Raw genomic sequence first — 144,179 nt, 5'->3', positions numbered from 1 at the left:
AAGCTTCCCCGCCTCTGACCCTCTTAATCAAGACTGGAATGATCAGCCTAACTGCGACTTAATTGCCTTCTGCTGTTTTTCTTCCAGCAATAATTTGGTTTGCATTGGCCACGCTGTGCCACTGAAGTATAAGCCAAGCCCTGTTGGCCCATTAAGAGCTAAGGCACTCTGTTTTGGTGGGTTGATGGGAAGGGTTGGTGGATGGAGGGGTGGCGCGGGGGGGGGGGCTTGATGGCAACACACACGGGGTGACTCATGATCGGGAGTCCATGGAAGTCAACGTAAGACTATAAAGAAAGCAGCTTCCCTCTCCAGGGTGTGGTGAGGTTTAAGGGCTTTCACATACAACTTTAAAGAGCCCAAGTTTTAAATCCTAGGATATACTGTTAAATCACATGGGAGGCTTATTGTTTTCAAGGCTTCACATATAAGCGCCTTTAACCCTGTAAATGCCATTGAAACCAGCCCGATGTATGCTCATTATAGAGTATGAGCAATCATCAGCGGGGCAGGTGTGAGTGAAATGTGTCTGTGTTTCCAGCACCCGCTTCATGTCGCTCCGCTATGTTTACAGTTATCCAATATCATATTACGTTCATGCTGAATAAGTGACTCCTGCCCCTCCCGGGTCGCTCTCCCCTCCCGTCTGAGCGTGGCCATATATGATTGAGCGTGCGTTGGTGTGACCGCCGGCTCGTTGAAACCACCCCTGACATCACCGAGCGCTTTCTGCTGCATGTGCAGAACCATTCAGCGGGGCAGAGATTGAACCCTTTTCATTAATCTATCATCAGCTGCGACTGAGGCCGTCTGCAAGGCAGCGCTGTGTTTGCGTCAGACTGGGAACGAGATGAGAAGAAAAATAAATAAGAAATAACACGCTTGGCTGCAAAGACGCTCTGAGAAAAAAAAAGTATTTAAGTATCTTTTGCTTCATTTTTTAAAAAAAAGGACTACTTAAGTAACAAGCGTGCATGAAGGTTTGCTAAGAAGAGCTGGATCTGATTTGTTTTTTAGGATGAGATTTGACATCCAGACGGAGTTAAGTAGTGCAAATGAAGCCAATTTCTGCTCTTTCCTTTGTCTCTTTGTTTTCTTGCAAAGAAGCACAGAGAGTCTAAATCCACGGCCGTCAACACGACTGCAGATCTGCCCGTCGGAATCCCCCCGAGAGATCATCTCTCACTTACTTTTGCTGCATTTTTGAACACAAATATCATTCACAGCCATCAAACCTTTATTTTCTTGCTTGTTTCCATTTAACGGCCCACGGCTCGTCCTCCCCGGCGTGTGATGGTGTGTGCTGCTGAGACTGTGTCAAGAAGTAAGATATGATTGTATCATCAGATATCGATCCCTGGCCCCCCCAACCTGCTCCACTGCCTCGTATTGATTCCTCCAACTGGTGCAGGAGGCCTGAAATTGGTCCTCGCAGTGAATTCCACCGGCGCAGTGTTTTTATTTGTCAAGAAAACATTCATGCACTGCTCAGCCGTGTCAGCAGCGCCCGTCTGTCTCTCTGTCTGCTGGTCTCTTGTTCTGCAGAGTTCTTGGAGGTTTTTGTCACTATCATAAAAAAAGGCTTTTCATTGCAGCAAAAACATATTTTTTTTATCTAATTTAAACATTTTTAAGGTAATTTTATTCTAGTGTGTGTTTTAATTTTGCTCACATTGAAGAGAGAGTTTGTTAAAAGTAAAAATTATAATAACTGAATGAATGAATCGTGCAGAAGATGAATACAATGCCTGCATTTACGTTATAATTCTCTATTCCTTCAGCTGTCTTGTATCTGATGGGGTTAAGGCTTTGGGGAAACGTGCTCTGCCAGCATGTGGCGTGGCACATGCGTCGCTCTACATTTCATTTCACTGGAAAATATAACTCCATTGTCGAAATCTATCCATCTAGAAGCCGAGATGCCGCAGTGTTAGTCACTCATCGGAGCCGCCCGTTCTTCTTCTTCTTCTTCTTCTTCTTCTTCTTCTTCTTCTTCTTCAGTGACTTTAATTTATTTTGAAATCAGATTACACAGGAAGTTTCAGGCCTTGATCCGTCAGATCTGGAGTAGGTTTGGCTGCGAGTCCGCCGCTGAAAAGAGCTGCACCACATTTGATCTCGTGCTTAAATAAACATGAAACTGAATTTAAAAAAAAAAATCACAGATGGAAATGTGAAGAATCAAAACACACAAATTCAGATTATTTATGAGCTGAGAGAATTTCAGGATGCTTGAAACACATTTTTGTCGACACGTTTTATTATTTTATCTTCAGAAATGAGAAAATCAGCATCAATTTTTGTTCATTAAAATTGGAGCCAGAATTACATTTAAAAACTGGAAACTTGCATTCTCTGTCTAATGATGGAGAAAAGCTGAAAAACAGGCGACTTAACGGAGCTTTACGACCATCCACACCCATAATCCCTCCATACAGTAGCACGGCGGTGATGCAGCCTCCACCGCGGCTGATAATACCTATTATTCCAGGGAACACCACCTACACAACGTGACCCTGCTCAGTCTAATGAAGTCACTAATTTAATATGCCACTGTGCTTTGGTGGCAATAGATTCAAAATCTAATCTGGGCCAAAACTGATTAGGCCTATTAAGTGGTAATGGAGCGAGGGGCACTTAGCATGCTTGGAGGTTAAGCACCTTTATCTAAGGCGTGGCTGCTCTTTTGTTGTCCTGTTGTTAAGCTGATTGCATAGCCGAGGCCATCTGTCTTCTTGTGTGGTCTTCGTTTTCGGTCAGATTCTTCCGGACGTGTTCATTTGAAACACTCACACTCACACGGTCGAATCTTACAGATGTCATTTTTTGGAAAATGTCAAGAGTTTGTGCACAAAAACCCCCCCGGAGAGTGGAGAGAAAATAAAAGTTTGGCTAAAAACATTTGATTGTGGACATTTCCCGTTGGTTTTGAAACCTGTCGTCTCGCCATGTTTATCTGTCGTTGTGAAGATAATTTGTGGAGGGATGAAAAGCTGAACTCTGAAAACAAAATCACATCAAAAGTCTCGTGAAAATGCAACACATGGAGGACGGCTGAGCGTTCGTACTGTCATTCTGACGGATCACACAGACACTTTAAAAAAAAGAATAATAATTTAAATGAAACAACTGTATCGAGTGTTTTCACAGAGCTGTACGTGCAAAAATCTCCCCAATGGCAACAGAGTGTTGCGTAGCACTTAAATAGTAGAATAATCTCGCAGGGTCTTTTGATGTGTGACTGATCCGCCGACCGACACAACCTGAAGGCATTCCTTACCCTGAGAGCTGGCTGCGGATCCTCGCTCTCTGCCAGCTGAACGCTCACTGCCACGGCACGTTTTCGTCTCACTGCCTGAGAGGCCTTGACACTTTTCTGGCATGTATGAGGGATGGATCACAGGGCGTAAAAAAAGACAATGTCCCGCCGTTTTGAAAATTTATGGCCGGACAGCTATAGCGCAGACCCATATGTTTAGGAGGGGGAGACGGGAGGGGGCCAATTCTTAAAGCTGCAATCAAATACATCTCAATTAGAGCGTTTTCCTCCCTGTAATACTGCTTTAATTTGATGGGCTCAGGACGGACACGGCAGGCTGCAACCGGAGAGGCGTTTTAAGTCTTTGACGTGGTTTTTTTATGGAGTTATTTCCTCTAAAATTTTTAAAAAATTACACAAACTGAATAAATGTGTCGAACAAAAGACAGAAGGATTTTAAAAACTGCAAACTAATGTGACAGGAGGTGTTCCTGCAGCTTATAAAGAAAATAAAAGGTCTATTGAAGCAACTTTAATCCATTTAATTGCTGAATTTTTACGTGATGCAAAATAAATAAGTCGACTCAAACTGCACTAACAGTGGGAGGATTTTGTGAAACAGCAAATGCCTTCGTTCTCAACATGTTTTCAGTTTTGCTTTTAATGATTACATTTTATTTCGGCGTGGATTTGACAGGCTTATATCATCTTACCTAGACAATAGTCTTTTTATATATTTGACTTTAACAGGAATTTGTTTGTTATTAGGAATCCAGCAGTAGATTTGCAGTTTAAATCGCAGGATGTCGGCGGGACGGTCCGCACGTCTAAAGCAGGCGTCAGACGCCATCTACTGGCTGCAACACGCCGCTGATACAGCACACAACATCCACATTCTCTCAGAGAGAGCTGAATTTAAAAGACATGGTGGGTTTAGAATTGATTTGCACATTTTGGAGGCCTCAATTTTTTATATTTCTACTTGAAAATAATTGAGAGCAACACAAAAAACAAGCTGTTTGAGGATATAACATGCCAACAAATGGAAATAGTTGGATTTTCTCACTTATTAGTACAAATACAGAGAAAAGGGAGACATGTATGTGATAAAAGAAACCATAATATGATGCACAACATTTTAAAATCTGTGTATAACAACTAATATACTGCTGTGAGCTGAAATGATATTGTGGTTCTGTGAATGAATATGTGTGAACATTGATCCCAACAGTCGATGTTTTACTCTCAATCATTAGAAAATGTTCAAAAATTACCTAAACAAGAAAAAAAGCAAATTTGTTCAAACGAGCCAAAATCAACAGAAACTATAGTGAATAATTTTCTGCTCGGCGCTCCATCAGCTCCGTCCCCCGCCGCCTCGCCGTAGTCTCATAAGATTGTGAGGCTGAACGCGCAGACACGGAGCAGCTGAGCACCATCCTGCCTGTGACTCCACCATGTGACCCTGCGGCCTGTCTACCCAGATGGCCACTTTTTCCTCCGTCGGCCTGTCTGTCTGTCTCTCGCTGCCTGTCTCCCTCTCACAGCTCCGCCCAGCTGAGCCGGTCACCGAGCTCTTTGCCTCTGACAGCTCGCTGAGCCCCCCTGACTGCTAACCAGCACCGAAATATCAAGCCCGGCCCGGGGTGCACGCAGTTCAGTGTGTGAGGGGTTAAATCATGCGTGTGTGTGTGTGTGTGTTTATAGACAGGGGCTTATTGACAGCTGATACTAATTTCAATGTAATTTTGTCCCAGAACTGCTGTCGGCTGTTGTTTTTGTTGAACATTTTTAAATCTCTATGCCAGAGAAATATCAAGGATTGAGGTTTTTCTTCCTCTGCAGCAGCTCTTTGAAGCAGAATGACTCAGTGTTTAATGGTCGGAGATACTGTGAGATATAAAAACTCCCGTTAGATCAAGAAGCAGACACACTGACAGACCGATAACCGACGAACGTGAAGCCTAATATCCTGATTAAATTATAACATATCGCTGGTGTTATTTGTGTTAAACCAATAAAGATGAAGTCTTCGGGGGAAGTTACACCTCTGTCTGATGTTAGAAGAAGAATCGAGGCTGCGCACAGGTATTCAGATCAGTTTGTAGGTTATTTTTACAGATGCCATTTTGCGTGACCCGGTGTTGTAAGCTGACTCTCTCCTCAGGTGGGCGTCGTCCTCGCGTCGGGCCGCACAGGCCACGCCTCCCCGACATGGACCATCTCCTTCGAGATGCGTTTTTTTCATTTTTTTTTATCGTTTCTGGACTTAAGTGTAGGCCACTTAACTATCTAAGCTTTCGTAGTGATCATCCCATTTATCTGGGATTATTGCAGTGAATTTACTGTTTGGTCTTCTTCCAGGCCTAAAATGTCAAGTCCAAAGTCATGTATGCAGTAGCTTTATTCGGTAAGACCTCCGCAGATCCGTCCAAAGCTGGTAGCAGTTGATCTTTGGATAGAGCATGAAATAAATAAATCCTCTTTAGCAGATCAATATTCATCCTATTTAATGCTGGATGTGAAACTGCTGGATTTGAGGTGGTAATGCTGATGTACAGCTAATCGTTGGAAAATAAGCAGCGGGGCTTTGCCATTCCTCCAGCAGATAGTTTGAACAGGAAGCCGGATGAGTAAATGCCGATTGTCTAGGCAGTGAAAAACCTGGTAGTGATTACTTGTAATTTATACCTTCCAATTAATACGCAGAACGCCTCTTGTCCTCGAGTGGGAGGGGATGGAGTGTGAGGACTCGCCGCTGACGAGGAGTGTGTTATTGAAGCCGGTGACACATTTCCTGCCGCAGTTTCACAGTAATGACATTGTACACTAATGATATTAGTCGACACACGCTTGTATAAATAGAGAGCGTGGGATGTGAATTGATAAAACAGAGGGATGTGAGGTTTCATTCGTGCTGTTACTCCTCGTGTGTTTCGCCGTTCGCAGAACAAGCGAGAGGACGCGACCTCTGGCTGGATCGGATTCTGGCATGAGGGAGGAACCGACTCTTCCTCCATGTGTAAATTCGCTCTGTGGAAGCAGCACTAAAGCACCTGTGACAGAGTGTGACAGTTGAGAGCCCCGCGGACTCTCTGCGGACGGGTTGTGACTCATAAGTTTGCAGCGTTGCAGCACAAGGCCGGTTCCCATCGCGCAGAACGCATTAAAGCATCAAGAAGTTGACCAGCGTAATTTACGGCTGAACTCTCTGTTCCCCGTCGCGAGGAGCCCCGCCCACACAGAGCCTCGCAGCCTCGCAGCCTCTCCGGCCAGTGATTTACTCCGCTTGTAGCTACTATGTGCATTGAGAAGCTGAGGTCTGCATACCGGCTCTGTTCAGTCCTCCGTCGTAACAGGACTGCAGCTCGGCTTTGATGGATCGTCCCAAGATGTGTCCCAATTCCAGCAGCAAATGAACGGGGGAAATACTTTGGAAAAAAAACAGACAGTCCGTCGCCAATACTTCTTTTTCATTTGTGATTTTTTTATTATGAAAAATTAAAACCCTCCACTGCTTGTGTGTCTTGACTTCACAGACTTCCCAGAGATAAGCAGGATTTAAACTTTTCCCTTTTAATAACAAATAACCAAAAAACGACTCATGGATTATTATTATTATTATTTTTTTTTATCCCTTCACTTGTCATGCCAACAATATGTTTTCCCATAAAGCCCCAAAACTTACAGTAATATAATAATCCCCCAGGCTAATAATAGCATTTCTGTTTCTTGGCTCTTTTCTACACCTGCTACTGATCTGAAAGTATTTTTAAAAAGCTCTTCTGTGCTCTTTGTGTAAACCGTAACAGTTATTCCTGTAGGTGACCATAAATCATGGCGCTGTTATGAGCAGCAATGTGACAAGATGACAACGGGAATATAAATATTAGGCCATTAAGATCGTCTTTCCCAATCTGGGATTACGCCGATGACCCAGCAGGTACAGAATCTATTTTTCTGCAGGCCCACATGATGCCCATATGGCTGCGACTGACATGAATACACAAGCAGTAAATTTTGAAACTTGGAGCCAAAACACCTGTTTTCTTTCTCTTGTGGCTGCAGGATCACAGCGGAGAACAGAAGATGGTCGAGTTGTTGTCGGTCGGAGAAAATCAGGAGAGCTCCACAGTAAAAAGAGAAGCAATATGATGACTAATTCTTTTTATCTTTGATGATTTTTTTTTATGTCTAAGTATAAAAACGGGGGGGATGGCTGGGAAAATAAATTCATAAGGGGAAGTGGCAGGTCACTGAAACTGTGCTGGAAACCAGAGATCTCAGTCAGAGTGGGGGGGGGGGACGCTGAGAGGGAGACCGGCTCAGTAAAGCTGCCGAGCCGGGATGTTTACCAAGGATTTTTGGCTCACGAAGCTGAAGGGCTACGAGAGAAAAGAAGAAAGGAAAGACGAAAGAGGAAGAAGACGACAAAAAAAGATATTTGGCATTTCTGACTTTTCCTCAACAAACACCCCAGGGTCTAAGAGTCTCATTTAAATAAACAAAACCGAGGGGGCTGGATCAATTTGTGGACAATAAGCTTTGCCTCGGGGCCCCGTGCTCTGACAAGCTTCGAAAGTGGCGCCGGACTGTGTCTCGCTGAGTCAGAGATAGAAATCCCATCCTTCAACAAGTTGTTGTGAAGCCGCGTTCACAGGCTTCACTGGTGGCCTCACCCGCCTCTGCAAAACTTTGAAGTCGGTGGAGGCAGACTCAGGCAAATCTTCATGTACAAAATGGCCGCTTGCCACAAGGGTGTAGGAGCGGCAGAGAGAGCAGCGCTCGGCTGTGGGGAGTGGAGCTGGACTGAAACCAGCGCCTGGACCAGATGTAGGACGGCAGGCGAGCGACTGGAGCACCTGCAGGCTCCACCGGGCCGGGTCTCCGTCCTGGACCGCTAGAAAAGGTCATGACCTCTCTTCAGAGGCAAACGAAGGGGTTTCATCAGGTTTCCATGTGTTGTATCTCTGACAGCGTCGGTACAGTGAAGTCAGTGTTGTTACCACGTGTGACCAGCAGAGGGAGACCACAGCCCTAAGAAGCCCCGCAGCAGCAGCAGCATCAGGAGTTTTTAAAAAAGATTGACAGAAATCATTATTTCTGCTCTCAATTAGCAGTTCTGGTTTTTAAGACGCGTCTAACGTGCACAAAGATAACTGTGTCTGTTCCATTAGACGGAGATTCATGTGTGAGCGCTGCTGCGTCGTCTCATTCTGACTAAAGCGTGTGAGCCTAAAAACAAACAAAACAACAAGCAGACAAACACCTTCCCGCTTTTTCACTCAGTATTAACAGATTACTGCGCCGAGAAGTTTGTGTTTGCAAGACTGAGACATGTTTGTAATAAGGAAGAATTTCAGAGTGATTATTAACGTTCAGAATTATTATTTATAAGTGTATTGATTTGTGTCTGTATAGTTTTAGAGATTAGTTTACAGGCATCCAGCGACGTATTTCTGAGAACTCCTCAAGATATTAAAGATTTGGGTCATAAAAAACAAGGTGAGGAAATGAAGCTGTGACTGTGAGGAGCGCTGAGACCAGCGGTCAGCTGTGATGTGTGTGCCGGACCACTAGAGACTGAACTGCATCCACAAAAGAAAATGTTTTTACCTGAAGAAAAACCTGAAAAATGAAGGTTTTAATTATCACACACTGCACTGCATGTAAAGTCTACTTTTATCTTGTTGTTACTAACAGCATCTTTTCATTTTCTCATGTGAAGACGTGCAGATTCAATAGTTATTCAGCTGATATTCCTGCAGGAGTTTGGTCACATTAACTTAAAAAATTATTTGCCTAGAAGTTTAAATATTTAAATGTAATTTCTATTTAATTTTATTGCATACGTTTAGTGCAAAGTGTCGCATTTAATGCAAGGTTTAATGTCGAGTCAGTGTGTGTACATGAAATAACAAGGATAGATTACAGGAGAATTTAAAATAAAGTACTTTTATGTATAAACTTCAGTAATAAACACTGAAAGAAGACATTATGTTGATGCAGCTTTTCTCCTTCACTTTATATGTAATAACAGAATAAACACGTTTCATATATTAGTCTGTATTTATTTAATTTAACCAGCTAAGTTATTAAATATTTTCACACTGACTAAATATTATTTACTGAATTTATGTAATACAATTAAATGGAAAATTGAAATGTAATTAAAATACTTAAAGTCTCTGTTAAATGGCTGCTGGTGAGTCTGGCGACACATGTGATTTACATGTGCTGTGTACAATGCAGAGGATGAACAATATATCTGATATATTTTAAGATACAAATAATTGTCAACATGCTTTTGCAATCTGACGTACAACAACATGTTTTTACATTTAAAGTTATTTTATATATTTGTTCTACCTGCCAGCAGAGTGCTGCTGTAGCTGAGGGAGGAACTGGTGTCAGCACGGAGCTGCGAGGGGTTTAAATTAGAATTACATTTATATTTTTCAGTCTTCATGTTCGGAGCTTAACATCATGTTTACAATCAACATCTTTTTATTCTGGAACTGGAGGAATTCCTGAACTTCCTGAAACACCAGTTAGATCTAATGACACTTAAACTAACTGAATACAATGTGCTAATTGTTCTGCTCTTGCTATTTATTTCTCGATACAAGGAGAAACATAATCATGTTGACAGAAGACAATATAAGTAGTTAAAGCAATATTATGTAGATTTTCCGTGCCGTCCTCCTCAGTCACAAAAACAAACCCGGGTCTGTAACTATTTGTCAGATGTGTATTCACCGTGTTATAAGACACTGGACCGTCACAGAACCGGTGTTGGTGTTGGTAAAATGCATATTTAAACCCACAAATAGACACACATGCTGTCTGCACATTCAGTCCTTCTCCAGTTCTAATTATAAATCCCTAAACTTTTTTTGTTGTTCCAGTAGTGGTGAACTTCACAGCCGGCCCCTCTGCGTCTTATCTCGCCCCTCATTGTTCAGCCGGGGGTCACGTGGGGTCACTGACAGTCTGTTTGACTCCACAAACTCCCGGGCCTCCAACCCTTATCGAGACACGGCCAACATTTCCACAATGTATGACTGTCCATAAAAGGTGAAGCGACCCCGAATCAAACCAGCCCGATACAATGAAAAATGTGACATCAGCGCCAGAGAGCGATACGACCACCGGAGCTGTCCGTCTGCTGTCAGGTACGCAGTTAAAACGCCACTTCTGGCTTATCAAGGAAATGAATTAATGACGGTCCCGGCCGGCTTTGGCTTCAGTTGGATTTTGGCTGCAGGGATATATTAACAGAAATAACAGATTCAGCGGGAAGGATAAGTAGATATTTTCCCAGACTATGGCAGCGCGACTCTCACAGAAACCACAAGGAAGGAACATATTTTCTGAAAGAGCCGAAAGATTTAAAAAAAAATCAAAGACATGTAACAATTTATTACTGTACTGTACTTATTTGTGTGTTGGTGACAGAAGACAGGAGGTGATTTAAATGTTAGTTTTGCTGGAAAACAATCTCCACCAGCATGAACCACCATTTAGAAATCCAACAAGGCTGCAGCTGTTGGTATCATGACCGCACGGCATCAGCTGAAGAAAGTTTAGATCATAATGTCAATTAGGTTTTATTCTCCTGGCTGCAGCTCGGCTACATTCCCTGAGAACCTCTGGTAGTAAACGTCCACATTTAAAGGACAATTTACAACTGTGGGTCAGAGAGAGGACACATCGGGCTGCGCTGCTGCCTGAATAAAAAACATTCTGTCCGTTAAAAAATCCTCTGTGACATTTCTGAGCTGCGGTAATAATTCCTGTTATTCATTCATGAATTCATGAAACAAAAACAGCGCAAAGATGTTTAAAAAGATTCCTACTCTGTCGTTATTGGTTGTCATATTTTAACATTTCGACAGGGGAGGTGTGACATGTACTTCAAATTGTATAAGTGAAGGAATTGAGACTCTTAATTTCTTTGATCCCGTGGCTTCCTGAAATGGCCGGCTTAAATATTGCTCTGCTGTTCTCCCTCTTCCCACAGGAGACTTTCCATCCCATCCCAGACACCGAACGAGCTAGTGTAAGCCTCACTAAGTCACTCTTAGCTCCACCGCCTCAGCTTGTGTAAGCCAATTCATGCTGAATAAGACCATGTTAATCTGGGCTTTACAACGCGACTAAGTAACTTGATTTCTCTCCTCTGTTTAACCTGAAAATGCCGCGATGGCCAACTGGACTCGTGACATCGAGGGGTTTTTTGTTGTTACTGTTCCCAAGACAATGTGCTCGTGTTCTCATCTCAAGTTCTCCTGTTGCTTCGTGTTGCTCAAAAACAAGGATAGGGCTCATGTGCACGAACCCACAGATACGCAGCGAGACGGTGTCCAACAGAGAGGAGGGGGCTTCATCTCCCACAGCAACCATCCAGTTTTCAGCTCTCACTGGAAACGACAGCAAATTAACTCACTGCTTTAATTTCACGGGCACCAAATGAAATGACAAATATATTCATCTGCAATTAAAGCTGTGAATTTAACACGCAACACGTCAGTGGTGGAAGACGTATTTATATCTGAGACATTTCTGTATTAAAATGGCTTGACCTGTGTTAAACATCCTGCTGAGATCAGACACATCTGTAATAGACATATCTGTCATTTGTCTCCAGGTTTAATGTAGATGTGTTTCAACACTTCTGCCTTGACACGTCGCAGAGATTTCCATCGGCAGTGATGGTTGTTTAACAATGAAGACAACAACTCCCATGATCCCACAGTACTTACGCACGACTCACCGCGCATTTAATGTGATTGTTCTGGTCTTCTGATGTGGGCTTGTGTTTGGTACTCATCCCTACTCAGTGTGTTACCTGCAGTAGATGACCGTCTAAGCCGAGCAGTGTTCTGATACACGGCACCGACAGTAAGACGCATGTTAGCCACCTAAAAGAAAATATATCCGATTAAGTGTTTGCTATATTGTGAACATTTTCGGTGCTTTACATTGGTCTCAGACAGCCGTGTGATAGAGTGCGGGGCAGGGTATAGACGTGCCTGTGCGTAGGAATACGAAAGATGTACGGTTGACGTAACGTAGCTCCGAAGGACAGAGCCGTCTGACGATGACGTAAAGCTGAAATTGCTTCTGACTGACTGGCTTTGGTGAGAGTTTGATTGATCAACACTCTCAGCTGCTGGTGTTCTCCTGCTGACCTGTGATAGTCAGTTATAGACAGATGATTCGGCCGATCACCTTCCAAGGTATGTTTTTAAAAATCGATTTTTTCGAACAGATTCTAGCAGCTCCCTTCCAGATTGTTTTTGGAAACAAACGAGTGGAGCTGGTTTTAACTACTCAGGGTTGATTGGTCCAGTGGTTCCCAGTCGAGGAGTCGGGCTCCTCCAAGGGCCACAAAATAAATCTGAGAGCTTCTGAGATGATTAGTTGGGATGAGTTGAAGAGCAAAGCAGAATTAAGTTCAGAAACAGAAAGTTGTTTTCAATTTACTCTTGTTTTTTCTCCTCTTTAACACTTGAAGACATCTGACAGTGAACCGCAGAACTTGAGTAAAAGAGACAAGGCTGAAGTTTGTTTGAGGAATAAAAAAAACAATAATTAAAGTGAAATAAATTACAGATGTCGATTTAAATTGACACTTTTAAGCAGCAGTTTTCAATGAAAACTGTCAAAAAGCTTTGTAAGTAGACCCCCGGGTCTGTCAATCAAATCCAAAGACAAAATATAAAGAAGTCTTTCATTGAACTGATCTGTGTCAGAAAACAAGACTCAGAACCAGTTTGACAGGATGGATCCTGATTAAAAAACTCTGCTGTTATAATCTGTTTTTATTAAAGGCAGTATTCAAAGTTTCTCAAGCTTCACAACACTGGAAACAGTCAGGACGGTTCAAACTCGACAACAGTTCAGCTGTTAGCTGAGTTTTAAGATCCTCTCCAACTTTCCAACTCCAAATCTTTTCTGTTTTTATTTTTTAAATAAACCTGGTGTGTGTTATACCTTGGCAGCCTTGACATGCAGTTTGAGGCTGATGAAAACCTGTCGTCAGGAATCCTCGGCTTCGTTACACTCGCTGGTGTTTGTTGCTTTGGGAGACGGGAGTTATCAGCGACTGTCTGCACGCCGTGATGAACGGCAGGACTCGTCTCGCAGAGGTAAAACACGGAAACATCAACGGATGCTGCGGTACTAAAGAGTGAGATTTAGTCTGAATAAAACTTTGTCTGCTTGTCTAGCGCTCACACATGCCACCGTTATAAATAAATACAGGAATATCGCACATATGTACCCCCTATCAGCCCGTCTATCTGATCAATGAAACATGATTACATTCAGGACTTCTAATATAAAACACTTTCTCTGAGTCTGAAAACTTCCTTATCAAGCCTTCAAGACAAAACACAGTGAATTATCTTGTGTCATTTTCCAGCTCTTTACATATTCACACAAAAACTAATCCACACAAAGTGTCCAACATTACTCAAAGGTACCTCTAAAAAAAAATGCAAGTTATCAGTGGTGTACAGTCAGAGAACACCCTGCCCTCAGTCCTTATCTCCGCGCTCTTCAGTGTGGGTGAGTGTCGGGTGGAGGGAGATGTGGAGGGAGATGAGTGGAGCTGCAGACGGCTCTCTGCTGTGCTGTGCTCGGGCACTGGAGCCTCTCGTGGCTGGACAATGTCAAGTGGGGTCAGCAGCAGGGCCGGCCCGCGGGCTCGCTGAGGAATGCAGCTTTCTTATCAGTTGTAAAGGAGCTCTGAAACCTCCGAAAGAAAAGCAAACGTCTCTGTAGGAAGACACAGACGGGTCCAGCGGGGTGTTTTTCTTGCCCTGCTTCGCTCCGGTTGGCAGATTTAAAGCTGCGGTTGAGATACAGAATGACTCCGACTGTCATGGCGGCTGTGATTTAACACACGTTTCCCTGTTTTATCCCTTCACCTCCCTTTCTACTAATATTTTGATAGTTTTATATATCATGCTGATAATGATGATTGTTCATCTAAGAAGACAGTAGCTACAGAGGATTAAAGGCCCAGTCTGCTGTTCTTTGGACGGCATTAAACGCAGAAACATTGATTTTGGTGATCGAAGAGTTTGATTTGAAACAGGAAAAATCCATATTTTAGTTTTTTAACTGCTCATAACTGTTTTATATCTGTGCCTACAAATATCACCAATGAAAACAAGCCTGTAAGAAAACAGTATCAGCTGTGCGAAATATTAACAGCTTAGATTTAGTTGTTGTCTTCTGTTATTTCATGAATTAAAAGAAATGTCAGTCATTGTGTGAGTGAGTGGAAGTTCCTGTCTGATTTTCAGTGGTTGGGCAATCGTTCCGTTTATATCTGGATCACAGACTGAGCCTTTAATATAATCTGCATTCAAATAACATTTGTAACCCTGATGAATCGGGTGAATATGAGAAGATTTAAGCATATTTAGTAAAAACTAAAGCTGCTACTCAGACAGCTTGTAACATCTCTACAAACAGGACGAGCAAAAAATAGTTTGAAATATAAAGACGTTGTTTTCAGACTGCAGACGTCAAAGTGTAACTATATGTTTATTCTATATACATTAAAATACCATCAAATGTTGACTTTTTTGCAATTTGTAAGAATAACAGAAACGTATAGACAGAATGTGACAGAATATCAGTTTTGACGTTAATTCAGAGACCTCTAACTGTTGTGTTGCAGACATCTAACGTTACTGATGTTAGCATGCTAACCAGCTAGCCCCAGCTAACACCAGCACTCCTCTATTGGGCTCAACTAACAGGACCGCCCGCTACACAGCTAACTGAACTGACGCGCTAACGGCAGCCGCGGTTAGCAGCGGTTAGCAGCGACTGCCGATATGCTGCTCCATCCTTCAACTGCACATCTGATGACAAAACCACCTGAACCTCAATAATGCCGATCATATCAATAATAGAAGCCACTTAAACCAACTATATCACTATTAACTAATAACTAGATCTGGTAATAAACATGAGAAATGTATTCTGATTGGTTTGTTGGTCACACAGGCAGTTCGATGACGTCATCCTGGGCTTTAGGGAACTGTGATGGTCGTCACTAAACATTATATAGACCAAATGATCAACTGAGGAAATAATTAGATGAATCAATGGTTAGTTTCAGACTACCTCCAAACTCAGAACAAGTGAGACTGGTATCTGAATTAGTGAGCAAACAATTTCTTTATCGTGTTTTAATCTGGACTGGCTGCAGACACCAGATAACAGCAGGGAGAGGTCGACATCTACGAAGCACAAAGACAACAAAGAGTCCCCACAGTTGACACTGAGCTCGGGGCTGTAAAGAAAAAGTTCTCTATTTTCATGAAAAATTCAGCAGGATTTTCTATCAGCTGTGAAGTTGCCGAACTCAGACTGCCTTACCCTCCGGGGCCATATCTCATCCCATAATCCCTTGCTCTATCTCCTCCTTGGCAAGCCCGGCCAATCAAAGACCTTAAAGAGGTGAGTGATAGGGGGTAGGATGAACCAATTACCGTGGCGACGACTGAAACCCTCCCTACAAACAGTTGAGTCACTAAGTCGCAGACTTGTTGCTCAGTGGGAAGCAAGCGCCGGTGGATTAACGCCGCAGCAAACAGGCACAAGGGCCAACACGGCGGGGGGCTGCGACCCCACGAGAGGGGGGAGCAACACCTCCATAAAAAACAGGCCATCGGGAGGTAAAGGAAGCCCCCTCACACCGAGCTGACCGGCAGCTCTGCATTGTAAGGACTGCCGCGGTGACGCCGTCGGGTGGTCGTGACCTCGTCTCCATGGCGCTGAGAGGCTGACAAACCAACAGTAAATCCTCCGGCTCACAGAGAGCAGACTTATACGTATAGACTCAATCTGGTGTCTTCTTTAAAGTCATCATCACTGGAATAAAACAGGGCATGTGTGGTCATATAGTGGAGTCAACGACAAACAAACGGGTTCTTCTTATAGAACCGGTTCCCGCCGCAGCCGCGCCGGACCCACCGGATGTGGAAGGTGCGGCTTTGATTGTGCAGCAGCAGAAAGAGGTCATCTCTTCAGGAAGCCTACCTAGCATGCTTTAATTGGATTCCCATTGAGCTAAACAGACATAAAAAGTGTCAAACTGTGACGGAGCGGAAACTGTATGAATGGCAGCAATGTGAGAACAAGTTGGTCTCAGAATCACAGGCTGAAGGAGGGATTACGTTTCAGATCACCTGCAAATATTAAACAAGTGTTCAAACTTTTACTGCTATTTCATGCAACATTAATGTAAAAGCTTCAAATAAATTATGATGGCTTGTTACAAATTACGCTACGTAACGGTATGAAGTGAACAACAGCACCACCTTCACCAGCTGCGTTCTACATGAGTAATTAAAACTCGGGTAATTAACTTATCAAAGAATATTCTTCACTGTGGTTTTGCCAAATCAAATCAAATCTTTTATTGCAGAACTTTTTGTGACTGTTGGACAAATGGTAGCCACAATTACTGGCTACATCAGAACCATCACCAAACAAAACTATCAACATTGTACAATTTGTCTGACCAACTAATAATAATTTTGCGTCGATACCAGGTGACAAAGAAGGAGTTCCCAACTCTTATTTTTTGGTTCCCCACTGTCGTAAATAAACACGTAAAGTATAAAAGTGCAACAGACAAAAACTCTATGCAACAAAATATTGATAAATATCAGAAAGAACCGGACCTCAGTAGACGTAATTGGGACTAAGATTTATATTTTGCATTAGGAAAAAAAATCATTTTGGAACGTTTCTTCACAAAAATGATTGAATGTGTGTCGTCACTTCAACGTTTGGTTTGAGAAAAAGTCTAAGGAGCTGTTGTGATGGAGAGAGTTTCTCTGCGGCGGTTCTGCCAGGAAACACAGGCAGCAGAACCAGAACCGCTGTCAGCGCTTATAAATGATAATGACTTTCATCTGGGTTTTTTTCTTTTGCCATCATCAGGTACGAACGCGCAAAATCTCCTGTTTCCCTCAAGGAAAAATCTATTTCATGTAAATTTTACTATTTGGTGTCAGCGGTCTACAGTGTGACAACAGATACTGAATCGTAACAATAATGTTGAAAATACACAGATAATTTCTACGTGACTGAGTGTGTATACATTGTACGTTACGTGCCACGTCCTTCTCAGCACACAGACGCAGAATTACACCAGGCAACAACCAATCAGCATCACTCCTAACAGACTGCCACCCAGCTGACCTCAGGAGACAGGACATCTAAACACATGGAGAGATGTGTACACTGCACACACATTCTCGCTCAGTCTAATGACCATTACAGAGATAAATTAGAGTGAAGAATGCTTAAGGACGAGATTTATATGCTCAGATTAACATGCAGAGATTTGGATAGTTTGAATCTCAGCTGTGGCTGCACGCAAGATGGTTTCTAATGACAACCCTGCAGAAATATTATTGGGTTGTCGTATAACAATCTCATTTAAAAGACGTATCAGCTAACTCTTCCTCGTCTTTTCTTTCCTGTGTTCATTGTACTTTTTTTCCTCATTGAAAGCTAACGTGGGATTCTGTATCCAACTCATTCTGGAGCTTCTTCTGTGGCCTAAAGCTTCAAACTATGAAGCTTGAGTGACACTTCTAGGGTCAGTTTATGTGAAAGGCTATGTGGTCAAGTTTACAACAATATGGTAAATGAGACATCAGGTAAGACTTTTAAAATAAAGCGTCCTGATCTAGCTACCGCTCATAACTCCTGTTACGTACGATACGCCACTCACGAGACGTAGTTGACATCCGTTCCATCATTTAACTCACTTAATACATTTTAAACATATTATTCTCGTTCAGGACGTGAACACTTGTCCCTGGAGGAAAAGTCCTCTGAATGACTCACCCAGCAGCACCAGTCGTCCCTCTTGTCTTGGACTTTTCTCGCTCTTTACACTCCTGCACTGAAGAGCTTCAGGAGCACCTACAACTTTGAGGTGTTTGACGCCTTGGCAGTGAGAACAATATGGTTGTAACATCATAACAGATTGTGTTGTATCACTGGTCAGTGGTGCAGAGGTTTCCACACCTTCCTCTGCACCATTCTGATGTTTTTAGGTTGCAGGACGTCTTCAGAAACAGCCCGTTTGTTCCTGAAAGTTAATGCATATTCAGGAATGTTACTCCCTTTTGCATATTCACACTACTTTTCCATACTTTCATTTCAAAATGATTCATTGCAGAGCAGTTGAAGTCCTTGGCTGGCACTTCTACAGCATTCTCTTCACAAAGACTGGATCCCAAACTGATGGTTTTCCAAGGAGCTGTTATTCCCCCCAAACTCCTCACGAAGCCTCACTGAAAGTGTTGTTCGAGGCAATGACGACAGTGGTAAACGCCCGATTTGAACGTCTATCATTTAGACCAAAAGTGGCCCATAATTCTGAGGTGTGTTGGCACTGCGGGGCCGCAGCGTCCCGCCGAGCCAGAAGCCTGAGCGATGAGCTGCAGAAGCGCCAAGGCTCGTCTCCGCAGAGGCAAGCAGGGCCTCATCTGTGAATGAGTGGGTGCTAGAACGCCAAGCAGAGAAGTGACGGGTCACGGTAAAGGTTAACAAAATCAAGGCAGGGAATTTACGAGCGTCCGTGCTTCACAAGCGATGTCGCCAGCAGTGCGGGGGGAGTGTAAAAGACAAGGGTGGATGAGCGGATTATAGAGTGTGTGTGAGCGTGTGTGCGGACGTGTGTGTGTTTGTGTGTGTTTGCTGGTGGGATCCTCGCCTACTTTGCGAGCAATACATTGTGACAGAATGATGAGGGTCCTCTGCTGTGAGTGTTCACTTCACACACTGTCGGGCTGGTTGTGCTCTGTAAACGGACTTAAAGCAGCTGGAAGTGAGACGGCGTGCACGTTATTGGAGTCTACAGGCGCCATCACCTGTCAATCATTTCATCTCTGTCGGTCGCAGTTTGTCTACGCCTGCAGAATCTACATTTCCTCCTGGTAATAAACATGTCAGGTGTGGAATGAGCACAATTACAACCATGATCTCAAGGAGCACAAGCCGTACACCTGAGAGAGGCCCTGTAAATTTTACAAGCAGCGATGGTTCTGGCCCGACTCTGAACTGATGAATAACTTCCTCCGTCCTGATAAAAACATTTCCCTCTGGAGGAAAGAAGCAGAAAATAAAAGTTGCAGCAGTCCTGGAAAAGTGATCGTGGATAAATAACCCTGTGGATCAAGTTTACTTGTTTTTACTGGAAGTTCAAATGTGCAAAACGGACTGAAAACTTTTCACATTCTTCCACAAATTATCAAAAACGTTACGTATGAAAAGAGAAAAGCTTTTCTAAATCGCTGACCAAAGAAAAAATGTTGTCTTCACGCCCAGAATAGACCCAATAAACTTTAGTGTGGACCCTGAGGAAGGAACGGATCCAAGAACTTCTATTTCATTTGCTCCATCTTCTGATTACGATCTGGTGCTCTTTAGCTGTTTCTCTATTGGTTCATCGGTCGGTGGTTTGAAAGTGTTAACGCTGATGAATTTCTGGGATTCAGATTCGAGGTGGCATCTTTGGATCGGAACATTCCCAGTTCGAGTCCAGCCCGAGACCTTTGGTGTTTCCTCCGTCTGTTCCAACGTTCCCTGTCGACCCGCCCGGTTTGATAAATGCACTTGATACAAAATCAGCAGTTAAGCGTTTTGGATTTCCTCTTTGGGAGACACATATCTGTTAAGATTATTTCTCTTGAGGAGCCACTGCGTTTGAAAAGCTATCCATCTGTTTTATTGTTGTATTTTAATATATTGTGATATTTTTACGGCTGCAGGACTCTCTCGGACTCTCTCAAAGTGACTTCCTCGTTCAAAAAAGTGGGAAAAAAATGTCATTTGTACAAAATTCAAACGAGATCGTGTTTTTGGATGGAGGTAATGTAATAATATCAGTAATATCAGTTACATTTCCGAGGATATGTATATCAACTGACTCACATTTCCAAGTATACAAAGATCATTGTGACCCAGTTAGTTATTTTAGCTCTTTGTTACGTAACAGACGGAGGAAGGCTTTAACAGCTTTAACTTATATTTAACTTGATTTTTTTTCCCATTAAATCACTGTTACTTGCATCATGTTCCCTTAAAACGCATCCATGTTTGAGGATACTGACGCTCAACAATGTGAGAAACACACTCGCGCTGCACAGATAAGATTCTCCGTCTGTTGGTGGAATAGGGGCCCTAGATTTTGTGAGACAACCTAGCGATAGGACACTTCATCACGGTGGTTTGTGGAAGGTTCTCAGCTCTCTTCCCCACTGATAGCTCCAGTTTGTCTGGAAGAGGTTATGCTTTGTGATAGTCTGGCAGAATCATGGATGAGTCTCCTCGGACCAGTTGGAACCCGTACAGTGTATCGGGTTCTCGCAGCATGTGGTTTCAATTTGATCCCTCACCAAAACCGCTTTCATTTCTCTTGATCAATGTCAAACTGTACTAATGCTATTATTCTACGCGTTATCAAAGTAACAACAGATGATATAAGTGGTCGGCTTCCAACCGAGCGCGCGGCTGTGGGGATGGCGTGTGCGTGGATAGCGCCGCGTCACGGTGTGGCCCGCTCGCTGCTTCCTCGCTGGCATCGTTTGGTCCGCGCCACATGTGAGGACATTCATCATTTTCATATATAACAACACAGAGCATTGAATTTCCCTTCGGTGTTTTTACAAAGCTGCCCCTGAGCTTAGTGCACAGTAGGCATCAGTCTGCTCGTCCGTCTCACCAACTGCGGTGCTGATGGCTGGTCTAATTCGAGCAATGCTTTGAGTTTCCAAAAAGCTGTGGGGGAGAGTCTGTGGCTGATGGCTCCACCCTGGGCTGATCACCATCCATCTCTCCCCCTTTCCGTCGCCCGCCGCCCCTCTGCCGAGCGCCGCCCCACTTGAGATCCATTCGGGGAGCATATTTGCCAGATGACAGCGCGCTCTGTGTACCATCCATTATGGCTAAGGCAGATACATTGTCATCGGGAGCCTCTCACGCTGGCATAAATCCATGGTCAACAGTAAGTCTAGGTCAAGTGATTTATACACAGGGGCACGTACATACATACACTCGCTCCTCTCCTCTACAGACATAGAGGCATGTTCAAACACACATCTGCCATCCATGCAACTGCCCGAGGCAAACTATGGAAACCTGTTACTGTACTCACAAGGGCTGTAATGGGAGTCTTGTTTAAAGTACAGAGGAATCTGGTCAAAGTCTGGCGGAGGTCACTTCTTGAGGAAATGCAGAGCCCGAGGGAGTGAGTGCTAGCAGTTCACCTCCTCCCTACTCCTCTTCACGCAGGAGGTGGAGGAGGTGGAACGGCGTGATACACAGACACACTTATACTCACGCAGTCAACACATGCATGCATGCAGCGCGGAGGCAGAGAGCTGCGCACGCACCGGCGAAGATGAAGTGCTGAGAGCGCCGGCTGTACTTGACCGTAATCTCTGGATGAGAATCGAGGAGATGCAGTGCGCGTCCCGGAGGCTCACTTGTATCAGGTCTGTAGAGCTCCTGGTAATACTCGCGCATTACAATATTCCAGAGAGGGACATCGCACTCGAGTCAATTGGTTTGTTCTCAAGGCCGCAGCAGTGTTAAACGAGCACAAAACCACTATAGCAGCGCGCGTGGAGAACCGGCCCAGCCTTCAGTCAATAAAAGATCGTTCTCCTGTGTCATAACTCACACATGAATAAAATAAGAGCACAGAGCGTAAGTGCTGTGGCCTAAACGTGGATTTGAAGGGTTTCAGAAATAGCTAAATAACGTCCCCTCCATCATACCAAACAGACAAGTGATGCGGCGGGACTTTTGGCGCTCTGTCAAAGTCGCATCACGGCTGGGAGATGGACTGATCCGTCTGATATTGCCCACTGTCTGGTCTTTGAAAAATACAACTGACAGTTGCTTGTCTTAGCCGTAGTCCTCACGGCCCCCCTGTTGTACATCATCAGACTTCAACAATATTGACTTCTGTTGAAGAGATTAGCTGTCAAGCTTTTATTTTGTTAAGGGATCAAGGTCCTTCATGTTCTTACCTAAATATAACTTTACTCCGTTGCAGGTTTGAAATTGCTGGTGCAGGTGGTATTTCATTTATGAGAGCGCTCGAGACCCAGAATGCCTCGGCTTGACCGCCGGGCTTTGGAGGGATTATCTGATGAATTCGTGTTTTACAGCAGCTGTTAGTGAGGAGTCACCAGGGGTCTAAAAGTGGATGCGAAAGCCCTCCACCAATTGTGCCATTGTGTCACTTTCATTTCTCCACTTGTCTGGAAAACTTGTCATTACCTTGTTTATTTACGTTTTGCATCGCCTGCTAGTTGAAACAATACGCGTCGAAGGTCTCGATCGATGAGTAATGGAAAAAGACACGTGGCATCCCCGCGGCGCTGCGTGATACAGGTCGTATCAAACTACAGCCAAAATTAAATGTCCTTAACCCTGTCTCCGAGAGCGTCGAGTTAATCTTGTGCATGTCTGCGTTGATAAGGATCTCCTGCAAGACAACTATGCAGCACCTCTTAGATCATTGGAGATTTTGATTTACGAGGCAGAAGGGGGCCCGGACTGACGACCTGCTAATGCCCACTCGGATGCTTGGATCGCCCGTGCCATTCGCAAGAGGCCAGCGGAGCAAGACTAAACGAGACCGGGCTGGAAATGTCACCGACGTGCACAACCTTTTATGCCCCAGAGTCCTTCTCAGAACTGTAAACTCTATCTTACACGCCACTGACCACTTCCATTGATGGCTTATGGCAGAATCCCACCAGCGACACCAGCCTTCCCCCCACTTCACTGTAAATCAAACGGCTATCTAAAGCAGCAGGACTCAGCCTCGCGGTGCTGGACAGCGATATATGGGAAAGCCCCCGCGCTGCAATATACCACAGGAGGTCAACGAGACTATAAAGGTCGCCGGCTTCAGTCTGTGAACTGTGTTTGGATTTTTGTTACAAGGTATGCAAGCAAAGAGGAAGCCGAGCGCCAGGCCTCCTTCAGCTGAGATGAGCCTTGTTGACAGAGTTTGAATAATTAAAGCCAATCGGCTCTGTAAATGAATATCGGGTTAAACAAAGAATGAATCCGAGTATATCAGAAATCCTGCCTCTGAAATTGCTGAACCTGTGAATGAAGTGTGTTTAGAGCCTTTAATCCGATGTAGGATGAACCAAAGTGATCACTGGCCTTTACAAGAAAATAAAAGCTCATTGTCTCATTGGTATTAGCTGTGTCTTATACAGAGATTTAAGCATTTATACATTAAAGGCAGAGATTCTTATTGTGAAATATATTATAATACTCACACTGCCCTCATGAAAAGTGATAAAACTGACGACATTCCTGCAGACGTATCTACTTTATCTCTTATCGTTTGTGCTGGGACAACACGGCGTCACTGCATCTTGGTATACTGTGAAGTTTAGGTTGATGGATCCGTCTGTTTCTCTGACTTCAAGGCATTTTTTGTGTCTGGAGCTGCTGCCTGCGTCCTCCGCTTTGGCTCCGCACAGGCCGATGTATCTCCAGACGACTGGATGTTTCAGTCACCATCTGTCACCGTCACACAAAAATGGTGAAACTTCCACTTCTGAGTTCCTGTTTTTCTATAGTCACATTACGCTGATGCCTCGATCTTCGCGGACGCGTCACACTGGACGCCGTCACATCTTGGGTTCGCCCATTTTAGCAAATCTGGGTAAGACTGAGTCTGATGTCGGATCAACAACGTCAGCCAGGTTGGCTTCTGTGCGCGAACATTAAAAAGATTCGAAAAAGTTAAGCTAGCTCTGTTGCTGACATATTCTTAAGATGACACTAATTATTATTAACCAGAAGAGATCAAGACTTCTCTTGTTTTTGTTGAAACTGGAATGACTTTGCTTCAGTGCACGTTTTTCTGTTGTGTTCGTTGAACTCAATATTTTGAATATACGCTCCCATCTCATGTTGTCTATTTAAAACCAAACTAAACTATTTAATAAACACTGACGTCACCATATTTCTTATCATCGAACTAAATAACCTTCAATCAATCAATCAATCAATCAACTAACTTTTATTTATGCTGGAGAGATCATCCAGACAGAGTCCAACAAAACACAGTGGAGGTGGATCTGAGTCTGCAGACCTAAAAACTTATCAATTCAAGACATAAAGCTGAAGAGATCAGCCAGACACTAGTATTACTTCAGTATTTACTTTAGTATATTAGACATATCTGTTGGATGTTTGCTCACATTATTATTCAAATCTGTACCATTATGATGTATGATTTTATTATTCCTGTCGATTACAGGCTGTTACCGGCTGAGCCAGAGCCTGTCGAAGCCGCTGCTCTTTATCTGGACCCCTGAAAAATCTCTGTGGTGTTTCCAGCCTTCAGCAGTGACGTGTCTGCAGCAGCTGGCCTCTGTACTGTGCCTGGCTCACCGCATGCAAACTGCTATCTGCACCACCTATAACACACACACACACACACACACACAACCCTCCCCCAGGGAAGCGTCCTCTGAGTAATGAGACATAGCTGGGCCTATGTTCAACGTCCCGTCACTTAATGTGACATGAATCTCCCTCGCTATGTGTGATCGATCTATTTATTACCCTGTTTATGTAAAGCCAAGCAAAGTCTCCTGACGCGGGCTTTCTGCAGCCTGAAATATCAATGGCCATCACTCACTTTTTATTGCTTTTTTCCTGTCCTTTCTGGTCTTGTGGCATTTGTTTTGTGGTGTATTGGGGAAAGGATAAAAGATATGGAACGACGCTACGGAAGATCTACAGGTGAATGTGCTCGCATGTCTTTCCTTTCCTTTCTTGTTGTCTCGTGATTGGGACAAATGTTTTTTTAAGAATCTGTACATCTGGACAGTGAAACCTAGCAATGCATACACGTTGGTGTAAGTCACAGCTTTAATAACCACTGAAAGATAACTGTTAACATTATTCTGATTATGAATAATCCCTCCCCTATGCTTACATGTCTATCGGGCAGACACTCAGATATTGTTGCATCTGTCATCCAACTAAATATCATTAACACAATTAGTATTTTTACACAATGACCCTCACAACGGTGGCTGACTTCCACGAATCAAGTAAAGTGACGCTAACTTGCCTGCTATAGTGTTAGCTCCTTGGTAGCCTGGTTCAAGTTAGCATTGGTTTAGACAACGTAGCATCAGCTAACACCTTCGTGTTAATGCATTTGACAACAGAATACTCACCATCATGTCTGCCCACACCCCAGTGACTGTTTGTGGATGTCAGGGCAAACATATCCAGGTGTCAAGCTGCTCCCCACCAGGTCTCTGCTTTACAGAGCCGAAGGTTTCTGTTTGTAATTGTATTAATAACCTGTTTAGTATTTTTACACGCTGACTCCAAAAACTGTGGCTGACTTCCACAGACGAGTTGCTAACGACACCCCGGATGTAATGCTAGCTACTTGTCAAGGCTAGTTTGGTTTTAGCCAAGTTAGCATTGTTTACGACACATTTTAAACAAATTAGCATCATGATGGTGTATTATTGACCCTTTCCACTGCTCCGTGAGTGTTTTTTTGATGATCAGGGTGCTAAATGAGTTTAATTAGAAGAAAAATACAATGTTAATTACAATAATGTTACGATGTAACACTGGTGACACCTCTGAAAGCCTCGCGTCCATCAAATAAGTTGTATTATCGTTAAATTAAATCTCAGACATGAAGCAGCAGGGGGTTTTCACGGTGCCGTCTCGTTACAGTTCATGTGGGCCTTCTACCGCAGACCATCTTCAGAGGTGTGTGCTGTGTCCTCCCGTCCAAACTGCCCTCCAGACCCGCTGTTAGTGACACTCGTGTGAGAGCGCCAGGGCTCACGCTATCGTGCAGATGCCAGGCCTTCCTAAGAGGGCTTCTCGGGGCAATCCCAGTTACAAGCTCTGGTGTTAACCTGCTGGAGGACTCTTATCAGCTACATGTCATGTTCGCATTTTCCCCGCAGTTCCGCCAACTCCCTCACCGTCGTCTCAACACTCTCCTAAGCTCCACCCTTGAAGGCCACTTTTATCTTACGCGCTAAAGTGGCAAACATATTTGTCCGGAGCGTTCCCACAGTCTCCGGAGTTGGAAAGTGAATGAAGCAGCTGCATTGTAACACAGAACAGGAGCCGGTGTCCACACGGGGCCCCAAGTTTCAAGTGTGTCCACGGGCACCTCGGTGTTGATGCCCCGGTTTGTTTAGAGGACCGTAGAGACAGGTAGCATTTTCAGATGAGAACCTCTCAGATTGTCACTTTATAATGAGATCCATCACAGTCTACAATCAATCAGCTCTGATTCTGTGACAGTTATTTTATTGTTGTTTGGTTCAACTCGGATGAAAAGCTTCTGACCAGAAACATTAAGACACCACGCTGCTGCAGAAACACGTCAGTATCATGATATGACAACATGTTTTACACACTATAACAACATATTGTCACACTTCTACATCATACAAACTTATCACACTGTGACGAGAAACTTGTGTTGTCATAACAACACACTGTTTATCTTGTTATACACTTATTTCATGTCATAACATTAGAAGTTATCGTTACAGCACATTTCACTTTCTAATATGATAAAATAACTTGACAATGTCTTCTAATGGTGTGAAACATTTTATATTTACGTTTTAACTTAAAACAATAAACTTCTAAAATGTATAAATGTTATAAATGTAAAATATTTCACATTCTAAGATAAATGAGGAGGATATATAAACATTTCAAGCTAAAACAAGTTTATTATCATGTCGTTATAACAAGAATAGTTTCTTGTTGTAACATGTTAAGTTTCTTAATTTTGATAATAATGTGAAATTATCTTGTATTAACAACATTTTTCACATTAAAACATCTTACATCTTTTTTTCAGATTTAAATTTCCCTTTTTCCACATTGAGACATCTTGATTTCGTTAATTTTTTTTGTGGTTGATAGAAAAAACAAATTGGTTGATTTAAAAAACAGCCTGCAGCATCTGTATCACGTAGAGATCTCGTGATAAAACTTGATGGACACTAACAAAGTGGGCTTTTGACTCTTTTCCTCTGCTGTCAGTCTCAAACCTCGGACCCCCTCCTCCTCCACCGACACCCCACTGAACCTACTCATTACTGGGAACAATGAATGAGAAGGAGGAAAAAGAAAAAGAGACCCAGGCGGGTAAAGTTTTGTTGCTGGTGTTGTCATGTCCACTCACAACTTCTTAAAACTTTGGGTTGTGTTGATGGCGGGGGGGAGTTGGCTTAGTTCACCTCCCTTTTCCTTTGACTACTGTCAGGCCTTTTATGTTCTTCCTGTGGATTTTGGGTCACTGTCAGAGAGACTGAGAGAGCGTGTGAGGGAAATTTAAATGTGGCTCTCTGAAGGCTGGGAGAGAATACTGAGTGGCTGGTTTTCTTTTGGGGAAAAATACAGAATTTGAGGAGTTCAACGCTGCCTCTGGTGCCTCATGAAAACGTGAGTATCTCCTTTTTTTATGCATTTACTGTAAAAAATATATATATTAGCTGCTGAATTGTAATGTTGTATCTTGAGATAGACTGCAGGTTTTATTAGTCAGATGAAATATCTTCATGTATAAATATGGAGAGCAGTTGTGCGCTTTTCACCAGTTTTTTATTTTATTTTCTTTTGTATTTTAATTCGTGGAAAACGGCCCTCGTGGCTTCAGTCGGGACACCCATCTCTGCCTCATGTTGGCACCTTTCTCCCTCCTTGGGGATTAGGAGCTGTCAATGGGCCCCTCTGCTCCACACACACCCTCATACCCTGCACACACACTGCAGTAGCTGCTCAAATCTCTAGTTCTTAGGGCACTGTGTATGATAGTGACTGGGCGAGCTTGGGGCTTGATTAGCGCAGTTAGCCCTTCTAAGGCTCTGGCTGTTTACAGTGGATTACAGGGAGGGAGGCAGGGGTTAAGTCTACCCAGGCACCATGCCTCCCCCTCCTCGCTCTCTCTCTCTCTCCCCCCCACGGGAGCCACTGCAGCAGGGCTGGCAGCCCGTCTGGGCTCCCCATCGCAAGGCCAGGCTGACAGGTAGCGGGATTTGGCAGAGCAGTTTGCATGAGAGCCAACAAGAAAAACTGAACATGGCGGATTAGTTCGGGATTATGTTGTCAGAGTTAGCCTTGACGGACAAACTGCAGAGGAATAAATTGCAATCTGTTTGAGGAGCGCGCTGCCACACAAACAGGAGAGGCATCGGCTCGTCTCACCGCCTGTCCAAGATGACAGCGAGTGGAGAAAATCATTAATAATTTATAAACAAAGTGCGCAGCCATTACTGACGGCTGCCCACTCCGGCCGGACGAGACGTCTGGTTGTCTAACCCCGAACATCAGGAGGCTGCTTCATGTTAAATCTTAAAACCTAAAAGTGACAGGGCATGTGTAGAGATAAGAGAAGGTCAGGCTGAGAAGAACCTGTAAAATGCTTCAACTACTCCTGTGACTTAAAGTCTGTCATCTTATTTCTGATAAGGCGGAGAGGCGAGGAGCAGGCAGGAAGATCTGCAGCTTTTCTTTAAAACTTTCAAATTGATATGTAGTTGTGACTCATATTTGCACCTGCCATCTCAGAATGAGATCTTAGTAAAGCCCCAGAAATATCTCTAGTAGCTTTTATGAAGCCACAGAGGCCAGTAAACAAAGCCAGTGTTCACTGTTTCTGTGCAGCTGTTTCTGTCTAATGGTCAATATTTCCGCTATTGCTGTCGTTGTTGTCTGGTCAAAGGTCACCTGCAGACTGTATCGTGTCACAAGCAAGATACTTTTACCAGGACATCGCTTTATTTGTACTGATTTCACAAATTAATATGTAAAAAATATATTTATCCAGCATGCATATGCACTGTCATGATACCAGTCAGCAAAGCAATCCTTAACACAATGCTGCAATTTCACTCATTTTCCTGCAGGTACATGCAAACATTCAACCTCGATTGATTCAAAATTGTGCAACATAACATCATTTACAGCTTATTCAAATTAGAAGAATGTGTTTGGAAAGGTTTTTAAAATAGGTGAAATGTTTTTTAAAGTCTTAAGAGGAGAGCTAAGAAATAACTTCAGAGTAAAGGAAGTTTTATAAATGAGAGTCTTGCTCCACATCCAGGAGGAATAATAATAATTATAATACAAATAATAATAATAAAAAGTACAAACGTCCCACAGAGAGCGTAAACACTCTGCTGCAGCTACATTTCATTTCTCTCTGTTTTCATCTCACATCCGAGTTGTTCCTTTATTGGAGAATTGAATTATCTCGACTCGACGGCGTGCAGCAGCGTTTTCTCCTGCCGAGGACTGACTGGCATGGCAAAACGTATTAATGAGCTTTATTGCATTCTGTCCTCTCCTGCATCATTAGGAATGCATGTCTGTATGTTAAACATATGAATATGCATCGGCAGAGAGCATTTGCTCTCAGAGTTAGCGGTGAGCCAGCGTTGTGCCTTGAATAATAATCCAGCAGAGGAATGAACTGCGTCTTCTTTGCCTTCGCCTTGTAATTGAAAAAAGATAATAAGAGCACAATTTGTTGTTTTCTTAATTCGAACACTGAACGCTGACTCTGAATGTTAAATCGGGCTCCGGTTGAGTTAACACATCGTTTTATGAGGTGATATTTGCAGTTATGATAAAAAAATTCTTCAATGTTGCATGTTTAGATTCATTTAGCCGTGTGTGTGTGTGTGTGTGTGTGAATTTGTGATTACGGTACTTTATTTTGAAATTCATGAGACAAAATATACAGAAAATATATTAGACTTTGATTCATTTCCTGTCTGTCAGTTCTTGAACAAATCCAGTCCGGTGTTCTCGGTCACATCGCCAGACTGAGGTCAGCGGAGGTCACTGGATAAAGGTTAACAAATTACCATGATGGCTCTCACAGAGCTGATTGATGTCGGCTGGGGGGGAGGGGAGTGTGTATCAGGGGGGTGTTAGGTCAGGATAAGGAAAGCTTGGAGAGAAAGCATTTCTGTAAAAAGAAAAAGTGCTTCACAGAAAACAAAAGATGAACATTCAGAGAGACATCGAGATCCACATTATAACTGCTTTATGAGATGGAAGTGCAGGTGCAGAGTACAGATGTAGCATATTTCTTAATATATTTATGTATTTAGTATATACGTTTATATTCATGCTGGCTTTTTGTATCGATGGAAGTCATGAATGATAAAACAGCTTTGTTCCATTCAACGGTGTTCTGTGATGAGAAATCAGGACCCACAAGTGGAAACTGGAGCGCTGCCTGATTCTAAGAAAGAAGCGTTTCATCGATCCACTCGTGGTGAACTCGTTTCTTTTTTTTTTCCTGTGTTCCAGTTTTCTTACCGCTCGTGCTCTCACTGACTGTACCCTCCAGCTCTGGCCTGTGGAGGACCTGCTATTCATTCACCACACGCAAGGTCGCCAACGAAAACAGCCGGCGCTCCTCAAGAACAAAGACGCTATCTGCACCCATCAGGCAGCGTGTTGCAAGAACGGGTGACACGGAGCGGCGAAGAGAGGGAGGAACCGAGGCTCCCGGTGTACTGACAGGACAATTAGAGGGAGCAAATCTGCTATCGGAGAGAAATATTCCAGATAGGGTGGGCATGCAGCAGGGTGACGGACCCTCCGGGGGGCTCGGAGAGGAGGCGCCCAGTGGGGCACCGTGGGGGTGTTGATTGATTTAACTGGGTGAAGGTGAGAGACGTAGAAGGGTCCGACTTGTACAATGAAAGAAATGACAATCAGTAAATAATTATAAAAGATGGGAAAGTATACAGTAGATTCATAAAACCTCGCACCAGAAATAACAAGTGTTGAGGAGCAGCCCATCCATGTTTTTACAATCTGGAAAGACAAAATCCCAAAAAACAAAATAGCTTCCAGGATAGACATAAAACATTTTGGAAGGAGATTAAAACCCGAGCAGCGAGTTAGACATGATATTCGCGGCTCGTCCTCTCTCGGCCCCCCATTCCAAATAAATAAATCAGCGATGTCCGTACACGCAACTTTTGACCCGCGGTGACTTCATTCACTGAAAATTACAGTTCCTCTTTGATTTCCAAACGGTATTATCTTTGCTCTCCAGCGGAGGGAAGGTAAACAGTAGCAGTGGAGACTCGTATGTCTCTTTAAATAAACTGCATTGTCTGATGATGTTTTAATGGGCAGACCTGGATCCCCTGGGCAGTGACCCCGCTGAGGGTGCCTCTCTGCACAGGGTGCTGGGATGTAATTGCTGTGTACATACCAGGATATGCTCTGGTTTCCACACTGCAAGAAGTGTCCAACCCAGGGACTTTTTCAGAAATGTTACAGAGAATTTTAAGCTTTCCTTTTTTTTTTTTTTTTTACAAATCACATGAGCTGAAAGCTGAAAACAGCGGTAGACTCTAAGAAGTCAGTATATCCTCAGTGTTTTGACTTGTTTAGACTAATTTTGTTATTATCAAATGAGAATCAGTGCTAACGTTAGCGAGCTAGGTTAGCTGACACTCTCTGCGTTATAGTGTGAGGAAGAAGTAAACCCGTCCTACCCAAAGTTGACCTGTTGTTTCTGTTTTTCACCGGCTGAATGGAACCTGACGGAGGTGATGTGAGCTGAAGCTGAGTTTATGTTACCGTCACACAGTTAATACCTTAGTTTTTAACCTGATTAATGACGTGTGCAATGTAGATGACCATCGTTCTACACACACAGATATGAGATTTGAAAAAACAAACTTATTTTATATGAAAGATTAAGAGGACATATCACTAATTGCTGATTTTTAAATTGTATGTTTTCTCTAAAAGAACCTGAAAGCATCACATCAGCTGATGTAACTGATCCGAACCCGCACGTCATCCTTTTTTGGTCCAAACTGGTCCAGAGAGGTTCTGTTCTGAGTGGAAGACGAACTCAGCGGCACGATGCGTCCTCCAAAATGTTGCATGTTGTAAAGCGACAGGCGTTTTAAATGGTACATAATCAACACAATGCAGGCTTGAAATCTGACAATGTTTGTTTGATGAACGGTGCCAAGAAGTGCTGGAGTCAGTTAGCAACATCACGACACCGAAATTGACAACGTCTCTCCAAAAGCCTTTAATCTGAGGTACTGTTTCCACAAGTAAGTCCAAAATGGTTTCATGCTGTCTCAGCAAAAAAGTAAAATAATGCACTAAAGCTGCAAGAATAACATTTTTCACTTAGACTCTCCAATGGTAGACCTACTTGTTTAAGTGGACATTTTTTGCAGCGGATGTCTACGTATAATGTTCTTCCCACCTTATTCCCACATGGGGGTCCACTTCCAGTCCAAACACAGAGGGTATCAACAGAACAGGCGGCACCGTGACTTTCAGCCTCACACCAGGAGTGTCAGCGATGTTTCCCTGGGAAGAAACAAAGACATGCGCAGGAGTGACGAGGACAAGAAACTTTAGCAGGGGAACAAAAACAAAAAAAAAAAAGAACAGAGGATATTATCAGATGGAAAGAATGAGACAAAGTAACTCAGCTCAGTATGTGCACGGCGCCCACGTTTTCCTTTTCTGCCTGAAACTAATGAATTTCTGCAGGAAGAGGAAATGCTTTGGGAATAGGTAAAAATTTCATCAAACACCGGATGTGTGCACTTGATTAGTAATTCAGACCAAAGCTAACTTCGGTGAGACAATATTACAAGAGGGCTCAAGGAAATAGCTAATGAGCAGCTAAGCTAACTTCATCTCGCTGCCGAGCATACAGGCATCTGATTTTCTCGGCATCGAATCCTAATTGGATTGTGGAGAAGTGAAGAGGACAAAGAACATTTATCTTTCACAATTATCAGGAATTCATATCTGGGGCAAATTTGCCAGCTTGCTTTACAATTTGATTGAATTAACTATTGATGAGCTGAAGAAACCAATATCATTTCAATCTCGCGACCCTTAACAGTCAATAGATTACTCTGATTTCGGATATTAGAGGAAGCTTAAAAAATCTTTTTTGTGGTGTTCGACCGTCCTTTTAGTCATCTTCAATCTCTCAGTCTCAGTTTTTCCTCTCTCTCCCTCTCAACACCTGTCTTCTATTAGGCTCTGGCGACCAGCGAGTGCACAGGAAGCAGTGACGCGCTCGACAGGCTCGAATCATTCACAAGACGACAAGTGAGGGCGCGGCCTGGTGAAGATGTAAAGTAATATCCCAGCAGTGCATGAGGTCAGCCGTCCTCTTTTTACAGGCAACATGAAAAGAGGTTCGAGCGGCGGCCACGAGACGGGGCTGGGTCCGTTTGTCTCGCGGGTTCATCAGTTCAGATAATGTAACAGGGTGAGGTGGCTGCTGCAGAACATTTTTCTAACACGCTGATGTAATTGGATCACAGTGCGTGCATTCATTGACATTTGCAGACAACTTTCAGGAGTGAGAGAGATCGCTGCCATGTGACATCTCACGTTTCCCCAAGGTCAGCTTTTTAAATTAAAACCTCGATTGGAAGTTTTACGTCTTGCATTTGTAAAATTGTCAGTGGGGTCGTGAGGAGGGTTTCATAATAAGGTTGAAGATAAATGTTGGTTATGTACGCTTCTGCAAACCAACGATATGTTGAAGCTTTACATTTGTTTTTGTTCAGTTTTCAATGTAAAGAGTCTACGAGGAACTTTAAAATGTTTATGAAACCGTCTCTGATTCCTCTGATGATTATTAATGAGCTGTAAAACCAAACGAGACCATCAGCGAACAGACTGCTGATTTTATATTGTTATTAATGTCTGCAGTCACATCCTATCACATATAGAATAACATATAGAATAATTACCTCATTGTGATCCATCCTGATGTCTCTGTCACTCGCTTCCAAAACAACTAGCAAAGATCTTTACAACAACAGCCGCTGGTGTCGTACCACTTCTGTCCAAAGGGGGCGCAGGAATCGACAAAAACTGAAAGTTCTTCGTAGACAATTTAATGTGACAACGCTGTAATACTGCACTCGTTAGGAAAGAACATTTTCTCAAACTGGTCTAGAAATTGTTCTGACGTCTGTAAAAATAGAAAATACCAAGTGAAATGTTGAAACACAATCAAGTCAGTAATTTCATGGAGGTTGTGACGCTAAAATATCAAAATTAAGCGTAACGATTAGCACATCGCATTAAACGATGTTAACATTTTCAAACAATCGCAGTTTTTTTAGGCAAAAGAAACTATTTGTTCAGGCTCAGAAAAGGAACATACTGTGTGTTAAAATAACTAAAGTAAGTTACGCAAACTTAAGTTATGTAACTCGCGTCCCGTGACGATACGTGAACGAAGGTTTTCGGAGGTTAAGTCCTGAGAATAAACCGACCTCCCCAGACGACCCCTGACGTGTGTCAAACGTGAAGCGTTATGTTATATATTGTATTATATATATATGTTATATATTGTAGAAATGTGAATACAGCATGTATAAAATGTACAACTTCAACAGGTATTCGAGCAGCTGGGTTGAAGTTTTTCTAGCCTTCGTTAAACCTTCAGATCTGAGATTGTTTTTGCCAGTTTTTCACGCTATCGTGTGGAACAAATGTTCAGCGATGTGCGAACGTTCACGGATAAAGTTCCGCGGTGACAGAGATGTTTTGTCTGCCCCTCAGGTTAGAAAACAACAGTATGAATTAAGATCACGTTTTGCCTGTTTTGACGTGGTCCCCATGGTTCGGGTGCCAATTAACCCCAGATGGTTGGAGTCGCCCACACGAGAGGTGACGTGAGGTGATTCGCCATCGCTTCGGTATGAGTTCCATAACGCGAGCTGACGGTGGGGATTTCAGGAGCAGGGCGGGGAGGTGGGGGGGGGTCCGGAGGGTTCGTGTTCTGTGAATCATGCAGCCTAGCGTGCGATCGGCACACTGCCCTCCTCTTGACTCCTTCATAAGCTCTGTTACAATAACACACTTGCTTTTCACTCCGGCCCTCACCCCGAGCCTCCCCCGTGCAAAACTCCCCCCGCCCGCCACCACCAAGACTTCACTTCTCTGAAAAACAGGAGGGGGAAGCAAAAAAAGACAGAGCCCTGCACCTTCAGTTTTCTGCAAGATAAAAGCTGCAGGGTGTTTATTTCGGCCTCTGGCTCCCCTCGAAACTCCATTACTGTTGTTAGCCTAACTGTGATGACAAAGATAATCTTTGTTATTATTATTATTATTATTATTATTCCTCCACTTTAATTAATTTCTCCCCGGGGCACGGAGCGGTAATGAGGAGCAGACGTCGACTGTTTTTTACCCCGTCTCCTCACTTCCTCAACGGTGAAGTCCCAACCAAGTGCAAAGTCAAGGTTAACAGTGCCATCTACAGTAGAGAGGAAACCAGTCCATGTTGTGAGTGGATGATCGGAGACGTGCAGAGATGGACACGTCTGAGCCGTCAGCCATCTTGTTCTGAGGGGTTTGTATCTTCTTGTTAGTCGCGGTGGGTTCTGCAAAAGTAGGCGTCTTTCTGGCTCCAAACACTCACTCACAGCCAGTCGTGTTGTTGTGAAGTGGTACAACTCTTCTTTACACACTCGTGTTAAGTTTTGAAGGGAACCGATCATTGTTTAAAAGTTAAAGACTGTCAAACTGCAAAAAGTGCCTGTTTTCCCTTAATTGTGCTTTCAAGGTTTAGTGGGACAGACTGACAGCTTGTCTGCCAAAGTGTGTGTGTGTGTGTGTGTGTGTGTGTCAGATGTAGAGCTGTGATATAGACGCAGGACTCAGAAAATACGTCGATATATATGATTACGTTTCAATAACAAAGTGAAGGAAATTATTAGTTTTTCCACATTGATTCCCTCTGACACAAACAGCCTCTGTCATCGTTCTTCTCGTATGTTGAATAAAAACGCATGACGTCGCCTGAATGCTGCTTTCGAAGCGAGTCCTGCTGTACTCGGGAGCACAGCACCAGTTTTGCTAACAGCTTAAGCAAACATGGCACGGTGCTAAAAACTGCATTCTGCAAATGTGTTGTTATTTTGAAAAGCAGGGAGCGACAACACGGCTTTATTAAAAACGCTGTCAGGCTATTAAAGACAAAGACTTCTTTAAATGTCAACCACATGCCAGCACCCACCATCATGTTAGAAAAGTCAAAGTGAGGGGTCAATGATAGGTGCTGTTGTGATTTTCAAAATAAAAGTATCTTGTTTAGCGTTTGTTAAATGCCTCGCTGCTGCAAAACCCCCCTAAACATCAAGCAGTTAAACCTGGACACCAGCTAATCTACGGTCTATTTTTCTCATTTGTAAAAACATACAATAGATATTAAATATATTCATCCACAGGTCTTCTGTAAAGTACTCCATGTGAGGAGTGCAGTCTGTGTGAGCGGCCTCTCTCCGTCTATAAGGTCCGTATTTCCATCACTGTGACAATCTGACACCGAGTCTAATCGTCAGCACTCTTTGGCATGTGGAGCATTTTGGAACCAAACTCCGAGTGAGCTTTTTAAAAAAAAAAAAACGTCTCAAAGGACTCGAAAAACATCACCAAAAATTACAAAGTCCCTTGCTCACCTCGCTCTCTCGGCGGGATTCTGATTGTAACATCCCTGTCCCTAAATAATTGTTTATCCGTTTAAGCAGGACTAAGGCGAGGTGAGCGACGTGAACGAATTCACAGCTGACTAATTTAGCACATCAATGTCAGACACTAAACACGGGGATTCAGAGATTTAACCATTTGCCTTGACGAGGGAGAGAAAAAAAAGGCTAAAGAGGGACCATTACTGTTTATCCTCAGCCTTATCACTACTGGCGATGGGCTTGTAAATATTATCCTATTCTCCTTAATCCACTGCACAACGTCGCGCTCACCCACTTACCGGAAGCTCCGACATTTACCTCGGGATTTGCCGGGGCTTCGGCTAGAGTGGCTGCGAGTGGGAAAGTACTAATCTACAAGGCAGATTCAGGATTAGTGTGGTGAGCCAGGTGACCCTGGGGCCTGAGATCTTATTGGCCGGAGGAGACGCGGGCCCTTGTGGTCCTTGGCGGGGGGTGACTGACGAGAGGAAGCGAGGAAGGCGAAGACGGGGAGGGGGGGTTCTCCCCAACTCTGCTCTCTCTTTGTTTCTCCTTTTTTTTCCTCTCTTTCTCCTCCTTTTCTCTCGTCCACACTCTCGCTCGCTCTCTCTGAAGGAGCCCTGATGAGAATTCCACTAATCAGCTGAGGATTAACAGGGACTCAGACAACACTACATCTAATTCCCCCTTCACCGCCACTGGGGCAACAAGAGGCCCCACGCAGCACTGCAGCACCGAGCAGAGCACTGCGCACTATTCCTGTTAGATACCAGGCGGATATTCACTTGTTGATTTACTGACCAGTGTGAGAGTTAGTGGCTCTGTCGTACTAAAACCTGCATGATTTTGATTGCAGACTTTGAGGTTTGCATCCTGAGTCACGAGGTTCAGGCAGCACAGGCAGTCTGGTTGGAGTTCGGGTTAAATTCTGGATTTGTTTGAACGTTAATCGAGTAAAGACGTCGTTCTGTTTGCTGGTAAATTCTTGCAAAGCTGGCAGTCGTTCCCAAACCTCAAAACAGTGAATGTAATAAACGTTTTTAATATGATTTAATATGTTGTAAACGTGTTTATGATTGCAAAAGCTCATAATGTACACTCATTTTTGCGATTTTGCGATTTGGCCGATACATTAATTAACGTTTCCTAACAATGTTGATGAATATAAGCTTTTTTTTCTTCCTTTGCGAGGAAGAGGCAGTGATGGAATGTAACTAAGTACATTTACTTAAGTCTGGTTCTAAATTACAATTTTGAGATATTTGTGTTTTCCTTCCTCTTCTACTTTATACTTCCACTCCATTTATATTAAATACTCTACTTTGTACTCTACTACACTGTTTCGATAATTTTTAGTAACTAGTTACTTTGTAGATTACATTCTGCATCAGAGCCAAAAATGTAAAAAAAATAATTTCATTTTAATTTACCGTAATTTATTTGATCAGCATCCGATAAAAGAGAAACAAACTATTCATATGGGGGAATTGAACTTTTAACAAAATAATAGTTGATGATGACAGTGATGATGATGTAATCATCAGTAACGAGCAGAGAGCTGGTTTAGTTTTAATTTAAAGCTTTTTGTGACGGCAGGTTTGGAGCAAAGTTTGAATTCCGAGACTGGAGAAAATTTTTGCTGCAGATTTAATAAATTAAGAGAAATTTGCTTTGGTGCAGTTCACCAATAATAGGAAAAAATAGAGGTGTAACAATATCAGTCAATTAATAATTAATGTTTTTACAAAAAATGTGATTGTCAATTAAACTGTAAGTCCTTTATAAAGCAGAAATACCACAATCAATTCAAATCCTCTATTTAAACACAAAGAACTGAGCTTGCTTTAATTTACTGTGATGTCGAGCTAAAAAATGGGTTGAAAAATAAAATAAAGAATGAAAACAAAAAGAAAATCATTTACAGAGAGAAGCAGAGAGGATTGTGATCGTGATTTTAAATAATAATAATTTCAGCTTCTGAACGATGAAGATTTACTGCTTTCCTCACTTTTATACTTTAATAGAAATAGAGACACATGAGTAGATATGGATGTGAATGTGGAAACAAACCCTGAAGCATATTTCATTAATAAAAAAATATCTGTAATGCAAATAATCATCAGCTGGAGCTGTTTAAAGTCCCTCATGTGAATGTGTGACGCTCTACTATTGTTGAACAAACTGAGGCTGAAATATAGATTTAAAAAAAAACATTCAACAAAGAAAAAGATAAAAATAAGTGACTGAATAAATGAGTCATTTGGTGCTAAAAAACCCTCCAAATTGGCTGAAGATGTGCCGCTCACACACAAACACAGCTTCATGTTCTGGCCTGTTTATTTTTCTCCCTTTTCTTATTTTCTGTCCGAGATGAGCGCGTAAGCCAACATGACTGCGCGAGTGTAATCCTGTGTGCTCGGATAACAACATGATGGTCAGCCTGTGTTTTTCAAAGTGACACTGGCATCAGGAGCTCATTCATTTTAATGCCGAGGCTCATTCACTTGCCAGGTCATGCCGGGCCACCCACAAAGCACAACTAGTTCTTTAAACACATCAAGAGTGTGCCGTTTCACACCGTGCGAGCCGGGCTACGTGATGTTTCAGAGTCTGCATTTCAGCATCTGCTCAATATTAGCGCCTCAAACGGTGCATTAAGCGCGGTGCACAATTCATGATAATATATCAGAGGCATCAGGAGAAGTGGGTTGCATTTGCAGCCTGGTTAAGTACATTTTGGCAGCAGTCCCGTGCTATCTCGGAGACAGGTTGGCTTCCCAGCCTCCCACAGTTTTGCAGTAATGAAGGAGCTGTCTTACCCAAACAAACAGGCTCTCTGGAGATGTACCTCAACTACCTCCTTAATCCAGGAAGTCTCTCTTATCTCCCCACAAATGGCCCCGTAGTGAGGCGCAGCACACTGCAGTGTCATTCATCAGCTAAAACCCCGGAGCGATGAGCAGGTACGACTGTTGGGAAAGTGAAAAGTGACGGCTGGCACTCCGGTGGCACCGATCAGAGCTGCGAGGCTCAGTTTGTGTCGATCACACGTCAGTCTGGTTGAATCCTCGCAGAACGACGAGGCCTTTATGTTTTTTTTACATTAGCAGATAACAGTACGTCTGTTACTCGAGTCCCACCGGTGAGCTGCTGCTGTCGCGTTGGTCATCCAGGATTTTGAGCTCATTCTACTCATAAATCTGTAATACAGTGACATTATTTTTAAAACAAGCTGTTCTCACACAGAATATCACAATATCAAAAGTTGTACTTTTTTTAACTTGGCCAAATTTCGTTCTGATGCATATTGTTTGTTTCTATATTTTCCGTTCATTCATTATTTGAGTTGGTTTAACATGTTCCATTTTCTGAATGAATTCCCAATTAAAAGTCAAAGGTCAACACCACATTTCTCCTGATGAGGACTTTGACTTTTCTGTCCATGACACACCAGAACTATAACTTTTAATCCATCATTTCTTTCACTCAGACTTCTGTTTTATGTTATCGGTGATCTTGTAGCCTTACATGCCCGATGCACTGCTCGATCCCCACTAACCCAAACTTCCTCTAATTAAGCCGTGTTTTCCAATTTCTAATCACTTCAACAATGACGATTCACAAAAATGGAAATGTATGTTGTGAAGTTCAGCGGCTGAAGGTGTTGACAAGAAGAAAACGAGGGGAGAAAAAGTGTGTGTGGGGGGAGTGAGTGCCGGCCGGCGGGGGAGAAAAGTAATTTGTGGAGGAGTTGTGACACTCGGCGCCGCTCATTAGACAACTTCACAGAGAGCTAAAAGCTTTGCTGCTCTCAGAGAACACACTCCCACACACAGCCGACTGCAGCCGGGCCGGTCGGACCAGGAACCTGAAGAAAGTTCGTCAACGATCGAGAGAGAATGTTTATTTTGTGTAAATGTGCAGTGATTTTAGAAAAAACACACACTTCATTTTACTTTATTCTTTAAATTGTTTCTGACGTTGGTCGTATCAAAGTTCACCCACATGAGGAATGTCGGTTTTGTAAGTTAAAATTGTAATATTTTTTAATATTGTCTGAACACTACGACGGAGAAATAACAACAACAACAATAATACAAAAATTATAATGATGCAGCATTTAATGATACAAATAAAAATGTAATACTCGTGAATGTGAAGTACAAAATTGTCAATGAAAATAAAATCATCATTACTAAAATATATATGATAAATATGTTATATTTATATATGGTATAAATTAATACATATTATGTATAATATTATTTGTATTATTTACAGGCATGACCCTGCAAGAAACATATATTATTTAAATTAAATGAATTAAAGAGAAATAAAAAAACTAACTGACAGTTTTTCTTGTTTTTTTATAAAACCTTTTCTTCTTATATTCTTTTGTTTTCCTTTCACCTCTCCAGAATTTATGATCATAACAGCAACCCAGATTATATTATTTTATTTAATCACTTTATAACGTTGATGATTTTAAATTTAGATAAATGTTTTCCTGTGAGCGACAGTTGTTACTTTAATTTAGTGTGAAAGGTTTGAGGATTTATTCCAGTGATACGAACAAAGTCAGATACACAAGCAAGAATAAAACTTTAATGAGTGTCATCAGCATCAAATTAGTCTAAAGTCGACTCGATGCTCCTGATATTTTCTCTCTGTGGATCTTAATAAGCTACCTGTTCTCTTCTCTTCTCACCACGGCTGAATTGTTTCCTCGTCCTGTGTTAATACGCTTGTGTGTTAAATAGCCGAGCAGTTTCCCGTTACTATCAGTTACTCTGAGGCAGGTTTGGAGCCAGTCGCTAAGAGCTTTCATCCTCCAGTGTTGATCGTTAATACTGATCTGTACATTTTTTCTAACTAAAGCTCTTATAAAGAGCTAAGACCATAAGACTGTGTTTGCGAGTTTAGCGACTACGCCAACAAGGCAACAAGGAGCTGGAGAGAATTGGAAACCGAGTGCGCAGCCGGTTCAGAGAGCTGAAAACAGCTGTGTTTTTACAACCGCTGAAACACAACGCGAGAAAGGATTTATTTTTTTTTTTTCCATCGGCTACCCATACTGCACCTGCCATTTCCATCACAGCCATGTGGCCACAAAGGGAGCAGTATATCTGTCAACAGGATCAAGTACTCAATAGACCCCGCGAGCCACTCAATCCTTCAAGACACCCTCTCCACTGGCCTCAACAAAGCCCCAGAACCCCTCAACCTGGCCATCTCAGCCCCATTCATTCAGGATGTCCAACTATTTTCTGTAAGGAAGATATTTCCAAACTGTCCAAACGACCCGAGGAGCAGCGTGCCACCGATACAGGAGCCCATTTAGAAGCTGCGGCTCCAAAATATGACACCCAAGTCTATTTTTGAACCTGATACTGAGACTTGTATTTTGGAAAACTTCGAGATAAACATCCTGCTGTTTTTGTAAGAAATGTGCGTGTGGATGCAGAAGCAGTCCCAGTTTGATTTGTCAGATTTAACATCACCTGTCCTGACAGCAGTATTTATAAGCGCCATTTCACGGAGGACAGATACGGCAAATAAAATCTCACTGACCCCCGTAAAGAAACTTGTCATCGTGGCTCAGCTCTACACTCGAGGTGAGCATTAAATAGCCCGGGTTCTGTGTGATCCTCAGGTCTGACATGAGTGTTAGCACTGGGTAGGCACCCTCAAAGGTAAAAAAAAACCCAAAAGAAGAGGGAAGGAAACGCAGAGACTGGCTCGACCCGCTGGGGATTACGGAGGGGTCACAGTGGATCAGCTGGGTCTTCCTCTCCCACAGAGGAGGGAAAACAAATATTAATCACCTCCAGCACTTCACACACAAAAGGCCCCGAGACGTGAGGGCAGGAGGGCTGGCAGAGAAGACGACACAGGCCTCAATAACTAATGAAAAACCCCCGCAGGGGCCGTGCCGCGGTGGGGCCCACGCTCTCCGGACACCTCAGTGTGTGAATGTACGTCTGTAGTGTTCAAATTCAGTTGCACTTCTTCATGCAGGTGACTTAGAGTGGACACGAGGGACTTCTTCTGATTAATGCAGTGCTGATAAATCTGCATTAAAGTCTTGTTTGCATCGATGAAGTGTGTGTAAGTGTCCACCGTACGTGTGAACGACAGAGAACGAGTGTGTGTAGCGGCGAAGGTAACGGCAGTGTGTGTTTGTTTATTCTCTCCCTACTTGGCAACATGCTGCGTCCACGCTCCTCTTCCTCCCACACCTCCCCCCATCCTTCGTCCATGAGGCATCTCGCGAGTGGCAACGACGAACCCCACCTGGCATACTGGTGACGGCGCCATCTGGTCGCGGCCAAGGCTCGCCATCGGGCCCGCAGTCAGTACCCACACTGCCAGTGTGCTGTTGTTTAATGAGCGCATATGAGCAAACATTTGACTGCCAGGTGGCGTTGCCGCCACGCCATGCCGACCAGGCAGGGTTCTGCCATTGCTGTTCAAACCCGGGGGCATCAAAGGGGGGCCTTGGATTTCCAAAGTAACTAAGCCATAATCCACCCCCTTATTGGTCCCATTCATATTGAAATACATGATCAGAGGAGCTGAGGAGGCCCTAATCTTGCCAATGAGCGGTCCAGCACAGCTGCAGGGATAAAGTCAGAGTATGAGACCACCAGTATATTAGAAAAACTCAGGCCTTGCTGATTGGATTAGGGGTGACGAGGGAGGGGGGGGGGGTTGCCTCGGGGGTGAGGAAATGTCATCTTCAAGCGTTGTGTGTGGCGTGGTGGTCTCGGCGTTGGCGTCCGAGGATCAGGAGGTGGGGCAGACACACTTTGTCCCGGGGTTCGGTGACCCGCACAAGAGAAATTGGAAGGGGGTGAGATGAAGAATGGCGACAACAAAATGGAGAGCAAAGGCAAAAGGCTGAGTGTGTGGAGTCAGGCCTCCATAGCACCTCCCCGCCGCCCAGCGTGAGCTCGGCTCGTATTAAGTTGTAGCATGGCAGTGTTGAGGAGGGAAAGAAAGAGGGAGAGAGAGAGGACTAAACCGGGCATTAGCTGTCGACTTAAAGGTTTGTGCTGGTTCCTCTGGTAGGAAGAGCCGCCCCGTTTAAGTGTGATTGAGCGTGGCTTAGATGGGGATCAATGGTTATCCTCTCGACTGTTTTGTTTTGAGGTTTCTTTTCTGTATTTACTGTGAGGAAAAGAAGAAGCCATTTTGTTTCACAAATCAGGAGCCAAATATTTCCATAGTTGTATGTCTGGCACTGACGATGTGATTTACTGCTTTAAACCTGCAAATACGTCTTTAAAACAAACTTCACGAGTTGTTACTGTAACAAAAGTTGATTCTCGCTCTTGTTTCGTCTTTAACAAAGACTGTAAGAGCCGACAGGATCATCGCGAGGTGATATGTTGAGTGTCTGTGTGCCGTAGACATGAATATATCATGACAAATACACAGCTCACATCAAAAAAGACACTACAAAGTTATGAACTATATTTGAGTGTATTTGAGAAACATACACTTGATAACTTATGTACTCTACATTTAAAATAACAACAGGAGTTGTATCAAGGGAGCTGATAATAATTTAAGAAAATAAATGTTTTTTTTACAGAGACAAACTATATTATTCACAAAACTTTTGCTTGTGGTTCATCAAGATTTTGAACAGATTGAAGTGAGATTATGGTTTATTTCTCACTTTTTCACCAAATGAATGAATAAAAAAATGTCCTTCTGTACCTTTACAATGAGAGAAAGTCATTTAAGACATTTGAAAATAAATGTTAAAAAAGATTTACTTTTACTTTTTTTTTAAATTTACTTTTAGAATATTTTTAAATATTTAATTTCATATAACACATTATTTTATGTGCCTGGTGGGTGGAGTGACTTGTTTACTTTTTCTTTGTTTTCATATATATATACAAAATAAAGTATAACTTAAAAAAACATATATAACTTACCATTTCATCAGCTACACCTGTACGGTGTATACAGACATAAATTCTGCCTTTACAAAATAATTCTGCTGAGTTCTGACCCTGTTCATTCATCAACACGTCTGTTGTTGAGGTTGTAGTCGGCAGTGATGTTGAACTGGAACACAATAAACTGAGACGTGTTTCTGTTAAATGAAGCATTTTAATATAAGTACTTGAGCTTTGATATTTTAACTGATCGTTAATAAGTGTCACTTTGTTTTTATTGGAACCATAAAGTGAGTTATTATGTAATATTTTGTCAACAGATGATGAGAGAACTGAACATTTTAAATATAGAATCGTCTGCGTAGAGTCGGTGAGTTTGGAGGAGGTCAATGAAGTCAGCTGACCGTCAGTGTTGTAACGTAACGTTAAAGAGCGATTGTTCTGAAGAAAACATGATCAACACCTGAATGTGAAACTGATGATGTCACGATGTTACCTGACAGGATACAAGACGAGGTTCTAGAGTTCTGAGGCTGTGCTGGTGTCTTCTCTCCGTGCAGCATGTTTAAAAGAGAACAGATTCATCACAGTCTGAAATCGAGTAAATCTGTAACAAATAAAGAATCCAGCGGGTGAATATCTGAGTACAAAACAAACAAACACAAACCAACTGTATTGTTGTGTGATATCGTGGAACAATAAGGTCATTTTATTTTTGTTTGGGCGTTTATGTGATTCTGCCTCCCTGCCTGCTCCGGTCGTTACAGCTGAGCAGCGGCACAGAGCCTCACAGCCTCCGCTGAGCTGACGATGGATTTTTGGCTCTTGGTACACCTGCCCAAGATGTTTGCTCTGGATTGACACTTAGCCTGCTGTTAGGATCGAGTTGTGCAGACAGACGTGAGTCTATTTCACATTCCCTCGTCTTAGCAGCCTGTTCACATTTAGCTGATGATGTCAGAGAAGCGGGCAATTTTAATTACGATTTGTCCCGAACAAAATACGATACAAAGCGTAAATTCATCCATAAACTAAAGAGTTTATGTGCAAAAAGTGATATAAATGTCTTTCATAGCAATGATTTGAAATGCACATTATTATGTGTGGACTTCACAGACTGATAGACGCACATGTGCTCAGACACACAAACACACACAGGTGGGACGTCTCGCCTCAGTCACTCTGTGAGTTTGTAGACAGCAGACTTTCATGGAATCCATCTGCAAATTCACTCAGCCGCACTGGAAAACCTTCACCACTTCTGCAATTGGACTGTGAGGACGGTACGCCAAGCACATTTCTCTGTAACGTGTTAAAGATAAACTTTGAATCCAGGAAAACAACGTTTTAATCCGACAGACCCGCCACAAATAGAAGCTTTTATTCCAGTGGAATCAAGGTACATTGTATCTTTAGGATTTAGTTTGAGAGACTCATTATGAAACCGTCTCGGTTCCAAAGTTTGAGTTCCTATTTCTTTAGTTTAGATCCCCAAAGGGTAAAATACGTGTTAATGACAATAACACACAGTACAGATGGAGGAGCTGTACACTAAATTATAAATGTTCTTGTTTCATGTTAAAATTTTTCAGCGTTTCTTGTTTATCACCTTTCAAAATAATCACAGTGGCCGGTACTGTTTGCTTAAATACATTCTGATAAAGGTTCCGAACTATTCACACTGAGAAAGGATAATATATGTGTTTGTATGTTGTGTTGTTACTTATATTCTTCTTCTTTTTTTCATGCTTCGCCGGGTTAAAGCAGGTCACTTGTCAATACTTATAACGCAAATAGATTTCACTTTGGCGAAGACAGCGTGAGCAACATGGCTACCACTAGCACTCTGGCTGCTGTTGAAAGCCAAAAACAACCATAAGAGCACAAGAGTAAAATACCTTGTCGTCTTAATAAGTTGGCAGGTTTTGTCGCTTATTGATCTCGTAGGAAGAATGTTGGTTTTGAACCATCTCAAGTCTTATCGGTAAGAGAAACACGTGTGAGCAGGGGAGCAGACTCTGACACAACACTAGTGTGAAGAAACAACAGTTTTGACCTTACGATATTTATGTAGGCCGTCGTGTTGAAGACGTATCTACTGAAGTTAGCATGCTAACCAGCTAGCCCTTACCCATACTGTCCTAAAGCTACTCTGCTAGCGGCTTAAACACCAACACATCCGATATAATCCAAATCTAGTGTTGGCTGCTAGCTGCACAGCTAACTGAGCTAACCAGCTAACTGTAGTTACAGTTTGCAGCGGTTAGCGGTTGTTCTGGTGATATGCTGCCCTCAAATTGTTTTGAGTAGCCATGAATTTTGCAAGACAGCAATTCTTACATGTCGAACCTTTTAAAAAACGGAGCAAAATTTGTTAAAGATGTGTTTTTTTGTAAACACAGGCTCATGAAATCATCCGCGTGTATCAGAAAAGTGGCTTTCAAAACGTCCTTTGAAGGCAGAATGCCTGCAGCGTCCGTCACGTCACAGGACCTCTGCAAGTGTGCTGCGAGGGTCAGTCCAGTTCAGAGCAAATGTCAACTTGGGTCCCTGTGGGCTAGGAGAGCTAGCTCAACAATGCTATTGTGCCTCAGAGGGATCTACAGTTGATTAAGTGCCCTGTTGAGAGAGCGGAGCCGTTGCCAAACAAATACTAAAACGTCCAGAGCAACAGCGGTCAGTCGAGTGCCAGAGCTCATTATACAGCGTGCAGAGCGTCACGTTAACAATCTGAAAAAAATGAAGCCGCGCGTCCGTCGCTCGTAAGAGCTAAAATACAGTTTATTCACTTATTAAGAAAACCAAAATGAACTGAGTGAGCAGCAGCAGTGAGGCCTCAGCGTGGCTTCAGCTGATGACAGCGCCCTGATTCACATTGCTCAGTGTTAAGAACATCTCAATGGCTTTTCATATTTCGCTGTGTTTACTTAATTATAGCAGCATTCACTTCTCAGCATGGCAGAGCTTTTGCAAGTCTCCTTTTACTAATCAAGCTCACGTCCTTTGCCAACATGGCTGACAGCAGATCTCCAGTGCGCCCGGGGAGTTGGGTGACGGTTTGTGTCAGCTGCGCCTTTTACCTGTCGTCAAGCGGCGGCTGCCATCCTTCTTCCGCTTTGCGTCAGGGGAGAAGGTTGGTCTCTTGGAAGCGTGTATCAGATGGCTGCATGCTGGGCGACATACCTCTGAAATGTTGAGGAGCTCCACATCTATTTATCTCGATCTCTGCGCCTTTTAGAACTGGCAACTTCCCATTTTCGCTAGTGATCCCTCAATCAACAGCTGAGTGGCTGTTAGCCATGACAGTTGTATATTCTTACATGCTGGAATAGCAGCGGGTGGAGTGAGTAGGTGAGTGAGTGAGTGTTGAATTTGTCAGGGTACCACCATGTTTAGTCAGTGGTGAGGCCTTCAAGAGCGCAGAATGGCAAGCAGGAGTGTGATACCACAAATGTCACAGAAAATCTCCAAGCAGCCCGGAGGTCACTGAAGAGGTTGTAACGAGGTGCCTGCTGCTCGGCTGTGCTTTAAGGGCATTGTGCATAGAACATGTTTATTTTGTCTGATTAAATTAACTGTTAATTAAAGCCCTAGTATGCCCCAACCGTCTCTGAGTGGACGTCGTTAGAGGTGCATTCACTGACAAGCTGAAGGATTTGGAAACAGCAGAGATAATGTGTGGACGTGCACGGTCATGTTTTATGATTTTACACACGTGTTTTGCATAGTTTAATTTATTTAAACATTAGAGATTAACACCAGCATTACAAAAATACAAAATAAAACTAAGAACAATGACGGTTTTAGTTTTGCTGACTACACATCGTTTGCTCAGGTTTTAAATGTGGACGTGAGTGTCGTTTGTTTCATGCTAGCTGAGATAAATTTGCAAGGTTTCAAACTTTCAAGGCTTTCTTGGCATGAGGTAAAGAATGACCCTCGCCCTGCTGTCGGAGTGATATTGTTCTCTCGTTATCCAAGTAAAAGCTTGTCCAAGATTAAGGCTGGATCTAAATGTCCCCCCTCAGGACTTGTGTACTGAGCCCTCACAGACTTTTGTCAAACATCATGTGATAATCCTGTGTGAGGCTGTATAGAAAAGCCTAAAGACGATTTTAATAAAATGCATTTTTATTACCTATATAACCTGTACAAATATATCTTTCCCTGCATGATGCGGTTGAATATTATTTCTGACCTACATAATTCAAGTTCAGATTTGTCATTGTTTTAAAAATGCTTTTTTTATTTTTCCGTCTGCAGTGACTTGTTGGTAATTATATCAGTGAAGTTTTGATGAAGTTTGCACCACGAGCAGACTTCCTGGAGGTCTGCAGACAGTCTGCCTGAGGCCCCGCGTGGACTGGATGAAACGTGGGTTTGGAGCGCCCTCACCATGTGCACACTTCCTGGGAATGCACCTGCAAAAGTCTGCGAGTCTGCACGAGGGGTGGAGGCTGAAATCCTTCCTCAAGACTGTTCTGTCACTCCTTTATTTTCTTTTTCACTTCCTCCATCAAGGTCCCGTTCAGTCTCTTTGCCTCTGCCATAATTTACTGAGAATAAATAGCTAGCTTCTTCTTAAAGCGAGCTGTGAATGCATAGTTTGTGCTGTGAGTATTGTAATTTGCTCTGTTATTTTGATGTAAAATAGTTGTTATAACGGCCTGCAGAGGGTTCATCCCAAAGCTAATGGCTGCTTTTGTTAAACTGTTTTTATCTGGCTTGCACTGCTATAAAAGTCCATCCATGTTGATGTTTCACCAAATGACGTCTTGATGTCGAGGTTCATCTCCAGCTTTGGACCCATCAAAGTGCCACTTAGTGTAATTAAAAGCGACAGAATGCTTTTACTCTGCTTTGTATCAAATCCAATTAATTACCTTAAAGTGAGCGCCTGCAGAATAAACATTCAAAGGAAAAAAAAAAATCTCAAATCTCTAAATTGCTTTGTTTTATCACAGCAGCTTTAGATTCGCTGGGAATTTAATTGGCTGAGTTGTTGTGTGTTGACTCAAGACACCAAACCTCCTCATGACAACAAGAAGACTGAAAAGGTCCAAATCCGAACTGTAACCCCTCAGATTATCATAATTATACCCTGTGACAGGCTCTCGTCTTTGAAGGCTGATCCTCTCTAACCTCTCCGTGTGATCACGTGCTCCAGGAGAAGATCGGTGGAAACCCCCCGGAACAGCGTCGACGTGGGCGAAATGTGCAGCATGTAGAAACAATGAGCACCAAAATGAGCTCTAACTTTATGAGTATTCTTTATATTTTGAGCATTCAGAGCACAAAGCAATAAGCGTGATTTCTTTTAAGCAAACTAAATAAAGATTTGTGTATATTTTGTTTGTCCAAGATCTATTCAGATTTGTCACCTGCCGGCTTGTTGCTGCTTGCTGAGGCAATTTTCAGCTCAGTGCTTATGTGATTTTGACTGCAATTTTGTTAGGCCTCTCTTGTAAATGAGAAAGACAATAAGGTAATCTCCCCAGGTTTAACTGAAATAAAGTTGAAACATGCACACACTCTTTTAAATCCGTCTGCTGCTTCGCTGCAGCTGTGAAATAAAAAACACAGCCTTTTTTTTTTCTCTGGATTTTAACCGTCTGAAGTCTCCTCAGTGACGCCCTTCATAAATGTCTGGTGCTCCTTAAAACTTAATTGTTTGATTCAGAGTTTATTGGAGATAAACACACGTTTTCTTTAAGGTGTATCCACACACCTGCCGCGAGGTCTGCACCTGACAGACGGATTCATATGGTGAGCGAATGGATCCTGTGAAAGAGATCGCAGATTTATCGTGCTATCCTTGCACCCCGTGCCTTGATGTCTTAAAATTTTACGATGTGTTTTCCACTGACTACTTTTTAAGCACATCTTTACCAGACAGCAGAGACATAATTCACTCGCGGTCGTAACTCAGGCGAGACAGCTTCTCCGTGAACCTGCTTCGGCTTAGAAGTGAAGCACATGTACGAGAGCTGGTCGACAGCGCTCGGTTCTGGATAAACACGGCTGATTTCTGAGAGTCAGTTCCAGGTTGTCTCACACCAGCGCTTTGGTTTGGTATCATTGTTGTGGCACCGACCCAAAAGGTGGCAATTTCCCAATCTGGTGCACGAGACTCGGCCGTTAACTATGTTTCTCCAGAATCACTTCATCCTTATCTTTATTTTCAGGTTAACTAAGCAGCAGCCTCTCGTCTCACTCTCCACTTATGGTGGCTGCTAACATGCATAATACACAACAGCCCTCAACAGAGCCACTGTTTGGTTTGTCCATCCTGGGCTACTGTAGAAACACGGCGGTGCAACACGTTGGACTCTACGGAAGCCGACACGCTCGCTCTGAAGATATGAAAAGCTCGTTCTGTTAACCAAAACATGAGAATTGTAAGTTTCAGGTGATAACACACAAATTTAAGCATAATTACATGAAAGATTCAGGATTCAAGGCTCAATTGTCATTGTGTGAAACAACCAAAGAGCAAAGTTTATAAGTGTAGAGGATGAAAGTTGTAATAAGATAAAATAGAATTAAACAGCTACTAAAGAACAGAATAGGATTAAAGGATGTCATCACTTGCAAATGAGGGAAACCTAAATGCTACTTTGAGGCTAAAGTAAAGGTTTGAATCAATTACGTAATGATATCTTATATAAATATTAATAGTCAGTCAGTGTTAATACACACAGTTATCTAGAACAGCTGTTCAAAGCAAAGTCCAAAGCTTTATATCTGCTCCTGAATCCTGAACACTGGACATTTAAACCACGATATCTCAATTATTTATCTGGAACTGAAACGATGATGATCAAATTGAATATATTCAAACTATTCTCCAAATTTTGTTTTACACCTTTATCATATTTTCTAGATCTACTTCCTGTTCAACGTTGGCCCGTTAATAGATGATAAACATAAAGGCTGCATGATAACATACAGAAATAAAACCTCAGCTAGACAGTCATTGGATTTTAATATAATAATTCACGATTTCCTCATTTTCTCCTCCACCATTAAACAGCTGAGGTCATGACCCGACACTGAGGAGTCGAGAACCCATGTAGGAATTTACATGAAGAGTTTAAATGTTGTTTCAGGGTTTTCTGCTGCTGCCAAACATCGATTTATGATGGAAACACTTTAAGGATTAATAATATCATAATATCTAATTTAAAACGATTCAATATTGGCAAAAAACGTCAGTTAGAAACAACTTCAATCAAACCGTGTTCTGTAACATACAGTCATCTGCACACAGGTAACACTGGAATAAGAACTCACCTCTGATGCACACACACACACACACACACACTCAGTATTCAGCTTTCTAAAAGTGTTACACCACAAAGAGTTCTGGCAGCGAGGCCGTTTTAATTAAGCTCAAATGTTTTGGGTCCCAGTTAAAACTTACTCATTTTGATTTGGAGAGCTGCGAGGGTTCAAACTCGTCCTCGGAGTGATTGGAGGACACTAAATCCTCGTTCTGTTAATTAAGGCTCAAAGAAATATTGTGGATGAGAGAAAATATCTTGGCAAAAAAAAAGCGTCCGCGATGGGAAGCTCCTGGGAAATTATTGTTTTTAAGTTAATAAGTTGTTTTACTCTTCGCAGAGTGAGAGGGGATTTTTAGGGATTCACATCAAAACAAACAAAATGTCGAAATGAACTTAAGAGCGAGGGGAGAATCTCTGAAAGGAAATCAATTCCACACATGGTACGAACAAAACTAAGTCCGCTGAAATTTTAACTTCGACAGTGTTTCTGCACGCGCATCGACTCGCACGGGCGCGGAACAGAAAAGAAAAGGCCTTTGAAAAGATAAAACATGACGAAGGAGCCCGCGGTCTCTTCATGCTAATCAAGATAAATAGCTTCTACTGTAGCAAATTCAACAGGCTCCATTTAATGCTGCTCTAATTTTCATTTCTTATCTCTGCAGAGGCGCTCCATTCAAACAAATTGTGAACATGAAGGTTCGGATGATATTTAAAAGCTCGAACGCAGCCGCGTGATTAATGTGGTTACAGTTGGCAGATAAGAGGAAGAGTAACGACTGTGAGAAGCTGCCAGTGTTACAGCAGCCCGACAGATAACGTGAAGCCTGCCGTGTTTCTGACCTGCTCCACGGACACGCAGCATGGGAGCGAACACGACCAGCGTCACGTCACGTAACGTAACGTCACGTAACCTGATGTGAAAATATGATAGAACATGATCGGAAGCTTTTAAAAAATAATAAAAAGTCATTTATAGGACACAAATTGATTTTTTAAAGTAATAGATATTAAATATTTGATTAATTTGTGCAAATATGTCAACTTTAAAGTCAACTTTCACTAAAACTGAATTTCTTCATTTTTATTTTTATATAACCAGAACAAAATGGTCATTTAGAAAACAAATCTGTTTTTCAAGAGAGTCCAGCAGCACAGTTTCAATACTACAGACATAAAACAAACATATATAAGTTAAAATAAAGACAGATGCACAACACTGTGTATCAACACATACAGCCAAATGTCCCCTTTGCATTTACATTACAAGAATTTAGTTAAACCCCAATCTGTAATAGTGAAATATGATCATCATAATAAGGAAACTGTGTGAAGACAAAGAGACACAAACATGTTACGCTTCTGTCAATAAACCTATAATCATAATGAAGCTCTCTAACAAACAGATCTGTTGTGTAATAAGATATAGTTTCAACACTATAACACTTTTAGATTGAACACAATCATGCGAACAAAACAACATTTCTACCACTTCATATTCTGAGAGTTAGTACCTTTTTGTAACACATCTGTGAAATATGGAAGAAGTTAAAAACTTTCAATTTAAATAAATTGTGTTCAGTCCAGTTTGTTTATCACACGACAACAATCTGCACGTGTGTTAATGTATTAATTCTGTATTCCACACGTCTATAACTTTATTCTTCATATCAGTAAAGTGGTTCAACACAAGAACTTATCTTTATTCTCAATAGAAATTATGGATAAGCAGCTTTAATCAACCACAACTATCTGAAAATGTACTAAAAGTCCACGAAAGATCCTCCAACTGTGGTTTCATTGTTCTTATATAATTTATAATATAGTGTGATATTTGTCTTTATTACCATAAAAGCAGAAGTTTGCTGTGGCGTGCAACAAAAGTAACAACAGTGAAATAACATCATCAATCCCTGAATATTAATTGAACAGAATTAAAATGCCTCCTTGTTTGATCGGTTGTACTTTTCAGCTTTGTCAGCTTCTTTGTCTCTGAACTTATTCAGTGGCACATGATTTTGTGCACCACTGCGCCCCCTAGTGGAGCTTCACCTCCACTGCAGCCACAAAGAAATGAAGTCACAACTCACAAACATTAAAAACCAGAGCTGGTCGTTTGTTGGTGTTCCTGTTGACGATGATGAAGATGCTCTCAGCAGGTAGATAGACAAGAAGAAGCACATCAGGCAGATCTCTCTCTCTGTCTCTCTCTCCGTCTGCAAGTATCAACCACGATTCAAAGAGCAACGCCGCGACTGATCATTAAGCAACATTTTCCAGTCGACGCTCTCCTTGAAACAGCCCAATTAGCGGTCAGAGTGCTGATCCCTCCGCCACTGAGCTGTGCAGCCGTTAAACCTGCTGTCTTAATGAGCCGAGAGGTGGAAGGAACACACGGGCAATAAAATGATTCATGCTAAATCTGCTCGATGAAGAGATGTATTGAAATGTAAAAACAAATACACAAGTGCATATTAATGCCATCGCTCTGAAGTTTTTCTTTGCAGTGGAGTCGTAGTTTGACATTATTTATTTATGTATCTATTATCAAGCCTCTTTTCTGTTCAGCCCGACAGATAAAGCTGTTCATTGTCTGTAATATGCCGTTATTAAAGTTTATTCTCTGTTCGCAGCTTCCTCGGTCGTCTCTGGTTAAGATAAATACCCTGACGTGAACACAGATCTGGTGGCTGTGGGTGTTCTGACGGCCTCCTGCAGTACAACAACTTGTCAGGGCAGAGCAGAGCTCTGGGGTGGGTAAATCTGCCTCCAGTGCCCCGGGGATGAGGGATTACCCTGGGCTATTTGGCTGCTCCCAAACAGGTGAGGAGCCAGGTTAGACATGACAGACTTTGTTGGGGTGTCCACGGCTTAGGGATTTTACTTTAAAAGCATCAAGGTGGGTGTTCCCGGTGCTCTCCCTCCTCCACCTTCCCCCCCGTCCTCCCTCGGTTGTTTGTTTGTCAGTCATTAGAGATCAGGCATTTTGTGTGGGTAGTAGCTCTTAATCCAAATGGTAGTGATTACAGGGGAGGTCAATGGGAGCTAATTGTGTGCTCTCCGGAGCTAATAACACAAACATAATCAGTCGGCTTTAAATGATGAAGCCATCCTACGTTGTGTCACGAGGCCTTCTTTCTTTATTTCTAGGAATAAAAGCACAGAAACATCTGCCTGAAGAGTTCTGTAGGCAGAATAGTGAAGATGATCAAAGTACTGCTGGGCCCACTCCTCAAACGTAAAGCCTATCTAGGCCGCGGAGTCTGTGCGCCTTAATAAAGTCCTAATCACTGGGAGGCATTGTTTATTTTCTGTTGCAGTGGCCCCGGGGCCACACAAATTTAAACCCTCTGGCACTGCGGCTTTCCCTCAAAGCCTCACATATCCGCTAAATACCATCAGAGATCTGAGACTCTTCCTCCTCCACCGTCCTTTTCATTAATGTTTGTGTGGCTGACCCGACTCGGCCTCTCCGGCACCGGCTTCGCTTGCCGACGGAGAATTATCCGAGCCTGCGCTATGCACAAAAAAAGATGGAGTTTATCCGACAGGGACGGGGATTATTTGTTACCTATCGTCAAGACGCTGCGGCTCTGACGCTTTAGTGTTCGTGCTTTAGGATTTGTCACTTGTTTTGCTGTTACTTAAACTAGTCTGGTTAAGAGTAGTTATTTAATGCTGAAAAATACAAAAGGAATATCTGGGAAATGTCGATGTAAAGCTCGAGTTCTGTCAGAATACACAGCGCATATTACCCGTGTGCCAGGGGAATCTAATGCAATTACGAGTGTTTGCTTACACCATGTGTCCCCTTCCGTCTGCGCAGCGGCATCGGGACTGCAACCCGCCGCCATCCTCCCATTCAGCTCTCTTGTTTGTTTTCAGTATTTACGCCACCCCCCTCCATCCTCCTCCCCACCATCCCCACCATCCCCACCACCCTCACCACCACCACCACCCCTCCTCGTTTGCCCCTGCCTTCAATATCACTAATTAAAGTAAACCAATAAGGTTGGGGGAGGGACCAGATTGAACTCTACCGGCAACTCAGAAGTCAAAAGAGACATTGAGGGTGTGTGTGTGTGTGTGTGTGTGTGTGTGTGTGTGTGTGTGGAGGGGAGGGGGGGGGGGCAAATTATACATTATTTATAATGCAAGAAAGAAGGCCACATAGGGAGAGAGGAGGTTTGTTTAAGAGATTAGCGATGGCCTGCTTATTAGCTTTAGCTCTCATTCCAAGTCATTTGCCTTTTCTTCAGGACTCGCATGGCATCCACAAAGAAGTAGCCAGATTATTGACGAGATCCATTTTCACTTGTTTTCTCTTGGCTTTAATCTTATTATGGGAATGCATCTGTCGGATAGATAGATAGATAGATAGATAGATGGATAGATAGATAGATAGATAGATAGATGGATAGATGGATAGATAGATAGATAGATAGATTGATAGATTGATAGATAGATAGATCTGTAATTATTTTTGGACTGACACGATGCCCTTTGCACTCTTTCTATCATGGCAGCCCCGGTTTGACTTTCTTATTTTGACGTTACCCTGGGACTCGAATGACATTTCACTTTTGTGTATTTAGTTCCAAGGATGATATTAAGCTAATCTGCCCATGCTCCTGTTTGCTCTCAGGGATTTGGGAAGTATAGGCAAACACGACGCACGCAGAGACTGCAGCTAAGACGAGAGGCGACGGAGAGACTTTTGGTAAAGCGACGTAGCCGCGGCGGTGGCGGCGAACTGTTGGCTTTCTCAGTGTGAGGCTGTGGGAATATTGTCCATGTCCAAACCTCCCCGGTCGGGATTACATATTTGATGTTAAATCCGTCGCTAAAGTTTAAATCTGTGTGTTTTGCTGGTAGCAAAGTTGACCTTACAATGTGAACCTTCTTAAAAAACTAACTTCCCAAAGGCATTCAGGATTTCTGCTGCGCCTCTAAGAGAAGATTAGAAGAGACGAGGAGGGAGGTCGCACTGCGGGGAATAAACATTCGGATCACAAAATGACAAATAACCACACGTGCACGGTGCAAAACCATGAATTCAATAACTTACTTACACACCAAGCACACTGCAAACAACAGAACAGCACCTTGTGCTCCTGAGTGTACGCTCAACGTCACATTTATACACGTATATATTATATCATATATCAGGAAACACTATAACAACCAGCGTGAGCAAATTCATAGTTAATTCAACTTTAGTGAGAAAAAGAAAAATCTACTCAAATGAATGTAATGTCGTACTCGTACTAATCTACTCAGTTACTTTTAAAATCATACTTGAGTACTGAGTTTCCGCTCATCTGTACTTTTGGAGCCAGTAAGGCTCTCGGATCTCAAACGGGCCTCCAGCTCCAGCGACACTCTTTAAATTATACGTAAATATACGTTCAGCGTTGCTCCCGTCAGTCCTGCTGCCAATGTATAATTGAAAACTGTGGGACGCTTGAGAATGAGTAATGAGTCCAGGCACCTATAATGGATCATTTCAGGTCTCTTTTCTTTTCAGCACGAACACCAGCCAAAGAAAAGTGTTTCAACTGTGTTCAGTTTTCGAAGTGTATTTTTTGGGATGGGCCCAATCCTTCTGTGGCCTGGCGGCGGGCCACGGAACGATGATTTGTCAGAGCCTCATCTTTGGACGGCAGTGAGTTGTCAGGAGGAGAAGGAGAAAAACAGAATGATGTGCTTCACTGTGGCGGCTGTAACGAGGTAACTGTGACTCAACCACACGCTCGCTCGGATTCCTCTTGTCCTGCCGCAACCTTGAGACTCGGTTTGAAGCCACGCGGGAGGATTTAATCAGGCAGGACAGAAATGTGACGGAGCAGATAAACTGACACGACCGAGGAGTCGGCGCCGTCGTTTCTCAGGGGCCGAGTGCAAACACGTTTCTCTTAGTGGTGCAAAGACAGAAGTGCTGTTATTCATTGTATTCATGGATTTCATTTGCATTATATAGACATTTAGATCTCGCTCTCATCCGCAGCAGTTTAATATGAGAAGAGCAGCAGACACACATTTAATTGGTTGTCATAGCAACATGTGGCAGTTCATCCTGCTTGTATTTATCATTATAATAATCGTGACCATGATTATGATGATGGTGTCGTAGTACGAGAGGTAATGGAGTCAAACAAGGGATGCAGTATTGGATTTTTTGCTGATAGCAGAAATATCAGCATATTCTTTCCGATGGCCGACAGTGAAAAATGTTCACACTTTCTTCCACCTGATTGCAGAGAACATCAGGTCTCTTCTGTAATGATGTTAATATGTTACTAGTCCTGCTCTCATCCTGATGGACAGACATACACTGCTCTTCAAATGTCCACCGTGACTGGACAAAGTACGAAAAGTATTCAGACAATAGTTTGTGCTGCAGGCGCGTAATTCAAGCATCTTATTGGCCCCAATATGTCACCGTAAACACATCTATGTCCATCTATGAGAATAATAACCCCAAAGTGTTGCTGTAAGTCTGCTGACATGTAGGAACAGTACATGTGTGTTGTGGTGGCTGACCTCCAGTGAATAGTTCCAACAACAGATATATTGCTTAACTTTCTCTGGACTGAGTTATATGTCGCTCTTTATGTGATGTGAGCTGCTGGTTGACGAGGTGACACAGTGTTCGTTAGCAGACTTCCTGTAGTTTTCCCCTCTAAAGTTGATATCAGGTTTGTGCCCCTGAATCGTGCGTCTCTAAATCAAACCGTCTCTGTCTGCCGCAAATCCAACGGAAGTGTTTCGTCTTCACTTAATCCGCTCTGATTATTATAAACTCTTTAGATTCATTCGACTCTAAATCATCTGCTTTTGATCCAAAACGCGGCTACAAATCTGTTAACTGACAGTAAGAGAGAGATTACATGACCTCAGTTTTATCATCACTTTTATTATCATCTTCTGGCTTCCAGTTAAAAAATGCTTTTCATCGCTTCGAAAGGCATGACATTGATTTTGCTACAGGTGATATTTTCTCACCTTCTCAGCTCACATGTACACTTCTGCACCCTTTAGTTAGAGGAAAAATCTCCTCTGGTGGTTTGTCAACTCTAAATTTGCTGCCTTGGATGTATTTAATGTTACAATCATGTTTCAAAGCACATAGCAGCATCACAGAGGAAAAAGAAATGACAGTAGAAGACATTCCTTAATACGAACATGCACACATTCCTTTGTACAGTGAATAGACTATTGTAGATTGTTGCATCAGGACACAAGCTGCAATTTTATACCAATTATTTTCTTACAGCCACACACACGGTAAAACCCTTCCCAAACATTCCCAGGAGTTACCTGAGCCCCGTGCGGCTGCGGAAAACAGGGGAGCGGTAAACTGAGCAGGTTTGGGAGGTAGGTGGCTAAATCTCCCAGTACTTTCCTCACGCTTGTGAACTTCTTCTCAGGGATTAGGGGGTACACACACAGGGTCTGAGAGGAATATCTCCACCCACCTCCAGCCCGTAACCACATGAAATGACTCTGCTGGCTCAGTGTTGGCACGGCGGCGGGGAAGCAGAGTAGCAGAGGGGATACGGCCGAGTCCAAGTCTGTCGTGGATGAGTTCTGTCAAGCCCACAAGGTCAAATGTTCTGAGATACAGTTAAAGCACATTTTTATGTTACTACATTCAATTTGTTTCACTTTGATGACAACAATGATTAAAGACAGGGCTGTGAACTCCACAAACAAAGGGGGGAAATGTACCAGATGAGGATGCTATTTTTGGAACGACGCATTCATAAAGAACTTAAAATGAGGCAAACTGCACAAACTGTCTCGGTGCGTGACTCCTTCCCACGCATGCTGGAAATATTCTGTGTGACCAACGAGGGAGAGACCAAACAAAGGAGTGTCTTGATAGCACCTTAGAGCTAATCTCTCAATTACCACTTTACTGCTGCTGTCAGACGAAACACAACAAAAGCTTAGAGCTGTCACGCATACAGACCCCTGTGTGTGTGTGTGTGTGTGTGTGTGTGTGTGTGTGTCTTTTGTAATAGCCATGTGTGGTCTGTCTAATCTCGCTCTTTGTTGTCTATTTCTGTTGCAACTAAACTATGAAACACTGACTCAATATGATGGACAGGTTACAAAATACAAAACAGAAGCTACATCATGGTTCAATGAGAGGAGCATCATACAGTCATTATCGTGGTATTGTATTACAACAGGGCCTCTGAAGTGCATCATCCTTTTGTTTTGTATCAACAGGGAGTGCCACAAGAAATAAATCAGTTAGGATTTTGGAAAAGAAGTGTGTTGCCTCTTTTCCACCAACATGGAAGTGGTACCGTTCACAACGCAAAAGTTGGACCCGAGTGTTTGTGCTCGGCCCTCTACTGATGACATTTCCTTGATTGGTAAAAACTGGTGGAAACACTTGACGGCACAAGACTCTTGAGTAGGAACCGCTTAAAGAACCAGAGCTAGTCGGGTGGGAAAGGGGCTTTTGTATCTCACACCACTTCAGTACATCTGTGCAGTATTGTGAAAGTAGATCACTGTTCTGGCACTTGTAAAGGAGATAAGCTCATTTTCAGGGTCATTATTTTATTTTGGGTTACTACTAGAATAGGTTTACATGTTGTAACGCTCAAAAACATCGGTTTTCTCATATTGTCCAGTTCTGCAGTATTGTATTCCTTCTCTGATTGGTCAGCTCACACACGCCTGAGCCAGCACGGCCAACAACAACAGAGCAGCTGTGCTAAATTAATCACCTGTCAAACTAGCCACTAGGTATTCAATTATGCAAATGTGTGACATGGTGACCTCGTGTGATGTCACATCGTCACAGAATAAAGGCGGGACCACTGACGAGGCGTTTCAGGAGCAGTCTGTTGGTTCGGACTTCGACCTTTTTTAACTTTCCACGAGGTTCATGCACAAGAACATTTATAAAACACTAAAGGAAAGGAAAATATGTTTAAAAAGTATAACAGGTCTCCTTTAAAAACTTAAATTGTACAACGTGTTGACTTGACTTTGATGTAAAGAAAAGACAGCTGTAAGTAAAAATATCAAAATGTCGGTGCTTAAACCATCTTCCAGTTGATAAAATCTCCCCACTGTGTCAGATTTGTCACTGCACACTAATGCAGCTGAAAACTAGCCGCCCCTCCAAAACACTAAGTACTGTTGTACTGTGCTGTCCTCAAGTGAAGCTGGGTATATTCCACTGACACAGAAGCTAAAGCTAACCGTGTCAAAGAAAGGCTGGGGATGTCACAGGCAATGCCTGGCATTAGTCGTATAATGGCCAGGATTTGCTGATAAAACAGGGGCCTCACATTGGCAGTCTTTAGTGACTTAAGTGGGCCGTTCTTCCATAGCCGACGGGGTTATACAGTATATCCACCGCTCGATCTCTCTGTCTCACTCAGTCTCTGTCAGTCGGGCTTCCCCCTCTGCCTTGTTCCTCAGAGATGTTAATACAGTCGGGTTTTTTTAATGGTTAATATGTTTTTATGTGTTATGATGTTCACAAAACGGTCTGCAAAAAAGTGTTTGACACTTAAATGCACAGAATATAAGTCCTGTAATGGGTTCAAACAGGGGAGGAGAATCAACATAACGACTGATTGAGATAGACTGTGTTTCTACATCTCGTTGGCTGGCAGACATTTTGACTTTTCACCAAAGTGCAGTTGTGACTCATTAAAATGTTCCTGATGACAGAAAGAGTGAGGCAGCACATGAGGACCCTGAAACAGAAGCTGCTAAATGGAATTCAGCCATCGTTCATTTCACAATGTCGTCTGTGAAAACGGCTTATTAGTGTCAACATTGTGATGTCGGCCACACAGGTAACATTTCTGCAAACCACAGATACGTTGAAATATGTTTCAATATTTACACAAACCTGGACGGTGGTAATGCTGCAGGTGATAAGGCTGCAAAGCCAGTGACCGCTGCTCAAGTCTGGGTTCCAACATTTGTATGTGTGACCCCACTGGATGATTTTTAAGGAAAATGTTGGCACAATTTCTGACTTCTCCAGCTGTTTGTGGTGATGAAAACAGATATTTCAAACCAAAATATGATCTTTTCCTCACTCCAACCAAGCATTCTTTGAGCCTTAATAAACGTAAAGTTGCAACGTAAAGAAATCTAAACTTTAAAGTTATAAGTGGTTTAGCAGAAATGTACTTTGCCAGCATTTAAATTAGTGATTGGGTCAAAAGAACGTGAGAAACATAGTGTTCAGGTTTCTGCAGCAAACAAATTCTCATCACGTCACATTTCACTGAGAGAAGAAGCCAGAATGCCAAAGTGAGCATGAATGACATCAGGTAAAGCTAAACAAATACAAAACAGATGGCCGCCATTATTAATGGACATGCAGCACTGGAGAACATATACCAACTCTTTTTCTATAACTCCTGTGTGATATAAAATCATAATGTGAAGATATAAAGAAAACACAAATGGACTCAAATGAAGTTTTTAGGTTCTGCTTTTTGGAGAGAGACACATGTAGACATCACAAGATGCTTAATTAAAATGTCTTAATTGTCACATTAGACCCTTTAAACAAACTCCAATGTGTTCTACATCTTTTCTGAAGTTTGGGATTTTTAGACCAGATCATATGATTTTATATTTCCTGGTGGATGAATCCTACTTTACGCACTCTATTGCAACAGTTACATGTCTATAAATGGATATAGGTTTAATATATTTTGTGTTTCTTTTAACAAATACACACTGTTTGTCATGGTAGGGTGTTTCCCACCTGCTTTTATGTTCTCGTCATATTTAATGTGCCGTCGTCTGTCTGTCAGTCACTCAGGAATAAAGCTTAATAAATAAGAGAAAATCTTTTGATCCCAATCTAAATATTATGAAAGGCATGACAGCACTTTTTGACATTTTTTTTCCCAGACATGCCTTTATTTGTGTGATGGCATTTCGCTCATCTGGCATTTCTGTTGTTTGTCAATTATCTTCATGAAGACTCGGGTCTGACGGAGATTGTTGCAGTCAGGTGATGACAGAAAGAAGAAGAACATAGAAATGAAAATGTAAATATAATTTCCCTCGTTTGTGAATGCTAGCTGTTCAGCTCTGTGCCACAGTTTCCTATCCAGTAGATATCCTCACAAATGCTGCACAGATGTATGTGAAACATGACAAGATGGACAGTAAAGACTTTCAAAAATGTGCACAATGCTGCGGTTGTAATACGGATAGCATGTCCTCCCTGTATCAGTTGCAAAATGCTGTGACAATTCCGGAGGTTGCAGAGTTCAAGCACAAAGAGGGAGAAAAAAAAAGGTAGCAGACTTTTGGTCGTCGCTTTGGATAGTTTTCCCACATATGAGACAGACGTCCGGACACATGTCCTCAAGAAGCCTTATAAATCTGTGAGCACGTCCAGCATTTTACTGATGAGGGAGTCCAGTCACGTCAACCACCTGTCAGAACTCGTCTTCCTCTCTCTTCTGATCATCATTCTGCTTTCTGGTCTCTCAAAAACTTCAAGTTGGAGATTGTTTTAGAGGAGTGAGTGGGTTGGTGGGGGTCTCAGCTGTATAATCTGTGATTGATTGCACGCAGGCAGAAGCGACCAACATAAGAGGAAGAGCAGCCATTTATTTTCCATTTTAAACAAAGATGGAAAAGCAGGGGACACTGCCAAAGTGTGTTCATCTGATCTGAACGGAACTTCAATAAAACAAATTCCTTCAACAGCTATTTCAGCTCGTCAGTGAGAGGCATTCCCCGAGCAACCTTTTGTCTTCCGTCCCGACAGCCCACAACTGTCATTTCAGCCGTCCTCCTGCTCGCCGGCTCCCTTTTAAATCAATATATAATATTACCAAGGGCGAAATCTGGTAAGCCTGACCACATGAAGCAGATACTTCTCCATGGCTGATGACAGATTCAGACATTTAGTTCCTGTGTCTTCTACTCCATCTTCTATACAAGGGTATTTCATTCCAAGTATCACTTCACATTGATATCAGAAGCAGAATCACAGCAGCTGCCGAGCTTCACACTAAGATGTACAGATAACTTGTCTTGATGTTACAGTAAATGTATTTTTTTATATGTAATTTATATATAAATATATATATATATATCATTATATTCAGTATCATTTTACACAAGTGCACTGAACACTCTGTTTCTTCTTTTTGATCAAAACGTCAATAAACAAGAAAAAACATTCAATTTGAAAGAAAACACACACACAAGTCTTTGCAGATAGAAAATGTCTTTATAAAGTCAGATGGTCTTCATGGATACAGGTACAGAAGCTTTACACGGCGTCAGACTGCCATCTAGTGGCCGATGAGGTCATTTACTGCAGAGTGAAGCAACAGGAAACATTTGAAGTGTTCATATATTATACAAAAAACATCATTAACGCTGGATCGTTCACTCTCCTCTGTGTTAATATTTATTTATATCTGTATTTTATTTAATCTCATTTCTTTTATTTGTCTTGTGTGTCCTCGTTCAGGTCACCACGGTTGAGAGGAGGTTGTGTATCTCAGGCAACACTCGGCATGTCTGGTCCGGCTCAGTTGTCTTCTGGATCCACACACATGCATTATAATTTGTTTTCTGTACATGAGACATCTATTGTATGTCTGTCCGTCTCGGGAAAGGGAACCCCTCCTCTGTGGCTCCTCCTGAGGTTTCTTCCATCTTTATTTTCCTGTTAAAAGGTATATTTCCCTCAACATGGAAAGTTTCTCCTCACTCGTCTCAAGCGTCGGAGGACAGAGGATGTCGTTCACTGTACAGATTGTAAATACCATTGAGGCGATGTGATCGTGATGTTTGGCTCCATTAATAAAAATCGATTTGATTTAACATTTTAGGAAAATACACGGCAGAGCTGAATGCAAAATATCGTTAAATGACGCAGAATTTCAGTCCGTCATCTTATGAGGCAGCTGCTTCACTGTGGCCACAGACTGATCGCAGTACGGATGCTGGAAAACAACAAAGAAAAAGAAGAACATTTGTGAGGACAACTGAAGACACACAGTTACCACGAGGCAGGGCATGGAGGGCATATTGATAACCTGTAGTTCATCCACACATGAGCATATTAAAGGCCAAGATGTAGTCAGCAGTGACAGATGATCTAATATTCTACAGCTCGAAGGAAACTTCCCTTCCTCTCTGAACCCTTGCAGAATATTCACGGATCACACAGCAGCTGTAAAGGTGCATACCGCCACCTACTGTACAGGAGTGTGTCGATGCCACGCTTAAGTCCAGGAAAGCAATTTGTGTATTTTCTTCCTTATTTATTGGCTAATATTTCACAGATACTGATAAAAAGCAACTAATACACACTCCCCAGTATCGGTCAGATGATTTGTCGTGTCGATATTTAACGTGGATCTCTAAAGATTCTTGATATTTTTCTAAGAGTTTAATCGTGTTCCAAAACTTTTCCTGTCCGGAATCCCACAATGAATGTCATTTCAATATCAGCTCTGCCTTAATTTGTGGGAATACTGATTAAATATTACAAAAAAAGGAGTGCATGTACTTTTGCAAAGATGAACCACAAACCACCGCTGAGTCAGTAAACTCATGACTGTGAGAAAGAATGCTCTTATCATCGAGAAATCTGTTTGTGCTTTTGTGTTTTACCCAAACATGTTTGAGCTGAGTATTGTTTGACAGATCGGTGAGAAAGTTAAAGACTAATAGCCGGGAGCTGCAGGTGTATCAGCTCGTACCTTGTCCCATTTTTCAAAGTGTCAAAGGCCTGATTGATCCGATCCAGCGGGAGGCTGTGGGTGATGAACTCGTTCAGCTTCAGGGTGTTGTTCATGTAGGCGTCCACCAGCTTCGGCACGTCACTTACACTCTTCCAACCTTCAGAAGAAGCGCAGTGTAAACGTTAATGAGCCTGTGAGAAAGGAACAGCTGCCATGTGGAAACTTCTCCTGATGTTAGACATGATAACACTTTGTTGTGCGATGCGTATCAGATATTAGCTTGTGGACACAGTTTACGTCAACCTGCATCATTTCCTTCTTCATTTAGTGATTTCCTGTGTTCCATATCTGATCAGATAACAGCACCAGACTTGTTACGTTCAATCATAACTAACACTTATTAGTATTAAGTTAACATGTAACATGCACGGCTGCATTGTGCTCTGGTCCAGTTAGCTTGAGGCTACTATTAGCTGCCTCCCTGTTCTCAGTTAGTTTATCTTTGTATTACCTGTTGAACAATAAGAAGCCTCTCATTAAAACAACAGCTGGTACATCAACTCATTCATGTACTGACCACAATATCAATTTATCATCAAAATGTTTGCGTCATTTTCTAACTAACAGGCCTGGTACATTTGAGTTCACCTCCAAAATAAGTCCCCATCAAGGTGCGTCCCATCAGGATCTTTTCTACGGCGACGTTCATGGATTCTGTCTCCGACCACCCGGCGATCACGCAGACGCCCCAGGCATCAATTGTGGACTCAAGCGCTGCAGTCTAGAACGACAGAAACACCGGTAATCTCAACTGATACTGCTTATGGAATAAAAGCGTCATAGTTTTGCACGCCTACCATGACAGCTGGACTCCCGACACACTCCAGAGCGTAGTCCACTCCTCCCTGTGACAGCTCCACGATAACCTCCTGGATGGACTTGTTGTAGTTGCTGGGGTTGACACATCCGGTGGCTCCTAACAACATGGCTTTCTCAAACCTGGCAGGGTTGACATCAATCCCGATGATCGTCTTCGCCTCGGCAGCCTTACAGCCCATGACGGCAGCCAGTCCCACAGCTCCGAGCCCGAACACGGCACACTTCGAGTCTTTTTCCACCTGGATCCAAACACACACGTCAGTCAGACACACATCTGTTGAGATTACTGGTTTAGATACATTTGACTTCATTCTTCAAAATATATCCATTATACACTCATTATTATTTATAATTATTCACCTTGTATTGGCACATTTGATGCTTCATTTTAATTTATCAGGTTTTTAAGCCTTATTTGCTTTTATTTAAGTATGTCAAGTTTTGCAAGCCTGGTTTGAAATGAATTAAAATTATATGATGAATTAAAACCAGATTAAACTTCACCATTACACTCACCTCACTCACATTTTCCATCAGTTGGAGTATTTTGATTGCACAGAATGTCATGAGGCAGATGAGGGTGCTTTGTCAGTGTTAGTTTTAGTTCAGGAGTTGGTCCTCACACTACTGATGTGCAGTTTCCTTAATCATCAGAACAAGTTAGCAAACTTCCTTAGCTTGGTTTTGTATTGATCTTTTGATCTCTGCCAGGTCGGCAGTGATGTATAAAGTATTTCAATATCACACTCGACTAAAAGAAAGTTATTGAATAAATGTTCAAAGAAACCAATTTTACATGCACTTAAGTTACAAAAGTACAAAGTACATGCTTGTTTAAAATTTAAACTATGTGTCGACTGATTGTTTTATCCAATATTCACAATATTTCTAATCATCAGAATCAGTGTTTTTTAATGCACCACTTTGCAGGTTGAATGTTTCATTAGAGCCAAATAGATGTAGTGGAGTAAAAACTACTAAATTAGTCTCAAACATGTGGTGAAGTGGAAATATGGAGAGGCAGAAAAATGGAAATACTCGAGTACGAGTACCCTTAAAGTTGTACTTTATCACAATTCTTGAACAAATGTACTTAGTTACACATATCACTGTGAGGAGGTTGTATTTGTTTCACTACCTGTCTGGAGGATCAGTCTCCAGAATAGACCCCATTAATCTGGATAAAGGATTTTTATTTTTACTTCACTTAACATTTGCATTTTATTTCCTAGGGAGTACTTTATAGATCTTGATGTAAAACAAAGTCATGTGTATCCTGGTGGCTGGTATCTTTGCGTGAGTACAATCTGATCTGGGTGAAGAGGACTGCTGACGGCAATCATTCCAGATTAAATATGCATGAAAAACACATGACAGCAGAAGAACAGAGGGGGAATTATGTGGCGCTCATGTTAAATACTGCCATCTAGTGTGGGAAATAAATAATGTCAGCTCTGCCACAACCACTGTTAACATCCTGTAACATCACCAGGCAGCATCTTAGGGAAATGCCAGTTCCAGCTCAGATGTCATCCTTCAAATAATAAATCAGTTTTTCTACGATAAGATCAATGCTTGTGTTTGTAGATAAATCTGTGAGGAGAGGTTCTTCACACAGCCAGGAGCTCTCATCAGAGGTGAACTAAGACTGAACGTGTTTCGGAGATCTGCTTCCTCTCACCTTGCCTGTTTTAACCGCGGCACCGTAACCGGTGGAGACGCCGCAGCCGAGGAGGAACACTTTGTCCAGCGGCGCATCAGGACGGATCTTTGCCAGCGAGGTGTCGGGGACCACGGTGTACTGGGAGAAAGAACTGACGCCCAGGAACTGGTACACCTGCTGGCCTCTGCAGGATATCCTGCTGGTGCCATCAGCCAACACACCCACTTGTGTATTTGCCCTGAGAACCACACGGAACGAAACACAAAGTCATTAAAGACACTGAAATCATAGTCGATAATTAACAAAGCATACTGACTCAAATATTGAATTTTTGTATATTTTATTTACTTGTACTTTAGTTGAAATTTTAAATGTTATGCTATCCTGTACTTCTACTTCATCACATTTCTAAAAGGCATTGATTGTACCTCTTACTGCTTAAATAGCTTTTTGGTTTGTGGCCTTTCATAAAAAAAAAAGAATCTGGTTTCAGATGTCCAAAAAGTTGAGGGCATTTCCGCCCAAACAGTCATTTCTCCTTCTTCAGCTCTCATATGGTTTTAATCACAGCATTGCATGAAGAGGTAAAACGCTCCAAAAGTAATTAAGATTTGATTCAGAGAAAAGAATGTAAATGTGTGAACGTTCTTCTTTCTCTCAGAGTAATTTCTCAGGAATCTGAGACTGTGTGTTCTAAACACTGACATGACATCATCATAGTGTGTTCTGTTGTCGATTAACTGTAGAACAAAACACTGCACAGCTTCTAATGCCGTACATAAAATGGGTTCACAGAAACCATTTCTCTTTTACTTTTGATACTTCCAGTTCATGTAGCTGACAATACGTCTGCCCTGTACCTGAGTGGGATTGTGAAGACAGGACATGCAGTACTTTTCCTCAAGTAAGCAATGAAAATACTTCTTCCACTCCGGTATTAAAAGGTATGCAGGGGTGTGTGCCTGTGTAAACACGAGGCTAATTACCAGTTCCTCCTGCACTGATTCGTCTTTGGACTCCGGCACCGGTCACATTCCTCACACTGGGGCAGAAAAAGAGGAATAACTTTATCACCTGGGAAAATAAATACAAAACAAAAAACAGACAAAGAATAAAGGTCAGTGATGGAAAAAATAACTCAAAAAGAGGAAGAGAAAACCTCACGTCAGATGATTTGCGTGGGTTTACCCGGTGAGAATTTGGTGACGTCTGGGCCCACGCTCTCCACTATCCCTGCTCCTTCATGGCCAAGAACCAGTGGGAACGGTCTGAACTTCATCCTCTGCTCCGTCTCATACAGGTATTCATTGTCTGTTTGGCACACACCTGTTGTAACAACCTGTACAGAAATGCAGCGAGTGGATTCAAGTTACAGTCTCAGGAAGTGGTTCATAACTGTTGATCGTATTAAGAAGTAACAACAGAGACAAAGGAAGTCTATCGCTTGTTCTTAACATTCAGAGTACAGAAGACATTTTATATTTACAATATCAAAAGAGGCTTATTATAAAATACAGAAATACAGATTTCTTTTTCCCATAAGTGAATAAACAAGCTGTTCTCAGAGGAAAATAAGGTCCTAGCTAGAAAGGTGGCAGGGTCCGCCACACATAAACAAAGTAAAACAGTTTGCAGTTGTGTTGTCCTTTAAGGTCAGTTTGTTAATTGAGTCAGGAAAATGAAAAGAGTTTAATTAGATTGTTTTTAGGTATGAAAAAATATATCTTGCCCCAAAACTACAAAGTGCACCTTTAACACCTGTACGCTGAAAGAATGCACTTCATGTAACAAGAGTTTCACAATAATGTTGGTTAACTTGTCACTGCGTAAGTCTGTTTCTTCCTTTTTTATCATCAGCTCCAGATGATGAACAATATCACCTGTAAAGTTTCCACTGTGACGTCACCAGTGCTCAGCCAAAGTAATATAGTATAAATATAATAATATATTTAATTTGTAATGCACTTTACATTTAAACAAATCTCAAAATGCTACAGTAAAAGCAACAATACAAGAGAAAACATTAGTTAAAAAAAACACCTAAAAGTCTAAGTTGCTTTTAACTTTTAGGTGTTTTTTTTTACTAATGTTTTCTCTTTTATTGTAGTAGGGAACAAAATGCTTTTCTTATAAATATATGATTGTTGCAGTACAGACGGACAGGTTCGGGATGAGCAGCTGACCTTGATGCGGACTTCATGACTCTTCGGCGGGGCCACCTCCACATCCTCGATGCTCAGAGGCTTCCCAGGCTCCCATGCGATCGCTGCTTTGCATGTTATCACCTGAGACAGGTACAAAGAACAACACTGAAAATGTCCACGGTGCTCGAGTGGGAGTAACCTGTTATTTTCTTTCTTTCTTTTAAACTGACATCTGATGAGAAGAGACGTCATGGGAAAAAGTTTGCGCAGGGTGCGGCCGCTGTCTATTTATACAGGCTGTAATCCCAAATACACAAGTGAGGCTCATGACTGGGATCCAGTCTGGATGTTGGACTGTCTCGTCAAAATGGACCCAAAGCGAGAACATGACTACATTCATTTTTAACAAACTGTTTTTTCTGTGTGTTTTTATTCTTACCTGTCCTGCTGTTGTCATCGTTGACTGGTCCTTCTTACTTTAACCACCTGTATTACAAAGCAAACAGTACAAAGTTATTTTTTCAAACGCGTTCAAATGCAGAAGTTGTACAAAGAGACACTGTGAGTCTGTGAAGTCACACTGACCGAGTCTTGTTATCTTTAGTCTGTCTGAGTCACCGGCTCGCTGCCTGCGCCTTTAAATATGCGAGAGAGAGTTTTACGACACTTGCCGACACTACAGAGCAGCTTTACGGCAGCCCGTGTCCACACGTGTTGTCATCGCATGGACGTCCGTTGGAGTAAATAGCTGCAGCTCGCGGATCAAAGTTGTGAGTATTTTGCTGAAAATGTGTGTAGAAAGTGTTTGAAGGCTCGTCAGCGTTAAAACTCAAAAGTGAAGTCACGACGTGTTTATTTATGGACGTGCACGCGGCGGAAGTTTTGTAGTTTTAATGTTTTTTTTAAGCGAGCTAGCGTGTTAGCATGTTAGCTTAACGTCTGTAGCGCTGCCGGAGCCACGGGGTGAGCTTCTGTCCGGACTGACTCTCCTCTCTTCATCTCCTCATCTTTTGTTTTACAGACGACTTGAAGAAAACATGTCTTTCAGAGGAGGAGGAGGACGAGGTGGAGGATTTAACCGAGGTGGCGGCGGAGGATTTAACCGAGGTGGTGGAGGCAGAGGTGGAGGAGGATTTGGAGGAGGCAGAGGTGGAGGAGGATTTGGAGGAGGCAGAGGTGGTGGATTCGGACGTGGTGGAGGCAGAGGTGGATTCAGACAACAAGACTACGGTCCTCCTGAATATGTTGTCGGTAAGAAACGCGTCACAGACCCGGTGGTGTTGGGAAAAGATGTCGTGGAAGTTCACAGTGTGAGCTGTGTGATTAAAGGAGCAGTATGTAGTTTAACCAGAAGATAAAGATCTTTAACTGATAAACAAACTGACTTTAAAGGACAACACATCTTGTTTACATGTGGCGGACCCTGCCACCTTTCTAGCCTTAAACAGTGTTCTGTTGACCTCATTTTCCTATGACAGGTGTTTAGAATACATATTTCAGAGTTTGTATTATTGCCTCATTGATACTGTTAAAGGGATATTCCGGTGTAAATTTAATCCATGGTCTAAATCACCGTGAAACTGTGTTAGACTCCCTCTCGAGAGATCAAGTTAGCAGACCGCTAATTTACGGAGTTTTATCAACCTCAGAAACGACCGCACGACAACAATACACTGCAGTAAATAGATCCAAATATAAACCGCCACCAAAAAGCCACAAACAATGCTCAGAACAGCACCAAACTTCAGCAACAGTACAAATAGGGTCTCAGCACATAGTCCGGGGCATCTAACCTCCGCTAGCTTAGCTGGATTTCTACTGAAAAGCTGACTAAATTTACCACTCTTCTGCAGCAGCTTCCTGTTGACGGGAAGTCCCGACGAGTCGATTACCGAGTGCAGTAGAGTTCCGCGGCTCATGGATGAAAATGTATGATTATGACTCCATGGAAAAGCAATCAAAGTTCATATGTGTCTTACCTGCCAGTTTATAACAGTTATTATCGAGAGCGGACAGGGAAAAGAACGGAATTGAGCATTTCTAACCGCACTCGGTAATCGTCGCGTCGGGACTTCCCCGACCCGGAAGCTGATGGAGGAGAGTTGAAGTCTGTTTTTAGCTTCCCAATAGCTTCCCTAGCTAAGCTAGCGGAGGTTAGATGCCCCGGACTATTTGCTGAGACCCTATTTGTACTGTTGCTGAAGTTTGGTGCTGTTCTGAGCATTATTTGTGGCTTTTTGGTGGCGGTTTATATTTGGATCCATTTACTGCAGTGTATTGTTGTCGTGTGGTCGTTTCTGAGGTTGATGAAACTCCGTAAATTAGCGGTCTGCTAACTTGATCTCTCGAGAGGGAGTGTAACAGTTTCACGGTGATTTAGACCATGGATTAAACTTATACTGGAATATCCTTTTAATAGTCAAATTCTACTATTTGAATTTCTTCGTGACAAAACTTCACCTAGTTGCTTTTAATTTGGCGGGGCAGAGGGAGTTGACTAGATCAGAGGTCATAATCAGCTGGGTCCACTTCCAGTAACCAATGTGTGTGGTCCACTGTTCACGTTACCATAATGACCATATTTACGACCTCCCAGCTGGTAAACACCACCCGATCCAACGAGTTTTAATCACGACTATTATGTCACACTTTGGGCTCAAAATGTGCCTGACAAGTGAAAAAGGCAAAGTCTGTTAGTCACGGCAACCAAGAACTGTGTTGTCAATAATACACAGAACTTTTCATGCTCTGCAACAAACTGCAACCTTGGTTTTGTAAGGTCAAGTTATGTCAATACGTTGTGGCCACTATTCTTACCATTTGATGTGACTGTTAAGTTAAAAAGAGGAGGAATGAGGAACTGGAAACTTGTGAAACTACACTGTTGAGAAGTGGTCATCATGCAATCATCAGACAAACACACGTGGTCCTTGTTTGTGACTTCAGGGTTTCAAATCCTTCACGGTCTGTTGATGATTTCTGAAGTTTAAAAGTCACTTGGTTTTGCTGTTTTTAATGTCCAAACAACATGAATTGTCTGCTAAAACTTTAGCTTTTACACATCTCACTGTGGTTTCTTGTGTTTCCACTGTGCAGCACTGGGAGAGTTTGTGCATCCATGTGAAGATGACATCGTGTGCAAGTGTACAACAGAAGAAAACAAAGTTCCCTACTTCAACGCCCCGGTTTACTTGGAAAACAAGGAGCAGATCGGGAAGGTGGATGAGATATTCGGCCAGCTCCGCGACTTTGTATCCTTTCCGTTGTATTTTAGTCTCTGGACCTCTGACAACAACTTGTGTTTAAAATGAAGGTCAGTTTATCAAGATTAAGTGGAATTGTTGCTTCAAAAATTCCTGTTGATTCCTTAACCCACCCATGCAGTATTTTTCAGTCAAACTATCTGATAATATGAAGGCGTCGTCGTTTAAGAAAATGCAGAAGGTAAAACGGACATTAATATTTCGAAATGGTTCATTTGATTCCTTTAAAGCATTTCAGTGCCTCTGTGTGTGACACTATGTAATTTGCAATGTCTCTTTTAGTTTTATATAGATCCGATGAAGCTCCTCCCGCTACAGAGGTTCCTCCCCAGGCCGCCCGGAGAGAAAGGCCCGCCAAGAGGAGGGCGAGGCGGTAGAGGCGGTGGTCGCGGAGGTGAGGCGCCTAACTTTGTCTCATCTGAATAAATCCTGTCTCCTATTGTTTATTATTGTGTAGCTCGTCACACTTCAGACAACCAAATTTTTTTTGTAAATTCTGTTTTGCTCTTATTTGTTTTTCCCAGGCGGTTTTCGAGGTGGCAGAGGTGGAGGTGGTCGCGGTGGAGGATTTGGCGGCCGTGGTGGAGGGTTCGGAGGTGGTCGCGGCGGAGGCTTCAGAGGAGGACGAGGAGGCGGTGGTGGACGTGGATTCAGAGGTTCGTCCTTTTTCAGTCTTCTACAAATTGTTCTTTGTCTTTCCTCGTGTGAAGGTACTCATTCTTTGTTGTTTCCCTGCAGGTGGGAGATGATCTGACTGACGTTCTCTGGTGTGACGGTCCCATTCCAGTCTTCCAGTCTTTTATACCAGTTGCTGTTCTGTTGGACTCTGAATATGGACATTGCCTCACTTTGTAGATCTCGAGTGGATTTTCTCTTTTTGTTTTATTTTTGTACCAGTCTTGAATGAGTGATGGATCTCCATGATTTGTATTTAAAAAGGTTCATATGTATGCTTGTTATGTAACATAACGAGGACCTTTTCTGCCTGTCGGGGAGGATTATTGGGTCCCTTTGTGAACAGGCATGTCATTATCCTGTGCTGACTGTGTTGATGTTAGGTAATGACAGATGTTTTCAAGAGATGCATTCACAACCCTAGATGTGTTAATTTCCTGAGATATGACAACATGTGTGGTAAAGTCTTTTATGCTATTGTTTAAAAAGATTTTAATACCCATCATTTGTAAAATCTTAAACAGGATATTGTCACATTTTTTGTTGAAGACCTTGATTAAAGGGTGCTTTGTAATTGTGTCATTGATTTAATTTCTCTGGTATCAGTGATCGAATGTCATCCTAAGGTCATAACTTGGGATGGGATGTTTGAGGTAACAAGGTTTCAACTTAAATCTGAGTTTTGTCGATGCTCGAGCATAACATAGTCCAACAAGCACGCAAGTACTGGACCTTTAAGTACATCTTGTGTCCAGTGGTCACAAGATCATTTTTAGATCAAGTATTTTTCATATTTATAGATTCTGCGACATTTTATGAGGGAGAAGAAGAGACACACTTATCAAAATTAGTTTTCTTGACCTATCAGAATGTTTATTTAGTGTTCTGTGAATAATTTTGGTGCCCAAAAATAATGTGACACATTTCATTTAGACTTTTATTACAAATTAATATTGAGGAGTGTAATTTATGACCAATTAAATCAAATTATTTTTTGTGAAATACAATATACAATTTTTTGAATGAGCGATATCGGCATTGAAATCTACAAAATGAATGATCCTCTGACTTGTTTTTAAAAAGATTACCAGCCCACATTCAGTATATTTACATAGTATTACATGGGTGTTGCTCATCACTTATCCACCTAAATTAACTCATTTATTTTGTCACGCTTCTATTTTTAAGGCTAAGAACACTTTCATTTTCACATGTTGTTATTTGTATCCACCACGTGAAAAGCTAATAAAATTACTGTGAATTAAAAAAAACAAAAAAACATTTTTAATGTTAGTGTTCTTTTAAGCCTCGAGACTTTCGTGTAATACAAACTGAAATAGATTAAAAAATAATTAAATTAAGCTCCTTTCCTCCGCCGTGCCCACGTCATGCATCCGCTAGGTCGTTCTCGTTCCTGATTGGTCCGGAGGGTTAACTCCTTTACGGCCGCGCGCCGCCCTCTCCCTCCCTCTGCTGAAGAAACCAACATGGAGACAGCTGGAAAAGTAAGTAGACTTCACTCAAAATGCGCCAGAAACATAACAAATGCGTCGTTTATAATGCATTATTCTTCATGAATGTGTCGTGGCGGTTGCAGACATTTAACTTGTAGCACAGAAACAACAAGCTTCTTCCAGCTGACGTGCAAACATTCACATGCGCTGAATGAACAAGTACAGAGAATCACTGTTCCGCTACTGACCCGGGTCAGCCAGCACACACGGGTTTGAGTAAGTAGCTGTAATACGGATCCCGAGAGACGTATTTAACACTGTTAAGTAAAGACAGTTATTAAAACCAGTCACCACTCAGTTTCACCTGAAACAACTGAACACAGCTCTGAAGGGTTAAAAGAGTTGAAGCAGAACAACTCTCAGGGTCTTTGCACAAACTCGGACAGTTCAAAGTTCAGCTGCACTGTGCAGCCAGCTGGAGCTGTCACACAAACTGCCACACAAACTGCAGATAATCAGCCAACCCACTGACTCTACTCACTGCTGGACTCTGCCCTCAGGTGATCAAGTGCAAGGCAGCTGTGGCCTGGGAGCCTGGGAAGCCTCTTTCCATCGAGGAGGTGGAGGTGGCTCCACCCAATGCCCATGAAGTCCGCATCAAGGTAATCCAAACAAACCCTGACATGAATAATATTAATAAGAATCCTGTCTATAACATTCAGATGTGCAGCTCAGTGAGAAGGCTCCTTTTCGATATGTGCAATATTAAAGTCACAGAAGCTGCAATTAAAATGAGTGACAGAGCATCTTCACAGCATCTGGTCTGCAAATCTGCATGTAAAAAAAAAACATGTTTGTTTGCGACCCCAGCAAAGTCACATCATTGTGATTTTAAATATTTTCTTTGGTTAAAATCAAGTTTCTGACCATTTAATATAATTCTCAGTAATCATGAATCATGTCGTAATCAGTCGAATTAACTGCAGTTTATATTTTTTATCATATCATGGAGCCGTTCAGCTCTAGTTTAGCCTAGTATTCCATTTTTAGGGAGCTGTTATATCAGCAGGAGAAGCCTAAAACCTAAAGTCTCAGGGATGCTTTGGTTTGCCATCAGGGGATTATAACAGTGTTGATATTAGGACTTACTTCTTGCATGCAGCAGCTGTGTCTGACTGATACTGAAACGACTCTGTGCCTCTCAGCTCTTTGCCACCGGGGTGTGTCACACGGATGCCTACACTCTGAGTGGCAGCGACCCAGAGGGGCTTTTCCCCGTCATCTTGGGCCACGAGGGTGCTGGAACGGTGGAGAGCGTTGGTGAGGGTGTCACCAAGTTCAAGCCAGGTACGGAGCAGCCGCACAAGATGCTGGAACTTAAACATCTGTATGCTTTTGTGAATAAACATGTCGTGCGTGATTTCTAATTATTTACAATTCCCCCGTTCTCCAAGGCGACACTGTCATCCCGTTGTATGTGCCGCAGTGTGGTGAATGCAAATTCTGCAAAAATCCCAAGACCAACCTCTGCCAGAAAATTCGGTAATACTGTGACTAACTCATGCATCCTTCAGATGTTTTTAGCAACAAAACTGAAATTTATTTTATTTATTCATTTGTGGCTTCAGCAGTTGAACTCACAGCCTCATGTACTACACCTCAGACAAATCAAAGCTCAGCCATCGTCAGTTTGAGCGTCCACCTGTCTGGAATGAAGTACACAGCAATCACGTTTCATCATGCATTGATGAAAATAAATCACCTTTTCTTTTTGGTTGCATCCTGCAGAATTACCCAGGGCCAGGGCCTGCTCCCCGACAAGACCTCACGCTTCACCTGCAAGGGAAAGCAAGTGTTTCACTTCATGGGGACCAGCACCTTCTCCGAGTACACCGTAGTGGCCGACATCTCTCTGGCTAAGGTGAACGAGAAGGCCCCAATGGATAAAGTGTGCCTTCTTGGATGTGGCATCTCTACAGGTTACGGTGCTGCTCTCAACACTGCCAAGGTGTGTATCAAAGGATGTAGGCAATGTGCTATAACCACGTTTCCACCAAATAGTTCAGTTCAGTTCTTAACACTTTAGAATAGTTATTCAAAACTAATGATTCCACTGCAGACCACAGTTTGATCAGTCAGAACAACCAGAGTCATCTCATCGTCTGCACCCTGATAAAGGATTTCCCAGCTTCTTCCTGCCTGCAGCCTTTTCTCAAACAAAACGTGTTTACTTGTTGTCATAAACAACCGCATACTGAGAGAAAAAAGTATACAAAATGTGTGTGCTGTGCGTAGGGAATGTGTGGTTGAGTGACTGAGAAACAGCGGTAATGAAAAGGCAGTAAATGCAAGTGGAACAGAGGTCGGAAGAGGTCAGCGGTTTGTATATGTTGTCAGTCTTGCAGTAATGTGCAGTGTTCTCATGAGTGGAGACCAAGACGAGCCTCCCCTGTTTCTCAAACGATGGTAAAAGTGAAAGAGCTTACCTCCAAAGCCTGGCCTTCACTCAGAGCACTGTATGCAGTGGAAACACAAAACCAATCTTGGATGTGTGGACGGTGATTACAGGTGACATACAGGTTACGATACCAAAAGTTCGTTGGTGGAGCGAGGCTTTGAAGACTGCATCAAAAAAGGAAGCATTAATCCCTGACTTTCTTTCTAAAGTGAGAAAAGTGCTGTAAGATAACTGTGACACATTTTCTTTTTTAAAGCTTGTTATGCAGAACAAGTTTGTCGCCCAGAGGACACAATGAAGAGATGAAATTCTTCTCATTGTTTGCAGGTTTCACTCTGAAATGGGTCACTCTCATTACTCATGCAAGATATAATGTGAAACGAGCTGTTGCCAAAGGGCTCTCTTTTCAAGTTGTTGTTGTTGTTTTTAATGTTTTGTTGTGACATTATTTTGACCCAGAAATGTCAGTTTCTGACGTGTTAACAATTCACGAGAAAATTAAGAAAAACATTTATTGGCATCTATTAAGAAAGCTTGACATGGAATCCCATAATTTCGTGTGCACCTCCAAGGTTTTTTCTCCTTTCTCGTCCCTGGTTCATGCATATATTAAAAAAAGAGAAATTGAAATACAAGAAAACCCAACTCTGATATTTGTATAATTAAATGTGACTACTTTGAAGTTCTTTCACAGATTTGCTGAATGCAGAATTGATACTTGAGTTCTCACATTGCCATTCTTCCTCATGCACATTCAGGTGGAGCCCGGTTCTACATGTGCTGTTTTTGGCCTTGGAGCTGTTGGCTTGGCTGTTATTATGGGCTGCAAGGTTGCTGGGGCAACCAGGATAATCGGTATAGACCTCAACCCTGCAAAGTTTGAGACGGCCAAGGAGTTTGGAGCCACTGAGTTTGTGAACCCCAAAGACCACAGCAAGCCCATCCAGGAGGTTCTGGTGGAGATGACTGACGGAGGTGTGGACTATTCTTTTGAGTGCATCGGAAATGTGCAAATCATGGTGAGACTTTGCGATCAAACCATCTTACAAAAATGGAAGTAAACAACATAGAAAACACAGTCAGAATTTGTTCATTCATCATCCAGGTTGATTGTCAGATGTACGTCGTAGAGCCAGTGCAGAGGCACGTAGTGTTCAGTGAATTCAACAGGAGCCGCATGTAAATTAGCTTTCAGAAATGAGCATGTTGTTGTTTCAGAGAGCTGCTCTGGAGGCATGCCATAAAGGATGGGGTGAAAGTGTCATCATCGGTGTCGCCGGAGCCGGACAGGAGATCTCGACCAGACCGTTCCAGCTGGTGACAGGCCGAGTGTGGAAGGGCACAGCCTTTGGAGGTGACTGTCTGTGTTAGAAAATGACTTGTCACGAACAGCGTTATGTGGTCTGACTGCATTTCCAACTTTATGCAAGTTTAAAACCTTTCAAATTACCAAACCAAAATGACCCTTAATTATGGGTCATTAAATTTATATTCAACTGTAACTTTTAATTGTAAATGTAGCTCAAACTTTTCCATCTTTTGAGTCCAAATGATCGAAACAAAAATGGATTTCTAATGAAAATGCATGTATTTGCAGTGGTGTGTTATCAGCCTTGTGGTGATCATTGAACAGCTGTATTAGGACTACACTGTTTTACATTTCAGCAGGTGAAACACTTCATTGTTTTCATGAGCATTTCTACCAGCTAGAGGCTGAGCAGGAACTTGTTTTTATTGGCTTTTTATTTTGCTGAAACAGCAGCGCCATTCTAACAGTTATGTTTTGACCAAATTAAAAATGCAAGTTGTAAAACCGGTTTTGATTATTATCTCCAGGGTGGAAAAGTGTGGAGAGCGTTCCCAAACTGGTGGAAGACTACATGAGTAAGAAGCTGAAGGTGGACGAGTTTGTGACCCACACGCTTCCCTTTGAGAAGATCAATGAGGGATTTGAGCTCATGCACGCTGGGAAGAGGTGAGAAAAACATCTTAATCACCCAGTCTGTGTAATTGGTGTTTGCTCCAGTTTCATTTGTTTCTGGAGCCCTTTTCATTAAAATATTTTCTGCTGCTGACTATAGTTTGTTTTTTATCTTTGGGTAATTTAGTTTTTTCTCATTGCAGTATCCGCACAGTGCTGACCTTCTGAAGTGCCTGAAACACGACGTCTTTCACATCCGGCCTTTAAACAAGCTCCTTCCATAGTTGCCGCAGCGCTTAATCTTTCTCTCTGCACTTGTTAATTTGTTTTGATGACACAAGTTTCAGTATTAGAACAGCAGCAGTTTAACTGTTTGATGCAAAACCTGTCATTAAAGTTGTCTGAAACGACAGTAAACTAAGAGTCTCTTTCAGTCGTGTTTTATTCACTGCGCCAACACTTCAACACATGATCACAGCATTTAACCATATTACATGACAGCTACAGTAAATAATACCACACTCATACTTAATGCACATATTGGGACAGACACTGAATATCACAAAACATAAACCTGATAAATAATGCCAGTTAGAATTTGTTGAATATTTCTTGTAAAGATTGCACTTACATGATCTTTCAGTAAAGTCATCACAAACTGAGAGATACCACAGCCTGATTGGATCACAGGCTTCATCCTGTGTCAAAGATAATCATAATCACCCACCATCAGTTTTCTGTCGTTGTGTCAGCCCCCTGGCTGAGGAAGCACAGGTCATCAGTGCATATCTCTGCTAAGCGTGCACATTGTAGAATACATGTGCAAGACTTCATCTGACTCAGCATGACTGTTCAATCTTACTGTTTCAAGTATTTCCAGCGCAGTGCAATAATCCACGAGCTCTTTTTAGTGAGTTTGTTGATGCTGCCTGCATTCCCAACTAGCCTCATTCTTACAGATATTATATACACTACTCAAAATTACAAGGTTACAAGGTAAATGTATGATTATTTTGGGTTTAGCTGTTAAAAAACAAAATAATGTTTAATGTCTGTGTCCTGCTATATTTTTTATTTTTTGGCAGTGGAGTGTTGAGGATGAGGTTAAGAGTCTAACGGCCTTGGAGAACATGGAGTTTGGGTTTATGCACCCCTTTCCCAAAATCCTTAATTCTGAGTAGTGTATTTTAACTACAAAACAAGCAGTAACATAAGACATTAACGTCTTTTGCCAAAGTGAACTGTCACTAGTTTTGTGGCTTGTTGTGGACTTTCGAATCTATCATCTCGTTTGTGTGCTTATTCAGATTTTTTTCGAGTCTAGTGTGATAACATTTAAGATTGTGACTTTGTGCGAGGGCTAAATAAGTCAACCGGATCTCCTGATTAGTATCAGCTATATTGGTAAAAGATTGGGACGATTCAGTCAAAATGCTAAATTACCATATTTGTCTGGTCGAACAGGCTTCAGAATCCTCTGCTTTACCACCACGTAGTGACAGATTCACGCAGTTGTAGTTCTCTGCACACACGGTATTTTATTTATAATCTCTTGCTTTACATGAATACTTCTAGTATGATGGATGTATTACTCTCACTCTCCTCTCTCTCTAGCTTTCACCTCCTCCTCTCTTTTCATTCAGGCTCCTTTCTGCAGGACCGCGGCCCCCCAGGAACCTCTCTCTCCCTCCTGCTCCACGCTGATCGTCAGTACCCTGTGCTCCCATGGATCATTGCTCTCTTCAGTTTTACTATCTCCTTATATCTCTACTTCTGTTAAACTTAAATCATTTTACACTCTGAGTTTTTTTTTTTTTGCTAATTATCTTGTGCGGCCTTTAGTTTTCCAGTTCACCACGGTGGAGTGGAGGTCATGTGGGCCTCGACCCGCTCAGTCGTCCTCCTGGATCCACACTCTTCATCACATATATTGTGTTTAACTTACTTACATCAGGCATTCTACCTATGAAATATAATATATATATATATATAAAATAAGTGGTTTCAGATAATGGATGGATGTTCTGTACATGCAAACTTATATTGCATGCCTGTACGTCCTGGGAGCAGGAGCGTCCTCTGTGGCTCTTCATGAGGTTTCTTCCATCTTTACCCTGTTAAACGTTTTTTTTTAATTTACTTTTTAATATGAAAAGTTTTTCCTCACTTGATTCGAGGGTCTAAGAACAGAAGTGATTTAAGTTCATGTAATCTAATTAATGTGACCGTTTCTCATCACTTCAAAGACAAATGCAGATTGACCTCCTCAGATAAAAGTAGGACTGTTTAATAATCTACTCCTGGTGATGTTGGTCACTGATTCCAGGATGAAAACATCAGTGTGTCCCAAATAAACCCTGGATCAACATGTACTTGTGTTCACCCTCGTGCGCATGCGCGATGTGAAATACCAGATGGCCCAATCACATTCACTATTTTAACACACGACAGAAAACTGCGCGTGATTTCTAGAAGATGGCGACCGCTCTGGTGGTGAGTGTGCAGCAACACACCGGCGGCTGAGTCCCCTCAGCGTCGGTTTGCTTTCATCCCCCGTGAAAACATGAATGATAAACACACAATGGCGAGTTGTTGAGACAGACACGTTCTGTGGTTGTGTAGACTTCCTGTTGTTTACCTGTGGCAGGTAACAGAAGTCGCTAGCCGGCGACCGTTAACGTAGCGGCGACACAGCCGTTAGTGGCCGTTGAGAACGTTGACCAACTGCCGCGGAAGTGTAGTCAGACTCGGAGACTGACGCCGGGGGAGAGCTCACTGTTGACCGGGTGGATACTCGAGTCGGTACCCCGAGACTGACTCTGATGCTCGGATGAATGAGAGGCGGTGCACGTTAACTGTCAGCCGCCTCCGGGCATTGCTTCACAACACGGTGCCAACTTCAGCGGACAGCTAGCTAAACGGGAGCTAGCAGCGGACGTACAGAGCAGAAAGATACAGGATTTAAAACTTCTGCTAGTTTAAAGCTGACGTACTTTAATAACTTTAGAAGCTTCATCTACAGCAAACAAACGTACAATTCATGCTAGCTCACGTTTCCTTTGCAAAACGCCCTCCACTCTACTAAAATTCATGTTGAGTTAATGATAGTAACTTTATTCATACAGCACTCAAATAACTTACAGGTTAAAATAAACTGCACAGAACACATGAGAAAACAAGAGAAGTTAAGAAGATTGGCAGCTTTTAGAGGATATAGTCAAATAAAACACAATTATAAACAAAGTTCACCTTAGTTTTGTTATGTTCACTGCAGCAGGAGTCAGTACTTTCCCATCTGTTTTTAAGTAATCTTGCATACAATTTTATTTCCCACTTCAATGTGTCTGAAAATGAAATCAACCCAGTTATTTTTCCAGACATGACACACCACCACCAGTCCCAGTTGGTAAGCTGTCTTTTCATGAGACAATAATGTTTATTGTTTTAAAGCTGTTTAAAAGCTCTTTTATTGTGAGGTTGTATGTCCATTTAAAGTAACATCTTGTCTTTTATTTGAGCTGGGAGTCCGCAATAAAGTTTTCTAATTTAATTTAAATGGAAATGAACAAATAACAAGTAAAAACTACAGAATACATGTAGAGTTTACAGATCAGCCATCACAAAGGCTCAAAAGTTTTAAGCAATGACTTCCAAACAGGGAGTGTGTTTTGCCTGATCTACCTGAGGCAGGGGATTCAAGAGCCTTGGAGCTCTGATGGTTGGGGCTTGTTCGCCCTCGATCACCAGCCTGGTTGGTTTATGAATCCTAATGTGTCCCTGTTACATTTGGTTGGTGGGATTTAGTCAGATTTACTTTATTATCAAAATCCATTTGATGCTAAATACATGGAAGCAGTGAAGTAATACAGAGGAAAACAACAGAGACGCACAACAAAAGTAAACGATGCAAAAAAATGCACATTCCTCCTTAAACTACTTAAACGCTATATGTAAAAATACCACATAAAGCGCCAACAAGTAATAAATTTTTGATTTTTTTTTTTAACAGATCCAACACTATTTTGAGAAATTATTTAAAGGTTTAAATTTTTTGAGAAAAAAAATCCTCATTTCAGCCTCTTAAATGTCAATATTTACAGGATGTTTTAGTGTTCGTCTATGGCGTTTATTATCTGATCACCATTTTTCAACATTTTTCACATTTATAGACCGAACAAGTTTACTAGACGGTATTAATAATGATTAATTGCAGCCCTTACACCTCCTATCCACTCTTATATACTCTCACCAGTATCATAGCCATGAGCATGAAAATATTATTTCCCAAATTTGAAATACAGCGATTAAACTAAAGACAAGTAAGATGATTAAATACAGCATAGCAGTGCCAGCTGCTGTCATCACAGATGGCACATGAGAAACACAGCAGTTTTAAAAAACCCAACTTTTTTTGACAATTCTCTGAAAGCTTTAATGCGTCTTTGTAAACGTTTTGTTTCCCAGGTGTCCTCTTCAGCTGCTACAAATCCTCAGAAGGAACAAAGCAGCGCAGCCATTCAGAAGGTTGTGAGTCCTGAATCGTACATCAAGCATCCATTACAGAACAAGTAAGTCTAGTTTTAGTGCTTTGTCCCCCCACAAGTAGAGTCATGAAGTTATCATGCAGATACATGAAAAAGTGCATTAATATAATTTAGAGCTGTCCCAAATTATAAATTTTCAAACGATTAATCTAGCGATTATTTTTTTGATTAGTCGACTAATCTAATGATGAATTTAACGTTACATGACCAAACAAAAGTAACGTAGTAACTGTAACTGTCGTTAGTAACTTGTATGAGGAAAAAAATACTGCAGTTGTAGGCAGAGCAGCGTCTGTCCTCCCGCCTGTCCTACCAACTCTTCGTCACATTTCTGCCCGAAAAGAAAACCTTTAACTCACTCAAGTGGTTGTGTTGATAGAAATCACCTCGATGGTCAGCCCTCCTGACCGAGGCTTCAGTGAACTTTCCCCCAGAAAACAGCCTCCGTCCCCGCGAGTGACAGAGTCACGCAGCGACCTGTTTACCGATGGTGGTTATGTAATAATGTAATTTAGCGTGAAAAACGTAACTCTTTCACCTTCCAGGATGTTTAGGTGGACGGGTTCTCAATCACTACACATTATAAACGGTCTGCGGGTTTAGATTGACAGGGGGGATACCTTGGAAACACCCCGACGTCATCATCATGATGTGTACCGTCACGTCTCTTTAGGAGCGGCAGCGCAGCTTTCTGTGTGAATTACATGGCAGTTCGTCTTTATTCCAGCGGTGCAGCGTCTGTGTGAGAGAGGCTATTCTCAGCCTCCGCAGGTAATACCACTTCCTGTTTGGGATGACGCGTCGACGTAAATTATTCATGTCGACGAATATATGTCGTCGATTAAGTCGACTGTGTTGACGCGTCATCCCAGCCCTAATATAATTCAGAATTTTAATGATGGGACATTGAAGAGTTAAGTCCTTATTGGTTATATGAGATTTGTCTAATCAGTTGGGACACTCAAAGGGGCTTGTGTTTGAGCAGGTTTATCTCATCCCAATACGAGGTTCAGAAGTTTCATTGTAAATCTCTTCCAGTGAAACAAGTTGTTAATGAGCCACTTGACAAATGAGCCTGCTGTCAGTCTAACTCTTCTCTGATTTGCAGGTGGGCTCTTTGGTTTTTCAAGAACGACAAAAGCAAAACATGGCAAGCGAATCTTCGTCTCATCTCCAAATTTGACACTGTGGAAGACTTCTGGGCGTAAGTTCAGTATTGCTGTACACTGCACATGGTGCATTAAAAGATGAGAGCTATTCATGATTTATGGTTAATGGGAATAATAACTTATGCATTATAATTTACATTTTCACTGAAATGGGTCCATTGGAATAATAATGTTTGGGTGTGAACCAAACATCAATGTTTTCCTACATCCTCACAGTCCTACTGGTAGTTGTTGGTTATGTGTGAAGTTATGTTGCACCATGTCTGGGTGCTAAAGGTTTTCTGTAACATACTGTTATACGTTAAATATCCTCCATCTCTCACAGATTATACAATCACATTCAGCTATCAAGTAACTTGATGTCTGGCTGTGACTACTCGCTCTTCAAGGTAAGAGTGCTCTTATAACTGTCTTTCAACAACCCACTCAAAACCTGTTTAATAGATAGTCACGTTGATTAGGGGGACAGGACAGTGTTGGAGCCCTCTCACACGTTCAAGAAATTAACAAAGCCGAATATCACGTCCTGTTCATTCTATACGAGTGAAATGGCAAATAAAACTTTGACTTCCGCTGGCAGAGGCATGTCACATCATGGCTTGAGTTTTGTTGATTTGTGAGCCTCCATCCTCAGTGATGCGTGGGTGAGGAGAATCAAAACACATTTTTTTTTTCCCAGATCTTCGCACCAAGTCAGGCTACACTTCACTTTATCTTCTCCAGTGGCCACAATGAGCCTGTGTAGAAAGGGTTAGTTATGAGCATCGGTCGCAACTAAAACTGGATCTCATCTTTCATAAATAATGTTGTATAGTTGTAAACAGAGGATCGAAAGATGGCGTCTTGTAATGCACTGTGGTGGTGACAAATTCCTGCTGTCAGATGCTACTTCAGTTGCCACATTTACATGCCGACATGGTTACAAATACATATTTAAAAAGACCAGCTGTTTCTAGACTGTTGCCATGATCAGCAGATGAATTTTTAAATTCTGATTTTGCTTGAGAATTGAACTACATTTGGTTGTGATCTAAAGGGGAAACTTGCAAATGAAAGCTTTTTCATGGAATATTTATGGTCTTGTAAAGTATGACCTTTTATTTGGATGCAGGATGGGATCGAGCCGATGTGGGAGGATGAACAGAATCGACGAGGTGGCCGCTGGCTGATAACTCTGTCCAAGCAGCAGCGTAAAGCAGACCTGGATCGGTTCTGGTTGGAGACGGTATGTTCAGTTCTGTTGGGTATAAATTACTTTAATGATGCCTTTTTATGTCTTATCTAGGGATGCACCAATATCGCCCCCTATTGGCAAAGTACTTCAATTACTTCAGTTCAATGATGGCAGAGGCCGGTGTTTATCTGTTGTGACATATCAGTTTTACATTGGCACTTTTATGAGCTTCATCCCTGCAATCTAGTTGTAAGTCTATATTAATACATATTATTGAGAAGGTAGCTGTGTAGCAGGCTGAAAGTGCTTTTGAAGCAGTTGTTTTAAAGATTTTATTTCTTTATTTCCCAGCACAAAAGGTGAATAAATGACAAGAAAAACAAAATGACAAACAGTTGGTGTCATCATTGGCCCAGAATTTCAAAAGTGGTGCATCTCTAGTTGATCTGTATTCCTTTTTTTTTTTTAAGGAAGACATTAAAACTAACAATCGCACTGAGTGTTCACATGAAAGCGGTTATCAAGTCTGTTTTCCATATCTAGACATGTGCACGGTTGCATAAAGACAAAGTGTTTTCAGTGTATGAATACTCAAACATGGACTATAACTGGCAGCAGACTGGAATGTATTACAAACAAAAAGCGATCTATATATTAGATGAATAGAAAAATAAGTTAAACACATAATCCAGGCTGACAGCAGCACAGTTACAGCTGCCAGAAAAAATCAACAACTGCAAATATATATAATATAATATAATATAATATCACAGCCCCATCATTAGGGCACGAGTGGAGCTGACTGTAACTACATTTGTTTATTCCATTAAAGTGTTGCTGAGATGTATTTTTATGGCATTTGTGACGAGCTTAGCCTTATTCTTTCAGCTGTAGCCCCCACAGTGTCTAACACACTTGGGAGCATGTGCAAAATAATTACAGAAATGTATTTCAAGGCGGTACTTTCATATCTTATAATGTACAGGGATTTAGTGTTTCAATATGTCTGTTGTACGATAATGTTGCCATAAAAAAGCACAATGAATTTGCTTTGACATTACTTGCAGCCAACAGGAAAAATAACTAAATGAAGACAGGAGGAGGCGCTCCTACACAGCAGCACACCTCTCTCAATCCATGCACCCAGCTCAGCATGATCTTCTAGGAAAGATGCTTTCATTTTCCAGAGTGCACGCTGATTCACTGTAGCATGTCATGGCTTCCTGGGACACTTGAGTCATTGTTAAGCGTAACACTTGTGCTTTTCCTCCTGTGAGAAGTCAAAATGTCTGCCTTGAAAAAGGAAGTTCTCCCCAATAACAAGGCATGTGGAAATAATGTGTGTTTTTCCTGCAGCTCTTGTGTCTTGTCGGTGAAGCCTTTGATGATCACAGCGATGACGTTTGTGGAGCCGTCATTAACATCCGAGCCAAAGGAGACAAAATTGCAATATGGACCACGGACTATGAAAACAAAGAAGCCATCACACACATAGGGTAACTCAAAGATGCTACAAATATTGGTGACAAAACATGTCAATTGCCCTTTTTACACATGTGATGCTACTTGAAGCTGAAATGAGCTACTTGAATTTTACACTCTGGAAAGAAAACCCCAGTGTCGTATGTAAGGTTGTCAGTGTGGAGCATCAGGGCCAGGGCTGAGGAGGGAAAAAAAGATCACGCACTTCAAGAAAAATGTTGAATATAATTTTGAAATACAATTTTGTGAATACAGTCAAGATGTTGAGAATAAAGTTGAGAGTAAAATTTCAAGATTAATCGACCTTTTGAGACTACATCAAACAGAACATGTGACTGCCTCAACAAAAAGCCTTGTGTAGATGAATTGGTGAAACTGTACTTCAGAATAGACTTTAGTAACAAAGAAATAATTTCTCTCTTGGCTCAGACTCAGTGTAGTTGTCAGTGTCAGGACTTTGAAGCGATTGTTACACTACACACACTCAAGGATTTTTCTTTCTTGAGGTGCACAATAAAAAACAAAAACTTCCATATTTTTTTTTCTCTCACCCCTGGCCCTGATACTCTTCTGTATTTCAGAGCTGTGCAGGAAATCCCTGTTGAGCAAAATATGTCTGCAGATATAGCATCAGCAGACAGCCTCACACAAACCCCTGTGCTACTGAAGGAGAATACAGATAGTTTAATATATAGGCTCGTCTCTGTGGGGCTTCTTGTGGTGTTTATTGTCACATATGAAGGTTTAGAAATGTCTTCCTGTGTGCAGTTGCTAATGTGCTTTACACGTCTTCCTTCTCTCCCTGCCTCTGTAGGCGTGTGTATAAAGAGAGATTAGGCGTTCCACCAAAAGTGATCATTGGATACCAGTCGCATGCCGACACGGCCACAAAGAGCGGCTCCACAACCAAGAACAAGTTCGTTGCCTGAAGACCATAAACCAGAATCATCATCCGAGCCTTTTCTGTTGCCAGCAGAGATTTTTTGTAATTTTTCTATGAATGTAAATCCACTAACAATCATTTAAAGTGGGGATAAAACGGTTTCCTTTTCGTTCGCCTGTTTGTTAACACTTCACCAAAGCTTTTGTTTCTGGTGGGACTACGTGCCGTTACAATGCAGCACCATCATTTGAGGACTTTGTTTTTGTGGTGGAGGGCTGAAGATGAGTAAAAGATGTTTTGATGCCCTGATTTCATTTTTAAATGCGGCTGCATATTTGTGAATTTATTTAATTTATCCACCTCTTACGTTTTTCATAAAGTACTTAACATTAAAGGCAAGAAAACAAAGTACAACATTTTCTACTTTGGTGCAAGCTGCAGTGTTTTTGTTAGTATTTTACATCCAAGTCAGTCAGTTTACAGTTAAAATGAATCGCATGGTCTAATTTTTAACCATGTGATAAAACCCACAAGAGATCTGAATTTTAGATGAGTCAGATGTTTTGTATTGACATTTTTCTTATTGCCAGTGTTACAAATGTGAAGTCTTGGTTTGAACTGCTTCAAGTTTCTTGTCAAGCAGCTTGTGCAATTTTATGTGAAGAGTTGAAATTGAGATGTTTATCAAAAGCAGATAACACACCTAAAGGTGCTCATGGTTTCTGTGAACATTTGCCAAGATCATTCTCGGATCCTTTTTTCCATCTGTAAAAACACACTCCTGTTTTTATGACTCGAGACACGAAAACACAATTCTGAAAACAAAAACAATTCCACACAGCTTCACATAGTTTGACTTTGTCATTTTCTGAAAAAAGTTATTTTTTCAAAAGAGTTATTCAAAAGTTACTTTTCTCTAAAAAGTAAAAAATAAATAAATATGTAAATATGTAAAAACAAACTCACCCAAATCCATTTTGATGACTTAAGACATGGGAAAAAAAATCTTAAAACTAAAGAATTCCTTTTGTTTTAGAAATTCACTATATTTGAATGAAATATAATTCATATAATATATATAAATTCACAGTATTTTTTTAATTCAGGTGAACATTTTTATGTGTGAAATCAAGTGCATTTTTTGGGGGGAGAGGATTATTTTTCAAAATTTTATTTTGAATTCTTTTTTTTTCACAATTTATTTTTCCGAAATAAGAGGAAATGATTTATTTCAGAAAAAAATACTTTTTTCCTGAATAAATATATATTTTTTAATTTTCTCCTGAATTCAGTGAGATCCAATTTCTAAGTCTCTAAGTCAACATTCTCTCCTGAAACATTTCAGTTTCACACAAAAAATGTGTCTTTATTGTGTCACGGTTTTCACACATGAAACTTCTTTTCAGAAAGGATATTTTTTTTCTAAATCTTTTTTTAGTAAGACAAATTGTTCAGAAAAAAATCACTTAATTTTCATTAATTTCATTTGGTTTCACACATAGTTTTTTTATTCACTACTGACTTGTTTGCTAAGATCCATTTTCTCTACGTCTACGTTCTCTCCTGTCTTTACAACTTGAGAACTGGTGAAAAGTTTTGACATTGACTTTTTTTGTCACTCAAGAGAAAACTAAAAGATTTACATCAAAATGGATGAAGGAAGCTTTGTAAATATGTGGCGCCTCTGATTACCACTTGTACAGCAAATATATAAAGTATGTACATTTTTTATATCGGAGCTGTTGGTTTACTTTATCTCTTATACGTATGTCCCTAGAATTCTGAGAGAAGGAAAGATACCAGTGATATTTTCCAAATAAACATTGTTGGGTAGCATATTTTCTGCTGAAGCCATGAGGTCCAGTACAAAAGTTAATGTGTTCATTTAAATGTCTTTTGTCGACTGCTTTGATAACGTTTACCATGTGTCATTATTTACATTCCAAACTTCATTTTGTTTGTGGCATGAACACATTTGTGTTGTGGAGGATTAAACTGCCTTGAATGTTACAGCCTGCCCGTGTTTCTAGGCAGTAAATGTACAAAAGATGGATTGTAAATAAACGTGTACAGTGACGTGTGTTCTCTTTAAATAAGGTGTTGATGAACCATTAATACAAGTTTACAAACATCAGCTGCAGCTGTAAAATAGTCAAATAAATATTTATAGATGAACTACACTGTATTTATTGACCATGAACAAAATATTTAAAACACAATTTGCAACTTTACAATAAACAATTGGTTGTTTTTACAGTGAAATAACTATTACACTATTAAAGTTTAACTATAAAAAATGCCATTTAATAAGGATGGTTATTAAAAACATTGTGTTTTTTTGTTTTTGGGTTTATGACCCCTCTATTGTCATGTGTGAAATCGAGTGATAAATTGTGTGTTTATTTGTGTTGAAATTTTTTGTCGGCCTCCTTGTAGATAAAAGATTTCTGTAGCAGCTGTAGCCTCAGTGATTTATGTCCCAGTTGGTCCAAACTTTTATTAGACACAAAGTTTGTGTGAAACTTTTTTTGAGGGGGGGTTAATATTTTAAAAAATATTTTTTACAAGAACATATTTTTTCAGAAAAAGTTTTGTTTTTTTTCTCAGAAAGTTACTTTTTCGAAAAAAAATATATTTTTCAGATTTTTTTGTTCTTAGTTCCTTATTTTTCTTTCCATAAGTAAAAAACAACTCCTGTTTTTATGACTTGGGACACGAAAAAAAAAAAATGTTCAGAAAAAAATATCTTTCTTCTGAATTTCTTCGTTCTGTTATGACCCTGACTCATTGTTGCCGACTCATTGTTGCTGACTCATTGTTGTGTGTATTAGCTTGCTCAGCTTGATTGCTGTCACAGGATTGGTCAGAGGGAGGCGAGAAGCCATTTTTGAACCACCGGCTGACTGCAGTCTCGGTCTAGTCTAGTCTGACTAGTGTCTTTGTTTGTGATGTGTCAGCTGGTTGTGAATAACTCGGCTGCAGTACAGTCTGGTACTTTGTAAACAGACAGACGGTGTGGTAGCACTGTAGGAGGGAGAGGCCTGACTCTCTGGTAATGCTTTTCTCCTGTTCATACTGATTTAGGAGTCAGGTAAGATTTTGTCTCTTGTTTATCTTTTTGATTTGTGGCAGGAAGTTGCAGGTAAACAGATTATTGTGTTGTTGTGTTGGCCTTGTTCTCCCTCTGAAGCTAAATAAATGCTACTTTATGGGAGGACACACATCATGTCATGTCTTGGGTTCCCTAGACCAGGACGTTACAGTTCTGAAATAATTTATTCCCTGTTTTTGTTTGGTTTCACATACTTTTTTTGCAGTGCAGTGCTGTAGCATTGTAATTAATCTTGCATCAATCAATCTTCACTCAATCTTCACACTCATATGTGAAAGTTAATTAATAATTTTCCATTTGTGAAAACGACTGGGATTTTTTTTTTTCATGTCTTAAGTCATAAAAACAAAAAACTTGGGGCAGCTGTTTCGAATCCCCGGCTCCCCTGGGGTGGAACTGAGCCACATGTCAAAGTATCCTTGAGCAAGATACTGAACCCCAGAACTGCTCCTGATGTGCAGTTGGCACCTTGTGTGGCAGCCACTGCCATCAGAGCTGGCGACTCATTCAGGGTGAACCCTGGCCTTCGCCCATGAGTAAAACTGGATTTGGCCCCAGTAAGTCCCGCAACCCCTCAGGGGGATAAAAGCGGCAACATCCCACGACCCTCACGGAAAAAGCAGAAAAGAAAATGTAACGAAAGTCATAAAAACAGGACTTTGTTTTTACAGATGGAAAGAAAAATAATCCTAACAATAAAAATAGTTCTAAAAAAAAAATCAGAAAAAAGAAACTTTTTTTCAGATTTCATTTCAGGATTTTGTTTTTTTTTTCATTTTTCTTTTTTGATTGGTCAGGATAATTCCTTATAGTTCCTTATTTTTCTTTCCATCTGTAAACACAAACTCCTGTTTTTATAACTTGAGACATGAAAAAAAAAATTCCAGTTGTGAATATATTATATATATAATATAATATATGAATTAAATTTCACACATGATTGGGACACTGAGTGAAGGTTGATTGCTGCGAGGTTGGCATAATGCTGTACATTAATTACAATGCTGCTGGTTGCAGAGATATTGTGTGTTTTTTTCTGTCAGATGTTTTGTTGGCTTCCTTCAGTAGCAGCTCAGTAATTTATGTCCCAGCTGGTCCGAACTGTTATTAGCTATATAAACTGCAGCTAGACTTAAAAGGGCTTTAAGTAATCTATGACATCCATTGACTGCTACTTGAGAGCAACAGCAGCAGCTCAGCCCCGCCCGCTCCGGTGAAATAAGCTCCTGTAATTGACACAATCAATCAAGGGACATTTTCACACCGGAGACAACTGAGAGGAAATTAGAAGAGAGCCTCAGAAATGTCTCCAGAGGTCGCAGGTGAAGAGTTTACCTCACAATGCAAAACACAACAAGCAGCCTTTGTTTAGTTGTGTTGCTGCTGGTGATTGACACCGAACAGCTGAATCCAATCTGGCAGCATTAAAGGGATATTCCGGCGTAAATTTAATCCATGATCTAATACACCGTGACACCAAGTAAGACCCCCCCCTCGAGAGATCAAGTTTTCCCACCGCTAGCTTAACAAGTTTAAGCAACCTCAGAAAAGACCGCGTGATAACAATACATTGCAGTATACGCCTCCACCAAGAAACCGCCATCAAAAAGCCACAAATAATGCTCAGAACAGCACCAAACTTTAGCAACAGTACAAACAGAGCCCCAGCACATAGTTCCAGGCATCAAACATCTGCTAGCTTTGCTGGATTTCTTTGAAAAGAGAACACAGCTCACCACTCTCCTGCAGCAGCTCGTTTTGGGAAAGCCCTGCGAGTCGATTACTCGAAATGCTCAATTCCGTTCTTTTTCTTCCCCGTCAGCTCTTGATAATAACTGTTATTAACTGGTAGGCAAGACACGTATGAACTCTGACTGCATTTCCATGGAGTAATAATCATACATTTTCATCCTTGAGCTGCGGAACTCTACTGCACTCGGTAATCGACTAGTCAGGGCTTCCCCACAACGAGCAAGTTGCTGGAGGAGAGTGGTAAGTTGTGTGAAATCCGGCAAAACTAGCAGATGTTTGATGCCTCGATTTATGTCGTATTTGTACCTTTAAAACAACTTTAAGAAGTCATACTATGCTAATTTTCAGGTTTATACTTATATTTGGGGTTCCTGGTAGAACAAGTTTACATACTTTAATGTTCAATCTTTGGTGAGAGTTGCACATGCACATTGCTTAACAGGCAGAGGCAGAGTAGGGCGGGGCATGCCTAGCAAGGTAGTGTGATCTAAAATTACGCTGCTACAGCAGTAGCAACTGTATGTCTGCTGACTGACTGGAGTGTTTATTTAAGGTAACTCCAATTATAATATCAAATTTTATGTTTTTACTCAATTTGAAAGAAACTCACTTTTTTTTTTTAAATTGTCAGTTAATCATTGTGTCAGGAAGTTGGAAGTTGTACCGTGTGTAAGTGTTCTATGATTCAACACTTAACATTCGACGACAATTGGATGCAGCTGGACACAACTTTGAGACACGACTACAAGTTTTCCAGCCATGGCAGCTAACTCAGACTCTCACAGTTTTTATTTCTTTTCATTTCTGTGATATTTTTCAGTAATAAACTTGAGACAAATATATATTTGTTTTATAGCTGTGTTCTTAAAATTCAGGGATGTTCTGCTCTTATATAGCCTGTACACTTCGTGAGCATAGATGAATTGGTACTGGGCATTTTGTTAATAAACAGTCAACCGTAAGACCAATCCTACATGGTGCGGGTGGAGTAAACCTCGCCTGGTGGATTTTTATTCTCCTCTTTTCAGCTGTAAACCGAGCACAGGTAAATTAACTCACTGCAGGTACAGTAAATCCTTCAGGCCTCAGATGTTTACAGATGTCCTCCTGGGTCACTGAGATTATTTGTCCATTTATTGTGTGTGTGTGTGTGTGTGTGTGTGTGTGTTTACGCGTGTGTGTGCACTAAGCAAAGCAATTATGTGCCAGATTTATAGTCTCTCCAGATGATGAGCACAGAATGTGATAAAATATGTTAATGTAATTAACTGCCCGATAATGTAATAACATCTCCTGATGGATAATTTAATTATTTTCCTCCCTGATAATAAAGCTCATACAGTACAAGCATACATCTCATTTATTGCATCAAAGAGATGTAAAAACTGATGCAAATTTTATCACATTCTGGCTAATTATTAAATAATCTTGTAGTTGTTATTCCACCATTAAGAAGTCTATGTTTTTTTTTTGATTCTGCCTGACATTTCAAAGTCTTTTAAAACGATATCTTCACGATGATGCAGCCTGATTGCGATCATCTATCGGCAGCGGCGTTAAGTATCGATCTGTGTAAAAGCTGCTTTCCTTCCTTGGTCCTTTTGCACTGATTACCACCTTGTAGCTGACAGCTGAGTTGTGGATGTGTTGAACCTGATGTCCTGACAGATGGAAGAGCTAATTTGAGCCGATACCTGTAGCTGTCAGAAGCAACACTGTGATCTTTCTCTCAACGCAACATTACGTAACTTTATTTTACCTTAATATAACAGCTCATGAATCATGTTGATGGTACAGTGTCTTGTAACAGGGTGAATGGTGCCTCCGTCACTTGTTTCTGCACTATGTAACATCAGTGAGAGGGTTGGATCACAATGTTACACATGTTTACTTCAACATACATGTTTTCAACACATAACATTGTTTTACATTACATCTAGCTGGGATTTGTATTTTCGACAGTGGCAACCTCAAAAACTGTCACAAAACCCAAAAATGCCAATTGCTACGTAATGTTGCTTAAAAGGTTCCAAAAACATATCGACATGTAGTTTTATTACAGGCCCATTCACTTAAAATCCATTTCCCCCCTGCAGGAACTTTACCCTGAGGGGCTATAGGAACCTTTGTTACAACTACGAGAGAAGGGGAGGACCCAAATACAGAAACACTCGAGAGGCAGACAGGAACCAGGAACTTAAAGTTGAGATTTATTCAACAAAAGCTGAACGATACACAGAAACCAAGAATCCAGGAAAACCAAAGATTTGTCAAAAGAACAAAAACACAAAGCAACACAGAAGCACAAGTACAAATAAATAAAAACACAAGGAACTACAAACTAGAACATACCATGAGGTCAAACAGAGAAATGCTGGAGGAGGCTGGGCTGAAACACGGGGGAACACCGGAGAAAACATAACGCACTGACAAAGACACGAGGAGCATAAAGACTATATCCACACACACTAACGAGTGGATGAGGTGCAGGTGCAGTGAGGCGGGGAAAAGGACAGGTGAGGGAAAGGAACGGAAAAACACTGGAAGGATGGAAAATCACACAGAGGGAGGAAATGAAAAGCAACACGTGACACACAATTTGAAAATAAAACAGGAAATAAGAGAACAACAAAAAACAGGATCATGACGACCTTTGGAGGAACTCAGTTCTCTCACATTATTTCACCCTCATTTGACTACCTGGGGATGAGGCTCAACAGCCAACTATCTATCTTAAAAAAAGTATTGTTGTGTTGCTGACGTCGAAGTGCCTCAAAATCGGGTTCAAACTGAGGACTGACTTAATGAATTCATCAGTTTCTACTCATTTCTAATGCAGCTTCTCAGCGTGACCTACAACGAGCAGCCTTAGGTTCACTGGCCGTAGAATCAAAGGGTGCTTTGATAAGACGTCTGTTTACGAGCATGCACGGATCAAAGCCCATGCTATAGGCCTGGACCGTATATGAATCTATTTCCCCACATGTGCATGCTAAGTGAATTATGTGATTCATAACTGGCTGCCGTGCATACAAAGCCTTACATAAGCTGCAGCGCTGCACCATCTCATGCCACTTCTCCACGACCTCGGTTTAGTCGTCTTAGTCAGGCTCGTACATGCGTGTGTTAAGTGATTACTAAATATCTGAACACAAAACCCGAGGCGTCAGGAAGCTGCTCAACCAGCCTCCGCTCTTCTAGTTTTAGCCTTTTCAGACTTTAAAACTCGGCTGCAGGAATTTGCCCCCATTCAGTGACGAGAACATTACTAAAGATAGGAACTGATGTCAGGCGATAAGGCCCAGCAAGCCGTCTGCATTTTGAGTCATCCCAAAGGTGTTGGATGGCTGAGGTCAGGGCTCTCTGCAGACCTTTCAATTCTTTCTCCCGACGAAATGAGAAAAACATCTCTATCCATCGCTTCCATGCACAAACTTTTATTTATGTAAGCTGGAGTACCAATAACCAGGAGGTGGATCCCCAAAAACCTGCTCCACAGTCCCACTTAATTGTTACAGAGATGTTGTCCCGGTCTCTTGGCCAAGGTCTACAGATGTAAACTGGCTGAGAGGCTGCGCACAGTAATAATAATAAACACATAAATACATTATCTGTGTATCTCTTTGTCATTTTGAGTTATGGCATCATACATTCACAAAGGCCGAGGGAAGAGGAGATGCGCCAAATACGTCTGCGAAAAATGTTAAATCGTCTTATTCTCAGAAAAACAGACAGGATAAAAAATATATCTAAACATTTTTTTGTAATATCAATATTTTATATTGATATTATAGGTGCAACAGGCAGAATAATGCATATGGTGCATATTTTCAGTCACAAAAAAAACAAAAAAAACATTATTATTTCCAACATCCCAACAATAAAAAGTGCAGAAAAGTGGTGGGAACACAAAGCCTCGGATGAAAAGACCTTCAACATATGTGGTTTAAGGCGATGAAATGAAGCGCGAGGTCAGAGTAGATCATCTCGCCGGGGGAAAAATGCATGAGGGCGCATCAAAAAGCCACAGCCTGGGCTCGGACACGTTGAACGAACACTCATCCATATGACTCACATCTACAACTTCAGCTGAACAATGCCAATCCATCCATCCATCCATCCATCCATCCATCCATCATGCCTCCGCTTCCACAGATTATATTTCATAGAGCAGCCAAAGCTCCAGTGTAACTGTGCCAGTGGTGATTCCCTCTTCTTCCACTGGGAGGCAGTAAAGCTTCACTCTTGTCGGCAGCTTCCGCTCCTTCAATCCTCCACTTACTGCGTCGGTAGAGAGAATTGGGATTCCGCTGAGTGTGTCTGTTGCACACACTAGGGAAAGAAGATATCTGTAAATAGCAGCTGTGTGTCTTATTTATTTATATACCCACCCATCACCAAAAAAAAAAAAAAAAAAAAAAAAAAAGAAAAAGAGAAAAATCCACATTACAATTCTCCCCATATCGCCCTCGGCAACTGTCAACCTCCTGCTCACCAGCCCCTGTACGGCACACAAAGGGGACAGGGAGAGTCAAGCCGTGCACTTGACTGATGTTTTTGTACCACCTTCTATGCACAAGTGCAGGAGTTATAAACCCGGGGACATGACACCACTCTGGACGAGGCTGCAGCACAAGAGGTTGCAGATAGTTCCTTCCATCTGCAGGAGGTGCCGATTCCCTCTGTGTTTCATGACAGACGCGTCACTTAACTATTCCTCGTTCGCAGCACCTCACCAGCGGCTGCCTCTGAGGAGTCTGAGCCGGGCTCAGTTGGTAGGCTCTTATCCGCGGCGCTGCGGACCGTATCCCTGAGTCAATAATAATCTTGTCATCCTTCTGTCTGAATCAGACGAAGGAATCCACTCATTTGACGAGCAGGCGGCTTGATATCACGCAGACTCCCACACGTGTTCCCCCACACCTGCTAAATGAGTGTAACAAGCAAAAAGCTGCATCGAGTTCCAGTTTTAGTTGTGACTCACGCTTATTTAGAATTATTTTATATATTAAAGGTGTTTACATGAACATGGAGTGCGATATTTAAATTATAGTCTGTATGGTTTGATTATTTAATTACCGTCATAAACATGTTTGCATGACTTCAGCCTGCTGCTTGGCAGTCCACCGCCCGCGTTCTGTTAACAGCAGCTGGGTTATGACATCTGGTGACCTTCGACACGCGAGTCTGAAAACAAAACAAACAGCATCTGAAATACCAACCACACAAAACAGGCACAGCTCTGGATCAGGATTTTAAAATATTAGCTAATAACTTCTTTAGTATTCAGGCTTTTAATTGGAAAAGGGTTCAGTTGTGAGTGTTCATGTGGACTCATTATATCCTCCAACCTTTACCTGAGGCAGCTGGCTGAGCTATTTTTGATATTTGTGACTGGTTGGCTGAGCAGCGACAGCGCGGAGGACTGCTGTGCACAGTCACTGCGAAAGAGCCGGTCGACTTTACTGGTAGTCCTGGAGTTAAAGGACGAGTGTGCAGAATTCAGGGGGATTTAGGGAGGGAAATGAAATATGAGTGGCGTGTTAGCCCAGAAAGGACAAAGCAAACAGCGGCTCTGGACGGGGCCTTTCAGGTTCTTCACATCCAGCGTAAGGGAGGGTGAGACAAAAGAAAACATGCCACTAAATCCTGCCAACTGGTCCTTTAACTCAAAACTCAACCAGTGACTCCTGATGGAACCTGAACTGATGCACTTTGTTCTGTAAACCACTTTGTGACAAACTTGTTTGATAGAAAAAGGCTTCGCAAATAAATTAAACTTTTTCTTGACTCATTGGAAACGGCTCGGCTGAAGGGGCTACAAGCAGCCGACGCTGAGGGGATCAGGGGGCGTTGCTCGTGTTGACACTCAAAATTGCTTCAAACAGAACCATGTTGAAGAATGCAGCAGACGTTTTACAACCCAAACAGGTCAGTGTTGTCCACCAGATCCCCGTTAACCTACCGATGTCACACTGAATTGTTTCTAAACTGAAGGTGTAAGGTGTAAACCCAACCAGCAGCTGACATGATACTGACGGTGATTCACCGGTTAGAGTCTCTCAACATTCTTGGTGGCAAACGCTGCATATCTTTTTAATCACAAGTAAATCCAGTGTGTTAAAATATGGCACAGTTGTCCGTCACATGTTTCTCAGCCTCCTCTGTGAACAGACTGCAAAATGGCAAACACTAATACGTCTGTAATCCACACACTGATGGCAGTCCTAGTAAGCTGCCTGGACCCTGCGCAAAAAAAAAAAAAAAAAGGGACCATGTGTATCAGTGCTTGTAAAATGACATTGCTCGATGAAGTGAGCAACCACTGTAAGCTAATTTATTTAGCAGTTCACTGAGTCGTAGTGTGAGAGTACAGTAGGCTCGTCCTCCACGACAGTGATGTAATCTGCAGGCAGACAGCTGCCGCTGCGCCCACGCTGCTGTCACGGACACAAATATCCAGCTGCAATTCAATGTTTTTTCTTTTTAGACTTGATTTAAAAAAGTTATCATAAAAAATCTGCTAAAGAAAGAAACCTATTACGAAGTGCATGAATGCAACAAATCCTCATACCAGAGGGACTGACGAGGTCGACTGACACAGTTGTGATACAGCTGCAGGTCCGTTACGTTTAGGAAAACATGGGGTTTTAGCAAACAGACAAAACAAAAAAACGATGGTAATTCTATAACTGCATTCGTAAGTTGGTCAGTTAAAGAGCTCACTGCAGCTTCTCCTGAACGACAGTCCTCTGCTCGTTTAACTTGACCACCCTCGGCCTCCTGCTTCTCCTCACCTCCTCCTCTCCTGCTGTAGTCGTCACCACAGCCGCTGGAGGTCGCTGCCGAACAACAAACGTAAGCACAGGTTGTAATAAGACGCTTTAATTTGCTATTTGTCTGTGTGCTTCACCACAAGAATGAGACTCTGTACCCACATCTGTCTGTCAGGTGACTCTAAATTTGACATTCTGTATCAACAATTTGTGTTTTTGGTTCAAGAACCCTTTTTACTGCTGCCTGACGTGGCAGTTGCATCGATTTAATAATGCATTAGTCAAGAGAACTCGCCAGGAAAGCAGCATCACAATCAGCAGGCTGCAGACAACCATCATGCTGCAACCTGTGAGGCAGAAAGAAACAAAATATCACATACGAGTGAAGTGCGAAGAGAAAAAAAGGCTATGAGTCAGCCTTCAAAATGTCAGCAGATCAAAAGCAGGTCAGGGCGAAGCCTTTAGGGATCTCGACTAAACGGAGCATATAAGCAGCTTCTTTATTGAGCCTGCCGCTAAATCCTTTCTTAATTATTTTAAACATTTTCACAGAACCACAAGTCGTCTTCAAATACTACAAATCTACTTTCACGTTTGGTCCTCAGCATCCACCTCGAAAGACCGTAATGAAATGTGATGGCGCCGGTTTTTGTTTATTTAAAAAGAGAGCCACCGGTAATAAATGGCCTCCCTCCATCTACAACAGATAGTAATTAACAGTAACAGAGTCTGATTAGTCTCTGAGGGGAGGAATGAGACTGTAAGACGGGTAAAAGAGGCTGCAGTCAGGCTGTAAAACAAACATCCTCAGGTTCGTATTATCCAGGACGAATAAACAGAGATTCATCCGTATCACATTATAGTCATCCACAAAGCAACGTTTCCATCCATGCTGATTTGTCCTTGAGCAAGACACTGAACTCCTACCTGCTCCTGGCAGCTTCTTCCTCTGACCCATCTGGTGAAACAGCAATGTGTGCGTCAGTGTGTGAAAGTGAGTAAGTTGCTTTAAAAAAAAAAAAAACAGCTCTCATCCCCCCCTTCGTCATTTTTGGTACACATGTTCAATTTGGGCAGGAGAAAGATCCCCTGGCAGTAACTTAGTTAAATGAGCTTTGCCTGCTGCCGGTTCAGCAGTAATCACTGGTGTCACAGCTCCACAATCCGGCCTATGTTGAATCTATTCCCTAAAGCTTTGGGTATCATCCATCTCTGAGCCTGTATCCCTCGACCAGTTGGGTTTTTCTGACCCAGTTTGAAAAAAAAAAAACCCCACAAAATTCTGCAACACATTTGCAAGAGGTGCTACTGGGGCCGGATACGCTGCTGAAATATGCTTCTTATGCAGAGTTTGATCTCGCCTCTGAGGTCAGCTCATCATGCGTAAATGGTGTTTCCCTGGCAACATATTCTATATGAGAAGTGCTGATGAACGCAGTGGAGTGAGCGGAGTGAAGATTTCTATCTCGAAAATCATTCACTGGCTGCGAGCGCTTATGATGACGATCTCAGAGGACAAATATCTCAGAATTTAGGAGAGAATTGAAATATGAAGGATCGTAATTCCAGATGCATCCACACTTTCACCAGGCGGGCAACATATAGGGAGAGAAGGAGCAGAGTCAAACATGTACTGGTGGTCTCTGATATGAAGAACATAAAGATGAATTTTTCTGGGAAAAACTCAAACAATTTAAAGCAACAAACAAATGAATTCTCACCTTCTTTTCTCAGAAGAATCTCTCTCTCTGGTGCAAAACCTCCCAGAAAAATGTGTCTGCACCAGGTTCCACCACCGAGACCTTCACGGTTCTGCTCTACATATTCCGGCCACATCAGATATTGATATGCCATTACATCTTTTGCAATTGCATTTTCATGATGGATAACGGCGGCACGGCACTGTTTGTAAAACAAACAGCGTCTCGCTCGACCGTCCTGTTCTTCGGGACGGAGGTTAATGCTCCAAAATCCTGCATGTTCGACATTTGTAACTATACAAAACTGCCTCTAATCCAAGTCTCCGACGTTAAGAGGAGTGTGTGTGTGTGTGTGTGTGCATCGATTTGTTAGCTGTGTAATCCTCGATTGTGACAATGGTCAGTGAGATTAGGGGCTAGAGCCACAGAGTCGGCCCTTTTAGGCGGGTAATGGGCAAAAAAGCGTGTTAATTGCCCTTGACTGTTGAAAGTAAATTAATTATTGATCGCTCTCTCGACTCCTCTTCTGTACTTACATACCCTTACAAATCCTTTTATCTTCGGCTCGGAGTGAGAACATTTCCTCTTTTCCCATCATTATGCAGGCTGGCGAGCAGAAGGACCAGTAGCCAACCTCCACAACCACAACCAGAGCTTTCTATGTTGCTCCTCCTCACAGCCGTGCAGCGAGCTGACGGCCTGTCAGGAAATCACTGGAAAATAAACAAAACACAAAAAAAGATGCTTTACCTTCTTCTGTGATCTCTTTCAGTGCCTCCTCTCTACGTTTCCAACAGCTTCTTCTTCTTCCTGTCCGTACTATACTTCCTGGCTTCTACAACTCTAATAACACACACACACACACACACACACACACACACACTCATGCACACAACACACAAACGCTGCACACGCATGTTTTCTCGCCCACGCACCTGCAGCTGTTACAAATAAATAAGAGAGCAGATGAATAAAAGCCGAGGTTGAGGTCTAAAGGCTGTGTCGTAAATTGATGGCAGTGAATGTAAAGGCGTGGAAGCAGCAGAGACAACAGCATCATTATTCTGCCTATTGATTTTTCCTCCCTCTGCTGCTAAAAGGAAAAAGCCACCTCGTATTTGAAATGAGATATAAACAAAGTCTAACATAATAAAACTGCTTTTTTTTTTACTTTTCTTTCTTTCTTTCTTTCTTTCTTTCCGCAGCTGCACATGTCAAAACTCTTTGGATTAAAGCTTCACCTTGAGGAGAGGCTCGTGTGTCAGTGTGCACATAATACTACAGCGTGTGTTTGTGTGTTGGAGAGAGTGACAGATGTTGAATTCGCTGCTATCACAGTCGTATATTTCATCTCACATCAAACTGCAACTCAAGTCAAAACCAGAGGTGCTCCGATGTTTCTGCAGTCGGACTGTTAGTGACAACTCAACACTCGTTTACATGACACTCCGAATACAAAACCGAATTACTGTGTTAGTCCGACTATGATGGGATCTTTAAGATGCATGTATACACCTTAGTCTGACTACAATCGGACCAGATCAGATTTCTCATAGTCGGATTAAAACACCCAGATTATTTGATTGATAGTCACATTACTCCTGCATGTATACGTTCTATCAGATCAGATCGGATTTTGCGTTCTGCGCAGGAGCGAGATTTCTTTCCCGGGGCCGTGAGCCAGAAGTAGAAGGACGGCGGCGTCTTTCCTCCGAAATAACCACAAGAAAGAGCACCACTGTGCATCTAGTTTGTGTAATTATCATGTACACCATATACGAAATGTACAAAGATGTAGCTTTGTCTCGCTCTTCGTACGCCATCTTCCTCGAATGCCGAGGCAGTTTGTTGTTGCTGGTGACGTAAAGAAGTCAGCCGGAGGTGTTTCTGTCACCACTAGTTGAAATGGGTACAGCGCCACCTAGTGTACCGGGTATGACATGCTTCAGACAATAATCCGATTTTCTCACCGGCATGTATACTCGGATAATTGCAGTTGTCTGATTGAGTAGCATAGTTGAACTATGGCTGTAATCTGACTAAGCTGTGCATGTAAACGTACTGACTGTCACTATACAGTCCGACTTCACTACATAGATTTTGTCTTTACGAATCGCAAATTAACAAGACAGAAATTCTTTCCTCTGCATCTGCAGCTGTGTTGGGCTGCAATACTTGTAGAAGTTGTGCAACTCCTCTGATTTTGGATCCTTCCCACTGGCTCAGATTAAAGGTCAGGTCTACGAGGAGCAGTTCAACATTTTGGTAAAAACGCTTCATTCATTTTCTCGCTCAGAGTTACATGAGAAGGTAAATACCACTTTCATCCGTCCATTAGGCTTCAAGATGGAGCCAAGAGTTCGCTAAGCTTTGCATAAAGACTGAAACCAGGCGGGGAAAGACTTCCTGGAGTCTCTACTAGATGCCTGGAAAACTGAAGGCAGTTAAATACAAGTAAGTTGTTGTTATCACCTCTGCCAGCGAGGTTCTGTCTTCACCTGTGACCTTTTGTTTTCTGTTGGTCGGTTTGTCAGCAGGATGACTCAAAAACTATGACAACTGTTGTGTACGATCCAGCTTCCATTCAGCATTTTAACACATTAACATAACATGCTTATTAACAATAACTGGAATGCTAATGTAGATGAAAACAGTTTCCATTTGGATTTTGGTTTTACTTGTAGGGTTTGAACATTTCTTGTTTAAGCATCAAGAATGAGAAAGTGAACGCAGCTACAGGATATTTAAAGCACCGTGATAAAAAACACACCGAACTACAGGAACAGGAAACACACCCCACACTAGAGCTGTGCGATATTAGGATATATATCGTAGTGCGATATAAAAATGTCTACCGTAGGATACAACCCTCTGTTGTTTATATCGTAATTTTAACGTGTAGGCTACTTGATTAGCACTGTTGCTACACTAACGTTAACATACGCTACGGTTGTGATTTAATACGGTGTGTAAAGCACAACTCAACGTCGGAATGACCACTGGATATCCACATTTTGAGTTCTAAACAAGTTCATTGTATGAAGGCGAATGTAACTGCAGCTACTGCTTTGTGGTCGCATTTTTACGTCACCTGCAAGGACTCGTTTCCGGCACCGGTCGCTCGGGAGTAAACAGAGGCAACGCAGCATGGTGGAGACGGAGGAGAGTGCAATGGAAGACGAAAATAACGTTACATTAGACGCGGATACAGAAGCAGAACACCAAGAAGCCCAGCCGAAAAGGGGGAACCACCGGAATTCCATCGTTTGGCTTTGGTTTGTGTTTAAAAAGTCAGACACCAACCAGACAACGTGAATCTGCAAAACATGCCACCGACAAGTTGTTACAAGCGACTCGAACACATCTAATCTGTTCTACCACTTAAAGACACGACATGAAAAACAGTACAGGGACAGCGGGAAGATGCGACAAAGCACTAACGTTACCTCGAAACCACAAAGTGACGAAAAGAAAAAAAACACACAAAACGAGCCTGAAAGCTCGAAATACTTTGTTTACACATTCTTATTTGTTTTGACAGTCCTGCAAAAAGTCACGAATAAAAGGAGAAAATGCCTTTCATCAACATGGTTATCAAAAATAGTGCTGAGATGTGATTGATTTGAATATATATATACATGAAAAAATACTATATCGGGATATATATCGTTATCAAGATATAACATTTTGTCCATATCGCACATCACTACCCCACACACATTTAAATGGACCCAGGACTGCTGCAGCTGTGTGTGTGTGTGTGGTGTTGCCAGTAAGCTGTTTTGTACTTGAAGTTGTACGTTTATGTACTTCAACTACTTTGACACTAATTCATTGCACGTTCCAACACCAATGTCACAAAGAAAATTCTATTCCCATTCATTGCTCTTGGTGACTTGAGCTATTCTTATTGTGACATCTTTATCGTGGAAGGACCTTGAATCCTCCTGTAGCTTTTTGTCTCTGATAATTGAGAGAGCGATTCAGGCGGATCTCGAGCTTTGTGTGCGTCCTCGGTGTTGGCGAGGCGGCGTTCATCTCTTTGAGGCTGGGATCTTTATGGCAATCTAATCTCTCGCATTTAGGCTTCTGGTCAGTTGAATTATATCCTTTCACTTTCTGAACAAGAAAGCAATTTCTTTATGGCCGAGGTTTACGCACTGAACCACTTCACCGACTTGCCTCGAAGAAAGTTGGAAGCAGAAAGTTGTCTGTGTGGCGACTGCATTACTTCTGCTTACTGGGAAAGTAGATGTACACAAAGGAGTGACACGGATAAAGTCAAGAGATTATTTAAAAGATTATATTATAAATTCTCTTTCCGCGATCTTGGCAACTTTTACAGAGGAGCAATAAAAAGCTTTCTGGTGGGAAACTCGACCTAAAAACAACATTTCCATCATGAAATCTTATAACATAATGACAAATAAATCTTGAATAAGCTTCAGCTGTGTGTAGAAAGAAGAGACAAACATCACAGTGATGCAATCAGAGCGGCGACCTTTTGGATACGAAATGAATTCATAGGAATCCTCCAAACAGATGAGCACCATCTCAAACCCGGCAGAGAAACACACGGTGCGTCTGTGTGTTCGTGTCGGTGTGGATCTGCAGCGTACATTACGTAGAGCAGGACCTCGAGCAGTGACAGTACAAACCACACATGCATTAAACATACACAGAGCAGCATAATCCAATTACGCTGAGGGGATGGACACCATTGCCATAACAGTGTCTGTTGCCAATCTTTTCATCCCTGAGCTGCTTGGAAGGCAGGTTTATACAGTGTTGTGTTCACAACCAACCCATCAAACACATGAGCTGGTACCGACCCGTCCTCATCAGGAACAAAAACATATAGGTTGACTGGAAAAGCTGGTTATCACGACCCATATGAGTGTTTCTTGTTGGGTTGCGACCTCTTGTGGCCGTAGTAATTATTACAGGAACAATGGAGGAAGTCAACAAGTCTGCACAGGAAGAAGGTCAGGGACGGATGGTTGGGTCAAACAAACACCGGACTTTTACTTGGGAGAACGCTGTTATCAGAACAACAACGATGAGTTATTCTAACTCACTGATGTAGTCAAGTTATGTCATATATTTATAGAAGGTTAACTCATACTGTAACTGATACGTGATGTAGTTACTTTAAACCAAAGTATGTTGTTGTCCTAAACCTAACCACGTTGTTTTACAGCCCAAACCTTTGCAAGTAGTTTTCTAGCTTTAACCTGACCAAGTAGTTTCATGATTAAACATAACCAAACATCCCGCTTACGATGATTAATCACTGGAAGGTACGAGCATGTTCTGGCTCACACACACATCACATAAAAACATGTTGGTTAGAGTGCTTGCTGGGATTCAATGACATCCAACCCTTGTTGTTCCAGGGAAGTTTGTCAGGGTAAAGGGTTTCCTCTGTCACTCGTTCCTACATACTTTTCCATTACATGACCCATGAATGATTCAGGAGCCACTGTGTTTGTTGCAAATAGTCATTCATTTTTTATAGCAGCTTTATCTTGAAAACCCTCTCCTGTCCTGAACCACCCCGCTGGATCCTGGTTGGATTTTTCATCACTGGTGGATGAAGTGCCACGCTGGCATTTTTTTTTTCTGACCTGCCCAGATGTATGAATTCATAAATTGTGGATGAAGACTGATGGACTCCCTTGTTTCCTGTGATGACATTTCCATATGTGGCTCACTCTTGGAAAATGTCATTTTGGCTCAGTAGCATCACACCATCACCTCTCATGGTAAATATAACACTGTAAGTGTTTTTTCCCTATAAATTCTGACTGTTTTGCATATCTTATACACCGAGCCCACATGGTTTATTTCCCCCGACCGCACTGCAAATGCTTTTTTGTGGGAAGACAAATGCATGTGCATCACTAATTGAGTGTGCGTGGTTATATGCTCTTAGGTGTCTGTTGAGTCAGCCTCATTTGAAACCACTTCCTGTATAGCTGCTCTGGATAAGTAGCTATTTACTGAACGACCAAAATATCAAATGGTATAAATGCCTTATATAACAGGTACTCTGTTAGAAAGAGAGAAAAAAACAGCAAAGTTGATCCCCAGACCCCGGGCTATTAGTCAAGGTATAATACAACCACACATCAACTTTTAGGCTGCGGCCTATCACAAAATAAACGCTGTATCGAATTGAGGCATTTATATTGTGATGTAATTGAATTTTGACCTCAAGAACAGATATAGAGCTGCGATGTGGCAGCGACCGGAGTAAGAGGTGGGATTGGGTGCAATGGGGCCATCCGGAATCTCTCTTGGGGCAGAAAATAAAAAAGAAGCCAGTCGTGTTTCTGCTGCAGTGTGTGATTGTGTCTGAGAGAGCGCGCCGGCGTACATGTGTGTGTCCCTGGCTGCAGTGATTTCCCAGCAGCCTCGAGGGGACAGTCATCCCCTCGACTTCTCTTTACCCGAAGCAAGTGGCACCTAAATCTGCGGCTGTGCCAGGTGAGAGCGGTAACCTCATTTAGATAAATGTCTTTCTTTTTTTCCAGCTTGTAAAAAGGAGTTCAAAGGGAAGTTATCTTGTCCTTTCCTCACACCACGTCCGCCCCTCCATTCAATTCTCTCTACACTTCCCTATTCTTTTTTCTCTTTCTTTCCCTTCACATCTCAAGATTAATAATGCAGCATAACTGATCCCCCCCTCCCCTCCCCTTATTTTATCTTCACCAGATAGTGCTCAGCCAGCACAAGCTAATTTTAGAGGATGACACTGCTGAGTGCCTGCGATAAGCAGCTCACAATGAGCAGGACATTATTTTCTTTCTTTCTCAGGTTCCAGTCCTTCTCAGGTGGAAATCACTGTAAACACAGCATGTCCCAGATCCTGCAGATTGTAGAAATTGCAGAACACATTTTGCATCATTACCATAAGTTTTGAAGCATGCCATTGGCACGTATCTGATGTCTGTCTCCTGTCCTCTTGTTGAAAGGTGCAGTGTCTTACAGCATTAGTGATGAAGACTGTGCTGTTTGCACGCATTCAGAACAATCACAGCAGCTTCCTTTTGACAAAAAAGAATGACACAGTGGGTGGAAAATGTTTGTTCCAAATGAGAATGACAATATAAATTATGAAGAGAGTGACACTGTCTCAGAGAAAAGCATTGATATTGCAAATTCAAAGCACACCATGTCCCATTTTCCAGACATTACAAGTGCCTTAAGAGACATATTTCAGCAATTAACAAAGAGGTTGAGTCGATAACAGCAGGGGGCCCTCGATCCTTGCTTGGTGCAGCCACCCAACTGTTTAGCATTCCATGCTTGGAGCCCACGGTGCAAGTGTTTATCATACACATGTATTATTAATTTCCGAGCCTTCAAAAATATTGACCTCAGTATTTGTCTAACCTAATCATGTTTATTTTATCTTGCCCATAGCGTGTAAATCATGCTAAATCAGCTTTAATTACACAGGAGTGGAGTTTGTCTACAGTCGAGGTAGTAGAGATTAGATTCAAGGACAGGATTATTTTATTGCTAACAAAGAATTCTTGTTGTCTCGTGCTTCGTGTGTGTATTGCTCCGCTGACATGGGCGTAAGTGTGTGTGTGTGTGATCTTATCTGACGAGGGAGATAATTGGAATTTATAGGAGGTAATAGATAACATGGCTGTACATCCAGCCAAACTGACAACAGCAGGAGCAGCAATATATATCCTATCATGGCTGTTCATTTTCCACGAGTGGTTTAAAAATGGGGAGCCAGAGGCTTGATACAGACGGAGGCTGCTTCACTGGGGATTTCTTCTTCTGTTTGTAATCTGTGCATGTCACTGTATGCAGCACATTATCTTTCATAAAGTCTTCCAGCATAATTTCGCTGCTCTTATGTGTTCTCTCATGTCTCTAGTTTGTGCTCCTGTAACCTTCCACACTCTCAGACACGCTGCTGATTACGGAGCACAAAATGTTCAATTATTGTAAGCGGCACTTTAGAATGCAGAGCTGAAATAACGGATAAGAGCGGAAGAATAACGGCAGCTTTTAAAACGTGGAGATTCTGTGAAATCAATTCTTTACAGTGGAATGACTGTCAATGGGTTCCACTGAAGAGGCAAATAAAACAGTACGTATCGGTCATGTTGAATTTAACTTCCCACAAAGCTGCGCCGCTGATCGATGGAAAGCCGTCTTGACATCGCTGACTTTTCACAGGAAATAAAGACGGTGAGCCCAAAATGGAGGAAGCTATCAAAGGCTATCAGTTATTTATGCGACATCCACTTTTATTCAACCTCCTCTGTTGGAGTAAAGGCAGCGTCACATTACAGACATGGTCTTTAGACAATTACCGGACTGAAGTTGATACAAAATCATGAATTAGTTATTTTACCAACCAGACTAACTTGCTAGCTTGCTAACCAACAGTTACCAAGCTAGCATTAGCGTGCCCCACTCTGATCCCCCTCTTCAACAACTCTTTCCGAGGGGAGAGGATGAGAGCCGAGCTAATCCAGCTTGGATTTAAGGCTGCTCCTGCCAAATGTCTTGTCGGGAGAAAAACGAGGTAGACAAATTGTACTCAGGCTGGATAAGCAACGGGAAATCACAAAGATCGCAAATCTTTTTAAAGAGACCCGTGTACCCCTCAACATCCTGGATCAAGTTGTTGCACTTGAAGGGCCGACCGGGTTCTGAGCTGAGAACTCAGGACAAGGAGAGGTGGACTCAAACTGGATCCTCACCTGCTACTTCTTTTTACATTCACCCTGCTGCAAACTCACAAAATGCACATGTTGTGTTAGCCACACGTTTAGAAATAACTGTATATGTTTTATTTCCATGTGTCATGAAGGGGTTTTACAAAATGTAATTTCCTGGATTGTATCATGACAAATAAATCGCTCAGAACCGTAAAACTGTGCGGTCGATATTCTTCACGGCGCTCTCTCGCTATATTCACACCATATACATTTTACTTAAGGATAACAGATTTGCGGAACCCTTTCAGAAACATGAATAAAGTGGATAAAGAGTCTCTATTCTTCACACCAGATCTATTATTGCCGCAGTGTTGGAAGTAATAATCTCTTGCGCTGCAAAAGGTTAGAGGAGTGTATGCAGAGATTCTTGTCTTATTCAAATGAATGTTTGACAAATGAGTTTCCCTCGAAGACATATGATACAGTATTAGCATTTTATTATAACTAATGATGTGGGTGATCAGGATTATGTCGAGAAGATAAATCATTTCCCTTCCTTTCATTTAGAGAGTGACAATGCTTTATGGCTCTTCGCTGGGCACTCGACCCCGGTCAGACATTATTTCTTTGGTCGATTTGAAGGGAATATTTTCAACTTGGGCGTTGTTTTCATAGTTTTCGCAATAATTACCATCGATCGTGTTTAAAAATCCCTCGCTGACTTCTCAGTGGTGCCTCAGTGTTACTCTCCGCTGAAAGCAATTCCCAGCAGCTACAACCAGAGGCCAATTAAAGCACAACCAAATCCTGCACATGTCCTTAATTACCGCAGCAGTGGCAGGCAACCATGATAAAAATCCTACATCTATATTTCATTAATACCATAGTAGGAACCATGGTAAAGGTCCCAGCTCCTTCATCTATATTGCATTCATACTGCAGTGATAAGTCCCCCTCCCGACATATATACTGCATTAATACTATAATGATAGTGAAGGTAAAGGCCGCTCACAATGCATCTGTCTTACATTAGTCTCGCAAGAGCCGGTTGCAACCTACTCTTTTAAAAATTGTGATAGAGTGGCGCTGAAGACTTGCAGTATACTGCGACAGTGACCTCATATCTCAAACAACCGGGAGCTAAGCTATTCCTTTTGCTGCCCGACAGCAGAAAAAGAGAGCGCATTTGAATGTTTTTGACCGTTTCTTCTAAGGGGAAGAGAAGCAGGATAAAAGTGGTGGCGTGGTGTGGAGTGAAAAACGGTTTGTATGACAGAGGGGGGCCTTGGCCAGTTTTATAAGGCTGGCTTCGAGACGGACTAATAAACATATAATACTAGTGAGAGAGACAGTGTGAATACACAGACCACTCTATCATTCTTAGCTCTTGGCAGTGTGTGCATTGCAGGTTGTCTCGAGCCTTTATCCTGGGACTTGTCTGCAGGACTAATGTCCCCGAAACTGTACGGAGAGACAATTCAGGTTAAGCGTGTCGGCTGCAGAGGCACAGGGCAGCCTCTGTTTGGGGATTTCAATCTGCATTCAAGACTCTGCTTCCCTTCCTCAACCGCTTCCTTCTGTCCTGCGGCCAACGAGAGACAGAGGAAGCACAAGGACTCGCTTAATTAAAAAACACAACAAACTTGATTTGTTTAATTAGCATGCGAAGAAGTGACTCTTTCCAAAAATGTTCGTCACTGGGCATGCACTGCTCAGAACAACACTGACGCTGCTGCACACTCGAATTGTTTCTGTTCCGTCGGCACAGTGACCACCTTTTGCAATATGCTGCTTGACGGTATTAAAATCTTACAGCACGTCCGTTATGGCAGTGAGCATGCAGAATGTGTGCCTGTATGTATGCAGTCAGCTATTGGCTTGCAGCTAACATTGTGTGAAGAATTCATGTTTTTGCAGCTTAGTTTTCACCTCCTTCAGTTAGAAGTACCACCCTCCAAACCTGTTAACAACCCACTGTTTCATTTCCAACGTCCACGGTCAATTAGCAAATAAACAATTCCTTCGTGTGGTTTTACCTGCTCTGAAGTGGCTACCTCACACTGCTTTTCATACAGGTGTTGCGTTCCGATTCATTGGCTGGAGTGGACACATGGACGGTTTGCCTCGTGACTTATTTCATGAATGCTTTCATTACATTCATTCTGCTCTGTATGTTTATCTCATGGTACGCTGCTCAAACACACTGTATGACCATCACTGTCCCTTCAGCAGCTGCACACTAGCTGTATATGCCATGTTGCTTTAATGCATGACTAAAAACAAACATGTGTTTCAGTTTTATATGTAAATGCTGTATATTTTATGTTGGTTTGATGTTTACGAGGATCTGTTGTCCCCGTACGATGTATTCCCACCATGTTACAGCTTTCTGTGATCTTCATTTAATTTGTTTTATAATCATATTCTGAAACCATCCATTGGTTTTCAGACGCTCTGAAGCTTTGGGCTTCGCATTAGGGCCATCACTGTTCTGTTTTTTTGGAGCCAGGAGTGATTTGGATGAGCTGGTGGAGCTGTGAACGATATCGTAATCGGATCTGACTGAAAACTTGTGGACACGTCGTACCACAAGTAAGCCACACCCTAAAGCATACCCTGCTTTATTTGTTTTAATTTGTTTTTGTTCTCAATGGGACCATATTTTTAAAAAAAATGAACTTCATGCTGCTTTGAAGGAGACTTTAAACTACTGACTGAGACAGTAAACAGTGAGTCAAGTGAGAAGAAGGGTCATATTCTCATAAACTTGCATGCAAGAAAGCAGGTTTGTTTGCTTCACTTTGAGCCTGTTCACCTCAGAAAAATGCCCACATCGGTAGAAAATGAGAGGTCAGTGCAATCCATATTTACAGCAACCTGCAGTGGCTTAAGTGAGTATTACAGCTGCAAACAAGAAAGTGAAAAGAAGCAGTGTTAAGAGAGGGAAGTCCGTGTCGGGATGGATGATAGGGTTAAACAAAAACTTTTAACTTACTAATATTGTGAAGAACATCGTGCAGGTAAGTTACCAGGATGTTTTCCTAAACCAAACGCCAAACCGCGAAGGTCTGGAACGTGTTGCTGCAGCTGTCTACAAATGTTGTTTTGCGATCGGTGACGTACGTCGTGTTCATCAGCTTATTTAGTCGTTTAGAGATGAGGACTTGTTGCAGTTGAGACTGTGACCTCATTAGGAAACTGTTTACGGAGGTAATAAATCAAGTGAGAAGTAAAGCCATTTTCTCATAAGCTTTCATACAATCTTACTTCTTTTAGAAACCAGTGGAGTCGCCCCCTGCTGGCCATTAGAACGAATGCAGGTTTAAGATGTTTGTGCATTTGCTTCAGAAGCTTTGTCCATCTTCTTACACAGTCAGTTGATGTACTTGCTAAATACCTTGCTCTTGTCTTTTTCAGCGAAGGATTCTCTTCAACATTTCCTGGATTAACTTTTGACGGTGACTATTACGTTTTAATTTTCACACGTCAGTGAAGAGTGCAGAAGTAAAAGCAATGTGTATCCAAAGCAAAGGCTGAAATCCTGCCTGCAAACATCTCCTACCTGCTCAACACTGTGAACAGCAGGATGTTCACAGAAATACACTCCACCACCAATGAATGCACAATCGCTTTACCTTAATTTCACGTGGTCAGTTATCTTTCCCCATCTTTCTGGACAGAAAGCTGCAACAGAGATGAGTGATGGACTGAAAAGGTTATCCCGGGTCTCTGTTCGGCGCTGATGGACAGCCTGCTCTCCAGACCTCTGGAGCTGGTTTGAACGGGGCTAAGCCTCAGAGCACATCTCGCCAGCTGCTAAAATTCAGAGCCACACAGCAGTAAAAACAAAGGTGCCCGGTACCTGAACTCCAAAACCTTTTTATTTATTTATTTCCTCAGAATATAGGGGTTGTTATCTGATTTGTGCAACTACTGTATATGATTTATCTATCTGGTGAAAAAGACAGGAAACTTTCTGCCTTCACAATCTTAATGATATTAAATGAAATCTGTCTTGGCTGAGGATTTAGATGGAGCTGAGCAGGCTTTTGATTGAGAGATAAATTGAGAATGCTGACTGCTTATTAGTTCCACTAACTATGGTCTAATAATACCCTTAAACCCTTCATTTTGTCAGACAGCGTTTTTTTTTTTCTTTCTTTTTTTCCTTAGAAATATCACAATATCAAAGAGGTCAAACGAACAAAAGGTTAAATCACAATACAAGAACTGATCAGGCTCAATAGTCTGGGTTTATTATCGTCACCATCTTCCAATAATATTGGCCTTTTGACTGGATGAACACCACTCGGTCCTTGTAATCAGGTTCCACATCCAGAGTCGGCATTGTAAGATTTTACGGTGCAGATTCATCAGCAATCCCATCACAACTCGATAAAGCATTATGTCTGACTGCACCACAATCAAAAACTGCAGACATCGTGGTTTTCCAGGATTGATGTGGAAAACCATTGCTTGTGGGGTTAAAGAGTGCTGCCATTCCATCATGGTGACACCTAGGCACATAATCCACATGGGACATTTTAATTGAGCACTGTCGATTAAAAACCCACAACCGAGTCAGGTCTCCGAAGTGCTGAGGCGGGTTTTTCTGCCGCTTGTCTGGTCTATACGCTACAAGCTTGTCGAACAATTACGTGACATGAAGTTGAATTGAATGTAAGGCTTTCTTAAGTGATGGGATCGATGGGCTGATCATGTTTGTTTGTCTAGATGACGTCTATGAAGCTCCTTCGCTGGTGTTTTAGCTGAAATGTAAACAGTTGAATCCCCAAGAAATTATCAAGTTATGAAAACCCAAATAAAGAGCTACACGGCAGTAAACAAATAAAAAAATAAAAAAAGGCCTTGAGGGCAGCAGTTTTGTTGATGCAGCAACTTTTCTGTTCTGTCTCGTACCACGTTTTCATCCATTGGTGCCAAATGTTACAATCCCTGCCCCCAACGTCCCAAATGGTCCGTCATTATAACCGACAAGCTTTTTAATAATATGTCATGACAAAACAATTTTTTTTACCTCAAGAGCTGAGCAGTGTTGAGAAGCTGATGTAGTCATTTTTCCCCCCATTTATTTTCAACAGTTCGTCTTAATCTTGTGACTCTACGAGGAGGTTTTTCCATGTTTCCCTTTGGTCTCCAGAAGCGTCCTTGTTGGTTCCCTCTTCTCTTTAGTGCAGGCTTGTTTTTACCTTTTATTTTACTTGCACCTGCTTTCTTGATAATCCCATTACGGCCTACAGTTGCACTTGTCATTCCATGTGACTGTACTCTGAATCGCTAAAGCCAGTCTCATAAAAAAGTAAAGTATTTGACAAGTAAAGACATATTTTGCCATCAGATCACAATTCAGTCGGCTGTGTCCAAACAGGGGGCTTTGTTTTCTTAAGAAAAATTGATTCATAGTTTTGGAGAAATGCAGGACATGCTGCTGAAGACTTCTTCCTGTGAAGCAGCCGCAGGAAGTGTCAACCAAGGTTAACCACCAACGGCTACTCATGCTCAACAGAGTTTTTCATAGTTTAAGAGTTTTATCGTTTCAGATTGTTCTGCAGTAAACAGGTGAAACTTTGTATGGAAGGGATGGACTTCATTACAGCGCTGGAAATGCAAATAAAACAAAGTTCTTCACTGAGGTTAGGACATATATAATAACAGTATTTAGATTCACTGCAACTTTCTGCAAGAGTGAATACTGAACATACATACACAGATTCTGCGTTCGCAGTTTCCATCTAAATATTATGGTAAATAAAGGACTTAGTATGCAGAAAACGCCACCAAGGGTCACAGTTTAAAGTTCATTCTCAGTGAGCGTTTTATGATTTCTCATCACATGCAGACTAAAAGTAAACCAAGTAGCGAAGTTTCATAAGTTTTAGTTTCATAGGTGTCTTGTCTGTTACCTGGAGATACTCTTGTGTAGTTTTCCATTTCAGCTCACCACTTTCTGTTTTCCTGGCAGTTTACCTTGAGTGGACAATCTGCCTACATTCAGTCTCCTGCCCTAATGACAGCTGGCATACTGATCCAGTTAATCTAAAAGGCATAGCAGGCTAATAATCATTTATTCTACATTTGGAGGCTTACAGCTACTGTTTGGATTGCAAATAATATCATGAGGCTCATCTACAATACATGCATTTTTAGGTACGCTGCGAGAGATGCCGATCACAAACCTGAGCACTCACCAGAAACTCCAGTTCTCTCTTTTCTTTCCCCCTCTTCTCTCTGCACATTACATTTAAAGGCTGATTACATTTTCCCTTTAACTCCAGTCCGTAGTCAACATTACAGAACATAAACACCCGACAATGATGCTGCGATCAGATCGATAAATGGGTGTGAAGATAAATTCTCCTCTCTGTCTCTGAGCTCTCCTTCCATCAGTAAAATACTCTGAATCACAGCACAATTCGATGTGACTCCGGGTGTTTATTCCTCCAGAAAGTCTGGCTTTTTTGCACTCAACTCTCACCTCCAGAGCTTTGATCATTTGAGTCAATAATCTCTGACCTCTCCTCCTGTTTTTGCTCCAAATCACAGCACAATTTGATGTGATGCCCGGTTTTTACTCCACCAGAAGGGTGTTTATTCCTCCAGAAGGGTGTTTATTCCTCCAGAAGGGTGTTTATTCCTCCAGATGGTCTGTCTAAACTTGCAATGTTTCTTCTAGACTCTTAAGTTAGGTCCAAGAACGTGTACATTTCCTTGTTTCTCATAATAGGCTTGGACACCCCAACTGCCTCATTTTATGGTGCATCCCATTTCCTTTCAGTATAAATGTGACAGGTGTCCAGTTTTTCCAAATAACACAATACAAGCTTTGTGTTGGTAAATCAAATACATACTGTTTTATTAACAGATCCTTACACGTATCAAGTCTCCGTATGTAGCATAAGAAAAAGGCCACACACTTACAAAATACCTTATATTAATTATTATGTCTTTAGAGACGCGTCATTTGCAGATCATGAAGGTCTCTGAGATCCTGCTAATTAAACCTGATGAGTGTGTGTGTGCTCGTGTGAGTGTTTGTTTGAGAACTGAAAAGTCTTTGTGTGTGTGTGTGTGTGTGTGTGTGCTACTTCTCTGAATAAACATGTCCTTGCGAAAACCTGATAATCTGAAGACTCTTCAGTGTGTGTGTGCTTGTGTTCCATCTCGACAGGTCACTCTAGTAATTAGCCTTACAACGCCTCCTTTTCAGATGTCATCAATCCATCTGTGAGGTGGTTCAGCCTCAATTGTTTCTCGTCTGAAGCACCTTGTGTTGAGAATTTTCATGAATTTGAGACCAAGTGATCTGCCTTATTTCCAGACGCTGCCTCTTGTTCCGGGAAGAACGGCATCGGCGGAAAATAAAATCACCTTTCTTTACTGTTAGGATTTTTCACTTGTTTTAAGGGAAATCAAATTTGTAAGGATCATTACCGGGTGAAATGACTTGTTAAGATGGATATTGTTTGCAATGAGGTGCTGCCAGGGCCATCGCCTGTAATGTAATAGGGAACAGTGTTGTGATGGACTGCGACAAGGGCAGCTACCGACGTTCACCTTGAGATAAGGGTCACACTCCTGCCTCATAATCCATAAAGGAGCCATAATAGCCTCTCCCTCTGCCAGACACGACCCCTTTTTACACCAAAGTAGAACAACACTGTCTGTCACTACAGAACTTTTATACTCTCACAACCTAATTGAAGACATACGGGCACGTAAAGGGCAACAAAGACACGTGAGCAGAATGCAATGAAGGGCGGCATGAATGCACACATTCAATATGTAAATTCCATAAGATAATATTAGCCTTAGGCTTCCTATGGTAACATGAAATTGTAGTACAATCGTACAAGGAGCGGCTGACTGATTACAACAATGAGAGGAAACAAACTGGTGTTGATTAGAAAAGACAAGAGTTCAGCTCGGTGCTGTTTTTAGATGCTGGAAGCAACTCAGGATATCAAGTGAACGGATTAAGTGAAAGCTCACGCTCTGGTCAATGATCACAAAGATACAGACACACACACAGATACACACTCTCACATCCACTCACTCTTGTATTCAGGTCTACAGAGGAATCCTCGGTTACATCACCGACATGCACGTCGGATGAAGAATCACTCGCATCGCTGGGGCGCAAGAGTTACAATGAATAGTTAAAAAACAAGGTTCGGAATAAAATCTTAATCGAATTCCCCTTTAACTCCTGTCTGCAACACTATAAGACCACACAGTTGGCCTCTGATGCGAGCTCGTCCTCATAAGAATCATTACATAATGGTTTTCTGAGGGTTTCACGTGTTTTCAGAGAACCTCGTAATCCGGCGTTTACAAGAGCAACACACGTCCTTCTGCGCTTCTGCAAGGAGATATTTATTGACAAAAATATTCTATTCGCATTTTGGTTGGTTAATTTTAACCCTAAAGCCTTATTGAATTTTGTAACTAAAAGAAAATATTACTCAGCGTGTTTTTGGTTTTTTTCACACCACGGATGCTCTTTGAACTGCTCTTTGAGAAAAGAAGAGAGACAGAGACGGAGAACAGAGTGAGACAGACAGATTTGTTGACAGGTAATGTTGTTTTGCTCTCTGAGAGGGTTCAGGTCCTTGACAGAAGTAATTATGGCTGCCTCTTAGCTGTGAGTAAAAAACACTGTCGTTCTGTTGAAGCATGGCCTGAAAATGGATTCACTATGATTCAAAGCACATTCCCCATTCTGCAGTGTGAGAATCACCAGTTTGCACGTGAAACCTCAAAAGGAGATTTAGGATGATATTCGTGACGTCTAGGGGCTAATTTTCCCCCCCAAATTATGACGTGATAAACGAACCATTACACAATGCTAATTAATTATCCCTATAATAAAGCCAATCCATTCTATGATAGAGCTATTACGTTGTCAACCGAGTGACCGACAGACTCTCCTTGGAAATTACTTTTTCTCCCGGCACGTCACTCATTTTTGCGTGAGCAGCTGTCTTGTTTTCAGAATGTCTGGATGTATCAAATTCATCTAAATGCATTCTAATTTTGTCCGTCAATCATTCTCTGAGAGCAGGTGTCATGTTTCTCAAATGACACATATAGTGTCTCACTTTGGCTCCGAACTTTTCCGAGCTTTATAAGGAAACACTACTTTCCTAATTTACGACCTCTAAAATGTCCCTTCGCCTGCAGCTATTCTGCGACCGTTAATGAATCGTAATGTTGTTTTTGTCATTATTATGAGTTCTGCCGGGCCACTAAAATCTATAGCCGGGCCCATACATAGCTGTGACAGACACTACAGGTCTACCAAAGACGGCTATTAGAGACAGAGAGTGAGAGAAAGAGAGGGATACAGGGAGGAAAAGAGAGCAAAATTGGACTAAAGTGAGCAGCCTAATGCCTCCACCAGCAGCTGTCAAGCCATCTCACGGCCCCGCTGCTAAATGAACTCCACGGCCCTACTGTTCACACTCCGCCCACCTCCTCCACCCACCTCTGTCGTCCTCGCCCTCCCTCTCTCCCGATCCCCATCTCCTCTCTCTCGGAAAATGGGCACTGAGAATCCATTCTGCCCCACAAATCAAATCATATTATATTGTCATTTTCCATCTCCACTTTGTCTCTCCCTCCCTCTGCGTCCTCCTCACTCTATCATTCTCCTATCCGTCTCTCGCCCTTCCTTTTCCTTCCTCATGCCTGACTCTCTCTCTTCCCTGCCCCTCTCAGAAAAAGGGCATCTGATGGGATGAAAGATGCGTCGAGGGTTGGGGAGTTTTTCACATTCCTATAGGTTGTAATCCCATGAGATCAGCTGGGCACTTTGGGCTCCAAAGACAGCGGCAGCCTGCTCCTCGGTGCGATTTGAGCGTTCTTTATCTCTGCGGTACCTTTTGTAGCCAGAGTCACCCGCAAGAGGAAAACCCATTTCATGACGGCAGCATTTGGTGTTGTATTACCTAAGTGGAATGACATTTCAATGTCATCAAAGTGAAGGAGTTTGAGCAGTTTGGTTGGCTCACGGTGACCTCATCCTGTTCTCTGATGTGTCATGTTCACCACCAAACGTAATGGCTTCCTTCTCCACACGAACGCTGGAGTGTGCACACATAAAAACGCAGGACCACATCTCTCTCTGTGGGGGAGTGATCATCGTCCGAGGAAGTCGGAGAGGCTGCATCTGATGCTTTAAGGCAGCCTGCTGTGGTCAGTCTCTTTAATAGAGGAGCTCTAAATAACTTCGACGCGGGAATCGGCCTCCTCATCAGAAATACCTGCCTTTGACCTTGGGGAGATTAGATCTTTAACTTCAGTGGGCAATACTTTGAAATAACTATCCCGTCCCTCTCACCAACCCACCTCCCCACTCCACCTCTGGGCTCTTTACGAGTGGAATATCAAGAAGGCCTCTCCAAATGCCTCCCCCAGGGCAGGGCTACGCACATATATCAGGGAGCCCAAACAGAAGAAAACAAGTGAATAAAGCAGCTCCCTGAGGGAATCACGACCGCAGCCTGATTGTATTAGATCCTGTGTCCATCTCCAGCTCGTGTCCTCGGCTCACAGGGGAAGACTGTGAATCGGCTCGATGTAAAAGATTGCTGGGTGAGGATTAAGTTGTACAGCTTTGAACAAGTCACACTGAAGTTCATTACACGAGGGGACGGACGGCTCCCACAGGAGAGAATCTGTTAACAACCCAAAACCAGCGCTGGAATAATGGCGTTGTTAAAACAATTGGGTGGCTTCATGTTAAAATACAATATTAACATTGTTACAAAGGCAATAAAATGATTGACATGCACTAATTAAATCTAAGCATTAAAGTTTCAATTAATGTATGAGTGTCCCTTCACAATATGGATATACTGGGATTTTAATTTTTTGAAACAAAACAGAAACAAAACAAAACGCTAATAAACAAAGTCTATAAGTTGGTAATTAATTAATTCATGAGTTTCATGAGGATTAACGTGAATAAAGCCAACAAACATGATAAGAATAAAACAGTCACATAAAAGGATGTCCTCAACAACTGTTTCACGAGGCAGTTTTGAGGATTATGTGGGTTTTAGTAGCTGTTACTCCTCAGATCAGATGTGCCAGGCAGGTAGCTCTGGTCCAGCAGCCCCTGGCCTTCAGTCTAGACCTTGCAATTCCCAATTAGTCGCTGCTTTTTTAATACCCTCATCACCCCTGGGAGAAATTAGTCGATCGCTTGCCCTCCCCATAACGAGGTCAAAGCACATGGTCAGCAGCAAAATGCCCCTTGTAGCAGGGTTGGATCCAATATCTCTAGATCAGATCCGTGCAGCAGTGGGCCTTGAACCCGAGCTTGTATATTCAAGGACGGACTGTCCAATCACGCCACTGTCAATCCGTCTCACCTGCAGCATAAGATAATCAGCTCGTTTTGACATCACAACTTCATCTGAATCAAATCATCAGCGGCACCATCGTTAAAGTTGTAAATAAAAAGTAAAACAGTGGGATGGATCTTTATTGTCAGAGTTTTCTGCGCTGAGAGAAGAAAACGCTGTACATGCGTCTCTATGACAACAACATCCTGACAACTGCCACTGTATGAGCGACACTGCCCCTTTATGGTTTACTATCCATTTGTTTTTTTTATTTGACGTCTGGACATCAGCAGAAAAAAATTATAAAATAAGAGCAATGGCGCCTTTCTGGAAAGTCGAGAGATTTTCACCTCGAAGCGCTCAGAGGGCTTACCTGCTGTAACAGTGCTTATACTGCATTATCTGACTTCCTCCTTTGCTCCTGTCATAAATACTACGGCCACACGAGGTCACTACAAACAATAAAGGTAAATATGTGTTGAACTAAGCTGCTTATATAAAAGACAGATTTGGATCTTTGTTCGGAGGGAGACAGTCAAATATATGAAATACTCTTTGTAAAACATATTGAGGCAGGTACCTGGTTAGGAGCGCAAACATATGTTTGAACAATATATTCATATATTCAGTAAATAATGTATTACTGTACAGTTAAGAACACTTGTGTTTGTAGGTACATCCTTGTAAGCAAATGTGTATTTCTCACTCTAAATCTTCTTTTCAATAGTGCTGTTACTTATTTGCAAAATGTTCACTGCTGATTATGTTACTTATTAGTTATGATGCCATTATAGGTGAGCTCACAGTACTGACCTCTGACCTCAGGAAGTAAACAAGGTAGTGGGATAGTTTGACTCGAGTAAACGTTTCTTAGACTAAAGGTTTGTTGTTTTACTTTACTTACTTCATAATTTTCTCCTATGATATTGATTGATACTATTTTGACCCATAGTTGCTGTCAGTTACACCAGATCCTCCCTGATTTCACTGATTGGTTGGCCTACAGTTTTGTAATGAGTCGTCACATTTGACATGGGATTTTTCCAGCCGAACCAAAGCTCAGCACAATATAAAAAGCTACCAAGACACATTTGGAGGCAGATAAATTGAGGTACTACAAACAGCTTTGCTTAGAACAGAAAGGATTTTAAATCTCTCTAATCAATGAAATTCCTGAGCTACATATCGAGGTACAAGTCAGAGAAAAGTCAGTCTGATTTATCTGGGAAAAAGAGAAATGTCCCTTCTTCCAAACCATTGCATCCTGCTCATTAATGAAAGGTCATCAGCCCCGATGTGCTACACGTTTTATGCTTTTGAGGTTTTGTCATCGTGACTCTGCACAGAGACGCCTCGGGAATGAACAACCGGTGAGGAATGTCCTCGTTTATACTGGAATTCTGAGATACGTAGAATACTTAAAATGGAAATTTGAATTCTACGAAATGATTTTTGGGATTATGAAGATTGTTTTCTGTTGCTTTGGGATATTTTAAATCCTTCTCGGCATTAACGGCTTTTGCAATTCAATTGGTGTCAAAGGAGCAGCTTTAAGTCAGCGGCATCAAGGCAACCAATAATATCATTTCAGTATGCAAATGTCCTCGTGAGTGGTGTTTTTATTTCTTCTGCAGTAGCCAGGAGCCCAGGGCCAGTCCAGCTTCACTCTGCACACAGAAGAAGCTCAAAGGTAAAGACGAAGTATGCCGAGCAAATCTCACAATCTATACCAAGAGCTTGGAGGAGCGGGAGGCTAGATTTGATCCATTCTCCCTCTGCAGCCCAGATATTCAATGTACTACTGGGTTTAAGTACAGTAATGCAGAAAATTATATCGTTTTAGAATATCAAACATAAACGCTGACATTTCAGAGGGTTAGGAACATAATAAAGAAAAGAAATAATGACTTCCGTCTAAATTTGGGTTAATGTCAGCGATTATCATGTCACGGCTGTCGTTATGAATGAGTTAAGAGGAGCAGGAGGTATGTCAGTCTTCTGTACCAGCTTGTCAACAGCTGACAAGTGGATTAAATGTATGGCAGCATGAAAAGGGGAATAAAGATTTTAAGGAGAATTTCTATGGACACAAGACCGTTGTATGCACTCGTACCTGCGTAGCAATTTCTGAGAAAACTCCCGTGAATTCACTTCCTTGTCATTTGAATACCGGAAACAGCAGTCGATGTGTTGTTTCGATGATCTGAGCGATAAAATGTGAAGCAACTTCTTTTTGCCGTCCATGTTGCACCGGAATTCCAACATGGTGCACATGAACACACCAAAGTCACAGGACAGAAATTCCAACTTGGGAAATAGGACCATCAAGGCAGCACGTGAATGCAGCTTAGTATAACATGTTACTTATAAGATTTCAGTAACGTTATTTTATTTACAGTATCAGCTAAACCACTACCACCCGACCTCGCTGTCTGGTGTCCACAATATCGTGTAACAAATCAAAATGTGTTGAACTACATATCTACATAGCAGGATACTGTTGTGCAGGACAGGAGCGTCGCTGCGATCGTGTCCCTTTGTCAAATAAATCTACAATAATACCTCCATCGCTGAATGTCTTCTGTGGTTATTTACACATTTTCCATTTGGAAAACAATTATTTTTGTTCTTAGCGGTCCACTGGCAATCCCATGATGCCTTGGGAGGCAGAGCAGCGTTCATCGCTATGCATGAAATGTTACCCTGCGTGCCTTAAGCAGAACATGAGTGTTGTCCACTCTCATGAGGGGCTTGCGACACCCGCCTGCAAACAGATTTGTTCATCTATTATAGAAAATGCGCACAGTCGATGACCTCACTGCTTGAGCACAACACTGATGAGCAAATGGTCACGTTGCATACTGGATCCTTAGATTTCTCACAGGACAGGATGAGTAATGACAGCTTATCAAGTTCTTCTGCCTGAAATGCTTTACTATGAATGTCCTTGGTTGGTGTTTTTATTCCACCGACTGATGTAGCCTTACACTAACAGTGTGGGCCGATACACTTGAGTGAGGTCAAGAGTGCAATCAACTTGAAACAACCCATGCAATATTAACATAACACATACCAAACAGCAAAGCCGTTCAGCCGTGAAGACTGAGTGTTCGAAGCTTTCACGTCAGCTAGATTATTTCGGCTCTCCGACAGTTATTCACAGTATAAGACTATCAATCTGTTAAATAAAAAGAATGTCAATTAGCCTTATGAAACGTTTTGTGTTGCGTCCTTGTAGCAGAAGGGTCAGCATCCCTACCTCTCAGCAGAGCTACGAGAAAAAAATACTTCATCACACCATTCCTCAGCGACCTTCACCCTTCACCCCTCCCCTTCCCTATAAGCAATCAATAAATATGCTATTTCAAGTCATGATGGGAAAATCAATCTGTGAGTTTTCAGCACCTCGCTCTGCCGAGCCTCCTCTCTCCTCCTCTCCCGCTACGTTTCTCCGAGCGCCTCGAAGGACCGGTTGTGAAAGTGTAAAGTATTTTCAAGGACTGCTGTGGATGCGATTGAATGGGGAGATTAATGAAGCTTGACAAACATAAGGAATGTGTTGCACAGGAGACCAATGGATGCTGTTTGACTTTTATTTCTGACAAATCTCACTCGCCACAGAAAAAGGCCTCGAGATTGACTGTGAGTAATTAATTGATCATCGCTTGACGAGAAGAGAATAAAAACCACGACTCTGTCGTTTTGGCGGTGGCATTAAAAAATATCCATGAATCATTCATCATCTGCTCGTCTCTGCTGACCCGGCCTATGTTTATTTGTTTCGACAGTATATGAAAATTTTTACTGATACACGATGCACATGAACAGACTCTGTATGACGTCGGCACAGGAGTCATTCAGAGGCAAATTCAAGTCAGTCAGTCAGTCAGTCAGTCAGGGGTCAGGCGCTTCTCCTTCACACCCAGTACACTGCTGTCAAGCCTGAAGTCTGCATGTCATCATTTTCTACAACATGTCAGTGATTGTATGAAGCACAAAATAAAAAAACAATGCAGAAATAAATGATGAAATTCATAAATAAATGAAAAATGTAATAGATTTGGGGAATGAAAGGGCTATCTTGTGTTTATTCATGCACTTATTTCTGTACGTCTTTGTGTTTACATTAATTTATGTATTTGAATTTATGAATTTATTTCTCCATTTGTTTGTTTTATTTATATATTTAATTTTGCATTTATTTCTGTGCGTCTGCATTTCTACACATACTTACATCTTAATTTATTCATTCATTGATTTTTGAAATATCTATTTTATTATTATTATTATTATTATTATTATTATTTTAATGAAATAAATTAACAGATTCATTAACAGAAATCTCTTGATGTCCTGCGTCATGCTTTGTTCTTAGCACACCACTCTTGCTGTCATTGTAACGTTTGACGATATAAAGATAAGTAATAACATTAGAACATTATCTGATAATGTGAATAAGCGTTGAGAATGTGGGACAGAATTTAAACTTAGTGACATTACTGTGTTGTATTCTTTATGAGACAATCACCCAGCAGGGGAGAGCATTTAAATAAATGAATAATTCATTAGGTATATGTCTTCACCGTGACGGCGCCCTGAGACTGTCCACATCACTACGTACGTATAAAGTAACCTGATGGGTGGCGCTTGCGTAAAAGTGGAGAAGGAGAAACTAATGAACCCTCTTGGTGGAAAGTCCCCAAGTCGAAAATAACAAATCAAGCTGCCTTTGGCTCTAGATATTATATTATCACCTTGACGACTGTGAATCTTTGACAACAGAAGCAGGTTCACTGATAGGAATGACCGGGAGCAGCACATGCTCAGGTCTGCCTTTTAATTTCATCAGGCATACATTTAAAATAAAAATCATTCTTCACAAATAGAGAAAACTGAGTGTAAAAGCTGAATATATGAGTGGAGAAATATAATGAATGTATATGCTTCCACGCAGGGCGCGATGGGTCACCGAACTGTTTAAGGAGAATAAAATTGATGTGAATAATCTTCCAGTTTCTGACCTGGTTGAACACATATAGAAGAGATGTTGAGCGTGTTAGACGCTGCTCTCCGCTCTTCAAATGACGACATGAGAGGATATTTCTTGCAAGAATTCTGTTTATCCCTCCACTCAAGACTTGGAGAATCCATGCCGAGCGGCACTGAAGCTGTCACAGCGGCTCAACACCTCACAGAGACATTTTATTTTGTTATTTCCTTTAATTTGTCACGCATCTCTTAGAGGCACCGCAGCGATTTGAGAGAACAACATGGATGGACAAAAAAAAAATCTGAAATTTTAAATTGCTGTGATTCTGACATCCTGCTGCAGATCTGAAACATCCGATCGGTGACAACAGACTGTGGGAGAATTTTCAGATGGGATCATCCATAGCTGCAAGGAGCATATATGGTTATAATATATGACTATAATTAGATTCTGACATCTGGATGTCGTCAGGCAGAGATCCTCATCAAACATGTCAGGTTTGGAGCTGATTGGACAATGTACAAGTGGGATAAAAACCACTTCCTGTTTCTTCAACGCTACGATTTCACCGACCAAATTAGACGTTGGAAGAGTACAATACCCTAAACGTATCCCAAATACTAAACTCAAAATGGCTGACTTCCTGTTGGTGTGTCTAGAAATGACACACATGCCTACAGACTTTCATACATGTACGTGAACGTCACGTGACGGCTGCCGTATACGGTGCGCTAGTAAGACATCATGCCTCGTCCACGACCGATAGAACATGTACATTTTCACCACGTGTGACGTGTGTGCAACATTTTGTCTGTTTTCAAGCATGTTTAACCCTCAAAAATGTGATTAATTTGAGAGAATAAGACTCCTTACATCACAATCGCTGCTTGGGCCATGATAACCTCGAGCTACTGTTTGATTGTCTTCTTTGTTGTTGCAGGCAATAATGATAATGTTTGAAATAAATGTGCACAATGACGGATGTGCGTCACGTCTGAACAGGATTAGATGAAAAAACTGGAATTAAGCAGGAAGATTTCAAAAGTTACTGCCTGTTTGAATCAGACGGAGACAGTCGGTTAAATTAAACTTGAATTCGTCGGATGATTTGTTATCACAGGATATCATCACTCACATTGAACACAGACGCACATTTAAACACAGCAGCAGATCGTTTTACCACTCAAGAATTAAGCCTACCTGCATTATAAAAAAGCAGTGTTATTAAAAACAGCTCTATTATCCACGTAGACTTTAATCAGGAGCATTAACCTTTTCCCCACATGAATTTATGTCTACGTCAAGCCCATGAATTCACTCGAATGCCCAGACTAAATCATTTAGCGGCCACGTCGTACACGCTGCAACTAAATTATTCACAGTCAAATAATCGGTTACATCAGAAGCAACTTTCAGCCTTGTGGCCATCACCTCTCTGCAGAATGAGGGTTAACAAAAGGCTGCAGTATCATTATAGTCTTACGATTTTACAAGGTGCAAAAAATATTCCTTGAAAATAATATTCCTCTCAAAATAAAGATAATTTGTTTTTACATTTACTTGTAATGATGGTGTAAAATAGATTTATAAATGCTGGGAACATTTCTATCTGCTTTGATTGCGTGGATGACTTCATTTAATGTCTGATGGATGACGCTGACACACATTTAATGAGCATTCATACAATAAAAAGATGGATCAAGAGGAAATGTTGATAGTTGTCTAAATATTTTTGAGTCTGGACGTAAAGAAAATGATGATTAAGCTGCGAGGAAATTTTATCGGACATGTTTTCAACTAGTTTACAGACAAAACATATATATTTTTCTATTTATTAAAAAGAAAATGGGTGTTATAATTAATGAAACCAGACGGACCGGCACCATCTGGTGATAATCAGCTTTTTGAATGTTTTAAACTAACATTCTGACAGTATCTTACAAATTGCCCCTTTAACCTTTTAAACCATAACTTATACCATCACTGTGTTGAAATCTAAAATATGTCGTTTGCTGATGATGCTTGTTGCTATTTTGTTCGTTTTGTGTTGCTTTTAAACGCTCTTTAGTGAAGCCAGAGGCAATTTTCCACATTGTAGAAAATAAAGTTAACTTCACTCACTTCACTTTGTGCCTCAGCAGCTGAGTAACAACAACCAAATTAACAAGATCAATACGGCTAAATCAATTTGCTTACTTGCATCTCAACTCTTTGGACTGGATGAACTCCTCAACAGTTCACTCACTTCAAGAGTTCAGCTCAGTGTGTGTGTGTGTGTGTGTGTGTGTGTGTGTGTGTGGACCAGCATACATTTACCATAAGTAATGTAAAACTGTGCAACTTCAAAGAAATTTCAAACAGAAGGAGAAAAATATAAGTTTTGAAGGATGTGTGTTTCAGTTTGAGCCACGGTCATTTTTAATGGGGTAGAATAAATTCAGCTGACCTTAACTTCTAGTCGGTGACTTCACATTCCTACACATTAACATTACAAACAGCCGACTGTGCACAGTGCAAGGGTCAAACAAACTCTGCAAACTGTAGCTGGGGGGGAAAAAGACAAACTGGCAGTAAGAAAATAGTGTTGACAAAACTTTACCTCCGGGGCGTCTGCAGCAAGACGGAAAGGTTAAATCACTGCGAGGAAGACAATGCTACGTACAGCGTATTATAGTTCTGTGTTATCTATTATTTATTACTTCCAGTATTTAATATAAAACTTTTTGAATGTTTATCATTCAATGGGAGAACTTTATAAATGGACATAAAGTAACTGCTGTGTTACAAAATGTTCATGTTGAATATTTCTTGAAAACATTCACTCACGATGTTCTCCGACATTATCGGCTCTTAGAAACAGTATAATCAAAAGGCTCTCACAGCATTTGTGAAAGATCAAGGTCTTGGTTTGAGACAGAACAGCCTTTCTAGTGATCTGTGAGTACATTTGGTAAAATAGCATGTTTTAAATTAAGTGTAAAGTCTCAAACTGTACGAGATACAGAGCGATTCACCTCAAACGAGCGACTGAGGGAAAATACTCATAAAGAAAGTGTTTACTGAGATGATAAATCAAGTGAGAAGTAGGGTCATTTTCTCATAGGCTTATTAATCTGACTTCTTCTTGAAACCAGTGTTGTCGCCCCCTGCTGGCTATCAAAAGGAATAATAATCCAATAAAATATCTCAACAAGTACAAGTACTTTCTTTGTCATTTACTTTCATGAGTATGAGGACTCGTAATGCGTATGTTTTTCAGTTTAACGGGGCCGCTGCACTGACTTCAAAAATCTGATCCCAAAAACAGAATCGCAAATGATCTGCACAGCTTGACACCACTTGAGGTGAGGAGTAAGAGAAAATAACTGTTGTGATTTAAGTAACATCCATCATTCTATGAGTAGGTGTCTCACTTCAAAAGAACAGAACAGAACAAAGCTCTTTGATTGGGTGATCTGGCACGCGCCGCACGTGTGCAGACTGCGTTGGTGGCTGTAACACGCCGCACATACGCAGTGATGTTGAGTGTCTTTGTGTGTCTGTCTTCCTTGCGTCACGTCTCTCCTCCAGAGTCCGTATCCCTGCACGTCGTCCTCACCATCACCTCCAATGACAACAGTGTAACACTGCCAGGGTCCTCCACAGATTGAATATCCTCAAGCCTGGCAAAGCTGTCATTGACAAGGAGTGAGTGAGTGCGTACGTGTGTGAGAGTGTACGCACACATCTGCCTTTTGCCTTCTATAACCATGTTGCCTTGACAACCACGCCTCTGTGTTCTTTGTCCTTTGTCACTGTACAGAGCGGCAGCAGGATGAAATCATTTGTCTGATCAAGGTTGTCCACAAGCACCGCCAAAGCACACAGAAAGTCTCAACTGAAAATTCACAATTTCATCTTCGTTGTCCCCATTTAATGCAGGAAAACTGCGAGTTTGATCGTCTTCCACGCCGTCCTCTTTATGACATTTATGAACGTGTCACTCGCGGGACTCCCTGGTGCGTCTGTTTTGTATTCTAGCTGCCGTCTCTTCATCAGGGGAGGCTGGTACATCTTTGGGGCCCTGTGCCCCTCTAATCCCAGAGAAAAAAGAAGCAAGATGGCAGCGAGAGCCTCGAGCAATTAACAGAAGAGAAAATAGCCAGAAGTGGCCACTGGCAAATTGGAGGGTGACATATGTCAGTTATAAAGAACGTCCCAGTGAGACGGTCTGACATTTGAATGCAGCAGACAGAGGTTTGTCTGCACAGGGCGATCAGCTCAGTGTGACGTTCAAGGTTGTGTGTGGATATAATCTAATGTGTGTGTGTGTGTGTGTGTGTTTACGAATGTCTTCATGGTATTTGTCGCGTTTATGCTTGAATATGTGCACAGTGTCACAGTGACATCCAAAAGGACTTCACATTTAAAGTTGAAGTTAAATATTTCCATTCTGCTCACTGTTTTGTGCGAACACATATAAACTGTCACGACACCGCAGCCGTTGTGCATGTTTGTTTTTTTGTACCATCGATCAAAAGTGAGTTTAACAGCTTTTGGACATATTTTTGGAAGCAGTGTCAGAGCTTCAGGCCTCTGGGTGGGTGTTTCCCTTCCAAACATCTGATGAACATTTATGGGCTGGTGTTGCTAGGTGACGAGCTGTCAACGTCTGCGATGAGCTACTTGCTGGAGCACGTCACAGTATATCACACAAACATGGCTGAAAGGCATTTCACAAGGCACCTTGTTAACAAGCGCAGCCATCTGTCCCTCCGTAACCTTCAACACCGAGGAAGCCTCAGCAGGCTCCTACGTTTGTATTTGACTTGGAAAGTAGAAGCTACATGTAGTTAGCTTGTGTGACAGAATGTAACTTAACTACATGTGATCTCACATACTGTACTTGAGTACAACTTTAAGAAACTTGCACTGTACGCGAGTATTTCAACTTTCTGCTGCTTTGTACTTCAACTCTTCTACATTTACGTGGAAAATAGTTACTCTGCATGTCACACCAGAGCAAATGCAACACATTTTGAACAAACCTTGATCTGTTCCTAAACCTAACCAGGTCGTTTTGCTGCCTCAACCTAACCAATCTGCAACCATTTCACAATATATGACTCATATGATTTTGAAGCTGTTATTTTAAGGCATAAAAAGTTACATTATGTTGCTTATATTGTTACGTATGTGATGTGTGTGTGTTTGTAATTGAAGTTACATAATTAACGTATATTAAACCTTACCAAGTCGTTTTCTTGCTTAAACCTGACCGCACTGCGGCTGTACGAAGGTGCGGTTCACCCGTTGCAGTGATATATGTTGTTCTGGGAGTTTTATTTAGTCTTTAAGTATGACGATGTGTTGATCGACGATGTCGCGTCACTGTGGGAGTCATGCCAATCAATTTCTTTTAGGATAAGGACATGCTGGACCGAGTTTTACATGCCTGTTGAACTAGATGAACTAGTCTGGCATCTGTGTCTGAAACTGGCTGTCTGGGTTGTTGGTGGTGAAGCAGCTTCTAATGAGCCAAAGCAACCCAGTCTCGTCTCGTGATCTTGTATTTGTGTGAAATTTGTCCTCAGGACTCTGTAGCAAAAAGAGATCTTCACCTGAAGTGAACGAGATTTTCTTAGAAGTTTACCTAACTGAACAAGAAAGCATGTAGGCCGACATGCATTTTTTATACTAGCTTACTAAAGTATGCGAGCAGGCAGGCAACATGCAGGTGTCACCACGGTCTCTTCTTGTCTTTGTGGCAGAGATTCAGACATCGAGCCATTGGTGCATTTACCTAGAACAAACAAATGGGGGGGAAAAAAAAAAACACTGCTTAAATGTTAAAGAGTTGTCGTGCAGCTGACTGAACAAATGGATTCAGAAAAAAGTGAGGCTTAAGTTTCTACAAACTGCTGAAGGCAACAGAGAAGTGGAGCATGGAGAACTCCATTTCAGCCAGACAATGGGATTCTGGCGTTAAAACTTGGACATGAAGTTGCCATTTTGTGTTAGTTCCGTTGTATTTAAGGGTAAAATTGCACTCTTGTAGAAGACTCAGCGACTCCATCCAGACCGCCACTCTGACTGAAGTGGTCATGATATTGCTGAGATCAGCCATCGAGGCTCTCGGATGCCCCACGGCTTTGTTTATTGTGTTCAGGCTCTGTTTATTGGACTTCCCTGGTGTTGAAATAGGATACATACCGTATATATGTCAGTAAACTCAATTTCTGGCCATATGTCAACAGCCACAGACTCGAGACTGTCCAATATCAAGTACCGTCAAAGGCTTTATTTCCTCAAGATATGTGTTTGCTTTCTCGGTGTAACATATCCGTCCATTATAGCAGCTTTAGTGAGATCATTTGGCCGCTCAGCAGGGGAAAGGGGTTCTGTTTGGGTCTGTGGAGGTTGTTGACGTGCAAAAGTCAAACAATCTTTAGATATTGAACAATGAAATAGCTCCTCGATGGAACAGACAGTAAGGATCATCCGATACAACCTCAGGACTTTTCTCAGTTCATGTCATGGATTTTCTTATCAAAATCATTAAATCATGGAGTTCTGCTTTTTGTGATTCTTTGTGCAATCTGAGCCTCACCGACTTGTTTTTTAATCAAATTAAGGAAAACAGCAATAATCTTATCTCCACTAGGTTTCCTCTATATTATTAAATTAGTTCTATCACGTGTAGAAGCTGTTTGAGAGCCACAGATCTCATTAAAAATAAAGCTTTGAAGCTGGAAAACCTACTTTTTAAGATATTTTGAACGTAGACTTTCCCAAGAAGGATTATTCTAATTTCCTTTAAACTTTTTTTTTTTTTACTTGAAAGTGTTAATATTCATGGCATACATATAAAGAATATATTAAAAGATGTTTTATTGCACAAAGACATGTCCAACAGACCCCGATTCAACTTCAACTTCAAAAGACGAAGGTTTTTAACAATTTACTTCTGAAATCCATGTGGTGTGGACTGACCCATGTGAGATCTAAATCAATTTTATGTTGGGAATAGATTTCATAAGTCCAAAAAAGTTACTGGCTTGAATGGTGTCCCGTGAGTTAATCATTAAATATCCTGTGTTTTTTTATTTACAGTTTTTCCACTGTTTTCCACCGTTTCACTAGCAAAGGATAATGGTCTTTAAATATATACGATAAATTCTTTAGTTATCAATACACCTAATGTCCTGTTCCACCAGGGAAAATAAATGAATCTTGCACCTTTATTGCGCTTGATAATTAACCACATTTTGATCCAGCCAAACATGTACAAGCACATAATCTCAATCAATACGAACCCAAGCGTAGTGGAGAAGCAGTAAAGATAATAAGGGCACATGTGGAGGCAGATGTGCAGTAGCATAAACACCAGGGGAGCCGAGCAGTTCAATGTCTGGGCAGCAGCATTCTCACATGTAATTATTAAAGATATACTCGTGCTTACGCCAACGCAACCCAACTGAACTGATCACGAGCCTATTATAGCTCCAGCCACAGTGAATAACGTTCACACTTTTGCTTTGCTGTCTGGGGAGCAACCAAGACTTCATAAATAACTCAGACAAACACAGCCTGTCAATGATAACACAGGCCTTGACGCACTAATCCTGAGCAGCAGCCAACACTGTCAAGGAAACATCCTCAAACTAAACTATTCTGTCTCCTCTGTTGTGCATAAGGAAAAGACTCACTTCTGTTCAACGTTTCCTTCGATAATAATAACATAGTTTGGCTGATGCTGTTGTCAAAGTGGGATTAAAGCACACACACGAAATCCTAGAGGGGATCAAACCGAGTCAAAGCCGAGTCGCCGGGATAAAATGCTAACAGGTTCTTCAAACCACACATATGTTTAAATGTTTACCTGTATCATCGTTCACAGTAGATCTTTATTACATGACTTTTACTTGTCACGAGGCAGAGGGGAAGGTGGTGGAGTTAGGGCCAAGCAAATGGCCGATGTCTGCATTTCAATATTTGTAAGTCTGACACCACTGGATAGGTCTGAAGAATGGCTGACACATTCCGACATTTGTAAACGTGACAAAACTAGATATTTTCAAGGAGACCTCAGGCCTCCGACAGCCATGTTTCTGGCAAGAGCATGCAGATATTTTTGATGGGAAGTGAGGTCATTTCCAGCCATCTTTGTAGAGACAAAATCAGATGTATTAAACAAAACCTGAAAATCTAAAAGAGGTGAAGTTTTCCTAATCCTGACCAAGGTGTTTTACACCTAAACAAACAAATGACAAGAGAAGATATGTTGAAGCTTTAAACATTTCTTCAGGTTGCAAGAACTCCATGTTTCTTTTGATCAATACATTTTGTCAACACTATCTGGTTTTGTTGTCCCTCAGGAGGCTGGAGTATGTCTCAACATCTCATTAAAAATAACCAGGGGATTCGCCTTTATAAATGTTGAAACGGAGACACGCAGGTGCTTTTTTCATGCCAGGTTTAAAGCTTCTTTTTCGTCTTTTATCCTCTCAGTTGCTCTACATCACTTTATATTCAGCTTTATCCATGTGGAATGATTTAATTCCCCACAGATGAGAGGTGTTTCATCGCGACTCTCAATAGCTCGTTTTGTCACAGTCATGTATGTTTTTTGTCGTCCGCAAGCCAATGTCAGGAAAGCATTTCCATCCGACTACTTTCTTGCTCTTGTGCACTTGGTGATAACCTAAAATGAGTGAGTCAAAACAAATTAAGCACAAACACTGGATGCACCAAGGCTAACAATCTTTTCAGTGACATCCAGAAAAGTCTTCTGTATGAAAGGATGTACAGTAAATACGCACTCAGTAGCACATGAACGGGAGGTTTTTTTTATTTTTTTATTCATGTTTCTGTCAAAATGGCAACAAGTTCACAACAGTGCTCCAGGAGGGCCATTAGGGAGTTTGATGGCAGCTCGGGAGGGGGGCCTGGCTGGCATTATCATCATTTAAAACCCCTGGGAAGATAGATGAGGGGGAGAAAGAGGATCATCCACAATCTATGACCAAAAACACACAGACAGCCAAAGAATATTCAGGACAGATCATTAACCGACTGAAAAGCTGCCCGAGTGAGTGGGAGAGTCCACTGAATAACAAACCTCTTGACACGACCAGCAGGGTGCAGGAGTGAAATCTGTTGTCCTTTTGGGAGCCGGAGAAAGAGCAGGAATCTGTCTGAATTCGTATCAGTGACGTTAAATGTTTTTTTTGTTTTCTTGGCTTCCCTTGAAGCAAATTCTTTTTGGAAAATATGAGACGCTGAACTCTGAGGTGAGAGAAAAAAAATCAACACCTTCTCGCACAAAATCATCGCTGGCCCCTAAAGTAAAACCAAACTAAACTGAAAATCCACCTCATACTCAGGCAGGAGCTGCACTGAGGGGACGTGCTCATTGTGTAAGTTAGATTTGTATTCATGATCACTGTGACTATTAAGAATGAGGATAATATAACCACGGACTCTGAAACATTATTTCCAGCCACTTACAGAGCTCTAATAGCCACAAAGGTGTTGAGGCAGGTGTGACTTTCTTTCTGTTCATACTGAACACATTGTGCACACATTAACAGATTCCTTCATGAATGTTTCAAATGGAAGATGCAGGACAGAAACCACCGTTCTTGTTCGGCACCGTTCTCCACAGCTGCTCTACAACATGGATCCTTTGTCTTTCTCCGGACAGTGTTTTACTAAAATGAGCTATACCTTTAAATCCATTCTTAATCCACAGGGTTTAATGTGACGTTGGTCCAATCTTTGCAGCTATAACAGCTTCAGCTTGTCTGGGAAGGCGGATCAAAGTCATTCTGAGAGTTTACTTGGACGGAACATAAAGTGATCCAATAAGATGTGAGTCTACGAGCCCCAAAGCATTTCATCAGAACATAACTGCTGCGACACTGTGAAGCCGCTTATGTCCATTAATGAATCCATTCATTGGCTCTGCCCGTTAATACTACATCCTGTCCAGGGAGCATTAGCATTTCTGATTGGGTGAATTGTTGCTTTGTTTGAACGACTTGTTTTTTCGGGCCTCAAGTTGTTCAACGACCCTTTAATCTTTTAGGATCTCCAACATAAAAGTTGTATCAGCCACAGACCGGTTCTGTTTTGGTTCTGTTTATGACTGTTCTGGAAGCAATGCCACCCCTGCGTGGGGTTTGGATCTGAATCTGATCAGTCTCCTCTGATTGATGTGATGAGGCATTTTAATTCTGATTATTAGTGGAATATCAGGGTCCATGGATATTCAAATAAATGCTAAATAAATGTTAATCTTTGGTTGTAAATCTACAGAACTACTGAAACGACTACTGACAGAGTTCACACCGTCTCTGCCTCTGTTATCTCCTCGAGCCACTGTCTCCACCAGGAGGAAAGCATTATTATTATTATCATCATATACAGTATGTGGGCTGAATGTGATGATTACAACATTTTTAAGGATCCTGTTCTCTGTGTTTTGTTGCTCAGGGACTAATTGTGAATTCCTCTGTAAAACTCACAGGCTACTTGACAAAATCATTACGAGGGACTACTTAGTATGAGGTAGCACTTTACTTTGGGGAGCCCAAAAAGAGTAACTAATGATTACAGAATTAGTATTGAATGAGCGGTTGGAAGGCCAATTTATTTGTTCAGAACCTTTCAACAACAAGGCAATTCGAAGTGCTTTACATAAGATGGAAAGGAAAGGCACATTCGCAGGAGGCAATCCAGAAAGACAAAGTGAGAACAGAAGATAATACGAGCCAACAGAAAACACAAACAAAAGACAAAGTTCCAAGTCTTATATAATACAATGCATTGGCGCAGAGAACAGTTGTAAGCCCGGACTTAAAAGAGCTGAGGTTTGGAGCAGATCTCAGGTTTGTTCCAGATATGTGGAGCATAAAAATTTAATGCTGCTTCTCCATGTTTAGTTTAGTTTTAATCTGGGGACAGCGAGCAGACCCAGATGATCTGAGAGGTCCGGACGGTGCAGATGAGAACGGCATTTTGGCCATAAACCATTCAGTGCTTTAAAAACAAACGCATGCATTAATAAATTATTCAATTTAAAGCAAATTAAATCACACAACAGGGAAGTGGTTTAAAGACCTGAGAGCTGGAGCGATGTATTCTCTCGTGATCACTCTCCTGCACCGAAAAAAGTCAATCTCAGAATATGTAATTGTAAGCCTGTGATAAAAACAATGTGTGGTGCATTCTGGGTACTTTTGGGCAATCTGGGTATTCTGCTTGTTAGCCGCTGAAGCGCAGCAGCAGGCAGAGCGAGCCCAGCCGCGGGAGATAGACAGCGCCGACTTCAGAGTTCCCAAATACGAGGCCACTGAACAGAGGGCAGCGTGAGATGTGTGCTGCATAGACGACCTCTGTGCTCGCTGGGTAGCACCAATCACAACATGTAGCATACCGAAATGACGGGTGACGAGAAACTCAGCTAAATGCCCATACCAAGCACTGCCACCCAAACGAAAACACAAAGAATATATTCCAGCTCGATTAAACGTTGCTACACTGATAAAAATACAGGGCTTGATCTACTTAAAAAAAGTAAGGCAACATTTTGCACCATTTCATCCCGTAGATCAAACAAGAGTTGTCTTTGTGTGTACAACATTAATTTTGCAAGTCATGTTAACTTACTTTTGCTAGTAAAGTCAACATACATTTACAAGTTAAGGTCACTTACTTTTGCAAGTTAAGGCAACTTAACAAATCTGAGTTGACTTTGTTTGCAAAAGTAAGTTGACTTTACTTGCAAAATTAATGTTTTACGAACAAAGACTACTCTTGTTTGATCTACGGGATAAAATGATGCAAAATGTTGCCTTACTTTTTAAAGTAGATCAAGCCCTGTATGTTTATCAATGTGCTCTGCCCTCAACACAAAGACTTTGATACTATGGCAGGATGCAGAACAAACATTTAGCGTGAGCCGGTCACCTTTTGGTTTTCTTGTTATTCTGACCCACAGTCCTCTCCAAAAATACACCAAAACAGCTCGGACTGTGACAGACGTATGAGCGAGAGGGTTTAAGTTTGATATACGGCAGAAGAGTGTGTCCCAATTCTATCCATACTCATCCCTCCGTCATTATCGTCCCCTGCTGGGAACACCTTCATACATGTGTAGGCGAGTCGAACCGTACACGCAACTAATCCACTGTTTTGCTGTAAAGCTCACACCACCCGCCTTAATGTTGACAACACGCTGGGAGAGATGCATTTTAACTTTAAAGTCATGTGTTTTGCTTAACTACTATGTCAAATCAACGCCTATAATCCAGATTTAAGTCCAGGCAATCTTCTGAGAGTGAGGCTGTAACAAAAAAAGTGGCAGAGCAGAGGCGGCAGAGTCTGTTGTTAGGGAAATGTTCAAACTGAGTGCGCCCGTCACGTCTCAGTTCCTCTGTACTGTCTGGTGGATAGACAGTACAGACTGTATAGTCGACTTTCATCTAAAATAATCAGCCTCTCCTCTTTCTCTGGGTTTTTCATATCGCGGTGGAGACGAAATTGGTGAATGATTTATCATTACGTTGTAATGGAAATCACCTTGTTGTTGTTTCTGCTCTGTCTTCACTCTATGAGAGACTCATTGCCTTTGAGGAAACACTATCCAGCTGCTGAGTGCTATTAAGTTTCCCTAAAAGTGACTGGCTACTGTAATCTTCAACACACTGCAGACAGAATGGATTGTTCTCCGCCTTTTGAAAATCTGTTTTGTTGTGTATTTACATCCATAAACTTTATACTGTGGAGAAGTGAAAGTTTGTTCCTATAGAGCGAAATCACATGAAAACATACGTGGAATAAACTTCCCATGTGGGCTGGATGTTGTTCAGAGATGCAAGTGATACATCCATGAAGATAAAGATCAGTATGATGGTCTGGTGTAACGTTTTTGTCGTGCAGAGACATCCGAGTCGAGCCTCTGATCACACAGATACAAATTAACAAGCCGTGAAATACATATGTAGAATATGCAGCCGGTTGTTATCGATGAATAACATCTGCTGCATGTAATTCACAGAATTCTCAACCCAGTTACTGAAGAAAACTGGATCTGGGTCGGCTCTTGTAAACACTATAATTCACACATTTTAGGCGCCCTGCTCTTACTGTGATGTGGAAGCTCCTTACTTATTTTACTTCTTGTATGTAGAGCTGCACGGACACAAAGCATTGTGGGTACATTTTGACTTCAACAACAATTTGGGACAATCATGTCTTTCTCCACATTATAAGAGACTAGAGATGTAAAATTTAAGGGGAGAAATGACAGGATGCGGGTAAATAATCGTAATGATATGCAAAATGTTGGGATTTGCTGACGCGCAGTGCTTGCGTGGGTCTAATAAGGGCTGACTCACATTAAAATAAATTTTGTTGCACTTTTGCTACAGCGATCGTGTTGTTTTGGAGGGGGGAGTCCCTGGCGATCAGTCGTACACGTATGAGGATGTGCTGTTTGCTCATTCTCCTGCTGATTAATGAACGTGGCCTCTCCATTTCCGATCCATCCGATGAAGTTTTATGACGTGTAATTAGCGTGGTTGCCTCGCATCGACATCCATGTGTCTTCAGAGTCTTGTTACATAACTTCTGGTAAGACGTATGTAGCCACAAATAAATGTCAAGTGTGCAGATGCCCCTTCCGCTGCTTTGATCATGAGCATGAAAAGAATATTGATGGACAGCTCGGGTATAATAGCAGTGAGCTGTGCGGCCCGTGTTTAGTGCAGCTCTGACTCATCAACTCTGAGGAACAGTGAGAGCTTCACGTTGTTTGCTGAAGGGAGTTTATACATCAATAGAAACCAGCCTAATGAGCTGGCTATTGGATTTGCTGTTTTGATGTTGATGGCATTTGTTTGGACATACTTAAAGATGATGTAAGCTCCTGATTTTCATTTAATTCTGTGTTTGTGCTGGCTGAAGCAAAGGCAATGCAAACAGACATTAAACAAAAGGTAGTTTTGCTAAGTGCTTTAATTTGTTTGAAATCATGATGCATATCCCTCAAAACACACAATCCTTTCCACCAAGACAAATCGCTGATTCTTGTTCTTCTTGTGCTTATTTATGTCTTATAATATTCCTCATCTGTGTACCTGCAATACAGCCATTTGATTTGAACAAAAAAAATAAAATGGTTCCATACAGCCTTCAGAAGCCCCAACATCCCAAACGGGTTCGACAAGACTTAACTTTCCCCGTTGACATACAGTCAGACTTCAGCACTCACTTCAGACAGGTCGCGCTAATGCTTGAAGACGATTTTGTTATTTTCAAACCCTCTTTCAACAAATTGGGAGTTCTGTGCTTCCAATTTTGGTTCCCCATCTACATCAGTTGTTGAGGAGAATTGTGCGATACTGTTTTGCTCAAAAACTTCACTTGACTTTGACTCAAATAAAACCTATAGATTTAGATTTTCAAAGTCAAACTGTTGCTCCTCCGAGGAACTCTTCCTCCCAAATAACTGTCTCAGTTTGAAAATAAAATTGTGTTACTGTCTGAAGAATCTGTACATTTGATGCGCCTCAAGTGTATAAATTGATTTACACTTCTTCATCAACCCAGCATGCCTGAAGACCCACTGGAGTGTAGGATAATAAATCTATATGGTTTTGGAGCAGCTGTAGAGTTCTGCTGCTGCTGCTGCTGCTGACACTCTTTCATTCTTTCTTTATGTTTTGGACTTCAGTTTTTAAGATTCGAGACGTTGAGAAGTTTTTGTGCCTTTCCTGTGTTGAAACATCCAACAAAATCTGTCATCTACATGTGGGGCTACATGTAGATGATAAAAGAAAGGCACAGCACTCTCTCAATGCCAAAAATGACAAATGTAATAAAAACGACAGTTCTGTGACTTTCATCAGATGCAAATTTGAACAGATCTCAAACAGCAGACGGACACGTCTCCAACATTTAACACAGGTGAACATGATCAACGCCTGTTAGTCATGAGTCAGTGTTGCACCAAATCCTTTATGAACATTTATTCACAGCACCTTTTTAAAAAATCTTGTTTATATGTTTAGATCACACAGTTTAGGGTTCATCTTGAGAAATAGAGGTGAATCGACAGATGGGGAAAGAAAACCTCCCACTGGATGACTTTTTACCATTTCTTATAAGAATCAATAAAGACGAGCAGATGATATAAATAATAAACTGTATTTTGTGTGATGGAAAAACTCTGGGAGCTGAAATGTGCATAAGGCAGCTAATTAGCAACGTGCAAAATGTGCCTTAATGACATTTCCAACACCTGCGGCACTGCATTTAACAAGAGCACTGGTGAGCCGAGCACAGTCAACCTTGACAACTTTAATTGGTTTAAGAATTTCAGGAACCCCAAATCACAACCCGGTACTCACACCTGACTGCAGGTTCAGCCAGAAGTTTCCCCAGCGCTGGCACAGAATCCAGATCTGGAATACAAAGACCAGGTGTAGAGTTAAAGATGGGGCCAGACGACATTAAGAGTCAGCAGACAGGGAAGCGTTTGTTAAAGATCAATCTCTTTACGCCTGATCATTAAGCATCAACATCCACACAACAAGAACCCCATTTACACCTGGTATTAAAAAGCGATCTTTATCTGGATACGCTGTCTGGATAACAAATGATCTGATCCGGGTTTGTTTTACGTGTTGTTGTTATCCTCGCTGAGCTTGGATCTCAGTCGTCCGGGGCAAAACCTCGCCACGGGTAATTTGAGGTGGCAGCAAATCAGCCACAGACTGAATTGCGTGAGTTGGTGGGTCAGGGGAAAGTTTAGAAACTTTGTGAAATGCTGTCGACAATAAATTCTTAATTGTCCCCTCTTCTGCAAATATGCTGCATAAAGTTCTGTCCTTGTTAGAATAAATATTGTGTCAGTGTGTCAGGCAGGTAGGCTCCTCTGTGATCAGATAATTATATACCTTGTTGAGAGAAAATCAGCTGCACAAATGAGTGCATCACACCGTCACGCCCACAGTTATACTGTACATCATTCATCTCCCACCTCCATCGCTTTCATTCCTCACACAGTTACAGTGAAGAACATATCTTTCGATGCTTTCGTGGCACAGAAAATGTAAACATTTAGCAATTGGAGGTGTGTCAGCCTTCTCGCTTGCTTGCTCTCTAAAGTTGAACAATAACCTCCATTTAATCTGAGCTACAAACAAACATATGCATCAACGTTATGTTCAGATGAGGTCCGGCAGAGTGGTGATGGAAGCAAGAAGGACCCAAACGCAAGACACCGAGGCAGGCGATGGGATTT

At 41.8% G+C, this 144,179-nt stretch overlaps 4 protein-coding genes and 1 long non-coding RNA gene across 7 annotated transcripts; 4 read left to right on the top strand and 1 right to left on the bottom strand.

Moving 5' to 3' along the window:
* The first annotated feature begins 27,472 nt into the window (after positions 1–27,472).
* Positions 27,473–50,074, top strand: LOC115569372 (uncharacterized). Its single transcript, XR_003981542.1, has 5 exons — positions 27,473–27,805; positions 30,446–30,447; positions 30,683–31,045; positions 33,416–33,539; positions 49,047–50,074. It is a non-coding gene; the product is annotated as an uncharacterized LOC115569372 (long non-coding RNA).
* A 14,225-nt stretch (positions 50,075–64,299) lies between these two features.
* LOC115569221 (alcohol dehydrogenase class-3-like) lies at positions 64,300–71,113 on the bottom strand. Of its 2 annotated transcripts, XM_030397195.1 has the most exons (10): positions 71,059–71,113; positions 70,913–70,959; positions 70,513–70,614; positions 69,518–69,668; positions 69,316–69,403; positions 68,348–68,567; positions 66,645–66,905; positions 66,436–66,568; positions 65,806–65,944; positions 64,300–65,043 (listed from the first exon to the last, which is right to left on the bottom strand). In XM_030397195.1, the coding sequence occupies exons 2-10, from the start codon at positions 70,928–70,930 to the stop codon at positions 65,010–65,012; spliced, it is 1,146 nt and encodes a 381-aa protein (XP_030253055.1). In that variant the 5' UTR covers positions 70,931–70,959; positions 71,059–71,113; the 3' UTR covers positions 64,300–65,009. The 2 variants fall into 2 exon arrangements, with proteins under 2 accessions (XP_030253055.1, XP_030253056.1); XM_030397196.1 differs by lacking the exon at positions 71,059–71,113 and having other exon boundaries at positions 70,913–71,047.
* A 13-nt stretch (positions 71,114–71,126) lies between these two features.
* gar1 (GAR1 homolog, ribonucleoprotein) lies at positions 71,127–74,990 on the top strand. The gene is made up of 7 exons (XM_030397197.1): positions 71,127–71,243; positions 71,495–71,724; positions 73,570–73,724; positions 73,858–73,917; positions 74,019–74,130; positions 74,261–74,392; positions 74,475–74,990. The coding sequence occupies exons 2-7, from the start codon at positions 71,511–71,513 to the stop codon at positions 74,483–74,485; spliced, it is 684 nt and encodes a 227-aa protein (XP_030253057.1). The 5' UTR covers positions 71,127–71,243; positions 71,495–71,510; the 3' UTR covers positions 74,486–74,990.
* Positions 74,991–75,808: 818 nt separating this feature from the next.
* Positions 75,809–80,667, top strand: LOC115569043 (alcohol dehydrogenase class-3-like). Its single transcript, XM_030396918.1, has 9 exons — positions 75,809–75,916; positions 76,426–76,527; positions 77,071–77,212; positions 77,320–77,407; positions 77,654–77,873; positions 79,082–79,342; positions 79,542–79,677; positions 80,160–80,298; positions 80,448–80,667. The coding sequence occupies exons 1-9, from the start codon at positions 75,899–75,901 to the stop codon at positions 80,470–80,472; spliced, it is 1,131 nt and encodes a 376-aa protein (XP_030252778.1). The 5' UTR covers positions 75,809–75,898; the 3' UTR covers positions 80,473–80,667.
* A 1,948-nt stretch (positions 80,668–82,615) lies between these two features.
* On the top strand, positions 82,616–89,912 carry LOC115569044 (eukaryotic translation initiation factor 4E-1A-like). 2 transcript variants are annotated; one of them, XM_030396921.1, is made up of 7 exons: positions 82,616–82,737; positions 84,709–84,812; positions 85,897–85,992; positions 86,283–86,346; positions 87,069–87,182; positions 88,488–88,627; positions 89,428–89,912. In XM_030396921.1, the coding sequence occupies exons 1-7, from the start codon at positions 82,720–82,722 to the stop codon at positions 89,540–89,542; spliced, it is 651 nt and encodes a 216-aa protein (XP_030252781.1). In that variant the 5' UTR covers positions 82,616–82,719; the 3' UTR covers positions 89,543–89,912. The 2 variants fall into 2 exon arrangements, with proteins under 2 accessions (XP_030252781.1, XP_030252779.1); XM_030396919.1 differs by lacking the exon at positions 82,616–82,737 and adding an exon at positions 83,609–83,650.
* Positions 89,913–144,179: the final 54,267 nt, after the last annotated feature.

This window comes from Sparus aurata, chromosome 18 (assembly GCF_900880675.1).
Source record: "Sparus aurata chromosome 18, fSpaAur1.1, whole genome shotgun sequence".
In the NCBI taxonomy this organism is placed as follows: domain Eukaryota; kingdom Metazoa; phylum Chordata; class Actinopteri; order Spariformes; family Sparidae; genus Sparus; species Sparus aurata.
This window is presented reverse-complemented; position numbering and strand designations above follow the sequence as displayed.

Coding starts and splice junctions, on each gene's coding strand:
- LOC115569044 (XM_030396919.1), top strand. CDS start 83,624: ATGACACACCACCACCAGTCCCAGTTG. Junction 83,651..84,708: donor ACCACCACCAGTCCCAGTTG/GTAAGCTGTCTT, acceptor TTTGTTTCCCAG/GTGTCCTCTTCAGCTGCTAC. Junction 88,628..89,427: donor GAAGCCATCACACACATAGG/GTAACTCAAAGA, acceptor CTGCCTCTGTAG/GCGTGTGTATAAAGAGAGAT.
- LOC115569221 (XM_030397195.1), bottom strand. Junction 66,569..66,644: donor TCGGGAGTCCAGCTGTCATG/GTAGGCGTGCAA, acceptor CTGTCGTTCTAG/ACTGCAGCGCTTGAGTCCAC. Junction 65,044..65,805: donor ACTTTGAAAAATGGGACAAG/GTACGAGCTGAT, acceptor GTTGTTTTCCAG/CATCCGTACTGCGATCAGTC.
- LOC115569043 (XM_030396918.1), top strand. Junction 77,874..79,081: donor CTGCTCTCAACACTGCCAAG/GTGTGTATCAAA, acceptor ATGCACATTCAG/GTGGAGCCCGGTTCTACATG. Junction 79,343..79,541: donor TCGGAAATGTGCAAATCATG/GTGAGACTTTGC, acceptor TTGTTGTTTCAG/AGAGCTGCTCTGGAGGCATG.
- gar1 (XM_030397197.1), top strand. CDS start 71,511: ATGTCTTTCAGAGGAGGAGGAGGACGAGGTGGAGGATTTAACCGAGGT. Junction 71,725..73,569: donor TCCTCCTGAATATGTTGTCG/GTAAGAAACGCG, acceptor TCCACTGTGCAG/CACTGGGAGAGTTTGTGCAT. Junction 74,131..74,260: donor TAGAGGCGGTGGTCGCGGAG/GTGAGGCGCCTA, acceptor TGTTTTTCCCAG/GCGGTTTTCGAGGTGGCAGA.